The sequence below is a fragment of the Chiloscyllium punctatum genome, chromosome 39 (genome assembly GCF_047496795.1).
Source record: "Chiloscyllium punctatum isolate Juve2018m chromosome 39, sChiPun1.3, whole genome shotgun sequence".
In the NCBI taxonomy this organism is placed as follows: Eukaryota; Metazoa; Chordata; class Chondrichthyes; order Orectolobiformes; family Hemiscylliidae; genus Chiloscyllium; species Chiloscyllium punctatum.
The window spans coordinates 52,654,817-52,776,712 of NC_092777.1; the positions used below are offsets into that span (position 1 = coordinate 52,654,817).

Below are 121,896 nucleotides of genomic sequence, written 5' to 3' on the forward strand. Positions count from 1 at the left end.
CCCTAGGTCAGCGAGATACCTGGTTCATATTGCTGCTATATCGCCAAGCTACTTAGCTCAGACACAGGGCAGAAAGCTTGCCAATGTTGTCAACTCTGTGTGCCTTTGGGATCCCAACACAGTCAGTCAAGCTCTATCAAACTCTGAAAGTGAATCACTGATGGTAAAATTAACAACCCTGCCTCCAAGAAATTGTTCTTTTTTCTTACACAGACAGTAGTTCAATATTGAAATGGACTGTTGCCTACTAAATAAGTTAGGAAGTTAGGAAAGGCGACAATAAGAGTGAATTCCATATCATTATTCAAGGTGAAAATCATCTCATTACATTATGACCATTTTGAAAATGATGTTGGCAATTTGCTAAAGTTGAGTATTATTGGTTTCCTTTCCTCAGAAAATGATTAATGTGTAGTCATGACAGTGTCAATCTGTAATGGCCTGTACATTGTCTTGGCAACCAGTCAATAAACCAAAGAGAAAGCATAAACTGTGTTCTTTAATGTGAGAGATTTTCTTACAGTGCTTTGTTGAATCAATTTATTTTAATAATTGTACTAACTCAAAGTTTGTTCCAACCTGATTTCCATCTCAGTAAATTCAGCACACTCATTTTTAATAACGAGGAAGAACAGCAACTTCTACAATTTTCAAATGAGGCATAAGGGAGACTCTTCCAGATACTTAAATGGTTACTCACAAAATATTTCAGATGAGAAAAGATAGCAAAATAAATTGCACTCATGCGTAAACATTGTGGCTACTGGAAAACAGTGAAAATCACAAATACACCATGAGGTGGTCGCTGTGAAGACTGCTTTGGAAGATAAGGTGTCTATGTCAAGGACTTATCTTCCTACATCTTGATGCTGACTATAGTGGGCCTGGTCAATGAAATTGAAACCTATCTTAAGTATATAAAAGGAGGAGATGAATGGCGTAAACAGCAACAACTATGTAAGCTAGTAAGAGGCTTGGTGCTGGTTAGAAGAAATATATTAGCTGAATTTAGTGGCTGACAGCAAAGTGTAGGGCCAAAAATAGCAGACACATCCACTTTGGTGGCAAGATCTGGCTGACATGTTGTCATCAGCAGCTGGTGGTGCTGTTATTTAATTTAAAAATGACAGACTTCCTCAAGAACCACTGGCCTAGCAGCTCCAACAACATCACTTCTAATGGTGACCATACCTGTGGCTGTAGCAGGAGGAAGAAACCACCTCCAATAGCCAGGCGCCCTTGAAGACAGGTCATTGTAGTTGGTAGATGTCAGGCCATGGGAGCCACAGGGGTATGTAGGTGTCATTGAGCAACACAATATCATTCCCGAAAGGTTGGCCATCGCCGTGGTGGTGGGGAGAGGAAGGGGAACTCCCACCCCCACCCTGGAACCCACCTGGTAGTGAGCTGTCCTGATGCAAGTGAAATCCTGTGGAGACAGGCAGTGGTCTCAGTTGGCCACTTGGGTAACTCGATTGGCCACCCAGTGGGCAACCCAGCTGCTATGTCTACACCACCCCCTCTCCCACCCCAAATTTCATCAGCAATATACTGTTGGACATGGGAAGACACAGCTCCCCTCCAAATGCCTTCCCTCGCTATTTTGCCAGGCCTCTCCATTCCTAGCTGACCACCAATGGGCTTGGAAAGTTCATCCCAAAACAGAGGTTTGTTTGGTGCAATGCAGAAAACCAGTAAAATGTCTCTGCAGCAGAAGGAGGTGTAGCAGTGAAGATTTTGTGGGATTGATTTATAAACATGCCCTTGAAACAATGAATTTGTAATGTTACAATAAACATGGAGGAAATCTCCTTTCCCTGGTCATGTTGGTTATGCTGAGGACGAAGCAGATGGCGTGGAATTCCGCTAGTCCTTGACTTGAATTGGCTGATTATCATTGTAAGAGCTCATTTTAAAGATAAGCAGTAAAATGGTAATACCCTAGTTGAGCTTTGTATTAGTTTTTGAAACAACTCTGCAAGTTAAAGAACAGCCTATTGCAGTTTTTCTCAGGACTGCCATAAAAATCATAATCATCAGGATTTTAGATTGAAGAAAGGCTGCATATCCCTCGTGTTAAGTTCCATGTATTTAAATATTACAAAATTATGGACTGCTTCATTGTTCAAACCAGAAGAAAAGAGACAATTCTGTGTGTTTTTCTTCACTGAGGATAAGAAACGATTTAATCCTGATTCACTCACAAGCACAAAAATTCTACTTCAACTTTTGGAACAGATTTAATTAGTTTTGCAGTTGATGAAACAGCCATCAAAAGTGAATAACTTTCAGGCATTTCCAAGCTTAGGTGAAGAATGAATCATTGGAAGGGAAGTGGTTGCCACAAGTAAGTCTATTTCATTTAGGAAGCATCTGGATGAGCACTTAAAATGCCAGGGTGCAGTAGGCTGTGGATCAAATGGAAGTAAATGGAGTTATTGTAGTTTGTTACTTCTTGGCCAGCATAGGAATTATGGGCTGAAGGGCCTGTTTCTCTTCCATATGATTCTATGACACTATGACTCTATCCCACCAAGAAATTGCAAAACTCTCTCAGTGCAAATGAGTTTGGAATTAGAATTTGAGGAACTAGAATTGGAAGCCAGTGAGTTGATCCATACTTTAGATTCTGGTATAATTCACAGGAAAGAATGAGGCAGCAATTACCCTTCATTACACCTCTTCCCCAGTATGCATTTGATGCCAATACTTTCAAATAAAGGGCACCTAAAAGTTCACATACCCCACATTGTGTTGGAAGATTTTTCAGGCATTCCTGATTTGACTGCCAGGATTGGGCATAAGAGGTCAATGTCTATTTTAGGTTTTGTCTGCAAAACTGGAGGTCACCATCGCCCAAATGGAGATGCCATTGCTTTCAGGCCAAAACCAAATGGCCCTTAATAATTTTTATTCCTTTGAGTGAGCTGCTGCTTCTAGCTACTCCTGCCAGGATATACTGTCATGGTATGCCACACTGTGCCATCTTCACACATTGATTAGAGCTCATCTGCAACCTTTCTGTGAGATACAATATTTATCTATGCCTAGGTCAACCCTCTTTGGAGTATTATTTGTGCATACGTTTTAGAAATTTTCATGTCGCTCACTTCCATTAAATGTTATTACGTTGCTCATTTATAATATATGAAACAAACATGGTCAAGTCTTCTTTTACTAGGAACATGAAATTGGACAAATTGCTTTTAATTTCTCATGACATTTAGTGGCTGACAACAGTTTATTTTGAAAAAGGAACTGAAAAAAACGTGATCAGTAAAACCGAACAAAGTCAAAGTGGTCCTTGTTTAGTTTTTAGCTCCTAAGAGTAACACTTGAATGTAATCCGAAGTAAATAAATTAAGCATATTAGAAGGAAGCTGATTGATAATACAAAGAGTTAAAATGTGTTTAGTTTTAATAGTATCCATCTGATAGGCTGGATGGCTTCTTAATTTTTCAGTGTCATTAACGTGGGTGTGAGGCTATGAGACATTTCCCTCAGGGAAGCAAAAGTTCTTTTTACCAAGTATTACGCAATTACCAAAAGTACTTAGTAACAGACAAGAAAGCTGATGGTAATTATCCAAACCACATCAATGCTCATGTCCTAAATATAGTTCCCAGTTTTAAGGGACTCAATAGACAGTTTTGAATGCTGGAGACTAAATATTTACCTTGCAGTTAAATCTTTTCAAATTTAGTGAAGGAAATCATTGACACAAGGGAAAAGCCAATCTCATCCTATTTTAATTGCAATGACAGTTTGATTTCAGAAATCGGTGCATTATAGGTAATTACTGATTGTACATTCCATGGCTGCTGGAGCATTGGTACATTTCCTTAACAGGAAAAAATACTAAAGCCCTTCTTATTTTTTCTCACTGAAGTCAATTTAATCAAATAAAATGGTCTGTGTATTGTATATCTGATGATCCTCACAGTACATTAAGTGTCAGCTTAGCTTTGACACCTGAACCTCCAGGCTTGTTCATTCAAAGCACTCATTGACTCATTTTTGTGTTCAGGTCTTTTCTTGGCCTTATTGTTTCTGTAAGTTTTTTTCAAGAGTTACTGTGTGCAACCTTCTGAAAATTTTTGGTTCATTCAATTCTGGTCTCCTGTGAATCCTCAAAGTATTTTGTTTTAAGCACTGGTGGCCATGTCTTCAGCCATCTGGACCTTAAGCTTTGGAATTTCTCCCAAATCTCCTTGCATTTTCACTGCTCTCTCTCCTCCGTAAGGTCTTCTCAAGATCTGAGCTCTATATCCTAGCTTTTGCTCACTTATCCTGTCTCCTTCTTTGACTCAGTGTTTACTTTTTTCTCTAATTACTTTCCTGTAAATAATCTTGGGACATTTTACCATATCAAATGTTTACTATATTTTACTGTATCATTTTATGATAACAACGTAGCTTGTTGTTAAACACACAATTCAGATTGGTGTTTCTGTATATTATAGAGCAAGGTCTCAACTATCTTTTGGGCGAAGGTCTTAGGTCTTAGATTCCTCCTCAGACAGGGTCAAGCATCCAACGGCACCTTCTTTTCAAGAAATGGAGATAAGTTCCTCTTTAATACTGTCAATATTTATCTTTCACTGTCTCCCTTTATAGACTCAACAACTGTGGGATTTTGCCACGCACAAATCATTGTCTTAGATCAGAATAATGACTGAAAAATAATTCCTAAGCTCCTCTGGTCTCACAAAGGAAGTCAAAGAATAGTGAGGTGACTTAGTTTTTGGTTTCTTCTGGTGACAATATTCTCTTCTTTCCAGTTGAACCTGATGGGAAATTCATGAGCCTTCATTGACTCACAAGTAAATAGTAATTGTACCCCAATTATGTAATTGGAAGCTGGCCTTCACATTTGAAGGCAAACCACTTTTTTTTTATTGGTGGTGTCCCTCTCGCTTTTAGGATAAGACAGTAGTCAATCAAAAGCAATTCATGTTCCTGGTGCAAGAAGATTTGACTTTGCTTATTTCATGGTTTTGATTCATACATTAGAATTGAGTAACATAATAACATTTAAGTGGAATTGAGCTGTGTTAGAATATCTAAAAAATGTAAACTACATGATAAACATACTCCACTGAGGATGGAGTAGATAAATGCTGCATCATTCTGGGTAATCCAAGATGGAGGAAGGGAAACATTTCTGGCTGTAACAGCCTGCTCCTTTTTTTTTGGAAGTATTTTAGGTGCTGGAGGTGATTTCCTTGAATTCAAGGAGCAGCAATTACTGTTTTATATGCTGTTGCATTGTGTTGGAACTTTGAAAAAAAAAGTCAAAACAACACTTTTTTAAAAGGGAGAAAGACAGACAAAAGCAGCAAGCACATGGTTTGTAAGGAAGAGAGAGAAAGAAACTTATATTGCTAACTAACACAGCAGTGAATGTGCACAGTTACTGCCTTTGCTGTTTAAACTCATGTATCGCTGGACATTGGGGTAAACCTAACAAACAGTGAAATTCACAACTGATCTCAGAGGAACCTATTTGGGAGGGGTCACAGCACAGAGACAGATAAGTGAATAGTTTAAGTATGGCCTTGCTGTAAATCTACAATAGGGAGTAGAGTGGGATCTTTCTTGATTATATGTTTTTATTGGAATCTGTCTCTTGATTACATCTTAAAAATATAAGCCGTACGTTTTACGTTAGCTTGGAGAAGTGTTTTGGAGAGCAATAAGATGGTATTATTTTCTGAGTCTGTAGATTGGAAGGAGCAAAATGGCCTTTAGTAGAGTGATATGCTCTTCTCATCAGATATGAAAGTTTTGGTAGAGTTTACAGGTTACTGAGGATTATATCTGCAATAAATGTGATAGAATGGATCAGTTCAAGCAACAGACAGAGGCAATGAGGAATGTACAAGAGCTAGGGGGTGTGATGGATGGTAGTTATAGGAAGGGAGAAAAGCCACAGAAACAGTCCGGTAGATGGGTTAACTCTAAGAAATGTAGGAGAGGTAGGCAGGTAGTACAGTAGTCTTCTGTGGCTTTCACTATTTCAAACAAGTATGCTGCTTTGGAAAATGTAGAGGGTGATTGACTATAAGGGGAATGTAGCATGAACAGCCAAGTTTCTGGTATCAAGACTGGCTCTGATGAAATGAGGGGCACACTGGGTCCAAGCGATCAATTGCATTCAGGGACTCTCTCTAGTTAGAGGCACAGACAGACACTGCTGTGGCCAGCAGCGAAAAGTCAGAATTGTGTGTTGTCTCCCTGGTGCCAGGATCAAGGATGTTTCAGAGAGTGCAGTATGTTCTCAAAGGGGAGACAACCACTTGATGAAGGATTTCATTCCGAAAGCTAGTGCTTCCAATTAAACCTGTTGGACTATAACCTGATGTTGGGTGATTTTTAACTTTGTACACCCTAGTCCAACACTGGCATCTCCAAATCATTGCACACATTAGTACCAATCACACAGGAAGAGAAAAGGATAAGATTCTGAAGGAAGAATATAGAAAATTAGGCAGGAATTTAAAAAAGAGGTCCTTGAGGGTAGTTATAACTGGATTACTCCCAGTGCTACAAGCTAGTGAGGGTAGGAATAGAAGTATAGAGCAGATGAATGCGTGGCTGAGGAGCTGGTGTATGGGAAAAGGATTCACATTTTTGGATCATTGGAATCTTCCCTGGGGTGACGATACCTTGTACAAGAAGGATGGATTGCACCTGAATTAAGGGGACTAATATACTGGCAGGGAGATTTGCTAGAGCTGCTCAGGAGGATTTAAACTAGGAAGGTGGGTGGGTGGGACTCAGGGAGATAGTTAGGAAAGACATCAAATCTGAGACTGGCACAGTTGAGAAAAGAAGCAATTAAAACAGTAAGGACAGGCAGGGACAAAGCACAAGGTAGGACTGATAAATTAAACTGCATTTATTTCAATGCAAGAGGCTGAACAGGGAAGGCAGATGAACTCAGGGCATGATTAGGAACATGGGACTGGGATACCATAGCAATTACAGAAACATGGCTCCGGGATGGACAGGACTGGCAGCTTAATGTTCCAGGATACAAATGCTACAGGAAGGACGGAAAGGGAGGCAAGAGAGGAGGGGGAGTGGCGTTTTTGATAGCATTACTGTTGTACTGAGGGAGGATATTCCCAGAAATACATCCAGGCAAGTTATTTGGGTTGAACTGAGTAATAAGAAAGGGATGATCACCTTATTGGGATTGTATTCTCGACCCCCGAATAGTCAGAGTGAAATTGAGAAACAAATTTTCAGGAGATTTAAGTTATCTGTGGGCAGCACGGTGGCACAGTGGTTAGCACTGCTGCCTCACAGTGCCAGAGACCCGGGTTCAACTGACTGTGTGGAGTTTGCACATTCTCTTCGTGTCTGCGTGGGTTTCCTCCGGGTGCTCCGGTTTCCTCCCACAATCTAAAAATGTGCAGGTTATGTGAGCTGGCCATGCTAAATTGCCCATAGTGTTAGGTGAAGGGGTAAATATCGGGGAATGGGTCTGGGTGGGTTGCACTTCGGCGGGTCGGTGTGGACTTGTTGGACCGAAGGGCCTATTTCCACACTGTAAGTAATCTAATCTGTCAGAATAATAGGGTGGTTATGGTAGGGGATTTTAACTTTCCAAACATAGACTGGGACTGCCATAGTGTTAAGGGTTTAGATGGAGAGGAATTTGTTAAGAGTGTACAAGAACATTTTCTGATTCAGTAAGTGGATGTATTTACTAGAGAAGGTGCAAAACTTGACCTACTCTTGGGAAATAAAGCACGATAAGTGACTGAGATGTCATTGGGGGAGCACTTTGGGGCCAGTGATCATAATTCTATTAGTTTTAAAATAGTGATGGAAAAGGATAGACCAGATCTAAAAGTTGAAGTTCTAAATGGGAGAAAGGCTAATTTTGATGGTATTAGGCAAGAACTTTCAAAAGCTGCCTGGGGGCAGATGTTTGCAGGTAAAGGGACGGCTGGAAAATGGGAAGCCTTCAGAAATGTGATAACAAGAATCCAGAGACAGTATATTCCTGTCAGGGTGAAAGGGAAGGCTGGTAGGTATAGGGAATGCTGGATGTCAACAGAAATTGAGGGTTTGGTTAAGAAAAAGAAGGAAACATATGTCAGGTATAGACAAGAGAGATCGAGTGAATCCTTAGAGTATAAAGGAAGTAGGAGTATACTTAATAGGGAAATCAGGAGGACAAAAAGGGGACATAAGATAGCTTTGGCAAATAGAGTTAAGGAGAATCCAAAAGATTTTTACAAATGCATTAAGGACAAAAGGATAACTAGGGACCAATAGGGCCCCTCAAAGATCAGCAAAGTAGCATTTATGTGGAGCCGTAGGAGATGGGGGATATTCTAAACGAGTATTTTGCATCAGTGTTTGCTGTGGAAAAGGACATGAAAGATATAGAATGTGGGGAAAAACATGGTGACATCTTGAATAATTGGCCATCTTCCAGAGTAAGAAGTGCTGGATGTCTTGAAACGCGTGAATGTAGATAAATCCGCAGGACCTGATCAGATGTACACTGGAACTCTGTGGGAAGCCAGGGAAGTGATTGCTGGGCCTCTTGCTGAGATATTTATATCATCAATATTCACAGGTGAGGTGCAAGAAGACTGGAGGTTGGCAAACGTGGTACCGTTATTTTAGAAGGGTGGTAAGAACAAGCCAAGGAACTATAGACCGTTGAGCCAGACATCAGCAGTGTGCAAGTTGTTGGAGGGAATCCTGAGGGACAGAATTTATACGTATTCGGAAAGGCAAGGACTGATTAGGGATAGCCAGCATGGCATTGTGCGTGGGAAATCATGACTCATGAACTTGATTGAGATTTTTGAAAAAGTAACAAAGATGATTGGTGACGGCAGAGCAGTGGACGCGATCTATATGGACTTCAGTGAGGTGTTTGACAAGGTTCCCCATGGGACGCAGGTTAGCAAGGTTAGATCTCATGGAATACAGGGAGAACTAGCCATTTGGATATGGAACTGGCTCGAAGGTGGAAGACAGGGTGGTGGAGGGTTGTTTTTCAGACCGGAGGTCTGTGACCAGTGGAGTGCCACAAGGATCAATGTTGGGTCCACCACTTTCCATCATTTATGTAAATGATTTGGATATGAACATAAGAGGTATAGTTAGTAAATTTGCAGGTGACACCAAATTTGAAGGTGTATTGGACAGCGAAGAAGGTTACCTCAGATTACAACAGGAGCCTGATCAGATGGGTCAATGGGCTGAAGAGTGGCAGATAGAGTTTAATTTAGATAAATGTGAGATGCTCCATTTTGGGAAAGCAAATCTTGATGGTAAGGTCCTAAGGAGTGTTGTTGAACAAAGAGACCTTGGAATGCAAGTTCATAGCTCCTTGAAAGTGGAGTTGCAGGTAGATAGGATAGTGAAGAAGGCATTTGGTATGCTTTCCTTTATTGGTCAGAGCACTGAGTACAGGAGTTGGGAGATCATGTTGTGGCTGTACAGGACATTGGTTAGGCCACCTTTGGAATTTTGTGTGCAGTTCTGGTCTCCTTCCTATCAGTAAGATGTTGTGAAACTTGAAAAGGTTCAGAAAATGTTTACAAGGACTTTGTCAGGGTTGGAGGATTTGAGCTATAGGGAGAGGTTAAACAAGCTGGGGCTGTTTTCCCTAGAGCATCGCAGACTGAGGGGTGACCGCATAGAAGTTTATAAAATCATGAAGGGCATGGATAGGGTAAATAGACAAAGTAGATGTCCCCCTCGGGTGGGGGAGCCCAGAACTAGAGGGCACAGGTTTAGGGTGAGAGGGGAGAGACATAAAAGGGATGCAAGGGACAACATTTTCATGCTGAGAGTGGTGCGTGTATGGAATGAGCTGTCAGAGGAATGGTGTAGGCTGGTTCAATTGCAACATTTAAAAAGCATTTGGATGGCTATATGATTTGGAAGGGTTGAGAGGGATATGGGACAAGTACTGGCAAATAGCACAAGATTAGGTGGGATATCTGGTCGGCATGGACAAGTTGGACCAAAGGGTCTGTTTCTGTGCTGTACATCTCTTTGACTCTGAGAGATTGCAGATGAGCTATGGTAAATGTGTGAGGATGGCACAGTGTGATATCCCATGACAGCATCTCGTGGTAGGAGTAGCTAGAAGCAGCAGTTCCGTCAAAGGAATAATAATTGTTCAGGGCCATTTTTTGCCAATTGATTGCCCATGAGATTTTTGCCAAGCAACCAGGCAGTATTTTCAGAATACAAGGTCGGGTACAGCCACAAATTCATAATATTTTAATGAATGCATTTTAACACTGTTTTTTGCCAAGTAGAGTGTTTCATAGATAACTTAGGCAAGACTGTAGACAAAATGAATGTTTTACAAACTCCATATGGTTCCTTATTGCAAGAATTTTTTTATTATGTTGAACAGATAGAGTTGAGAGTTAGTGTTATAGTATGTTCACAGAAATTACAAATGACACAGTTCCAAAAACAAAGCCAACTATCCAATTGCTGGTTGGTTCCATCAGAGGTGGTTTGTGACCAGATAGTTCAGCAATGATCAGACCAGGTCATTTAAGATGGATATATTTGTTTGTAAATATAGGTTGTTCTGCAATAATGCGCATTTCATTAATGCAAATTCACTGTAACGCAATTGTCAAATTGGGGACACTGTTTCTTAAGCGCAAATTTTAAAATGAGTGCTAGCTGTAACGCGATTACATCACCAATATTTTAAGTGTTGTTTGCCAAGGGCAATTTTTCTACAATGCACAAGAACACAACCATCGTGTTATAGAAAACCTCTTTGCACAGTGAGCTTTTCTTCCCACTGAAAACAGAGAGGACTGATAAAATTCATCGTCATCATCTCTGATGTGTTTCCTATGACTTTGGCCAACTGAGAAGAACTGTTTTTCAGGTCCAGGATCTCAAACACAAAGGTACAGCTGTGGTTTACCAGACAACCACGTCTCCGACAAACCTGTACGTTTTGGGGACTTGGGCAATCTTAAACAGGAATTTCAAAACACTGGAGACATCCTGCCAGCATTGCCTTTACAATGTCCTCTAAGTTAATTGGCAACATAGAAGGCCCAACAGTAGGAACTTCTCCCAAGCCACTTGTCATTATCAAGACACAAGTCACTCAAAGCCAGCTCCTCTGGGGAGATATGTTGCTGGTTTGTCTGACACCAACTCCTTAAAATTCGCACTAGGAGATTTTCACAAGTTCATTGGCATTGCTTTCGGGATGTTCCCAAAGTATCCCTGAAGGTGTCAAGCATCCTCTCTAATGCAGGGGAGACCCTGATTTCTGATTGACCAAAATGGAGAGGCCGCATTTGAAAAGGCACTGAATGTATTGGGAGAATTCACTGGGAATGTACAGAGGTAAAATTGCGGCATTGGAAGGAGTGACCCCTATAAACTATTCATTTGCTGACTCTTAAAGAGCCTGCATCTCCAGATATAAAACATCAAACTTATCAGACGCCTCAGAACCAAATGATTATGCTAACTGTTATCTTATTGAAGCAGAGTAGAAGCAAGTTACACTTAATCCTGAGCTGCTGCTGAAGAATGAGATTACAGTTGGTGATAACAGTGCTGGAAAATGAAACATTTTCCTGTTTGAAGCCAGTATTAATCCCTATTCTACTGCAAAATTCTCACTTCCCAGATTATCATTTCTGGCTGTCTGGATGAAACAGCCATTTTAGTGCCAATTAATATCTAACACAAGTCACTGCTGTGCTGCTGATCTGTGCCAAGCATTTCATTGACTTTTCTGCTCATGCAGGGAGCAGATTTTTATTCTAATGTTTGGTTTTGAATTGAACCCAAGTCACCAAGATGAAAGACCATTTTTCTATCTCATTACATTTCCCAGTCCCTGTTAAACCTGTCCATTTTAACGTGATGGGTATTGAGAATTCAGTTTGGTCCCTATAGAAAGATAATGAGGATTGCAGATGCTGGAGAGTCAAGAGTCGATAAAGTGTGATGCTGGAAAGAGCACAGCAGGTTAGGCAGCATCTGAGGAGCAAGAGAGTTGAGGTTTTGAGCATAACCCTTCTTCAGGACTAGGGCGGGGGAAGAGAGATGAGAAATAAATAGAGGGTGTGGCTAGGGGAAAGGTAGGTGACATGGTGATGGGTGGGCGAAGGCAGGTGGTGATGGTGGTAGGTCGGTGGGAAGTATGGAGGGCACTGGTGGGAAGGATGATGGACAGGTAGGTCAGGCCAAGAGGGCAGAGCTGAGTCAGAAGGTGAGATCTGAGATGGGGGTGGGGAAGGGGAGATTTGGAAACTGGTGAATTTCCGGTTGAGGCCGTGTGGTTGCAAACTCCCGAGGTGGATGATGAGGTGTTCTTCCTCCAGTTTGTGGCTGGCTTGTGGAGAAGGTCCAGAATGGGTACTCATCAGGGGAGTGAGAGGGGGAATTGAAATGGATGGCTATAGGAAGGTGGGGTTGGTTGGAGCATACTCTTTGGCGGAAGGGTATAATGTTAGTGTGATAAGTCTACATAGACAAATGTGGACACACAAATTTGTAACAGAAAAAAATTGACAGGCAATATGTCCAAACTTCAATTTAATTCATTCAGCCAAAGATAGAATGAATCAATGGAAAGTTCTGACTCTATGAAACTCAATGGCAATTTTGTTTTCATTACAAAGAGAAGTTGCTATTTGCCAGAGCTCAATAACTCCTTTTGACATATTTCATCTTTTTCTCCCATTGATTATCATAAAGCTATTCTGTCTTTCACTCAGAATCCCTGCAGCACAGAAAATGGCCCTTTGGCCCATCACATTTGCACCAACTCTCCAAAGAGCATCCCACCCAGACCTAGCCTCCCCACATTTATTATGGCCAATCCACCTAACCTACAAATCTTTTGACTGAGGGAAGAAATTACAGCACCCAGCAGAAACACATGGAGAAATGGGGAGAATGTGCAAACTCCACACAGATAAGTCACCCAAGGCTGGAATCAAACCTGAGTCCCTGGCACTGAGAGGGAGCAGTGATAACCACTGAGCCACCATGTCACACTCTTCTTGCATACATTTTCCTGATTCTTATGATCTGACTTTTCTCTGACCTCCCTCATGACAAATAAATCTTTCACTTGCCTTTTTGTGCTTTCTCTTTCCCATTCTCTACTGTAGCTAAAATAACATATAGAAAAGGAGATTGTTGAACAAGTCAAAAGGGAAGAAATGGACCATGGACTGTAACTGCCTTGCAAAGGGGAAATCGAAAAGTAGCCTGTGAAAACAAAGAACAATTAGAAGTTTATGGAGAAAAGCAAAGGAAAGAGTGACTAATTAAATACAAATAAAGTATAATAGTGGAATTGTTACAAACTGAATCAAACAGAAATTCAGGATAATGTGTGGAATTAGTTCCTGACCAAAAAATAAACACTGAATAGTCAGCAGCCTAACCCATAACCCAGATGTTTGAATATGTTATTAAATGTGACTCAATGAGAATTCACTTTTCTCCCAGTGCTCCACAATGTGTCATGCAGGGTAGACACAATATTGTGCCTTTTTATCAAGCTGTTTGTGATGGTGGAATCAAAATTGCTGATTCTTCATGGAATGACCTGGGGAAGAAAGTTTATTGTGATCGTAAATCTTAAGAGGGTTTATGAGAGTCAGACGAGACATGGCAACAATACAAATAGAACAGCAATGAAAAGGCTGACAAGATTTGAAATGAGAAAACAATAGTTGTGTTATCCCAACTCAACAATGCAGCCAATTTGTTTTTAACGATATGAATGGCTTGGTTTTACATGGAGCGAACACTATGTAGAAATTTGCTGGTGTTACAAGAGTGGAGGTTGTTGCAGCATGTTAGAGGGAGTGGTTGAAACAGAGACACCTTCTTGATGAAATATGTTATGTGGTGTAGCTGGCTCTCTTATCACGTGTCCTTAAATAATGTCCCCTACACTGTTTCACTTTTGCCACATAAGATGACTAACTATTGCTTCATTCAGTAGTTCTGAAGTCAGGGTAAAAGACAGCACAGTGGAAGATAGTATAACCCTGTTGAATCAGGGCTGGGAAAAGAAAGAAGTTGCATTTATATAGCATCTTATCATACCTTAAGCCAGTAGATTGCTTCAGAAAAACAGCTGTTCTGTGATACAGACTATTTCAGCATCCAACAGCAAATTTCCATAAACAGTAAATGAATTTATAATCAAACAGCTTGGTTTTGTTTGGGTGCTTCAGAGAAGAATGTTGGCAAGAAGATGATCTGTTCTTCCCTCGTGATGTATTATTGATGCAGAGGCAGGTATTTTAACCCTCAAAGGTTCTCTTTTGTGCAACTGTCAGGCGTTTCTCTCTTTAAGCAGTACTGAGGTGCCAATTAAGCTGGATTACTGTTTCTTAGCCACCTTATTAACTGCATATCTCATGTCATTAACCCTCAGCTTCAAACATGCTGAACAAGGAATCGAACCTGGGTGCCTGCCACTGTGAAGCATCTTTACTAACCACTGAGCCACCGTCCCGCCAAAGGGAGCCTTGTCAGTATTTTCTTTTGCTAACTGTAAATAAAAGCTCATGATTGGAGTTGTTCATTTGCATGTTTGTAAGTGATGTTCCCCTCCTGGACAATAACAAGCCATGGTCTCCAGTAAGTACTGGGAACAGCGTAGCTGTGATTTAGAGAGGGGGTTTCGACCAGATATAGCTAAGGACAGGTAAACCATGTGTCCTGCTGGTTACTCAGTGACTATGGTGAGAGGATGGGTTTATGTGAATGAGAGACTCTTGGCCATGACTTGTGTCATTGGATGCATTGTGCCATGACCTTACCGATGAGGGGCAACACCAGATTGTCAAGATGCATGGCAGCCTTTTAAAGATGGCATGTGCACCAGGGCTGTCAGCTTTCAGCAAATATCTACAGGAATGGCACATGGTGAGGTGAGGTTAGAATTTGGTGAAAGAGACATAGTAGGTAGTTAATGAGATGGATTTGGTAAGGTAGGACAAGAAATGTTGCTGGGCTTCATAGTGAGAAACCCTCCATACAAAATGATGTAACTGACCTTTAGCCAAAAAAAAACATGCAATTCAGTCCCAAGTAAGCAACCTGTTATCTCTGAACTGAGAATACCAAACTCGATCAAGTTAACACTAACCACTGCTCGGTCCAAGAACTTGAGATGGAGAGTCAACTTTTAAATTTCTGTTTCTTGAGTGAATATAAAAATGCATTTCCATTTAATCCTTACATATGTCTAAGAATATGAAAATAGCAGGGCTGCCTCAATTATGGTCACAGGGAATGTGATCGATGATCTCTAAGAATTCGACCTTTGGGTATAGAAGTTGGGTGACCAATTAGAGTAAGGTTGAAGATGATGACTTTGAACACGTTGCTGATAAATATTCCTAAGTCTAAATTGCAGCCCTTACTGATGAAGTAGATTTCCTTAGCCAGCACAATTCAGATAGTTCGGACCAGGCCTGAGTGTTAGTAAAAGAACCATCGCAACACCCATCTGAGAATATCTCCTCAATGGTAGACTTTGTAGAGTCATCTGGCAAGACTTAAGATAGTACAAAAGAGCCAATCATTCCAGGATCTTCCATTTGGCAGCGAGGAAACAGCCTGCTGGAACCTAGCACAGTTTTTTTTTCACATATCGCGTTGTATTAACATTCTCACAACAGGAAGTTTTAGCACCTTTGTGTAACTTTAATGTTAAAAAATTAGGTCTCAGTTCTAACTCAGCTGACTACACAGAGTAGGATGTTTGTAAATAGTTCCACAAAAACGTATACTTTGGCAGACCCAATCGAGGTTCCAGTAACCACACACAAGACATCCAAGGAGGACGTGTTTTAGCTTACTCAAACATTTATTCAATGTTTATTCAGTGAACTATGACCTCTCTTGGATTAGACAGAGCCCTGCCTTATGACCGTTCATAATATTTCTTAATTTTCCTGCAAAGATACACTGATGCACTCTGTACCTTTTCAGGAATGCTCTTTCACCATTTGATCGGGCTGTTTTTGAGTTACTGGTTCAAAAGTAAACTTAATGTATGTGCCTCTAATTCATGACTCGGTGGCCCCTGGCTTTTTTGTTTCGCCAGGCATGAACTCCCCGGTATCTTATTGGGATTTTCACAAAACTGAGTCAGAAACATAAGAGCAGGACAAGAAAACCAGTCTCTGATGTTTTAAAACTATCTCTTAAAGAATGATGCTGTTACCCCCAGAGCTATGAACGAAAGATGCATTTCCCAAATGTAATACTCCTTGTGTGCATCTGCTATGCTTTCCACCCCTCCTGGAATGTTCTGGAATCTCCAAGAGTTAAAGATTAATGTCCTGAGGACTGCTGTGAGAAACATCAGGAAAAAATAATGCTGAGATGCATTAATGTTAGATTGCCTACAGTGTGGAAACAGGACCTTTGGCCAAACAAGTCCACACTGACCCTCTGAAAGGCAACTCACCCAGACCCTTTCCCTATATTTAGCCCTAACACTATGGGCAATTTAGAATGGCCAATTCATCTGACCTACACATCTTTTGGATTGTCAGAGGAAACAGGAGCACCCGGAGGAAACCCACACAGATATGGGAGAATGTGCAAACTCCACAGAGGCAGTCACCCAAGGCTGGAATCAAAACTGGATCCCTGACACTGTGAGACAGCAGTGCTAACCACTGAGCCACCATGTTGCCCCTAATAAAGCTATTTTCTTTTTCTCATTTTCTTTGAACTCATCAATAAATCACACATCTGTAAAAATTAAATTTGAGTTATACGATCCATGCATTTTATATATAGAATGACCCTATGACTCTATACAAGGCTATGGTCCAAGTGCTGGAAAATGGGACTAGAATAGTTCAGTGGTTGTTTTTGAATAATGGTGATGTGATTGGGCGAAGAGTCTTTTTCAGTGCTGCAGAACTCGATGGCTCTATGATTCTAGAAGAGGCTGCACTTTGGATGAGACTGGACTATTTACAAATTATTAACCCAGAGACCATTGAAGATTGACCAAATGGAAAACAAGGAGACTTTTGTGCAGCTCAGGGTTAGTATCCTTCTTCCTTCCCCTACTCACTCTGTTAATGGATGCGATGATTGGGAGCAGGCAGTGACGTTGTGCCATTTGATGAATTAAAAAATCCATGGGCCCAAGTTCAAATCCCACCATGGCCATTGCTGGAATTTCAAGTCTATCAATAAATCTGGAAGTAATCTCAGTAACAGTGACCGTAGTAACTGTCATTTATTGTCATAAAAACTCATTTTGTTCACTAATATATTCTTAAAGTAAGGAAATATGCCATCCTCACCTGCTCCGGCCTACTTGTGACTCTAGACGCTGGGATATGATTGACTCTTAGCTGCCCTCTGAAATGACTGAGCAAGCCGCCCAGTTTAAAAGAAACTAGCGATGGGCAACAAAAGCTGGTCTTGCTAGCAATGTACACAACCCGTGAATCTTGGTTTAAAAAGAGATGCATTCTGCATTGGTCATGGGCCATTTGAAGTCCAGTAATTTTGGCAATGTCCAAAGTAGCATAACAAATAAATTCATGCTTGCAAAAATCAAAGCTTCGGCTGATGGTGTATAATTTACTCTTCCAATATTCTCTGTTCTAATCAGTAAAACAAAAGAAGACTCCCTGGCACCACAGAACTGAAACACTGAATTTTTCCCAAGGAGTTTTCAATTGCTGCTGTTGGTTATCTCAAAGAAAACACACTGTTTCAATAGGCTAGCCTTGACATTACTTACAAGCCTGTAAAAAGCAGCCTTGACTTGGCGATAAACTCGTAGACAGCTCCAAATGTAGACAGTTCTCAGGCTGTCATTTGTGCTGAATAAGACACTTACATTATCATACATGGCTAGAGCAAACAGTTCAATTCACCCAGAATGGTTAAACTTACAGCAGATATAATTCTAGAGAAAAACTTAATTGATGATATAATTTTGAAAAACCTTAAAAATTCATCTGGAAGAGAGCTAACTGTGATTCAAGAAAGGATCTGGCTCAAATGACTTGGAATAGTTGTAATTACAAACCTTCAAAGAAGAAATAATTTAGGTGTTGAATTGAAAGTCTATCCGAAGCTCCTCAGTGGGGAAAAAGATAGGATTTAAAATGGATTAGGAAAAGGAGGCTTGTTATCAGGTAACAGTAGCATGAATTGAAACATGGTGATATGTTAGGTTACTTAATACAGTCGGCATGGAAATAGTGGGACATTGAAATACAATCTTCCAATAAGCTTGTAATTATCGTACTAAAATAGACAGAAGAATAGGCCAATTGGCACAATGAACTACTTTGACATTCAATTAATGATTGGCCAATCTGAGTATGGCGTTAACTTCACTTTCCTGCCTGCCCTTCATAATCCTTAACTCCTTTGTGGATAAAAAGATGTGTAATGTGGATAAAAAGATGTTGAATATGACCCAACCTATATTGTGGAACAGTATTCCAAAGCTTAACAATATTTACAATCCTCCTTAAAAGTGGGCATTTGTTCCAGAAGACTGGAGGATCACAGATGTTACAACCATAATCAAAATAGGGGAGAGAGGTAAATCCAGCAATTACTGAACGTTTCCAACAAGAGAATCTAACTGTCACCCCTTGACATTCAGTGGCATTACCATCACTGAATCCCTCACTGTCAACATCCTGGGGGTGACCATTGAACATAAATTGAAGGGGACATAAATTTAAGGTGAAGGGTGGAAGGTATAGGGGAGATGTCAGGGGTGGGTTCTTTACCCAGAGAGTAGTGGGGGCATGGAATGCGCTGCCCGTGGGAGTGGTAGAGTCAGAATCATTGGCGACCTTTAAGCGGCATTTGGATAGGTACATGGATGGGTGCTTAATCTAGGTTAGAAGTTCGGCACAACATCGTGGGCCGAAGGGCCTGTTCTGTGCTGTATTGTTCTATGTTCTATGAACAGGACCAGCCAAACAAATGTTGTGGTTCCAAAAGCAGATCAGATGTGAATTCTTCTCCTGTTCTCCAACCACCAGTAGCTCACTTCCTAACTCCTCAAAGCCTGTTCACTATCTACAAGACACAAGTCAGGAGTGTGATACAATATTTCCCACTTATCTGGATGGGTTCAGCTCCCACGATACTTAAGAAATTACACATTAGTAAAAACAAAGCAGCCCACTTGAAAACCACCCCATTTAACAACTTCAACATTCACTTCCCCGATCATCGATTCATAGTTGTATTAGTGTGAACCATCTATAAGATGCAGTGCAACAAGTCACTGAGGCTCCTTTGATAGTACCTTCCAAACCCACAAATTCTACCACCTAAAAGCACAAGGGCAGCAGAAGCATTGGAACATCAACACCTTCAAGCTTTCCCCTGACAGACTCGCCATTCTGACTTGGAATTATGTTGTCAATCCTTAATTTTGGCTTGATCAAAATCTTGAAACTTCCTCCTTAATGTCACTCTTGCTTTATCTACAACACATACACTAGCTCACCAGCACCTTCTCAAGGACGCTTAAGGATGATCAGTGACACTCACATCCCAGGAAGGCATTTCAAACATCAACCTTATGTTGACAATAAGGAAATTTTATGAGAAACTAAAATGGAGAAAGTGAATTGGCAGTTGGTAAATTAGGAATTATAAATGAATGCTAGAGGATTAAAATCTTGGACTGACTTGGTGAATTCCTTGCTGAAACAATGACACAGTTGGTGAAATCAGTCCAGCTCAGGTTGTGTATTTAAGCCTTCAAAGGTCATCTCATTATGTCCCACATAGTAAGTAAAAGTAAAGTTGCTTTAGTCCCAGTAAACCATAGGGTTGCTTGCTCATTAGTGAGAAATGACTGGGGGTGGTTTAATGTGAGGGTCTCCAGGCCTCAGGTGAGGGCAAACTTTGAGAAAACAGGATCTTCATGGTAACCTCAGTCAGTGCAGGGACGATACCATATAATATAACTTTGCAAATTTGAAGCCTATCCAAGAAAAGGGGTAATGCTAATGGATTTAAAATTGAATAGAAAGCAGAGAATAGGAGTGAATACTCTTTTACAGCCTTTTACAAGGTTATTGGAATAATACTTGGAATGAGTAGATTGCCTTTTAAGGAAACACTAGACAGGCTAGGCCTGTGTCCATTGAAGTTTAGAAAAATCAGAGGTGACTTAATTAAAACATAGAAGACCATAAGGAGGCTCTACTGGGTGGATATGGAAAGCGTATTTTCCTCTTGTGGGAGAATCTAGAAAGGGTTTTTTTTTCAGATTATCTACAGTGTGAAAACAGGCTCTTCTTCTGAACTGACCCTCCAAAGGATGACCCACCAGACTCATTTCCTTATTTTACCCTTGATTAATGCACTTAACACTATGGGCAGTTTAGCGTGGCCAATTCACCTGACTTGCACATCTTTTGGAATGGGGGAGGAAACACAGACACAGGGAGAATGTGCAAACTTCACACAGACAGTTGCCCGAGGCCAGAATTGAACCCAGGTCCCTGGCACTGTGAGGCAGCAGTGCTAACCACTGAGCCACTGTTCCCATGGTTTATAAATAAAGGGGTGCATGATTAAAACAGCGATGAGGGATTTTTTTTGTGAGTCTTTGGAATCCCTTTCTCAAAGGGATTGGATGCAGAGTCTTTAAATACTTTCACAGGCAGAGGTAGATAGATTACCATGGGGATATAAGATTATCGGGGATATGCAGGAATGTAAAGTTGAGATTAAAATCAGATTAGCCACAATCTTAATGAATGATGGAGCAGGATAGAAGGGCCTACTCTTGTTCCTTGTTCATATGTCAATCTAGAGTGAAACATACAGGGTGATTTCTCTCAGGTTAGTATGAAATCCACTGCCCGTTTTGATGGGTCTTAATGACCAATATTACTAGATGACAGGAAATTCAAAAATGTACTCGATAGTGAGGAAGCTACCAACACATTCCAGAGGGACATAGACTGGTGAATTGGACAGAAACATGGCAAGTGTGTACCAATTCATTTGGTAGAAAGAATGAGGAGAGCAAAATATGAACTGTCTAATGCTATTGTAAAGGGACTTCATGAATAGCTTCCTAACAGCAGTCTGGGTGTTGTATCTCTGAAGAGTGAGTACATCTGCACAGTACGAGTATGGAGCCTCAGACAGAATCTACAAGGACAGCAGATATTAGGGACCATCCTGTGGAAATTGGTTGCCCCAGTGGATCTAAGTATTACATTGCAAATGTGCTAGATGTCATGACCTGATTTTCTGATCTCTACCTTGCGACAAACTATGGGGACACTGCCCTCTTTCCATTCCAAGGAAAATGAGCAACTGTGACTTTCCTACGTCTTCATTGCATTATAGCTGGAAACTGGAAATCAGTATCCATTGGATACTGATTCTGGCCCTGAGCTTGCAGACACATGTGATCTTCATCCATTCATGTAGCAGGCCTTTAATGCTGTGACCACAGACTTGACCCCAGCTTGATGCACTCGGGACAGTGTCAATGAACTGAAGTGGGCAATATCAGAAGGAAAGCAGCTCATAGTAAGTCATTGTTCAGCACATAAATAACGTTTGAGCAACATCCTCCAAACATTGGGATATTAAGATCCCTGACAAGAAGGCCAGTGCGGTGCCTCTTTATTGGCATTGCACATTGTTACCCTGACTCGGGTGTCTGTTGCTCAAGTCTTTTAGCATACTTTGTTCAGGGACCAGCAAAATTCAGCACATTCACCTTTCAAAGATACAAGAGGATAGGGTTCAATGTGAGCTTCTACTTTCCCATGTTTGGGTTCATAGCTGGAGGTCCTAGTGTTTGAGCTAGCTTTGAGAACTATCATTGAACACACCTGCAATGCAGGTGAAGAAAGGGAAAATATTCTCTCACTCTGAGTGCTGCCAGTCAACTATTGTTGAAAGAAACCAGGACAAAAAAGTTTCAATCAACTGCAAAGGCAAGAATTTCGAAACTGAGTACTCAGCTGCCAACATCAATACTACTGTTCACAACCACAACATTCTACCGTCTACTTCTCCCGAACTACCCATAAAATGGATCCATATATCTTTTAACGTTTATCCTCTTTTAGACACACTTCTAATCTGCTTGTACGTGTGATGTGTTAATTTTCTTCTCGCATTTAGTAACAAATAAATTCACCTGTTTGTTAACCCAAGAAATCCTGTTTAAATTGACACCTTTTAAAATTTAAATTAACTTGGTCTGCAAGACATGCTTTCACATGGGAGGGATCCTTTTATATATTAAACTGTTGTGACCAACTGAGGGGTAGATGAATAATGGAAGGGAGCTAGTTCTTCTCTTGCCAACATGACTGTTTGAAGTGACCCAACTAAGATGGTAATAACATGGAAAATCTTTTCCAGCATCTTTTACGCGACAGTACCCATAGGGAACATTGTGACGAACTCTAGGCACCATATTTTAGGATTTTTGTCAAAGTCTTAGAAGGGGTGCAGTGAAGGTTTACCAGAATGGTACTGGAATTAGATAATTTATTTCTATGGGGAGATTATAAGATTGGATCTTTTATTCCTTGGGAGATTTGATGGAGTCATTCAAAATCTGGAAGAACATTATTAGAATAAATGAAGAGAAATTGTTTCCATGGCAGAAGTTAATTTGTAAAAATATCAGAGTCAACATGAGGAAAAAGGTGCATAAGGTGTTGTATGATCTGAAATCTGAAAGGGTGGTAAAAACAGAGTCAATCAAACAACTTGCAAAAGGTAACTGAATTAATATTTGAAAAGGAAAAATAGATCCAGGGCTGTGAGCAAACAGCAGGTGAGTTGGACTATTTGGATAACTTTTCAAATAGCTAGTACACACACAGTGGGCTGAATGGCCTCCTCCTGTGGCATGTCATTCTATGGTTACAGAGTAATTAAGGAGAAAGAGAATTAACTTAAAGGAAGAATGGAAAAGTTTAAAATATTGCACTACTGAGTGAAAAAGATGAGTTTGAGACCTATGGGAGCTGTAATTGCAAATTAAAATCTCTGCCTCTATTCTCAACTTCAAAAAATTGAAACATGATAAATGAGTGATGAGTTTGCCAAGATAAACTGTACTCAGATCAGGATTTTTATAAGCTAAAGCAAAAAATAACAAATCAACACATTTTTGTCCTTGAGCTCATTAATCAAGAAAAGCATATGGTATAGCTCATGTATGCTTAACAGAAAGCTATTTCTTAAACAATCAAATTGATTTTGAATATTTTCATAACTGTACGGAGCTTTAAGCATCAGTCACACATATTTGTTGGAGATTTGTGAATTAGAAATGAAAATAAAAGCTGGTAGGCTCTTAAGCTTTAGTTGGTTACCTAAGGCATTAATAACCATCATGACTGAGCCTTATAAGCAGACAACAGGGAGGTGAGTAATGATTGGATCAAGGCATCCTGTTTTCTTGTTTTTTGCATGAATTTTATGTGACTACATGAGTAGTGATTTAACCAGTTGCAATTCCCTCTCTGGACAAGACATGCGGACTGGCTGGCGTAAAGCATTCTTTGGGTCCACACAGAAATCATTTAATTGAAGTAGGATAATCTTCTATTGGTTTATTCTCTTGAATGATTTTTAAAAGCATTATTTATTTTTTTGGCAAGTATTTTCTCAAGTGCTTTGTGGACGTGAAATCTCTTTGTCTAAGATAACAGAAGAAACCCCTACTGGAGAGGTTCATGTCCAAATCTAAAATATGAGATGTTGTATCTTATCATGACAAGCTGCAGAGAGTCTTTGGTGATATTATGAAATAAGGAAAAGGATGGCAGATGGAGTTCAGTGTTGGTAAATTTGATGATAGGAAAAGTAAGAAGTTTGCCTTGAATAGGGTATCAGCTAGGTGAAATAGAAGAGTAAGGAGATTTGAGGGTGCAATCTGACAGCCCATTAAAAAACAGCATTTCCAGTTGATAGGGCCTTACAGAAAGCTAACTAGTATTGGATTGTTTGACCAAAGATATAGAATATAAATATTAAGATTCAGTTGAGAATCTCTCAGGAAGCCCACAGTGGAAATATTGTGAATGGGTTTGGATTTCAAGCCATAGAAAGGACTCTGACACAGTAGAGAAGTATGCTGAAGGTTTACTCAGATCATCTCCGGTGTGATAAAATACAAATAGGAAGAAAGGAATGTAATAAAAATCTTAGGCTGTTTTCATTAGAATTAAGGAGATTTCAGGGTAATTCACAGCAATTTGGTTGACTCTAAACTGCTCTCTGCAGTGGGCAATAAATGCTGGACTAGCCAGCAATGCCGTCATCCCGTGAATGAATTTTAAAAAAACCCAACAGTGTTTAAAGTTGTGAAGCAATGACAACAGCAGATGGCTTATTTCTGAAGTCCACAAGATTCAGAATGTAAATACAGAATTATATGAGCTTTATGACAGAACAAGAAGATCTATTTCACGTGGAAAGTTGTGAGATTATAGAATGTACAGGAATTATTCAGCTGGAGACTATCCTAACATTTGTGACTATGGAAATGGCAGCATAATGGTCTTGACAATGGAATTGCAATCGAGCAGCACAGCCTCACCCCAGGGAGGTGATGGCCTACTGGCATTATTGCTCCATTGTTAATCTCGAGACCCAGATGCTGTTTTGAGGATCTCCGTTCAAACCCTACCACTACAGGTGGTGGGGTTTGAGTTCAATAAAACTCTGGAATTAAGAGTCTAATGATGACCGCAAATACATTATGAATTGTTCGAAAAGCCTATCGGGTTCACTAATCCCCTTTAGGGAAGGTAACTGCCATCCTGACCTGGTGTGGCCTACATTGACCCATTACAATGTGGTTGACACTTAACTGATTAGGGATGAGCAATAAATGTTGTCCTGGCCAGCACTGCGTTCATCCCTTCAATGAATTTTTTGAAAATTCCCTGGGAAAATGAGTTTAGATCTCACCATGACAGTTAATAGCAAGTAAATTTGCAAAATTTAGTAACAGTGCCGACAAAATCCATCCAGTCCATCATATCACTGACTTTCTGAATGAACATCACAACTTAGCACTATTCTCCTGACCTTTCCCATAATAATGCAGATTATTGCTTTTAAAAAAAACTAATGCCTTGATTGAACCTGGCTCCACCCTGTTTCCAGGCAGTGCCTTCCAGATCTGAACCATTCGCTGCTTCAAAATGTTTTCTTCTCACAATTCAGTTAATAAATCTCAAATATAAAGCTAATCTCAAAAACGGGGACCATGAAACTATTAATTGTTGTAAACATCCACCTGGCCGTTGACATTTTGTTTAGGGAAGGACTACTGGACTTGAAATGTTTCTGGTTTTCCCAGGTGCTGGACTGACCTGCTGAGTTTCTCCCCTTTCTGTTTTTGTTTCACCATCTGCTAAACAGCTTTAATAAAGTTAATTGTAGAAACATTGTTTTATTCATTCATGGGATGAGCGCATTGCCAGCTGTGGTTATCATATTACTATGGGTTTGGAGTCACATGGAGGCCAGACCAGGTAAGGATGGCCGTTTCCAGCTCTGAACGGCAATAGTGAAGCAGATGGGTTTCTATGACAATAGGCAATGGATTCCTGGTCATCATTAGACTCTTGTTTTCACATTTTTATCGAATTCAAATTTCACCATCAACCACTACCTTGGTCTCTGGATTCAATCCAGCAATAATATCACAAGGCCATCTTCTCCCCTAACATAAAACATTGTCCAGAAAACCAGAGAAAACACCCCAGCTCAGCTTTGAAATATGTGATCATTTCTGTCCACTGTAATGTCAATTGACATCTATCAGTCTATGCTGTGTCTTTGTTATGGGACAAATGCTAAATTAGGAACAATAATTGCCAGTTTACTTTAAACGGACGCTTTCTTTTAAGATGAATCATATACCACTTATGCCTATACTTCTGATTTCGCACTGAAGTAAATCAAGCAGCCTCTGTGAAAACTGTACTGCTGACTAAATACAAAACATTCTCTGTGGCTGGAAGAGATCAGTTCAGTTAGGAAAACACTTTTAACCTGCATTATTAAGCCGGGAGACTGACATCAATGTATTTTGAAGTAAATAAGTTCTAGTTCCTGAAATCGAACTTTGATCCCAATTTTAGTGTTTTCTTTTTACACACAGCCAGGTCATTCTGTGCAAAAGCTTTCTCCCAGAAGCAGCCCATAATCTCAGGAAATGTGTGTAACAATGACTTCCTGCTCATGGTGACTGCTTGCCACACAATATTAACACTGATGTTTGTCACAACGAGACTGCTTCAAAACACTAAATATTTTCTTCAACCGTTTAAAATATAAATCAGCCACGGCAGGAATTTGATGCAAATGACTAAGTTTGGGAATTGAAATGTCAGCAAATTAGAAGCAGCTTACTGAGGTCCACATCAATGTACAGCTGTGGCTGTAGCTTTCTCTTCAGTGTTTTTATTATGAACAAGGGAATTAGTTGAACAGGGTTGGAAACAACTGTTCACACACAGCGGACTTCATGTGCAGTATATCTTATTTGTATCAGTTTTTCTGATAACGTTGCATGACCTCGGATTTTTTCTCGAATTTCTTCTCTGTATTTACTGTGTATTGTCGCTGGGTCAAAACCCATAAATTGCTTCCCTATCGACATTGTGGATCTACCTATAGCACATGGAATGCAGTGGTTTGAGAAGGCAGCTCACCACCGACTGGAGGGCAACGAGCAATGGGCAATAAATGCTGGGGTGAGGGCAGAATGCAGCCAGTCAGAGGGCTGCCAGCACCATCGGTCAAAGCACTGAGCCTTTTCCAGTAAAGGGGATTGCCTACAGCCAGTCAAACACTTTGGTTCTACCAGCGTCTCGGGGTTCCATGCCCTTGTATCCACAATTGGGGCTGTAGACTGTGTGAGCAGTCTGTGGATTCCAGGCCAGTCAGTCGGAGTGCGAGTGAGACATCATTCTTGGAGGTTGGGCCACTTTTTCCTGCAGTGAGACAAAGAGAGGCTTTGCGTTTGATGCAAGTGGATGGAAGAGCTGTTATGTGGTCATGCAGGAGGAGGAGAGATGAGGAAACCTGGAAACAAACTGTTCACACCCTGCAGACCTCCTGTGCAGTCCACGTGATGTCCCCAGTGAGTGAGTCAGAATCAAGGACAGGAAGGATTAGCAGCTTAGGAGGATGAGATGGGTAAGAGGCATTGATTGGACGTGATGCATGCGATAGTGAGAGTTATGATTGATAAGTCTTTGAGGGGTGTGCGCAGTAACAGAGTTAGAGTAAGAACTGGCTCCGTGAGTATGAGGTAACAGAGAGAAAATGGTGGTGCTGAGCCTTGCAGACCACAAAGGATCATTGAACTTCTTCTTTACTGCTCGCTTCACACGTGACGTTGTGCTGGATTTGGATTGCAGTTTGTCTCCAGCTGTGTGGCCTCCTCTGGCAGTCTGCTGATCCCTATCTTTGAAGCAGTGAGTGAGCCTTCCTCTCATTACCAAGAGTGAGGCACAGTTCCTGGCTTTCAGCATCTGACATGGAGTGCAGCTAGGCTTTTAGGGGATGCCAATGGTGCGGATGCCAGAAGATGCTGGCAGTAGCAAGCGCTGCATTCTCTCCAGCCACATGAATCCCCGAGAAAGATGGCAAAGAGTCCAATTCCATAATTAATGGTGTGAAGAGAAGACTGAGTGAGGAAGGTCACTCTGTGCCCTGGCAGACCAGGCTCCATGAATCTCCCTTGACAAAATAATTGCAGTGAAAACAGCAAGATTCCACCCAGTAGCCGAGGACTTATACAGTGTGACACTTCAACTGGTCGAGAAGCATGCACTACAAACACACAATGCACTGGATAAGTTGAATTTGTTTTTGCAATTGCACAATTCATGAACCTGAGTTGGTTTTAAAGATATTGGTTACCAAAATCATAACAAAGGCACTTTACTGCTTTCCTGATTTTAGCTTTAAGTTCTGCGGTTCTTCTCCAGCTCTCAACTGTGCTGCTGTGATTCAGTTCAGATTGCAACAAATCTGAATATCACTAATGAGCTTCCTACTCTCAAGAATACCCTTAATCAATGCTGCGGGATCAGATGTTACACAGTATTTTCTTTGAATAACCAGCATTGTTAGATTTAAAAGTTTTATTATTCCAAGCACAGTTGAATTTAAATTATGGTGATGTATTATTCTGATGTGGATCACGCTGGGCATTTTGCATGCGTGTATGTATCCGGGCTGCTGTTTTGAATTGCCTTTTCAAATGTAATTTGTATCAAAATCACATCTGACTTGATTATATGCTGGCAAAATATTCTGTGGTTAAGAAATGTTAATCTTCATATATACAGTCTTCAGCTTATTTTTAATGATTAGTTTAGTTTTGACAGAGTAAAAGTAAATATCATGTATTTTTAAGTCCTCTATTCAATAAAGTCCCAGATTTCATTTCTATGGACTGAATATTTATCAAGAAAATAACTGTCACAAGTCTGAAAAAAACCATAAATGGTTATAAAAAGAAACAATAAAAGCATTTGAAAAATTATATTTGGTAAGTATAGCAATTGCATCAATTTTATTCAAAGTAACAGTGTTTACAAAAGAAATATCCCTCAATTATCCCTTAAATAATTTTGACAAATTGTCAAGTTCAACTCAATAGCTTTCGGTTGGAGAGCCTGTCTCATACATGCAGAAAATCTATACACTTTCACAAATTAAATTAATGGAGATCCTCCCACAAAATTAATAAACAGCCAAAGACATGCACAGTGTTACATGAGATTAATTGTTAATCTGGACTATTGCATATTGATCATAGCATTTATGCTGTACATTATGGAAAAGCCTAGTGACAATATCTGTCCATCCAGTTGTTATTTTCCACAGCCATTGTTCCAGGTATTTTCTCAGACCACTTTCACTTCATTTCCTAACAATTTGTGGAATTTCCTAAAAACATGAATCTCCTTTTTGCTGGAAAAAAATGCAGGACCAAAAAAGGTTCCAACTGATTCATATGTTAATATGTGGTGGATAACTGAAGTACCTTCCAAGTGGGAAAAATCTCTGACCTGCTCCATTCCCTCAAAGATGGGCTCAACTATAGCTGTTGGCAGACTAATCATGAAATGTTTTCTCAGATAAAGCAGAAAATGCTGGAGAAGCTCAGCGGGTCTTGCAACATCAGTTCCCCTCTCTGCGTTTCTCCGCCATTTTGTGTTTTTATTTCTAATTTCCGGCATCAGTGGTATTTTGCTTTTGTTTGAATTGTGTTCTCCTGTTGCCTTTCATTTTTTGCCCATCACCTTAAATCTGTGCACTCTGCTAACTGACCCCTTTACTGCTGGATGTTTCCTTAATTATTTCCTTAATCCAAAAAAGCTCATAACATTAAACACTTCTGTCAAATCTCCACTTAATCTTCTCTGTTCTGAGGAGATTAATCCCCACAAGCTTTCCACATCCTTGAAATCTCTTATCACTGGTACTTTTTTGAGAAGATGCAAGTGCAGTGTCTCTTCCAAACCAATGTTCTCAGAATGAAGAAGTCACCACCTTCTCACGGGCAACTAGGATTTCCTTTCTTGCCAAAAATTGGGATCTGAATGTATAAACATCACAATTTATATGTGAATCTGGTCCTGAATTATGACAGGAAAACAGGAGCAATGTGGTGGCTGATGGTGAGCACTGTTACCAGGCTCATGAGTTCAGTTCCAGCCTCAGGTGACTGTCTGTGTGGAGTTTGCACATTCATCTTGTGTCTGTGTGGGCTCCCTCCAGGTGCTCCAGTTTCCTCCCACAGTCCAAAGATGTGCAGGTTATTTGGATTAGTCATGCTAAATTGACCATAGTGTGTAAGGGTGTGCAGGCTGGGTGGGTTAGCCATGGGAAATGCAGGGTTACATGAAAAGGGTGTAACCTGGGTGGAATGCTATTCATAAAGTCCATGTGGACTTGATGGGCCAAATGGCCTGCTTGGGATTCTACAAACAGGGAGGGATATTGCTCCATGAAGTTCAGGAAAAATACTAGTTTTGACCACTTTATTGCATAAAGAAGTTTGATTAAAATTGGCAAATCAAAAGCAAAAAGTGATCAAAACCTACTTTATTGATTTCCCCGGATAGAATAGTAGAAAATTACAGTATTGCCAAGATACAGATAGGTGAGTTTGAGTGGATAGTCAGGGGAGGGCTGTTGGCATGTACTGAACAATAACTCCTCTAATATCTGGAGAATCCAACTAGAATTGATTTTATTTCTGCCTTATGCATTTTCACTAGATAATTCTTCCTTTGAACTTTCAACATTGCCTTGTTTTCATTGAGGGTGGCCTCCAGTCATTCACTCTGGTACCAATTAGTGACTCACTTGAAAGATATTTTTAAACTTAAGAACCAGTCTCAACTATGGTGCAAACGGCAAGTCTCTCTTTCCTCTCCTGATGGACACGTAGATAAAATGGCTGGCATAAAATCAAAGTATGATTGGACTAACATTTCAGTGTTAATATTGTAATAGGTATCAGTACTTGGAAAAAACACCTCCAGTGGGTAGAATATCATATCAACCAGCCCACAGAAACCTGTAGCTGAATGTTAAAAGAAAATTCCGGGCCCTGAGATCAAAGATGGAGCTCAGAATTTACTATAAAGCAAAATGTTAAGATGGACTGGGGAAGTTAAGCCACAGCTGTTAATGCCATCACCTACATCATCAGCCAAGCAACAGCAACTCCTGACATGTGGGGACCAGTGCCAAGTTGCACACACATTGTTATAAGAATGTGGTTTATGAAGCCAATATGTCTGCAGCTGAACCTTGAGAGACTCACTTTCCTGGCTCTTGACAGTAAAAGGAATAAAACCGAAATGACAAGCAATTGCCATAAGGTTTGGACAACAAAAACAGATTTGTTAAGTATGATATGAAAGTTTAAGAAACTTTGAGAAAGATTACACCCTTTTGAACAATATTGATGGATTTCCACAAGTGCCTGTAGTTTTGGGCAAGTCTGAGCACTCATAGCAGTTGCTTTGCCAACAAGATGAAAGGAGACAAAATAGTTTTCAGTTTTCAAATATTTTAAGAAAGACGTAGGACAAAATAAAAACAAAATACTTATGGAATTATTTAGGTTTGCTACCTTGTGCCTCTCTTTTATTTTGAGTGGAAAATGGAGCTTCAGGACTAATGGAAGAAGACTCCCTCTGAATATAGAATCCCTACAGTGTAGAAAGAGGCCACTTGGCCCATCAAATCTGACTGTCCAAAGAGCATCCCACCCAGACCCACCCCCTCACCCTAACCATGACTAATTCACCTACCCAGCATACTATGGGCAATCTAGCATAGTCAATCCACCAAAACAGAACACCTTTGGACTGTGGGAGGAAACCAGAGCACCCGGAGGAAACACACGCAGATACAAGGAGAATGTGCAAACTCCACACAGTCACCCAATGCTGGAATTGGACTCAGGTCTCCGATGCTGTGAAGCAGCAGTTCTAGTCACTGAGCCACAATTCCCTGATAGGGTTTACTGAGGTACTCAGGTTTTAGAAAGGAGCAGAGGAGATTAATTGTTAATTAAAGCATTTTATTTATTATGTATGAGGCTAAATGAATTAGAACACTACACTTCAGTAAAGTTTAGATTGTGGGATGACCTGATTGAGGTTTGGAAGGTGATAATAGGAATGGATTATGGTCAGTTGACAAGGGGGACACGGTTCACAATTTTCAAGTAGAGAATAATGGATCAAGCAGCCACCTCCTGAAATGAACATTGACTGACTGAACTGCGTCAGTGGAGCAAGAGTTGATTCCACTGCTAGCTGGGAGTTATATCATCTCATGCAGTGTAGAATTCAAACCACACGGACATTGTGGACTAGTTTCGATCATATACATCAGCAACTCATTTTGCAGATTTTTTAAAAATGAAAACTGCCCTGCATTTTTGTCAGATTACCCACCTCTGTCAGGATTTCCAAAATTTTGGATCGTTGAGAAGGGGCTTTAGGAGCGGTGGGAGAGAATGTGCATAATATGTTACATAAAATATTCCAATACTATGGCACTGTCTGGATGGATCAGAGGATCTTTCTTTATTTCTTCTTACCTCCCATTCTCGAGCTTTTGAGGGAAGTCATCGCGGACTCCCGGCCTCTAGGTGAATCCATAACGGATTCCTGGCCTGAGAGCCTCAAGCTGAAGCCCAGCACAGAGTATGAGGAAAAGGTGAGTGCAGACTGGAGGCTGGGATTAGTACAGACTGGAGGCTGGGACTGGTGCGGACTGGAGGCAGGGACTGGTGCGGTCTGGGGGCAGGGACTGGTGCGGACTGGAGGCAGAGATTGGTGCGGTCTGAGGGAGGCAGGACTGGAGTGGACTGGAGGCTGGGACTGATGCAGACTGGAGGCTGGGACTGGCATGGACTGATTTGGAAGGACAGTTATTCTGAACTTTTTCTTGCTTGATTTTTCTGATTTTTTTTTTCCTGTGATTTTGTATTTTTCTACCTAAGATGACAAGAACGTCTGTAATGCTGGACTTTTTAAATCTTCATTTTCCGAAGAATTCTTCTTGAGAATCCGTGCCTTGGTACATTTGTTCCTAAGATGGCACTGTTAAGTGGTGACTTGTAACCTTTCACTGCACTCATGTGAGTACATGTGACAATAAAGCTAATTCTAATTCTAGTTCTCATACTAATTCATAATTTGTTTGATTAGTAATCACAGTAATTCTGCCTTGCCTTTGAGCAGAGACAGAAATCCTGGCAGCTTGTTATGCTTACTAACAATGAACAGTCAAGGGGGTGGGCATGTTGGCACACGACAATGTGCTGTGCCAATCTCACACCGACAGCATGTAACAGCAGCTTACCCAGCAAGTACTCTGCATGTGCTTCAATCAAATGGCCATGTTTGAAAGTCAAAGGGGAGCTGAGTTTAGACAAGAGGACTGTGGTCAATCAAGGGATAGGTCTATTGTCTGGCAGGAAGGGTGTTGAATGAGTGAATAGGAAATGCGGAGAGCACAAAGGATTTGTAGCTTGGTGGGATGGGTAGGTGAAAGCAATTGAGGTAAGAAGCCACACACAAATAGTACACCGTGAGTCTTGGTGGTATGTTGTTACACCATCAGAGTTAGCATGAGTGTGAAGTTGCAGTGAGAAGATGGTGGCACTCACTTTTGATAATTGCAGAATGGCATTAATGTTCTTGCGACACTGATGTGTGGTCCTCTGCACCATGGACACCACACTGAGCCTGTTGGTTACTTCAGACCAGGTTCACAGCATTTATAGTGGTGTATGGCTGGGTTCTAAACATGGCACCTTTGGCAAGTGTGTCATAAGGTCCTGGCACTGGGAGCATATGCGCCGCTGCTAATTATACTCAGTAAAAAAATGTCTGAGCAAAGTCATTAAGGCTCACAGATGAAAAACTCCATGAAACTCTTTGATATTGTCACTCAGCCAAATTTTGGGAAAGTTAAGCTCAGTATTTTTAAGGGGCCTGTGTATTCTTCAGACACGACTATGAGGCTGGTATTCTTGCAGTTAACATCAGTTTTCATTGCTGATTGGTAATGAAGCAACGATACCAGTGAGTTGACAGTTTTGCTCTCTTTAAACAGTAAATTGTCAACTCCAGATTGTTTTGAGTGATATAATCAGGCATTATGTATCAGCAGTACTGTTACAATTATGAAGTCTAGGACACTGTTATCCTTTGGGATTCTGTCTTAAATTCAAGGCGAGTTTAAATTCAAGTGGGAGTTGAGGCAGTTGTCATGTTCTGGAACCTTCTGGTAGCAAACCTGGAGATCTGATTGTCAAAGAATAAATATACCCCAGATTATTTTACTGGAAAATGATGTAAGGTTGGAAGACAATTGCAGAAGGCCTTGTGTTGATGGTACCTCTCATTGTGAATCACTAAATTACCAGAAAAGCTTTTGAGAATGTTGAGCTGGAAACAGTTGTGCTTTAAGCTGTCTATTTAGTTTGAAGATGAAAGAGCTACACTCTCAAGGATAACTAAGCAGCACCTCTGCCTGGATACAAAACCCTTTTATTCAGGTTTCTATGGAAATGAACTTTGAGAAACGATGAATTTATTAGAAATTCTGGAAACTCCATTTGTTTGCCAGTGTCCAGAAAAGAGGCAGCTTGATCCCAAAATTCTCTGTGGTTCACCATGTTAGAATGCATGTGGAAGCTTACCTTTGGATTAAAACTCATAGAAACACAGAAAGATGGAAAGTAGGAGCAGGAGTAGGCCTTTCGGCCATTCAAGCCTGCTCCACCATCAATGTGATCATGGCTAATCAACCAATTCTGTACACAGTTCCCACTTTGTACCCATACCTCTTAATACCTTCAGCCTTAAGAACCATATGCACCTCCTTGTTGAAAGCATTCAAAGATTTGGCCTCAGCTGCTTTCTCTGGAATTCCACAGGCTCATCACTCTCCACTCAGCTCTGTCCTGAAAGGTTTTCTCCCATGTCCTTAGATTGTGACCTCATGAGGTGAAAAAGCAAAACTGGAAGATTTGTCCAGCTTGTGTGACAGGGAGGATCTCTGGCGATACTTCCACTCATAAAGGACAGCTTGGAGTTTGGAAGTTACCAGGTTGTGAAAGGATAGGAACAAAACTAACCTTTTAATTTTGCACTGATTCTGGAAGCATTGAATGGCTACATACTGGGATGGTGTAACAAATAGCTGGTATGTCATCTGTTTTGCTATTAACTGGAAGCTTGAGTTCTTTTTAACAGCTATTATTACCAACAGTGATCGTGTTACTATCTACTCACTATCCTGATGGCCAATATCATGAAGCAAATGCAGCATTGCTCCAGTAGCTGAGGTCCCTGGTCTCAATCTCCTATGAAGACAGTAAACAATGTTGGACTGAGTCCATGCTGGACATGGATGATTGCTTCATAATTAAAGAATGAAGTATGATGGTGACCATAAGCCTCATACAATAGAACCCATAATACTAACCTTCTCACTAAGATCTGCACTCGGAGTCAGGTCATTTTTTTTCAACTGACATCTAGGGAGAGTTGAATTCAACATTCCACAGCAAGCTTTCCTCATCATTTGCAGTGGTATAATCATAATATCTCATATACCCTTCACTGTGTAATTTTATCATCACAGTCAAAAGTAAACATCTGAAGCTACCAGTAATCCTGAGGTTTACTCCAAACAAAAAAAAAGTCTGACAGCACTTTATAGTCTCTGGGCATCTCAAAGCACTTGACATCCAATCTACTTACAGAGATACTTTTCAAAGTTTAGTCACTGTCCTAGTGGAGCAAAGATGGCAAGCAACTGACTGACAGCAAGTTCTCTCAAACTGCAATGTGACAATGACCAGATAATTTGATGAGTAATAAACATTGGCCAATCTATTAATAATTCAAATAACTAATAGGAAAATACTGTGCATGCTGGAAATCTGGAATAAAAGCAAAACAAAAGATTAGAAATGTTCAGCAGTCTGCTGAGAAAGAAACCTAATGAATATTTTGAGTTATTTTCAACTCCAAGTATTATTGCTGTTTTTCTCTCTACAGAAGCTGCTAACCCAAGGAGAATTCACCTGCTTGTGTCTGCCACGGGACGTTTACATTTAGCTGACAAGGCCGATGGTGGTTTTTTTTCAGGACCTCACTAACTTCAGTAACAATAAACATAGTGGTGCATTCTCTTGATCTGTTGCAGTACCCAGGACCAAGATGGGATCACCTCATTTCCACACCTTCTGCAGTTTCTGAAACAAGGCATGTGCTTGCTCAAGGAGGAGAGAGGAAGTGCAGACACGGTGGCCAAGTGAGGCTACAGTAAAATGTTCATCATAACGAGTGCAGGCTCCCCAGGAAATCAGGTTTTGAATAAATAGGATTGATAACATACTCCTTGTGAAAATTTGCGGAACCTTGCAGACTAAGACACTAGCTGGGATGCTGGGTTAGGAGCACTTGCAATGCCTCAGCAAGCTGAATGCTGGCATTCTCAATGTCAGTACGCAGAGTAGAAGCAGGTAGTATGCAAACTCTTGTTCTCCAGAACTTGCCACTCCCCTAGCCAAGCTCTTCCTGTACACATACCACGAGTATTTTTCGGACAATGTGGAAAATTGCCCAGGGCTGTCCTATACTGAAAAAGCAGCTCAAATCCAACCCAATTAATTCCTGCCCCATCAGTCGACTCTCAACCATCAGTAAAGTGATGGAACACACCTCCTCAGCAATAATCTGCTCAATGATGCCCATTTTGGGTTTCGCCAGCGTGACTCAGCTCCTGACCTCATTACAGCTGTGGTTCAAACATGCACAAAAGAGCTGAATTCCAGAGTGAAATGAGAATAATAGCCCTTGACTTGAAGGCTGCATTTGACTGAATATGGCATCAATGAGCCCTAGCAAAACTGGAAAGAATAGGTATTGGGGGCAAACTCTCCACTGGTTGGACTCAAATCCGGCATGTAGGAAGATGGTTGTGATTTTGAAGGTCCAGGATATCTCTACAGGACATCCTCAGGGTAATATCCTTAGCCCAACCATCTTCAGCTGCTTCATCAATGACCTTCCTTTCATCAAATGGTCAGAAGTGGGAATGTTCGCCAATGATTGCACAATGTTCAGCACCATTCAGATACCGAAGCAGTCCATTTTGAAATGCAACAAGATCTGGACAATATCCAGGCTTGGGCTGACAAGTAATGTTTGCTTCACACAGAAGCCAGGCAAAGAATATCTGTAATAAAAAGCAATCTAACTATGGCCCCTTGACATTCAGTGGTCTTACCATCACTAAATCCGCCATTATCAACATCCTAAGTTTACCATTGTTCAAAAACTCAACTGGACTTGTCACATAAACACATTGGCTGTAAGAGCAAGTCACAGGCTATAAATGCTGTAGTGAGCAACTCACCTCCTGCCTCTTCAAAGACTGTCCACCTTCTGCAAAGCACAATTACAATCCCTACAGTGTGGAAACAGGTCATTCGGCCCAACAAGTCCACACTGATCCTCTGAAGAGTATTCCACCCACCCCAAGTCAGGAGTGTGATGAAATGCTTCCCACTTGTCTGGATGAGTGCAGCTCCCAAGATGCTTGACACCATCCAAGACAAAGCAGCCCACTTAACAGGCACCACCTCCACAAGCATTCACTCCCTCCACCACCAATGCTCAGTAGCAGCAGTGGGTAACATCAACGAGATACACTGCAAAAAATTCACCAAAGATCCTCAGACAAACGCAAGACAATTTCCATTTTGGGCAGCAGGTACATGGAAAGACTGCCATCTGTGAATTCCCCTCCAAACCATTCACCATCCAGACTTGGAAGTATGTCACCGTTCCTTCAGTGTATCTGGGTCAAAATCCTGAAGTTTCCTCCTTAAGGGTATTGTGGGTCAACCTACAGCAGCTAGACTGCCATGGTCAACAAAGCAACTCACCACCACTTTCTCAAAGGTGTCTAGGGATGGGAAATAAATCGCTGGCCAACCAGCGATGCTCATGTCCCAAGAATGTGTTCAAAAAATGTCATTCCCAGGATGTTGGGAAGGACATTCTGACCATTCCAGGCCAAAAGGGAATCTTCCATGCGTGCTCTTCTGTTTCTGGCACCTCTTGCCACCAGGCCTTTGCCATTCCATCTATCCTCTCAGATGAATGCCTCAATTGAACCTGCCTCCACTGCACCCTCAGGCAACACATTCCAGACTCACTGCATGATAACATTTTTCCTCAAGTCTAACTGATTCTTTTGCCAACACAAATCTGTGTCCTCTGGTTATCAACCCCTTCCAGCAATGGGAATGGTTTCTTCCGCCATCCACCCTGTCCATGGTTCCTCATGATTTTGAATCTCAAATCAATTCTCCTCTCAAACCTTTCTCCTTCAAGGCCAGACCATCTCTATCCATGTAACCTCTTCCCTGAAACCATTCTCGTGAATAGTTTTTGCGCCCTCTCTAATGGCTTGCCATCCTCACTGAAGCCTGCTGCCCAGAACTGGGCAATTCTACTATTGAGACTAAACCAGTGTTTTACACAAGTTTAATATTAACTTCCTTGCTTTTGTACTTGATACCCCTATGTATAAAGTTCAGGATTCAATACCTATATACCCAGGTCCTTCTGCTCCTACCCGTTGGATAAGAAATCTTATTCTGGTTGTTGCTAACAGAGAATTCCAGATTCTGTTTTGTCCAGGATTATTTCTTACGAGCATTTTTGGCACTGGGAGTTCTTTTGTCATTTCCAACCATGGGGATTATTTTTTTCTCCCCAGTGTGTTCGTGTGGGAAGTTACTATTATGCCAATATGTCCATATAATTTGTAAACGCGCGTTTCCCTTTCCCTACTTGATTCTAAAGGTAAAACAAGGATTTGGTCTGGCTGGGTTTTTTTTTACACGGATCGCCCTAGACATCTCAATATTGTCAGTCAGTGTATCTCCAGGAAACAGCATCACATGGTGCTTTTTAATCAACTGAGCACTTGAAGTGAATCGCTGCACTGCACACAGACAGTGAAAATCGTTCATGTATTTGTCTGGCCAATTCAGTATTGTGAAAGCGGGCGTCTTTGTTTGTGTATTTTCACATGTGCAAATGATTTGATCGCCAAACAGTCCCTACTCCCACAGACAATAACCCATAAGGAAGCAAGTGTAAAACGATTTGATGCACAATTGGGAACTTCAAAATAAAAGCATGTATTTTCACAGATTAAAGAAAAAGTGGCTAAATCAATTTCGTCAAAGGAAGCTTCTAGAAGCCACTGTTTACAGGATTCCTTTCAGCCTAAATGTGTGTCTGATTAATAGCAGTTTACACGGAGGATTGGCGATGTCGAATCAGGTCAGATCGCTCGCATTTTACTGCTGTTTATTACCACTCGGCGAAATACTTTCTTTGCTCGCTCTCTCTAATGAACTGAGTCACAACAGCGCACTCCAGAGAGATTCGTAGCTCATTAAACTAGCGGAAAAAAAAATGTGTAGCATTGCCCAAAGCAATGAGAAAAAAACAACAGGCGTTTCTGAGATTGGGCCATCGACACTGGCTCTCGCTGTGAGTGGCCCGCTGCTTTAGAGAGGCGGGGTTAAATGGGGTTCAGCTCAGAGAGGACAGAATAAAACACACCCAACAGAAGCAACACTTCACTAGATGTCATTTTGCGAATTTATTTTCCTCTTCCAAGATCACGCTCAACTAAACTTGCCGCGTGTTTGCCCGAGCCAGGACTAGCTTCTGTCAGACCCTGAGAGCCGGCGATCCTTTGCTGGGAGCGGAGCTTTATTTCGGTGAGGTTTAAAATGAGTGCTACATTCAGCAGTCTGCTGGCAACATTGTTTCTGCTCCTGGTTCTGAGGGTGGAACAGATCGCTGAGGCGTGCAGTTGTGCCCCGAACCATCCCCAGCAAGCTTTCTGTAATGCAGATGTAGGTAAGTAAAGACATCTTTTTTTGCAGTCGGGAGTGTTTCAAAACCAAAAAACAGTTTAAAAATGCGAGTGCGTTGAGCACACTCTACGGCATGATGACTTCCTATTTAAAGCTACCCGAAGTAAATGCGGCCAAAAGTCAGAAAGGAAACTTTAAGGTACAGTATGACCGAAATCGGCCTCTCCTGTCATGTTACACATTCGAAATCAGCCCAGTCCTGATCTCTCCAGATGTTGTTATTTGATTTCCTTTTGAAGCAGCTTTGGACATTGCTGGTTCATTTCGAAATGTGACTTCGAAACTGACAGGCTTGTTTAAAAAGAATTTGGAATCGCATGGCTTTAACCTTCTCAGTATTTGTTGTCTATTATGTTGCTGACCGGTCAGTCTCAACTTCCAAGTGAAGCACGAATGTGTGATTAAATCCTCAAGACATATCTGACCTTCCTGGCCAACTACCTTGTTTATTGGGCGGAAGACTGATAATAATAATTGCCTCATGATTTAACTGTTGTTACAGGACTAAGTACTATGTCATGTTAGAACTACGTTGTGATCAGAACTTTGCATATTTGTGTTTTATTTATTTGAGTCTGTACTTTAATCAGGCCATTTTTGTTGATTTAAGAACCCTGTTTCACAAAATAGTCCTTCAAATATTTTATAGCGAACACATTATCAAATAATTAGATAGTCCCTAAGCTAGTCATCAGAATGACTGACTGAGTTCATGCTTCACATCTTAGATTAACCACATCCCAGCAAACAATTCTAAACTCGAGGAACATCTTTCCCTTTGCTAATATTTAGGGCATAACTTAAAAAAAAACTATTTGGTGATACGTAAAAGATTAAATCACACCAAATAGCCTTGTAGTAATTTTCACAGGATCTCAAATCATGAGATTTGTGCAGATTTTACTGTTGTCTGTAAGTATGCTTGAGCTTATTCAGCACATATGCTTCAGAGTCTGTTTGTTTCTGAATGAGTTTTTAAATATTACTTGGCTGAATTAATAGCTTTCAATCAAAACCGGGTTTGCCTATTTGTGTGTGACTGTATATCCATTGTTGAAACTCTTGCTGTTGGCTTATTGCATGATACCCAGTGCATATTTGAACAATTAGTAGGACATATCATTGTGGGACTAATTGCATGCATATTTTTCATGCTCACATGTGTCCATTCTCTATTTGGGAAGAGACATTTTGTGGTATTGTGCAACATATAGGGACAACTATGAAAATTACGTGACAACATACTTTTCATAGTCAAATCTGTATTCCTGCAGTCTGTTGGCACTTACCTTTTATGAATGTATCTGAAAATTGTATTAATTCTTTAATGGGACTTAAAATCAATTACTTCTCTTGGTTCAGTAAGGGATGTGCTTGTCTAAGAAACAGAAGCATTCATAGTGGAAAGGCTCAAGTTGGAAAGTGGCCATTATATACAGCTTCATATCGAACTGTGTATTATTGAGTTTTCAAACTTTTTTTTTTCTATGTTTGGAGACTGGGAAATGACACCTTGCAAGTATTGGTACATTGCAAGGTTCTTGCATCCTACCTGCTGATAAACACTATCTACTGCTGACTGCAAAATTGCTATCATCATTGGAAATTAGTGTCGTACAGTCATACAAATGTTTATTGGCACGCAACAACACAAGCACTGTGCTATTAAATCAACAAGTACAGCAATCTAGTAACAGGCAAAGTCCTTGAAGACTTGCTCAGGTCTGGCACCCAAATATATTATTTTTCTCTCCTAGACATTCCTCTTAATGCATACATTATCCCAGAGCCAAGCATTCGGGCAGAAATGCTGCCCTCAAGCCTCTGCCAATGCTGTGATTCTGTCCGATCACTTCCAGGTTCACAGCAGCAGCCTTGGTTGTTTTTCACTGTGTGGAAAATCACCTGGCCTGCATTCCATTTAATGTCTTCACCTGGTAGGAGACTTCAAGATTGGGGACACATTGTGTGAAGATTGCAATTCCATCACGGCTGTTCCAGTGCATGCCTTTCTAAGACAGTTGATTGCCAGGAAGCTGAGTGTTTAATATATCAGCAGCTCACTAACCGAACAAGATCGAAGTTGCTGTTTTCTCCCCATTTTCTTTATCAATGTCAGATGCAGAGAATTTAGTCGCAATACCATAAGCATTTGATGAACTGTACAGTCAGTTTTGGGTCCAATGATGATCAGAAGCTGATCCTTTAGACAATTATAATCTAAAGCTTGCTTCCTTTGGCTGAACTGCAATTGGTGGTTGAAAACAGATCATTAAGAAATTCATTTGAGAGTCCAGACCAAGTTAAATGTTTTATGACTGGAGGCAGCAGTATCTATGGTGGATGCTTTCCAGTGCAGCTTGTGCATTACATAGCACAAAATCAGCCTCCAGATTTCCTCCATAAATGGACAGCAATTTCATAACAGAGCTGTTATTTTGGATTAACTTGTAAAAGGATTGGGTGTACTGGAAGGTTTCAACAGTAAAGTGTAGTTATGAGTTTCACTGCATAACCAAATAGCTCCCAAATGCCAGACTGCTTATGGTTTTAATTAGTGCAAGTATGGGCATTACTGTAATGTGCATGTCTGATTACAAACAACTTTGTTCATTCCTGAACTATTGCATGTAAATCTACAGTATCTTTGAAGCAAGAGGCACTAATGCTTTCCCCAAGATTTGTGTACACAAGAATCTGCAATTGTGTAATTGAAAATTTATTATCACCCTGGCAGTAACCCCTGCATGTGCAGGTTGCTTTGTAAATCTAATTTTCTCATGCCTTCTTTTTCATTCCCAAGTGACAAACATACAAAATTTGAGCAGCCCAAAAGGGGAGACTGCCAGTTGAATATCAAATAATATTTTCCTCGTACTGAACAAGCTCCATCAATAAATGTTAATCACACCATCAAAGCTTATGTCAAATAAAATACAACAAAATCCCACTGATCATTTCTGCATTTACTGATGGGTATAGAAGAAACAACCAACATCCTGTTTATCTAACTGAAAAACTGAATAGAGGTGGTTTTAGGGAAATTAAAATGACGTCTGTTTAACATATAAGTTGGGCAGTATTACATGTTTGTTTTTTTTTGTGGTGGACTATGCAATCACATTTTTATATATAACTTACTGCAAGTCTCTCCAGTGTATGCCAAATAATGACTACAAATGATGCATTGTCAGCTGATAATTTCAAATCTCTTATGCAAGCCATTTATATCAAATGATTTTTCTCCCAGGGAAGAAGTCTCATTCAGGTATGCTTTCGGTGCAGAGTAACAGGACCTTTATGACCAGGTTTATAGAAACTGGATAAATGATATTTAGTGTTGATAAATTTCTAATAAATGGCAGAAAACAAACTATAGGCTGTTTCACCATAACATGATTGTATTCTGAGACTGGAATTAAACATACCTCTATCCTAGGGCATTTCATGTACTGAAATCCAAAAAGGTTAAAACTTATTTTTCTTTTTAGTGAGGAAAGTGGTTACCAAATATAAAGTGAAGCAATAAAATCATGTATTCTTATTGTAATAGCACTTGTAAATTTTATATTGGGAATTTAGGAATGGGACTGACTTTGAGTAACTCAATGTTCAGTTTTCTTTAAGTGGTTTGTGGATGACATTGAACTTTTGTTGAAAGTATGAGAACTGTAATTTAGAATTCAGCGCCTTTTGCCTCCTGTGCAATATTGGAATGGCTTTGATAGTCCTTTTCATCAATTTATCATATTAACTCCAGTGCAAACAATCAGGCCAGCCTTATGGCCTTTTGATGTAGACATTGATGGTTATTTTGAATTAAGGACCATTTTTTTTTTGTATTTTGCGTTAAAACCACTTGAATAGCCTTCACTTTTGATCTATGCCTTTCCTTTTAGTAGAAATGAATAAATAGTTGGATCCCACTAATTGGAGCTGGAATTATTCCAGACCCATGAGGTCAAATCACAATATTTTAATCCTTGTGGTTGTCCAGTGTCTCCATGTTAATAATAACCCACACTCCCTCAAATATTGCAGCATTTGTATTAAAGGTGGGAGTGCATTGTACATCTGGTTTGTCAAAATGATATTTGGCTATTGTATTTGGTTATCAAGCCACCAACTATTTCAACGGAATTTAGTTTGGCTTTTCGTTTTAATTGTTTAATAAATAATTCTAGTATTTCCTCGGTAGGAACAGGTACATGACCACAGCAGTAAGGAGCAGGAATAGGCCATTCAGCCCCTTGAGACTGCTTCACCATTCAGTATGACTGATTTTATTATAACCTCAAATCTGTATTTCTGACTGCCTTAATAATCTTTCACATCCTTGCTTAAAAAGAACCAATCTACCTCTGCCTTTAAAAATATTCAAACATTCACTTGCTGGAAAAAGATGAAGCAGAGTCTCAAGACTCAAACCTCTGAGAGAAAGATTTCTAGTCCATCCCAGTTTTATGGGTGACCCTGATTTTTAAACAGTGTCCACGACTTTTCGATTCCCTCATAAGTAGAAACGTCCTCTCCACATCTACCCTGTCAAGATCCCTCTGGATCTTGTATGTTTCAATCAAGTTGTCTCTGTTTTTAAATTCCAGCAGATACAAGCCTAGCCTTACCAATATTTCCTCATAAGACAAGCCTCTAATTCTTGACATTAATCTGATGAATCTCCTATGAACTGCCTCCACTGCATTTAGATCTTTCATTAAACAAAGTGACCAATATGGTACTTTAGATACATTCTCACTGGTGACCTCTAACTGAGGCATAATCTCTCTGCATTCATGTTCCCTCCCCCTTGTGATTATTGATAACAATCTATTATCTTCCTGAATTACTTGCTGTACCTGCATAATAACCTTTTATGATTCAGGAGGAAGAACACCCAGATCCTTTTGTATCTCAGTAGTTCTGCAACCCCTCATTATTTAGTTAATAGGCTATTTTATTCTTACCGACATGGATATTTTCACATCTTCTGACACTATATATTATTTTGCCACGTCTTTGGCAACTCACTGAACTTATCTGTATCTCTCTGAAGTCTCTTTATGTCCTATTTACCTTTTTTGAGTCATCAGCAAATTTTTACAACTTTCAATCAAATGGGATTGTTGCTGAATAAGGGGAGCTTTGGAAAATTAAAACCAATACATTTTTGGACCTCCTTGTTGAGGATGCATTTGCTGCATCTGATTTTTTGTCAGTCAATATGTAAATTAAAATCATCTATGATTATTGCTTTGCCTTTTTGACAAGTGCACATTATTTCTTCCTTTATGTTCCACGCTATCATGTGATTCCTGTTAGCAGGTCTGTACACTACTTCCACAAATAACCTTTGCCCTTTTTATTATCTCTACTGTCTACCCAAACTATTTTCCCATCTTGCTTGCTTGAAATGATGTGCTTGCCCCTTCATTGTGCTCATACCATTAACTCTCAGAACCTCCCTCCCTATCTTTTTTCCCTATTTCCGTAATTCCATTTAATTCAATTATACATTTAGTTCTCTAGGTAGGCCATAAATGCAGAGACCCCAGTAAAGATCTCATGACTTCGGTTCAAATCCTGCCATAGCAGCTAGTGGAATTTGGGTTCAGTTTAAAAATCTGGAATTAAAAGTCTAACGATAACCATGGAACCAGTTACAAAAAACCATCTGATTCACAAAAGTCCTTCAGAGAAGGAAATCTGCCATCCTTAACTGGTCTGGCCTCCAAGTGATTACAGATTCACAATAATGTGGTTCACTCTGACTCTGAACTACCTTTCTGGGCAATCAGGGATAGCAATAAATTCCGGACTGGTCAGTGGTACCTTACATCTTGTGAATGAATTCTTAAAAAAATCCTTCCCTTAAGTTGATATGCTGTGTTGAATTTTAGGAAAAGCTATAAACCTTATTCAGTTGCTAGTGTTATGGACTAGGCCAGACCACTACAGCCAAAACATTCTTAAGCAGGCAGCCCAGTTCATAACTTTGCAGTTTGCTTTGGTAAGTGTACAGTGAAAGTACCCTTGTGAAAGTAAGATAGCTAGGTTGACTACTAAATTTTAAAACAGACAAAAATTTATTCACAAAATTACACAACGAAACAACAAGAACAGAATAAAGAACCCCTACAGAACTGTCTATCCAATTAGACTTAATTATGCTGTTCCAAATACACACCATAGTTCCAACAAGCAAACTCCCTTTAAAACCCAGTCTAAATGGAACACATGCTTACAGGTTGAGGTTGAAGGGCAGAAAGAGTTTCTACACAGCTCCCTGTTGAGCTCCTCACCAGTTCAAGACTGAAATAAACTCAGCTAGGGAGCTGACCACTCGCTTTTCATTTAGACAGGTCACTTCTACATTCTGGATTAGTGGTGCTGGAAGAGCACAGCCGTTCAGGCAGCATCCAAGGAGCAGCAAAATCGACGTTTCGGGCAAAAGCCCTTCATCAGGAATAAAGGAGAGAGCCTGAAGCATAGAGAGATAAGCTAGAGGAGGGTGGGGGTGGGGAGAAAGTAGCATAGAGTACAATAGGTGAGTGGGGGAGGGGATGAAGGTGATAGGTCAGGGAGGAAGCAAATGTGGCTGTGGTAGCGAGTTTGTTTCATGACATGGTTGAAGAACTTCAGGGCAGAGGAGATGACCTGGGAGTTGCAGTGGGTGAGGGACTCCCTGAGATTCTTGTAGAGAGGAGGAAAACTTCTTCAAGGCAGGCATCCTTTCATTCCTCTGCCCTGAAGTTCTTCAACCATATCATGAAACAAACTCGCTACCACAGCCACATTTGCTTCCTCCCTGACCTATCACCTTCATTCCCTCCCCCACTCACCTATTGTACTCTATGCTACTTTCTCCCCACCCCCACCCTCCTCTCTACACACTTCAGGCTCTCTACCTTTTTTTCCTGGTGAAGGGCTTTTGCCCGAAACATCGATTTCGCTGCTCCTTGGATGCTGCCTGAACTGCTGTGCTCTTCCAGCACCACTAATCCAGAATCTGGTTTCCAGCATCTGCAGTCATTGTTTTTATCTAGGTCACTTCTACAACATGACCTGACGTCTTGTCTGTCTACATGTAAACAGAAGGCCTCTCCAAATCCTTTCCATCTCTGTACTGAACCAGACTGATCAGAGCCCAGCCCGGTTTATTGTCTCTCTGAAAAAAGTCAAGGACAGAGTATCTTTGAGCCAAGAGACAGCTTTTAGAAAAAAAAGGGACGAGCTTTGTGGCATTTGTTACTCTTCAAATAGCTACCTTCTTTTCCTGTAGCCAATAATCTATTCATGAGACAGAACATCTCTTTCCCTTCCTCTCCTTTACTTCCTTAACTACCTAACTCCAGTACTGTATCATAAGTCACATTCAAGTGCTAAGTCACCCTCAGTTGTCTAATTTGATTTACTTTGAAAACGAGGACTAGCTGATCCATTTAGTAAAGATTCAGTGTCAGCTCCTTGTTTTTTTTAAGCCTCATTGCCCTTTCATTGGAGATCTTGTTCAAATTAAGACTGGGAACTACAGAATTTGGTTAAGCGTGAACTACAAGTAAAAATCAGATTTGCAGAAAATGAAATGTAGACTTTCTTACCCAAAAACTACAAGTGCTCATTTCCAGCCAACGAGGTCAAAAGGAAACACACAATATAGATGTTACCCTTTTGATAACATGAATGAATTTACAAGGAAAATTGAATGTGACAAACCACAAAATTATCAAAGCTGGGAGCTAGCACGTTACAACAGCAAAACAGAGGGGTATCCCTATCCAAAGAAATTTCCACACTCCTCTTGTTCTGTCAGTAACTGCTAAAGAGGCATTTGGAAGATTAAATCAAAGATTCTGTGCAAGTGTGTGCCAAACATGGGGATGGGGCAGTGCTGAAGAAAATCAAAATTTCTCTTGCACTTTTTGTTTTTGCACTGATTTGTGCTAATCCTGCACTTTCTGATGTTGTTACACTTGAGACAGCAGGAGGTTCCTCCTGGTATATGCCCTGGCCTCAGATGGTCTGGATATTCTAATGACCAGATAGTATTTACTGTAGAAAAGACAGGAGTTGTGCATCAGGACCATACAGAGTCTCCGATATCCCAGTCACTCTGGGAATTAGCAAGAAAACCAAAGGTAATTGAAGCTTCAAAAATCTTCTGAACTTTCGAAGGTTCCACTTCCCTTAAGTTCAATAGTTCTCAGGAGAAAAAAATCTAAAAATCTAGCTTCTGGGTAAATGTTAAGCTGACTGCCCAGTCACCTCTACTCCATCTTATCCAACACACCCCAACTATACCTATCCTTCTTCTTGCAGCCTTGTATCCCTAACAATCAGGTCCTACCACCTGGACTAGAAACCAGCACCCCCCCCCCCCCCCTCCAAAATCCAACATGATTCCATCCCACCCTCTATCCTAGGACCCAATGACTTGTTTACTCTCCTGACCCCTGACACTCCCAACTCCAATGGCCCCAACAACCTAGACTTTCCACTGGCTGGATATCCTCCCACCCCATCCACCACCTCCGAAACACCTCCAATCACCACCCCCTCCATTTTCAACTTGCTCGAAGCAATCCATCACTTTCCTGCCACCCTACCCATCTGGTGCAATACTTAACTGGCCCTTTGGCATACTACCCTTTAGGGTCGATGGTGTGGTGCTGGAAATGCACAGCAGGTCAGGCAGCATCCAAGGAGCAGAATTCTCCTGCTCCTTGAAAGCCTGCGCTGCTTTTCAGCACCACACTCTCGACTTTAATCTACAGCCCTCACCTTCTCCATACCACCCGTCTGGCATTTGTCTTAATCAATTACGACCTTAACCCTCCATTTACCTTACAGCTGCTTGAAAGATTGTCTGGATATTTCAATCTCAGTCAGCCACACTGACTGCTGCAGAATGACATGTGGTTTGACTTTCCTTAACAGTCCTGCACTGTGTGGAGACTGTGTTGATTTCATCGATTTATTCCTATTTCTGAAAGACCAGAATTAGAATTCTCAGCTAGAAATGTGTAGCTCAGTACGAATGTGAAACAAAAATGAGCTGAGTGGCAAGCTGATTAGCAATTGCTCTTCCTCTGAATCTGGGCCATAATTTCAGAGCATGTTGGAGGCATAAAAGTGGTTGGTGATAGTGAGTGCTGCAGAGTCAGTAGAGCTGGAAAAAACACAGCAGGTCAGGCAACATCCGAGGAGAGCAAGAATTGATGTTTCAGGACAGAATCTTTCATCAGGACTCTGGCATAATTCTGCTGTCAATATTTGTTACCTCGTGCAGAACTAAACCGAATTCCACATATTAGTGCACTGCAATTTCAGTCTCTTCACACAACAAAGAGAAGTTATAGCTCATGGAATTCAAGGGTCAGTAGCAATGTGAATACAGACTTGGCTGAAGGATAGGAAACCGAAATGGTTAATGGGCATTTTTCAGGCTGGAGAAAAGTTTGTGGTGGGATTTCCCAGGGGTCAGCATTGGGACCCTTGCATTTCCTCATTTTATATAAATACTGTCGTTGAGAAGGATAATGTGGAGCTCCAAAAGAACTTTAAGTTGGAGTGGGCAGACAGATGGCCAGAGAACAGTGAGGTGAAACACTTTGGGACAAGTAAAAGGTAAATTATTCTACTCTAAAGGGTGTGCATAAGCAGAAAGATCAAGGTGCATTTGTCATTGAAAGATAGAGACAGCTGTACTTTGGGCTTCATTTATTGGATCATAGATTACAAGACCAGTCTGATTTTGCTGAACCTTGAAAAAACATTAATTAGACTTCAGCTAGAGTATTGTGGACAGTTCTGGGCATCACACTTTTGGAAATATGTGGATGCATTGAAGAGAGACTAGAAGAAGTTTACAAGAATGGTTCCAAGGATGAGGAACTTGTGAGGATAGTCTAGAGAAGGAGGAACTTTTACTTTTTGGAGAGGAGAAGGCTAAGAGCAGACTTGATCGGGTCTGTCATGATTTTGACACTGAGTAGACTAGGAGAAACTACTGCTGTTTGTAAAAGGATTAAGAACCAGGGCTCACAAATTGAGAATATTTTGCAGAAGAAGCAAGTGTGAGATGATGGAATGCAGTGCCTGGAAGTATGGTGGAGGCAGGTTCAAGTGAGGTATTCAAAAGAGCAGTAGATGTTTGCTGGTATTTAAGTAATATGTATAGGGAAAGGGCTGGATGTTGGCAGAAGTCAAAATGCTCAGAACTGCTGCGGACTCCATGGTATTATGATCAATTAAAATAATTAAAACAGCTACTGATTTGACAAAAGAAAACTGCATTCCAATGTTGACTCTTCACCATCTCTCCATGGCAAACCAAGCTACCTCATGCGCCCACATGCTAACCGTGAGCCGTCCATGCCAACTTCTTATCTGTCCTGTGGCCTCTTGTATCTTCCATGCCAAGCTGTGTCCCTACATTTGCCCTTATGCTTTTTTTTAATACTATTGTTTTTTTCCCTCTGGCAACCTTCCATTGGCACAGGTGCTACAAAAAGGACAATCAGTCAACCCAGCAACCCTTTTTCTTCAGACTCTGCATTCCAACGTGCTCCATATCCACCATGATCAGACCTCAACACTAATCCTGAGACTAAATAATGTTCTTCAGTATCTAATGATGCATTCTCTGTGGTTTTCATTGATAAAAGTACATTTAACGCTTTACAATCTCCTTGTACGCAAAAGAACAAATATTGGAATCCATAGCTCCACTGTAGTATTTATAACTTAAGCTTCGAGCTGTTAATAGACTGTGAACCTAGAGGCACCCGACCGTGATAATGGAAGATTGTAAAATTAGTCATGGAGCTCTAATTGTGTAATGATTACCCTCAGGCTTATGTCATGGATAAATAGTCTGGAGTCTTAAAAATAAGTGCTTGCTATGTTCTCTTTTTCCCAAATACTTAAATGGCAGGAATAGTTTAAAATGCTTTGGTTCCCTTTTGTCAGATAGTTCGACAATTCCAATGAGCTTATGCAATTTTTAGATGCATTCATGTTTACATTAAACAATCCCAAAGGGCACCTGGCTTCCCCCAAAGGTGTGCTCCGTCCATGTTCAAAAGTGTATCTTACCTCTGAAGGTTCCCACCTTCTCAAGTATCCCAGTAGCTTCAAACATCCTCCTACCAAATCTATAGTGTACACCATTGTTTTGGACAACCCACAAATGAAATGTAGATTGGCCTGAGGCAGCTTCACTTCAAAATGTATGGTTGTATCTTCAAATTAGCTTCTGTTTTCATTTCTCCTGTCAACCTGTATAAAAATAGTGCTGCACCTGGAGGTGAAAGTTATGGATTTGGGCCTCTAATATTTTTTTCTAATGGAGACATCCTTTATCGATTTGAAAGGCCTGACTTTTCCAATGTGAAGCATACTCGTCAAAGAAAGTATCTTATTCATGCCTTTTGTTTTCATCTGTCCTTTAATTTTTGGAACAGATAGTGCCCAACAATGGATTAACAATACCTTTTCATCTGTAGTCTCATGGTGAGTCTAGCAGAATGAACTCCATGTAAAATTTATTGCAGGACGGGCTTCCATTCTGAAGTAACTGCGCAGAGGCTGGTATCTTGTCACCAAGTCACCCTTTGATTACATGTGCATTGTACAGGGGCTGTGACCTGCCAGCTCAAAGGCAGTCCCTAAACTGAGGAGACCTTTTGAATTTCCTGCTTGTCAGCCAGGGCCCTCTGGCTCTTGTAAACAACCCCAATCAAGGATTGCATAGTCAGAGATCCAAATCAAAAAAGTGTGGTGTCAGAAAAGCACAGCCAGTAAGGCAGCATCTGAGGAGCAGGAGAATCGACATTCTGGACATAAGCCCTTCATCAGGAATGTGAGGGACTGAAGGATAAATGTGGGGCTGGGGGGAGGATAGCTGGGAAGGTGCTGGGTAGATGCAGGTGGGGGTGATGGTAATAGGTCCAAGGGGGTGGAGCAGGTAGGTGGGGAAGGGAGGTGGGCAGGTAGGACAGTTCGAGGGTGGGTGCCAGGTTGGATCTGGGATGAGGTGGGGGAGGGGAGATGAGGAAACTGGTGAAATCAATGTTGATGCCGTGTGGCTGGAAGATGAGATGTTCTTCCTCCAGACATTGGGTGGCTTGGATTTGGAGGTTCAGGACTTGCATGCCCTTGGCAGAGTGGGAGGGGGAGTTGATGTGGTCAGCCACAGGGCGGTTGGGTTGCCCTCAGTCCTCACTTTCTCCAAGTCATTGAGATCCACCTGGTCCTCATTTTAATCACTGTCCCTTCCCTGCTAATTCTGGGGATGTAGGCCTAGTCTTTCTCTTGTAGCTTCTCCTGGGACCTTTCCACCTCTGACATTGTACTGGACCGTAGTCTGTCTCTTATGCCTAGAGCATCTCGGTAGTGATATTGAGCCTGCATCTATCTTGGACTGAGATTTCATCGATGCTAGACCCATGGTGTCTAACAGGCCGTTCTGAGGGGCCAGGCATATTTTGTTCCTGCTCCGTTTGTGAGGTAATTGCTTTCAGGTGATCCACGTTTGTTGGGGACCACCTCGCCTCTCTGAACGTTTGTCACAAGGCCTGACCTCTCATTGACCTCACCTCGTACCCACACAGGGCCATTCCACGGTTCTGGCACCAAACCTCATCCCTAGAAGTAAACTGTGTCTCTCGCTTAGAGGGAACATTTGGCCAGCATTGGCGTTCCTGCTGCTATTTTACCACCCCACCCCTCCCCTCACCAAGATAAGGATATAACAGACTTAATATGGTGCGAAGTCTTCTACCCATCAGCAACTCTGCTGGAGTTATCTCTGTAGTTGCATGACTGGTGGTCCTATAGTTGAACAGGAACCTGGACAGGTTGGTATCCAGTGAAGCTGAGGCTGTTTCTTTAAGCCTGCCTGCAATGTTGCACTGCTCTTTCTGCCAGACCAGTGGAAGATGGATGGTATGAAGCTGTCCAAACATGCCACATGCTATTTGGTTTTAGGAAATAAAGTCCCTGCTGGTAAATGTCCCACTATTTGTGACCAATATCTCTGGGAGTCGATGGGTCACAAACACAGTACTTGTAGCTTCGCAATCATCATACCTCCGTTTGCTGTAAGAACTTTATGCACTTCCAACCACTTTGAATGAGTATCCACAATGACCAGGAAAGTACCAGGATAGTTGACATGCAATCGAATCCAGGGTTCACTTGGCCATTCCCAGAAATGTGGGGGTATTGCTGGCAGTAACGTTTGTTCCAATGGCACTCTGGTTATGCCCCACCAACACAGCTATGTCGGCATCCAATCATGGCCATAATCTATTGTCAGAGTCTTCATTTTGGAAACGCCAGGTGGAGTACAGCAAGTATCTGGAAATGATCTTTACTCTGTTGCTCCCCATATTTAATATGTTGACCTCTACAGTGGTCTGGTCTCAGCTGGTCGGGGCAAGTGTCAATCCTGGTTGTGATGGCCTTTCTGGTTCAACCCCCCACCCCCCCCCAACCCCATCCCCACCAGCTGTTTGTGTTTTGCTATGATGGGATCTTTTTGTGCCCACAGTTGGGTGTTACCAGTGGTGACCAGAAGAGTGTCCAGATAGTTTTAAAACCAGAACTGACAGTTCCAAGGAAGGCACCACCGGAGGTATCTCAGTGGGAGGCGGATCAAGTCATCTGCATTTGTCTCTTGTCCTCTTGGATGGTGTTACAACATAAATCAAGGATCTCATTGTCAATTAACCTGGTTCCATTCACTTGTTCTTTGAGTTTAATTCATCACCTTGCCCAGACAAATCCCTGAAGTAAACATGAAATAGATTTGGTGTTAATGAATATCCTGAGTCAAGGTAGCAAAATATTGATAGGGAAATGCGTACAAGATAGTATTGGGCACAGTTATTTGTGTAAAATATCTCTCATAGCATGACTTGAGACTAGATGACAACAACATAAATATCCCCCAGTATAGAAGTTAATACTGGAATGTCTGATATAAATTACCATCTTCCCAAATAGTAATTCTGAATTACTATGATTTAGAATAAAAAAGGTGAGATTTTACCTGACATAGATGGTCTTGGGGGGAGGATATGCCTCAGAACTGGTATTGTTGTAATGTTTCGAACAGTTGTAGTCGAGTGTTAACCTGTAATACTTCCCTTTTTTTTGAAAGGTGAGTTTTGAACATCAGAATTTTAATTTTGTTGGTATAGCCAACTTCTGATGGACAGAAGCTTGTCACAGGGAAATGGTTTGGGAATTTTGCTAAGAGTTGGCATAAAGTTCATTGTGTAATAGCAGTAAAGGTGAGACCACCTCATAGGTGTCTGTTATCAAATTAATGAAAGAATTTATTGTGTATTTTTCTTGTAGAATGAAGCAGAGTACTTATGCATTACGTATCTTTTATGCCAGTTATACTTTGGATGTTAATCTTTACAGCTATCTTGTTGTTGTTCCAAGAATTGGAATTATTCACTTTATTCAAACAGCAAGATCTAGGTTTAGACATCTAAATTAGAACAACTTGACAATGTTCACCCTGCAAAAAACATTAGACCCTAACTTGCTGTGGCAGAACATCTAATGCTATTTGCTGTTTGGTAGGCTGGCCTTCGCACCTTTTGGTTTGTATATTTTGTGTGATAAGTTGAGAACACAAGCTGATAATGTTACTGAAGAAATCAGGCAACTGGGTGACAATGAACTGGAGCTGTGCATCACCTTAACCCATCAGACTGAAATTAAGGATATAAAGACTGAGAAGCTTGGATTAGAGTTGGTAAATTCAGTGTCAAATCAGGTATAGAATAAATCACAATAGGGCAAGAAAATCTGGATTAAAAGAGAATGAAAAAAGACAAGTGAAAAGGTTTTGTAAATTTTGAATAACAAATAAAATTGAAGAAATGAGGTTCCACGTTTTGTATAAGCAATTATTTTCAGTAACAAAAGGTTGCCACAAATTACACTTTTTTAACATTCCATTAATGTACTTAAAACCAGGTTTCAATTTCAGTTTATGGCCTTGGCTCTGGGCCAGTCAGTTTCACACCAGGACTTATTAGCCATGGGAGGTGCATTTGTGACATGAGTTGACTATTGATCCATGAATCATTCCAATACAATTGATAGCTGGAAAACGTGAGGGGTTACTGGTCAGGTATTCTGCAAGTCGTGATGGCAAACCCCTACAGTACTTTGCCCATAAGTGTAGACTAATAGAAGTCTATAGCCTCAACCCATCGAAACAAGGAGAGCAGGAAAGAAAAACTGAAATGGACAATATTTGACATTCTGTGGTGATTCGTGCCATTCAATGTGTTTGATTAGTGTGGTGGGCAGTGAAATAGCATATTTAGCACAAATGGTGCTTCTACAGCAGAACTGTGTAGCAACGTTTGAATTTTTGCATTTGGCCATTATGAAATTGCAGTTATAATTGCACTTCATAGATGCATAGAATCAAAGGTTCTAGCACAGAACGAGATTATTCAGCTTATCTCCATGCCAGTAAAAGATCAGACTAGACTCATCAAATTTTCCAACTGTTGATGTTGTAGCTGTGGAGGCTATGGCAGTGCAAGTTAATATCTAAATCCTGCTTAAATATTGAGTTGAAAGATCAGTAGCATTAACTGCGATATTTTCTGCAAATTATCACCAATATATTATTATTTTTGCAAAAAATTATTGCCATATTCTGTGTTCTTTCTAAGTAAAAATTTGCCTTCCCTGACCTCAAGATATCTGAAAGTGTTTCAGAACCAATGAATTATAGGAATTCTAGAATTTTAGAAATATGGAGGATAATCTATGCACAGCAAAATCTCACATAGCAGTGGGAAGTTTTTATTGGAGGTTGCTGGTGATATATATATTGACCAGGATATCAAGAGACATCCATTAGTTCCTCAAATAATGCTGGAGACTCTTTTGAGTTATCTCTGAGGAAATACATGGATGTGACCTAGATTTAACATCTTGTCTTTAAAAATGGTATTTTCACATGTGCTATACATTCTCACATGATACTGAAGTGCTATCTGCGTTTAATGGATTGAGTTTTCATGAAGTTGAGATGACACTGCAGATCTTTTTAAAAGGCAGGAAGAACTCACATATAAAAATCATCTGGTCCTCTTTGATGGCAGGGAGAAGGGAACTGGGCATAATTTTCACATGAGGGAAACTTAAATTCAACCGGAAGTCATTTTGAATTTTTTGCAAGTTCAACTTATTCCACTTTGGCCGTTGCAAGAGCTCAAGAATGGATTGGGATTTGTGATTGATGGAATAGTTAATAGTGCTTTTGAAAGATCTTAATTTGAAGGTTGTTTCAGTGTTTTTTTTAAATCCCCACCTCTTTCAACATGACTAAAACAGACTTAAGCTATCTGAAAGTTTGTAAAAGAACATATTTTTAGGCTGTTTGTGACATGTCAGTTGGTGTAAGTTTTTTGGGGGGAACAAACCCTATCTCATCATGCAGTTTCAATATTAGGTCTTTTTGTTCATGTAATGACTCTCCACGATTGTTATCACATACTGATGTGTGACTTGAATCCAGATTTTCTGATTTAGAGACAGGCACATTATGACTCTGGCACAATATCTTCTCGCTAGGGTCTTGTTGGCACTTCTCCCCAGGCTTTTTACTGTTGTCATTATGAATCCATGGCTGAGTTTCAGAAGCTCACGAAGCCAGCTCAGCACTTGGCCTATCCCCATGACCACCACTCAGGGTTAGTCAGCTCAACTTAGTCCCTCCTTCCCCTCCAAGACAAACACTGGGTTTGACAGGACCTCATCGGAATGTGGGCCTGGAGAGTTGGACACTTTGGTGTAAGTTCAGTTTGCTTCTGGAGTGGGGCTTCAACCCACCATTACCTAATTCAGTGCAATATTTGATTTAAGTTTTCTGACCTTACAAATTATTGGCAACTGTTCTTTTCTGAGAAACATGAAAACATGCTACTTAACCCAATTAATGTTTTCAACTGAGTCATCTTTGCCTTCTCTTAAGCATATCATTTTCAGTTTCAATTTTCTCTCATACTAATTTAGCTTCCAGTGAAAATATCAAAGTTATTTAGCTCAGCTACTTCCCTGTGATAGGAAGTTCTATCAATTCTTCTATGTATCCCTATTGGATTTAGCAATGCATTATTACTGTTCTGCCTTTTAAATTATTGACTGTTTACAGCATTGTAGCCATTCAAAAAATGTATTATTTAGCTATTGTTAACAGGACACACACATTCAAGGCTAGAATCAATATGCAGTTATAATTGCACTTAATAGATGCATAGAATCAAAGGTTCCAGCACAGAACGAGATTATTCAGCTTATCTCCATGGTGAAACGTTCTGATTTCTGTTTAAACTTATCGTAATATTGGGCTGACTCTTGCCTTGTGTTAGCTCAGTCAGAATTGTGCTGAGATCTTTTTATGGAGAGATTTCCAGCACAAGGCTGAGTGAGGTCTCTTGCTTACCTTAGCCAACTCTCCTCATTAACGACCCATTCAGACCCCGTCTCACAACACACTGGCCCCATTCAGTCAATATCCTGGAATTCTCTGACACACCTTGAGACTATGCCATCTTTCAAAGCTCGTGCACCCTGACAAGTCGTCAGCCTGGAACTGCCCCACATGGTTCCTGACATTTACCCTGGATATGATCGGGGTGAAATCTTCACAGGCAGGGACGTGGACTTTGTGCTGAAAGTGGAGTCCATTATACCAGACCATTTTCAGACTGCTTCAAGATGGCTAACATAAGAGGAAGGTGAACAACCTTCTCCACTGCATTAGCTTAAGATTATCCATCTTTTCATGATAGCGTGCACGCACGCTCTGCTACTATATCCACCTCCTACCGAGGCTCTCACTGTCCCTCTCTCAGTACTACTTGCAATATCTTTCCTCCCTCTCACCCATTTCAACCACTGAGACCACTAACCCTGTGTGCCTGACTGACTCACTCTCCTACTCGGTGCACCTTCCTGCCTGCACCAAAAGTAATAACTGTGCCACACACAATTTCCATAATACCTGTATCTCTCTCATTGAAGGAGCATAAATAGCCCACAACAGGGCAGAAAAATTGAAGACAAGTAGTGGGCTGCCTAACATTTGGTTCCTCATCCTTTTTGTTTTGTGGAGAAAATCCTGACTCTCTCTCTCCACCCAAAGTGGCTGGCTGTCTGTGTCCAAGCCTTTTACTGGTGCCGACAGCTGATTTTGACTTACTGTGCAGGGGTCCTGAAGTAAAGCCTATTCGTCTTTGGCTGAGGACTGCTGACAGCTAGGACCAGCTTTCTGTCTGTTAATTGGCAAGGCTGAAGTCTGAGCCTGGTAGCTCTGGCTGCGGGAGCAAAGTGCAAAAAGTCAGTGCGAAGCAAGGCAGACTTAGTGAAAACATCCAGGTAGGCTGAGTGAATTACACTAAAACAAGTGAAACACCCAGACATGCAGTCTCGCCCAGTCCATGACCAGTGTACAGCTCTGAATGCATCATGTCCTGCCTGCAGCAATGCAGTGACCGTTGTCAGTGCAGCTTAAGGCACAGCAGTGAAGGGTAGAGTTATCCTGGGGTCAGTGATAGTAATCGAACGCTGGCACACATTGGATGGCAATGTTCAGGAATGTGAGGTTCACGTAGCAAGTGCCCATGAGAGTACCCTGAGATGTCAATGCCCACTGTCCAACATGGAGGTTCTTAGAAGCAAGCAACAAGCTGAATTCAGCATGTTCCCACTCCAGTTTCAATGCGGGGTTTTTGCAATGTCGACCTTGTTTTGCACATTTGTTAAGATCACTGAATATTAATGAATCACAGTTCCCCTTAATTAGCAACTTGCTGCTGCCTAGCTAGAAATACTCCTCGCCCACTTAAGCAAAACCTAAAAGGTGGAGCGAGATGCTCCAAAGGTTGAGATCAGCCTTGCTGGATAGCCTATTCAATTCTTTTGTAAATCTAGTCATCATCCATGTTGCTCAGGCCCCTATATGATTCCATCCATTGTTTTTCTCAAACATGATGTCACACTCAGACCTCTTCTTCCTTTTGTATTTGAGTGAAATTTTGTTCCAAGTTGATGGAAATATCATTTTGTAATGGTCAACCATTTTAGCTTTGGGTTTTTTTTCCATGCCAACCCACCTTTTTCAATTCTAGCTTCACACCCTTTTAAATTTGTCTAGTTGGATTTCACTGTGTTTAGCCTCTCTAACAATTGGGAGGAAGACTGTGTATTGGATCATTTGATGCTTTTACAGTATGAATGCTTTTGAGAATTTTAATTTTTATTGGCGTGAGTGTTCTGGTCCTGAAAGTAGAAATAAACCATTTACCCTTTATTACCAATCTTATCTTTCTATCTGGATATTGGAATGGAGTTAGAATTTAAAATCCTAAAACAGATCCAGTTGATTTTCTTCCTATGGTAATATGCTTTTGACAATGATGTTTGAGAAAATCTTTTCTACAGAGTCTTTATGTTTGAAATAAACAACAACTATCCATGGTTGTTGTCTCTCCCATACTGAGTGTTTTACATTGGAAATCTTGGCAGCATCTTCCCGTGAATGTGTTAACAAAATCAAACTGAAGTCGTACATGTTTAGTATAATATTAACTAAATTTATTTAATCACAGAAGGCGTCTGTGGCAAAGCTTTAAATTATATGCAATCTTCTGTTATGTCACATCAGGATGGTATTCAAAGCTAAATGTATTAATTAAGATTCTTAACTGTGAATGAATACATAGCAATTCAATTGAATTACATAAATTTTAGGTCACTTTTAGTTAGGCCTCATAATTGCTTTAATCGTGTTACCACTCTCCTATCTGTAATTCCTTGTTTTTATACACCATCCAATTGTTGAGGTACATCTTATAAAGCAAGTTTACTCTCCCTTATGTGCAGCACAACCAGTAAATGTTCTATCACTGGTTATACATTTCCTAGCCAATCTTACCCCCCCCCCCCCCCCCCACCTACCTACTGATGATGGAAGCTTTGAGCCCACTGGGGGAGCCAGAGCAAACTCTATCCTGAGTAGTGTTAAGCTTCTTGGTTATTGTAATATAATGGAAAATCAATATAATATAAATGATTTTTTAAAACATAAAATCAGAACAGAGAAAAAAATCTTCAAGATTGCAAGAGGAGCAGGAGAGATGCAGTGTATCAGAGCTGTAATCAGTATCAAGAGTTTTGCACTATTACTGCCCATGTGAAAGCCTTATCCTTGGTTAAGGATGAAATGAAGGTGCGAGGCACTCTGAGCAGTGGCCTAGTGAGACCAGGCATCCTCTGAGTATTTATACTCAAATGTCCTTGGAGAACCAAGAGAATATAAATCCTTAAAGGGACAACTGCACAGGCAAAAGTCTGTGGGAGAAACATAATCCCAAGACTTGGCTTCAGCAGTCCATAGTATGGTTATCTCGATCTTCAAACAATTGTGATTCTTTTTGTCATTTATCCATGTGAGGTGGGAGTACTCCTTTTTTTTAATGTTCCTAACTAACCCTTAGACAAATTTTTTTAAGAGGCATTGAATTTTGGGTCACCCCTCCCCCATTACCAGAAGCCTTTGCTGCTGAAGAATATGAAATCAAGCACATGTATTTCCTGAAGCAGGAATCGGAGTTATTAGGCATGGCCAATTTGGAGGAATGGGTTATGAACATACAAATAAGAGCACACCCTGCTGTTCAATAGGATTGTGGCTGATCTGATTTTAACCTCCACTCTAAATTCCTGCCTGTCCCTGATAAATTCTGCATTACCAAAAAGGATGAAACAAAGTTTCTGCATCCACTGCCTTTTGAAGGGTATTCCAAAGACACTCAACCCCCGAGAGGAAAATGTGTCTTCCCTTAAATGGGCACACACTTGTTTTTTAAAATATGACCCCTAGTTCTAGATTCTCTCTCAAAAGGAAGCATCCTTTACCTGGTCAAGTTCCTTCAGGATCTGATTCTTAACTCCAGAGAATACAGGTCAGGGCTGTACAGAACTTCCTCAGAAGGCAATCTGATAATTCCAAGGATTTGTCTAGTAAATGTTCTCAACTGCTTCCAATGAATTAACATCCTTCAAGTATAGTCACCAGCAGTGTACACATACTCACTCCAGATGCAGTCTTGCTAATACACTTTATAACTGAAGTGTATTCCTACTCTTGCATTCAAGTCCCCTTGCAATAAACCATTCCATTAGTTTTCCTGATTTACTTGCTGTGCTTGCATACTAACCTTCTGTGATTCATGCACTAGGATACCCAGATCTCTCTGCACTTCAGAGCCTCTCATTATTCAGATACTTTTTTATAGTCTTCTCTGCCCAGAGAGTAGTGAGTGTGTGGAATGAGCTGCCAGAGGAAGTGATGGAGGCTGGCACAATTACAACAAAAAAAAAGGCATTTGGATGGTTACATGAATAGGAAGGGTTTAGAGGGAATATGAGATCAGAGGATCACCACATTGTCAGCTGTCCCAATGTTGACATCAGCCCCCAGATGTTGGTCAGGAATTTGGAGAGTTGGGTTTGCCCTTGCTGTTTCCATTGCCTAGGTTGACGTGGTGGTCCCTCTGGTTCCAGTCTTTATTTAGGCCCTTTTATTACAAATGAATGGCTTGCTTGTGCCATTTCAGAGGTAAGCTCATTGCTATTGGTCTAGAGTCTGATGTCAGCCACACCAGGTGAAGCCTGCTGATATCCTGCCATAAAGTAAGGTCCAGCTGAGAGGACTTGCTTCAACCAGACGGATTTTGTATTTTGTTTTTGTTGAGTATCAACACTGGTTACATTGTCATTTGACCTTTTTAAGCAAAAAATCCATATTTTTAATTGTACTGTCACCATCTGCCATGTACAAATCAAACCAAAACAACCAGGGTGAGCTCAGGGCTTAGAATTACTCTGATATTACCATAAGGCCAATTGTCTTTCCCTTTCCGGGGATAGTGGGAGGCGAACCTGTAATTAGCTGGCAATAATAATACCAAGGACCATATGCACAATGAAGACTTCAGATAAGTTGAGAAAATACAAAGATCAAGGTGACTTTTTTACAGGCTGAGAATAGAGCCCTGCCCTGAGACTGCAATGAAAACATGCTGAGATTACTCTCGGTAGAAATAACCGAGATTATAACATGAAGGTAAGTATTGGATCGTGAATAGATATGACTGATTAACTGCTTGTTTAAATGATCCATTAATATCCTACTTGTAAACTGCAATCACTAAAAATAATGTATAATTTGTTGTAAATAATTCTGTTATCCTCTTGGTCTGTCACACATCAGAAAGGCCCTGTTGATTTTACAGAGCTTCTCTGTAGCCTCTCTCAGATTCTGCTCATTGCACATAATATTAGGTCAGAGTTTAAAATACCAGGTACACCAGCTTCCAAAACCATAAAGATTAGAAGCACCTGCCAAAGAAATTTAAACCTAGATTGCACTCATTGATCTCTTTTTAAGAATATCACATAGTAAACTTTCCATTGTTTACTTTCAAAGCTAATGATTTACATTGATTAGCATGACTGAAGAATGACTATTTATGAAGGAAAATCCAATAGAACGTGGATGGAAGAACATTTATCAGTCATTGCAATAGCTTCTGATTCTGGCATCTCTATCAATCATTTTGTTTCCTCTTTGATCATTTTGTTGGTATACTAATCGGGACTGATACATTTATGAAAAGAAATTCAAACTTCCGGTGGACCGAATTATCCCACACCAAGACTTCAGGTTTTGGGAATTCTTTTTACTGTAACTAATAAAGGTCAACATTGACTGACGAAACACTGTATTTGAGTGGGTCACTTGGACCATAACGAGCAGGAAAGATGCTCAGTTTTAGTTTGTCCAACCATCAAAAGTCCACTTGTGTCATTCTACTTTACTCTGACCCTTTGTGTGGAAACTTTTTTTTCTCTATCAGCCAGTCTGTAGCTATTCTCAGCTTTTTAACTTTTCAACCAGTTAGTCTGGGAAGGAGAGGCTAACTTTCCCAACAAGGAAAGAGTTGGACATTTGGTCAAAACTAGGTAGATCTTCTGTTATGCCTTCTCAGATCTTTTTTTTGTCTCTTTTTTTTTCATTTTCTCACATTTGCTCTGACTCACTCATTATTATTTTTTTCTTGTTCACCCAGATTTTTGCAAACTGGCTCTGTGTGTACAATAGCTTTCTCTGCACTCTTCCAATAAACACAATATCAAGTATGTCACAGATGGTGTTTCTGCCTCTCAAATCTGCATGGCTCTACTCTTGTCCCTGCAGAGATGTGTGGTAGCATTTCCATATCAAGAGATTAATTGTGTAATGTAGGTTTTCAATTGGCTTTCAAGTAAATGGTGAACCACTGATAGCATCATTGTTAGTCATTGAAAATCATGCATTCAAGTGTAGAACAATTTGTAATGTGTACTTCCTTTGAATTGAAACTTCTATTGCCTTGTGTTATTGGGTTGGGGGGATATTAAACAGTGATCTATTTGCCAACGTGGAGAAATTTGATGCATTGTGACTTGAAATAATGCATATTTTGGAATGCATTGTTCCTGCTACCTGACACTATGATCTGTGCAGTTCGAAATAAATGAGAAACTATGGTTTCTTTGAGGTATAGGCTTCTCTATGTGCCATCACCACCTCACTTAATAAAAACATTGTTGCTTTGGTTCATAGTGGACTATGGTTGCCTTCTGGTACTGCTCATTCTTAATACATTTTATCAGAATAAGTCTTGCTGCATGCATGCTCAACTCAGTTCATCTTTAGAACCATTTCTTTCTATTTGGTTTTGAGGTCTGCTTCTGATATTATGGAATGATTTACAGAAAATATTGAGTACAAAGTGTGAACGATTTTTATTTTTAATTTGTTCATGCACCAGATAAACTGGCTTATAACATAACAGATAATCTGTTATCACTTCTGGAATGACTGTTGAACCTTTTTATGCAGAATAGAAAGACAAGAATTAAAACATTGCAGAAATTGGCTGTCTTTTTAACTTCAATTGCCAAATTTCCACTTCTGATTTTTAGTCCTTTTGTGAAATGTAGGTCATAGTGCTAACTCCTGGCATCCCATAGAGTGGCTATGCCTCTGGAGGAAAAGAATTTGACAGATGAAATTAGCACCCAGAGAGAAAGCGGCAAGTTTAACAAGAACGCAGGGTGTGACTTTAATCTGGGCACAGCACTGAGAGCAGAGTGTGGGGAAAAAGAGTGAGTCAAACTAGCTTAGAACTGAAGAATCTAAAATCCTGTCATACCAGATGGTGGAATTGGAATTGAATAAAAATCTGGAGTTAGAGTCTAATGATGACCATGAAGTCATTGTCAACTGTCAGAGAAAAAACCCATCTGGTTCACCAATGCCCTTTTAGGGAATCAAACTGCATTCCTTACCCAGTCTGACCTACATGTGACTCCAGACCCACAGAAATGTGGTTGACTCTTAACTGCCCTCTGGATAATTAAGGATGGGCAATGTCCAGTGATGTCCTCGTCTCCTGTGGAATAATAAAAAAGAACATATAAACAAGAGCATCTACTTTGTTTTTTCAGCAAGAAACATTTTGAAAAGGATCTAAAATTAAACCAAGTTAGAATAAAGTAAAATAATTAAATCTTCCTTTTGGTTTCATTTTCGGTTACTAGTAAACTTTTACAGAAAGGTTTTTAAAATATTTATTCTAAGGGTAACATAGATGGCAAGTCAGTGGGGACAAGTGACATGTACATCCTGCAGCACGTGTGAAGTCATGGACCTCCCATGTGTCCCAGACATTGTCTGTAATTAGCTGGCAGTAATAATACCAAGGACCATATGCACAATGAAGATTTCAGATAAGTTGAGAAAATACAAAGATCAAGGTGACTTTTTTACAGGCTGAGAATAGAGCCCTGCCCTGAGACTGCAATGAAAACATGCTGAGATTACTCTCGGTAGAAATAACCGAGATTATAACATGAAGGTAAATAGGCTTGACTTCTGTGGTTTTGAAACTCGGACAATGGCTGGAGTTTCTGCTGGACATCCATGAGGTAGAGGACTATGTGGATAGTACATTTGGGAAGTGGTGACACTGCAGAATAAAAGTATACAGGTGGCCAGGGCAAAGGTGATATCGTCCAGTGTAAGAAAGTCAGGCAGGTAGTGCAGGGGTCCTTTGAGTCTATTTCACTTGCCAAAATGGCAGTCCATTTGCTGTGCAGTTAGAGCCAAGCACCACTGGCATCTTAAGTGTATAAGGGATGGAGAAAGAAGAAAGGAAAGGCACTAGTGCTAGGGTATTATACAGTCAGGGGATCAGACAGGCATTTCAATGGCAACAGATGTGACCCCACGATGGGGTCACGCCTCCCTGGTGCTAGGGTCAAGGATGTCATGCAGGATGTCCTTCTGGTCAATAGGTTGTGGTCCACATTGGTACCAATTACATAATAGGAAGAGCAATGAGGTCCTGACAACCGTTCCGGTTTCCTCCCACAGTCCAAAAATGTGCAGGTTAGGTGAATTGGCCATGCTAAATTGCCCATAGTGTTAGGTGAAGGGGTAAATGTAGGGGAATGGGTCTGGGTGGGTTGCTTTTCAGAGGGTCGGTGTGGACTTGTTGGGCTGAAGGGCCTGTTTCCACACTGTAATTAATCTAATCTAAAAATTCCGGGAGCTAGGAAAGAAATTACTTCTGGTGCCACAAGCTAGCGATCACCAGAAGAGAATAGAATGATTTGAACATGTGGATGTAGAGCTGCTGAAGGAGGGAGACATCAGATTTGAGGTATTGGGACCAGCTCTGGGACAGCTGAAAACTCGACAAGCTGGACACGTTACCGAACTGGGATGGATAACCTTGCAACGTGTTTTAGGACTGCAGTTGGGGTTCATTTAAACCAGCAGGATGGGAACCTGTAAACTAATCTAACTTGGAAAGGAGTTAAGGTGGGAACACAAAGGAGCAAGCCTGGGAGAGACTGGACAACAGGACAAACAAAGCTGAGCATCGAGTGTGCCTGTAATGCAGAACGCTGTCAAAAAGACTAAGCTAAGGGGACTGTGCCTGAATGCATGCAGCATTTGCAACAAGATAGATAATCTAAAGGCATCAATAGTCATTAAATGGTTGAGATGTTTGCCGTTGCAGATCATGGCTGCATGGTGACTAGGGCTGGGAACTGAACATTCAAGACTCTTCAGTTTTAAGAAGGAAGAGGAGGTTGATTTGTGCTGATAATGAGATGTGATCTGTCCATGAGTGAGAAAAGATTTCCGATTGGAAAAGCGGTGTGGAATCGATTTTAATGGAACTCCGAAACCTGAAGCGATAGCAAATATTGGTTGGAGTTATTTATAGGCCACCGAATATTGGCAGTAGTATGTGGCATGATATAAATCAGGATGACAAAAGCTAGAAGCATGTGCAACACAGTCCTCATTGGAGACTTTGATCTGCATACAGGCTCAGCAAACCGATTGAGCGCTAAAGCTGTGGAAGACTAGTTTCTGGAGTGTCTTAGTGATTTTCTAGAGCAGCATGTTGAAGAGCTGGTTAAAGGACAAGCTACTTTGAATCAAGTACTTGTAGTGAGAAAGGGCTAATTAATAATCTTTGTAAAGGTCTTTTGTGATGAATGATCACAATCTGATAGAATATTACATTTATGATTGAAAGAGAGGTCGTTCCCCCTGAAGCAATGCTGGCAAATGGGACTAGAATTGGAATGTCTGGTCAGTGTGAACAAGTTGGACTGAAGCATTTGTTTCTGTGCTGTATGACTCTATGAATAAGGCAAATTATAAAGGTAGGATGTACAAGTTGACTGAAGTGCATTGGGAAAATATTTTTAAAACGCCTGACTGTACATAGTGTACATAAATCATTAGTATGGAGATCCGAGAAGCAGGAAAATCCTTTTTTCAGGCAAAAGCCCTTCATCACACGTTGGATTTTCTTGCTCCCCGAATGCTGCCTGACCTGTGCTTTTCCAGCACCACTCTAATCTCCAGCATCTGCAGTACCCACCTCTGCCCTGTACATAGGAAGTGAACTATCTATATGACTCTGTGATCCTCCAAGTTGCAAAAACAAGTCCATCAACTGTGGATGAATAGGTTGTTAAGGATTGTATTAGCTTTTAAAAGACAGGATTTATAGTGGCAAGAAATAGTAATCAATCTGAATGCTAGGTAATTTTGAGGACCAAGAAATTGTTGTGGAAAAAGAATACAATGCAAATTAGCAAAAACATTAAAATCAACTGTAAAAGCTTCTACATGTACAGAAAAATAAAGTATTTGGCTGAAATGAATGTGGGCCCACTGGAAAATCTACTATGGGGTTTACAGAGATAGAGAAGAAAATATTATTATTTATTTTTCACTGGGGAAGATGCAGGAAATCTCCCAGAATTAGAGATCTGAATAACTAAGGAGAATGAAAGGGTTAAGGAACTTTATGATATTAGTTATGGAGGTTATACTGGGGCTGAAAACTGAGTCTTCTAGGAGAAAGTGAGGACTGCAGATGCTGGAGATCAGAGCTGAAAATGTGTTGCTGGAAAAGCACAGCAGATCAGGCAGCATCCAAGGAGCAGGAGAATCGACGTTTCGGGCATCAGCCCTTCTTCAGGGGCTCCTTCTTCTGATTTCCTGAAGAAGGGCTGATGCCCGAAACGTCGATTCTCCTGTTCCTTGGATGCTGCCTGACCTGCTTTTTTCTAGCAACACATCTTCAGCTCTGAAAGCTGAGTCCCCATGTCATGATGGCCTAGATCTGAGATGTTTTGAAGGAGGTGACAACAAAGATAGTCAGTGCATAAGTAAATGTCTTCCCAAATTCCGCAGATTCTGGAATGATTTCTGCAGATTGGAAGCTTGCATACGTCACTCTACTGTTATTTTAAAAAAGGATTAAAGAAACAGAATTACAAATCTGCCAGCCTTAAATCAGTAGTATGGAAATTGCTGGAATCTATTGTAAACGATGTGTTAAATGGACACTTGGATAAAAATAGTCAACATGATTTGTGAACAGAAGATAATATTGTTTTGAGGATGTTACTAACAAAATTGATCAATGGGAGTTGATGGATGTCTGGTATTTGGATTTTCAAGGTTTTTGATAACGTTCTCAGGTTAGTGAGCAAAATTTTTAAAGGAGTTGGTATAGGAGGTGAAGTACTGGCATTGATTGGAAAATGGACAGAATATCAAGAGTTTAAATAAATGGGTTATTCTTGTATTGGCAATTGTGCCTAGTGGGGTACGTTAAGGGTCAGTGTTTGGGCTCTTGCAGTTGACAATATATTTCAATGATTTAGACACGGGGACCAAATGCAATATTTACAATCTTGCAGATTTAAAGCCAAGCAATAATGTGTTGTGAAGATGAAGTAACACATTTTCAGGATGATTTGGATAGTATTGGTGATTGGACAAGAACATGACATGTAAAGTATAATGTGGAAAAATATGTAAGGTTATGTATTTTGGTGGGAAGAATAAATGAGCAGCGTATTTCTTATGTGGAGAGAAGTCGGAAAGTGTAGATGTGCAAAGGGACTTGGGTGACCTTGTCAATAGGTCACTGAAGGCTAACATCAAGGTACAGCAAGCTATTAAGAAGGCTAATGAAATGTTAGTCTTTACCACAAGTGGATTTGAGTACAGGAGTAGTGAGGGCTTGCTTCAGCTGTAAAGGAGCTTGTTTACTCCGTGCATGTACTTTGTGTAATTTTCATCTCCTTTTGGGAAAGATTGTTATCTCAAAAGAGGGAGTACGATAACAGTCTATCAGACTTGTTCCTGGGATGGTGGGACTGAATTTGGAGAGACATTGGGAAGACTGGGCCAGTATTCTCTCGAGTCTCAAAGAATGAGAGGTGATCGCATTGAAACCCACAAGATGCTGAAAGGAATAGGTTGGGTAGATGCAGGTGAGATGTTCCCTCTGGTTGGTGAGGCTACAGTCGGGGAGCACAATTTAAAAATCAAGGGAGGTGCCATTTCAGGCTAAAACTAGGAATTTTCATTTTACTCAGGGTAGTGAATCTTTAAAATTCTCTATCCCAGGTGGCTGTGGAAACTCTTTTTGAGTATATTTGTATTGGATTTTCAATGTGTACACCGTTATGGAGATAATAAGTAAAAGGTGTTGAGGTATCGATTCTCCATTAATGAATTTAAATGAAGAGCAGTCTCAATGAGCTGAATAACCAACTCCTGTTCCTATATTCCGATGAGTTGCAATCACTTTCCTCCTCATTTCTATGTGGACCCTTAGTCCTGGTCCCCACCCTGCTCTGCCTCCTTTTTTATGCTGGAAAAACTGAATGTTTGTTTCTTGAGGTACTTTGGATGAGAAACCCCGCTGTGATAACTTATGTGCACTTCTAACATAGATTTCAGGTCCATCACTGCAGTCGAGAGTGAAACTTTTGAATTAAACAAAATAAAGCAATCACAGGAAGTGTTATTCATGGGTTCATACAACTTTCAGGTGACAGGACGCAATCCAAATCTATGAAAAGGCACCTCAACCAACATTAGCCCTGGTGGGACCTGTTCATGTGTCTAATTTAATCATTTGGATAACTCCTTTCTTTTTGACTTGTTGACTGACCAGTTTGTCTGTTGGTAAACATCCAAGCTTTATTTTCACTGAGGGTCTCAAGACTTCCATTTCACTAAGTTAGTTGAGGAAAATAATTCACTTGAGTCTTTTAGGTGCCCGGCTTTTCTCCTGATACTGCAGCCAGAGTGGATTTTGCTTGTCACGGTATCCTAACCATAATGTAGTTGAAAGATGAAACAATGGAAATATTCCCCTTTTGCCTTCAGAGATTTTTTGAATATTAACATGTGTTAAACCACTTCAAGCTTGAAGAATTTTGGGACTCCAGACAAAAATGAATTCATGATCTGTGGAATGTAAATGCCAAAAACATTGCACGTTGATATTTGCTTAATGTGTGTTTGCTCTGGCCCTCATAAGAACTGGTGAGGTTAAACCGTGTTGGATCCTAAATCCACTTAAAGCAGTTAGCAGATCTAATTAGTGCTATTATGCCACCTAATTAGTCATTTAGGAACAGGCTGAAGAAATTCAGGTAGCAGACCAGTTACCAGAGAACTAAAAGTATTCTCACGTCTTTGTTGCAATTAATTTTATTAATGCACTACGTGGTGATGTGTGTAGCAAGATGCTGTGTGGAGATGAATAAACTCTGAAATGCTTGCAAGAGCGGAAAATGAGGGAATAACTTTCCTTGGAAAAATTTCTCTTTTTAAACCTGCGCCCTGAATGTTCATCACTAGTACAGACTGGGAACACCAATTGCTAATTGAAAATTGGCATGTGCGCCATTACTCAGTTTATTTTTCTTCCATTCCTGTGTCAGGAAACTAAAACACTGCCAGGGTGAGATGGCAGAATTTTAAATGAATAAGTACGATTGGGTCAGGGTATGAAATTCTCTTGATATTCACTTTTCACCTGGTCAGTGCACACAACCTTGTGAATGGTTCATGGATTCCCTAAAAATGCTTTTTGTTTTGACGGAATGCAGGGCTTTGCTGGCTGTTCCTAATTGCCCTTCCACAGGGTATAATCATTTTCAAGCAAGAGTCAGGAGTTAAAGTATACATACCATTATTCCTATTTCCTGTGGACAATGTTGACTATCTTGATCTGATTTTTTAATGTTTAGTTGGATTGTCTAGTATGAAACAATTTTTAGTGAAGTTTCTTGTGCTCATACAGATTTGGGGCCTCTGGACTAGATGTGGTTGAGTTAATTCATAGCACATAATATTTCTCATTTTGTGCAAAGCGCACTTTATCACAGCATGAAAGCATCCAGTCTCAGCAGGACTCCCAGCAGCAGCTGAGCTGCTGCAGGTTTTTACCTGTGGTTTTCAGAAGGTTTCTGATTGCTTTTGGAGCTTTCAGTCTATTCGGTGCTTTTATCACACCCACGTTGCAGAAGGAATATCAGCAGGTTTAAAGGCTTTAGGTCAAATAGTTCATTAAACATGAAGCAGAAAGTGCCAATTTTTTTTTTGTACCAGCTTAGAATCTTCCAGAATATCAATATGTAGACAAATATGTCTACTTTTTAAAAAAAAATTGAATTTTTGCCTACACATAATTTTCCACATTTAATTGTTGTTGCTGTCCCAACACTAACACAACCACCCTGAGGCATATGGCTTCTTGAAGTATGTGCTCAGCCAGTAATTTTGATCTTTTTGAAACAAAGTGTTTGGATATGTTCAGTTATGAGTGCCTCCAAATAAAACGTGTTGCTATGGGTACCCACACAGTTTCTATTTATGCCAACCTTCTTGTTGGATACATGGAACATTCCTTGTTCCAACCCTACTCTGGGCCCTGACATTCATCACTGTTGTTTTACCTGATACATTGACAGTGTATCCGGCACATTGCATCTGTGCCACTTCCTGCTCTCATTCTGAGCTGGAAAATTTCATTTGACTTTCCTTCCAAATATCACCCTCCTTTTAATTCACGTGGTTCATCTCTAACTCTTTCCATCCCTTATTTGACATGTTTTGCCAAAAGGTTAACAGGTATTTTCTTATGGGATTAGTGGTGCTGGAAGAGCACAGCAGTTCAGGCAGCATCCAACGAGCAGTGATCTTGACTGCACTTCCTCACACCAGTTTCTGGAAGGACACTACTGCGTTTATCATACCTCTGCTTCAACTTGTTTTTTCTCTCCAAGTTTATTTCTGTTGTGGCTTTTATCTTCATCCTTTGTATTCAGAGGGTTGCCATTCACACCTCTCTAGACTCATGAGTCTAGAAATGAATCCTAGACTCATTTCTAGGACAAGACAAGAAATTGTCTTGTCCTATTTCAATTTCCTACCACTGTTTTTAATCATATCAGGTCTGTTGCCCTTCTCCCCATCAGAGATTTTCCTTTTTTGTTCTTACCAGCTTGCACTTTCTTTCTTGTTTAGAAACTCATTATATTTTTAACTTGCATCAATTCTGATGGAAGGATCCAGATCTGTAATGTTAACTTTCTTCAATTTAATTTAATTTTATTTATTGTCACATGTACGTACGTATGTATGTACAGTGAAAAGTTGTGTTTTGCTTGCAATGCAGGCAGGTCACACCATACAAAGTGCATTAAGGGAATAGAACAGAGCAAGAATACGATGTTATGGCTACACAGAAGGTGCACGGAGAGCGAGAGAGATCAGCATTAAACTTATTTTAAGAGGTCCATTCAGCAGTCTAATGACAGTCGGGAAGAAGCTGCTCTTGAATCCATTCGTTCGTTATATCTTCTGCCTGACTGAAGAGGGTGGAAGCGAGTATAACCAGTTTGGAAGGGGTCTTTGATTTTGGTTGCTTTCATGAGACAGAGGGAAGTATAGATGGAGTCAATGGAGGGATGGCTGGTTTGCATGATGGACTGGGCTGTGTTCACAACTCTCTGCAGTTTCTTGCTGTCTGAGAAAGAGCAATTGCTGAACCACGCTGTGATATGTCCAGATAGAATGCATCCAGTGGTGCATCTCTCCTCAGATGCTCCCAGACCTGATGAATGTTTCCATCACTTTCTGTGATAACTTTATTTTTAATTTTGTTTATTCAGTGATATGAGTTTTGTAGGTGGTGGATGTTTGCTGAATCTTAATGTTTAATCCAAAAATAACAAAATATTTCACAGGCATCTGTATGACAACAGAACTGAGCGCCTATTCAATGGGTGGTATTTCATGTCATTTCTTCATGAACCCCAATTTTATTTTTCTTTTGATTTTTAATTGAAAGATTAGCAAACTGTGCTGTTGCTGTTCCAGCTTCAAAGAAAATTGATTCGATTGAAAATAAAATAGTTGCAAGATTTCAGTTTTCAGTAGGGCTGCCAAACTAATATTGCTATGGAGCACATCTTGAAGTTTGGAAAGACTGACATAATTTGGCTGATGTTATTTTAAATTGTACCTCTTGTAGTATGGTGATGGATTAGCAGTGACCCTGTCATGGAGAAACCTGCGGTGTGATCTGTTTTGCTGTCTCAGCTGTGGGAGGGAGTAGCTGGGAGACAGGCTGATTGAAAAGGGATACCAATTCTATTGTCGGTTCACACATTTACCCATGTTTGCATTTTGGAAGGGACAGAATTGGAACATTTCAGGGAACTAGGATTTGAGTGTGTCCAATATACTCCAAACTAGAGGAAGCTGAACCGACATAATCACTTTTTTTTTGAAAAAAAAATGTCTCCACTATGGGTGTAGTGCAGATGTATTTTATGAAAAGTATTTTCGGACTACTGTTCTGCCAATTCTGCATTCCTCCTTCAAGGTCTAAACATTTGTTAATTTACACAAGAATGCTTTCCAATCTAGTCAACCGGGAACATCATTAGCTTTACTCTGGCACGATTTAGCAAATGATTTCATAGGATTGTTTTAACTTACATTTTTGTGGTAGTATTTGGATATAAGCCTAAAGGCTAAGCATTCTGTGTGACTGATCAGCAACCAGATGGCAATTGCCAAAAGAATACATTCTTCACTCTGATATCAGAATCTTATTCATTCAAAGCTCTGTTTCTTAGAGGTTCAGAAGGAGTAATTTAATCATGCTGTACATTGCTCAGCTTTCTAAAGAGATTTAAAGAAACAATCAATCATAAGTGTATAAATGCCCAGCTATCAATTGAAATTAAAATGTTAATTATCATAAAATTCCAAACATCTGATGTCAGCATTAGGGTGGAAGGAAAAAGAATATTTTCATGCATAGGTGTATCTAAAGTGACATAGTAACATATGTTATTTGTTATGACTTCATTCTTGGAAAGTTATTGCCAAAGGAAGTAGTAAAGAATGGATTATAACTTGGACTCTGACTCCAGGGGGTGTAACATCCAAATTGATCCCTGGGTAATTAAACCTTAGCTTGGCACTATAATTTTTATATTTTTCTTACTAAAGGCTAAATAAGAAACCACAGCGATAAGCAAAATAAACCCGTAACACTTGGTTCTTGTCATTTATAGTGCATTGAAGTTTGTCATTTTTTTTTCTGCCATAAATGCCATATTGTGTAAAGTTGGCTCTCAAATTTTTAGTTGATGTTAATTTGTATACTTGATAGCTATTACTAGAATGTTAGTTGCTTTGCAAAAAAAATTAATTTTTGGCTTGTGTTTAACATTTGCAATTACAGTACAGTCATCCTTGATCCTGAGGGACAGCTCAAGGAGAAGATATACAATTTGTCCACATCTCTTCCCAAAAAACAATGATTCTTTGTTCATTGTTTTGGAAATTGCTGAAAGCCTTTTATGGTTCCAGTCCTGAATTTTTTAACCAAGACAAACTATTAGTTTCTTTTACTGCCTATTGGGTACTCGATGTACCTTACTTCAATTAAGTTGTTTTTCAGATTCCAGAACTAGATATTGAAAATTTGAACATATTACTTTCAGCCATTTTACTTCATAAAAATGCATAGAACAAGCATAATTCTTTCCATGTAATTCTGATATTTTTGAAGTGAAACTTCAAAGTGTTACTCAACATAGGTATAGCATGTTAGTTAAATACTCAGCTTGTTGTGCTAAACCTTGTCATTTAAGAGTAATGAGATTCTTTTGTAAATATGTACAATTTGACCTTGAACACCACCACTGAACAAGCATTAATTGAAATATGTGGCTAATAGTGTTACTGCCTAATAAGGCAAAGGGCCACCTCCAAACAGTTTGATTAAGAAATCGAAGGCAGAATGGTACTTGTGGAGGTGAGAACCTGGGGCTTAGAGAGGCCAGGCTAATCTGCACTTTAGCCCATGATTATTCTTCTTTAGTGCAGTGAACTGGAGAGTTGATCCACTGAAGAATTGCCCCTACATAGAAAACCCTTTATTGTAATAAATAAACCCTGTTCTCTAAAATTTATAAATTTATATCTTTTATCAGTGTGTTTGGTTAGTCTGTGGTTATCAAGAAGAATGGTTTTGATAGAGAGCAAAAGAGAATGGAAAAACTGGTGAAAATTGATATACTGTAGATCAGCTGCAATGATTCAACTGGTGTTTGCTGCCTGGACAATTTATTGGCAAATCCAGCATAATCCTGCAAGACAGCCATGACAATCCTGTGCCCATAAATATAGCTGATAATTTGTTTCTACAGGCTCTTTAATCATCTTTAAATCGAGGTAGATGATAGCAGAATGTATGTCACAGATATGGCACAAATTATAGTCTGTGCATGAACCTTTTTTCTACAGGCTGCAGACTCAAACTCACATTATAGATTTTCCAATTTTTATACCATTTTTAGGATTTTCAAACTGGCATAGAATGAGATTATTTTGTAAAATTTATTTCATCAGATGGAACGTTTTGCTTTTCCTAGACAAATTCCTGTGGTGATGACTTGTTATATTATCTGTAAACATGGAATTAATTTGGGAAAGGGGCCACAGGAGGAAGGAGTCAGCGATGGAAATAAACATGTCAATAAATAATGTTAAATGTCAGCTTAGTCTCTGGGTGGCAAGGTGGTACTAGATGCGAATCACTTGTAATTTTAACCAATTTTTTTTTTAAACCACATTTTAACCCTGGCATTGAACAACTTAAGGTCACATTAGATATGCAACATGTTGAGCAATTCAGTCAGTCATTCACAAAGTAGAGTCATAGATGTGCAGCATGGAAACAGACCCTTCGGTCCAACTTATCCATGCCGACCAGATATCCTAAATTAATCTAGTCCCATTTTCCAGCACCTGGCCCATATCCCTTCAAACCTTCCAATTCAAAAACCCATCCAGAAGTTTTTTTTAAATGTTGCAATTGTACCAACCTTCACCACTTCCTCTGGCAGCTCATTCCATACATACACCATCCACTGTGAAAAAGTTTCCACTCCGGTCTCTTTTATATCTTTCCCCTCTCACCCTAAACCTATGGCCGCTCATTTTGGACTCTCCCACCCTTGTCTATTCACTCTATCCATGTCCCATATGATTTTATAAACCTCTGAGGTTACCTCTCAACCTCTGACCCTCCATGGAAAAGAGCACCAGCCTATTCAGCCTCTGTTGAAAGATTTTAAGATATTTATTCTTAAATTTTCAGCTATTTCTGGCATTCATCTCTTCCACTGGAGGTTTGGGAACCGTTAAAAATGCTTGGAGTATTGACTTTTAATATACGATTCGTTTGCATCTGTTTCTTGGATCTAAAAATGAAAGACAATGTTGCCATGATCCTACCAAATCTCAGGGCTGCTCTCTTAGAGACAATGGTAGTGGTTTAACCTGAGGGTCACCACCAAATGAGGGGAGGGGTTGAGGGGAAAGGGCACCTCCTAGTCACCTCTGCCTGCATGGGAGTTGAACACAATTGGATCCTTGAAATGGCTGATTATCCTAAATCTCATTAAAACTCATATAAATGACTGTTTGTTGATCAGCAGGATTGATCGTTTGTTTGTAAAAGATCTGGTTGTGCTTCTTGTGTGGTCACAGTTGGAAACCAATTTTTGCATGTATCCCTATTTGCAAATGCCAGTTAAGAAAGCACTCCGCACTCCTCAGCTGCTATATTGCAACCTAAACTGAATCTGCTGTGTTCTATCTTTTTTGGATTTAGGGTCAAGAGTGACTACTTTGAATTATTTAAATGGTTTTCAAGCAAAAATAATTGCACACAGTTGCAAAATTAATGTAGTTGTCTTTATATGGATTTCAGCTGAGCAAGGAACCCTAAGGCTAATGAAGGACAAAACTACTGAAATTGTAATCTGAATGGAATTGTAGTCATTCGGTATATATGTGCTACACATTTTAACCACCAGATGGATATAATTAATTATCTTGACTTGAAAGTTTGTCTGATTTAGGCTCATTAAAAGTGTGAAATACTTATCAGGGATTCTGGATGCACGTTTACTTTAGATATGTTAGTAATAAAAGGTTTGTTATTCATCTACAGGGTAAAAAGATACTCACTCACCAACAAATTATCTGGAACCTCAAATATTCACTTTCTCTAAACTGAAAAAAATGTATATCTAATTGCCTCTACATTATCAGTGCTTCAAATACTAATTCATCAGTAGGGATTTGGATCTTACCTGCAGAGCACGAGGATAGAGGCATATTTATAGTAAACCAACAGGAACTCAGATAACTAATTACCACAAGGCTTCTTGTGACTCAGACACTTAATCAGCATGACATCAGCAGGGATTCAGAGATCTCATTATCCAGACATGAAATGGTGACCAATTAGCATGGTTGAGACTTTGTTACATGCTCATTCATGGTCCAACAGGAATTGGGAGTGCACCCATCCACCCTTTCAATTAGTCTATAAGGGAAAGAACTGAAACACGCTTCAGAAAAGAATTTGCAGTGAATAGAATTATTATTCCATCCATGCCACTGCCTTGTAAGATACAGATTATCAAGCTCTTGCCAAAACTGGAAACGTTATACCAAGGTAGAATTTCTGTAAAATAAATCAAACTATTTTAATTTGGGTTGGCACTATCTTTTGAAATGACCCTCGATGAAAATTCCAGACGCCAGCATCCCATTATCAAGTCTGCTTATGTTACCCGAGCTTACTACTTGGGCTGGCTTCCTCTGAGAGAAAGTGAGGACTGCAGTTGCTGGAGATCAGAGCTGAAAATGTGTTGCTGGAAAAGCGCAGCAGGTCAGGCAGCATCCAAGGAGCAGGAGAATCAACGTTTCGGGCATGAGCCCTTCCAGCAACACATTTTCAGCTCTGGCTTCCTCTGAGCCAGCTCTCTAATGAACAGGACTCTGTCACTCCTGTTTATTATCTGTCAGCCAGGGCTCCCAGATTGGGGCTGTTAATCTGGTCCAATCGGGTAACTCCTATTCTATGAAGTCCACCTAGTTGACATCATTAAAATCATGACAAAGCAGCTGCCTTCTGGAAACCGAAGTGCATTAGTCATCCATTTTCCCTTTATCCACAACGTGCTACTTCCTCAAGCTCTTTGAATAGATTAGTCAAACATGATTTCCTTTTCTCAAGACATTGATAATACCTTGAAATTTTCGAAGTGCTCTGCCACAACATCTTTTCTAAAAGGTTCTAACGTGTCTCCAACTGAGAGTTGTTATTGTAACTGAGCAGTTTTCTGCTTTCTGTCTCCCCACCTTTTTTGAATCGGAGTTAGATTTGCAATCTTCCAATCTAATGGGAATTTCCCACAATCTCATAGGAGACCGGAACTAAAATTGTATCCTTAATCTGTAAATGTTCCCCAGTATAGGTTCTTAGTTTAGCAGCGGCCTTACACAAACGTAAGGGTTGGATATCAGGGTAAATTTTGTGAAAGATTGGTTTTGCAAATCCTGACACAGCTGCACAGGTACCAACCTCCATTAGAACTGAGTGACCATTTAACCATATTTTATTTTGATATGGTTCTGATTTGGATTTTGCTAAACAATTTAACTGTGTCAAACCAGATGTAGGTGGACCTTTTTTTTTTCAGGGTGTGCACTCTCCTGATACCATCCTGGAAGTTCTCTTACTCCATTTAAGTCTAGTGGGACTGTCTCCTTTTATGTTTGGGTGTCTCAAGTGCACAGCAACTATAATGGCTTGCCAGCCCGGATTCTGAAGGCACTGTTAACCATTTGACCGAGGCTTGGCTTTGTTTTGGGGTATTGCTGTGGGCTGACGTAGAGTTCGGGACTTGTCCTGAGCCTATGTAATTGCCTGAACTCAAGTGATATTCCCCAAGCTTAGTCAGCCTGGCAGGGGTGTCCACTTCCATCAGCACACCCCATAACCCATAAGCTCCACTTGCCACATTTTCCAATGGTTTAAAGCCAGTTGTTGTGCTTGTTTTGAAGTCCCATTGGACTTCAACAGGTATGCCCTTTCAAAGTTTGTGAGAAGATTTGTAGCTCGGGTGCTCATTGTTGTGGTTCTGTTCGCCGAGCTGGGAATTTGTGTTGCAGACGTTTCGTCCCCTGTCTAGGTTACATCCTCAGTGCTTGGGAGCCTCCTGTGAAGCGCTTTTGTGATCTTTCCTCCGGCATTTATGGTGGTTTGTCTCTGCCGCTTCCGGTTGTCAGTTCCAGCTGTCCATTGCAATGGTCGGAATATTGGGTCCAGGTCGATGTGCTTATTGATTGAATCTATGGATGAGTGCCATGCCTCTCGGAATTCCCTGGCTGTTCTGTTTGGCTTGTCCTATGATAGTAGTGTTGTCCCAGTCGAATTCATGTTGCTTGTCATCTGCGTGTGTGGCTACTAAGGATAGTTGGTCGTGTCGTTTTGTGGCTAGTTGGTGTTCATGGATACGGATCATTAGCTGTCTTCCTGTTTGTCCTATGTAGTGTTTTGTGCAGTCCTTGCATGGGATTTTGTACACTACATTGGTTTTGCTCATGCTGGGTATTGGGTCCGTTGTCGTGGTGAGATGTTGTCTGAGAGTGGCTGTTGGTTTGTGTGCTGTTAGGAGTCCTAGTGGTTGCAGTAGTCTGGCTGTCAGTTTGGAAATGCTCCTGATGTATGGTAGTGTGGCTAGTCCTTTGGGGTTGCGGTACGTTCTCATTCCGTTGTCTTTCCCTTAGGCATCTGTTGATGAAATTGTGGGGGTATCCGTTTTTGGCAAATACATTGTATAGGTGTTCTTCTTCCTCTTTTTGCAGTTCTGGTGTACTGCAGTGTGTTGTGGCCCTTTTGAATAGTGTCTTGATGCAACTTCTTGTGTGTGTTGGGGTGGTTGCTTTCGTAGTTCAGGACTTGGTCTGTGTGTGTGGCTTTCCTGTATAACTTTGTGGTGAATTCTCCGTTCGGTGTTCTCTGTACCATCACGTCTAGGAATGGGAGTTGGTTGTCTTTTTCTTCCTCTCTAGTGAATTTGGATTCCTGGTGAGTGTGGCGTTGATGATCCGGTGTGTGTTCTCTCTTTCTGTGTTTTTAATGATTACAAAAGATGTCATCCACATATCTGACCCATAGTTTGGGTTGAATTTGCGGTAAGACTGTGTTTGTTTGTTCTAATCTTTGCATTACCCCTTCTGCTATGAGTCCAGAGATGGGTGAGCCCATGTGTGTGCCGTTGATTTGTTCATATATTTGGTTGTTGAATGTGAAGTGTGTTGTGAGGCACAGATCCAGTAGTTTGACTTTGTTGATAGGTTCAACGTCCTGTTGTCTGTTCTGTATGTCCAGCAGGTTAGCTATTGTTTCTCTAGCTAGGGTTTTGTCGATAGAGGTGAACAGTGCCATTACATCGAATGAGACCATGGTTTCTTCCTTGTCTAGGTGTATATTTCTGATGTCCAAGAATTCCTGTGTTGATTATATAAATGGAGGTTGTAATATTCCTTGACTAAATCCTTCAACTCTTGAAAGGGGTTTAGTATGTGGTAGCTCAGAAAATGCTAGGCTCCTAATAACTGAAAAAGCTGTGGGTCTCCATTCTTCTGTCTGGAGAATTCCTCATTGCTTGTCATCTGCCCCAATGTCATTTGCCCAGAAAAAATAATGCACTCTTTCCACTGAGCCCTGTCTTCAACAGTGGGATCGAACGAGTCCAGCTTCCCAAATAAGAGCATGATGCCCATAATGCTTGCCCCAGCTTTAAGATTGAAAGCAAATTTCTTCAACTTTTTTTTTTCTCTCATGAGCACTGAACTAACTAGGGGCTGGTATCCTGTCAGCAAGTCCCCCTTTATTTACATGTGCATAGTACTTGGCACTAGTTCAGCTTCGTCAGAGTCAGTTCTCAGAATGAGCAGAACCTCTCTTTCCTGTTTATATTTGTCAGCCAGGGCTCCCTAATTGGGGGCTGTTTATCTGGTTCAGAAAGGAAATTAATTTTGAAGTCCACCTGACTGACCACCTTACAATAACTGCACAAGGTAATATTTGAATAGGTGTTTTGCTGCTTCATCCTGTTTCATGAAGATAATAGTCAGGTCTGTTGCTGTTAGACATAATATTTGTCATTTATAATGCATCATGAACTCTGATACTTCTATGAGCATCAAGTCTTGCTATAGATTTTCTCCACTCATTTGATTTATTAATAGATTTAACTTATGTAGACAAGCTGTATGTTGAATTAAATTCAGGATAAATATAAAATTGAAATACTTTTAAAACCTTTTGACAGAATTGAAACTTAAAGCCTTCAAGAGGAGTATTAACTTAAAGGACTGCTATTTAATTTTCTCATGTGATACAACATGTTCTAATCTTAGGCTGTCAGCAGTTAATTGGATTTTCTTCTGTAGCATAGTATATATTAAGGTGCGATTTACTTCTAATATCTTTATGATTTATAGACTTTATATTGATTTTTAATTATTAAAAAAAATTCAAGTGTGTATTTAGGTACTCATTAAGGAAAGTAATAACATTAACCTAAGGTTTCATCTCAATCAGAATCTTGCTGTTAAATTACACTTCATTTGGTGGACAGGGATAGATTCTATTTGTGTTCACTGCAACAACACTAAGATCAGACCACACAAATGCTGGGACTATGTCTGAACATTGTACACAGTGATAGGCTGTCTCTCCATGGCAACTTTATCCAGTAACAACTTCTGTAAATAAGATTTGTCACACAAAGCAACAGAAACAACTGAATTGTTTCTGTTTTATCTGAAGTAAATTTATGCAGTGATTGAAAAGCATTTTTACTTTTTTCCTTTTTATAAATCTTAGATGCACTATATGAAGATTTAAATTGTCATGTATTAATAAATCCTCTAAATGGAAATGGGCTCATTAGCAACTCTGACACATGGGACAACCAGTGGAGTGATATGTTGGGCATGAGTAATCTGCTACATCATGGTCAGAGGAATGAATAATTGAAGCCAGGCTTAGGACAGGGGAAATATAAATAAAAAGAAAAACCCAAGATAGGAATAAATATCACTTTCAAAACTGGAGGAGGGAGAGGGGGAAGTCATGTCACATCTCTGATAATCAGAATTTATCAGCCAATCCCTTTTTTTTAGTATAGGATTCCTTCAAAAAAGAAATGATGGGGTTTTGATGACTCAATACATTTTGGATGCTTAAACTGACTTCCATTCAAGATGTCCTGGAAGTTCTTTTGAACTGTGGGGCTCTTGTTGTAAATAATAGAAGTTGAAAGATCCAAAAATTCCTTGTCTTTCAAATTTTACATTGCCACGACAGTAATTAACACAATTCCATTTTTGTTAAACTGGATTGCTTCAAAGAATATTAGTCGTGGGGCCATTTGCAGGTTAGAACCTTGATGGTGACCAGAGCCCAACAACCTGGAGGTGGCTGATTTTAACAAAAGATCTCTAGGAACCTTTTTCCAACTGGGGGTGGTGGGTAAGCTCCACCGAGAGGAAGGCACTTGGAGTTCCTGAGGCTGTGGCTGGCCAGCAGCCCACCAGGAAAGGTGAGAACTGCTGATGTTTGAGTCAAGGCATCAGTGGCCTCTGTAGACTTGGAAAATATGTGTGACAAAGCTATAGCTTGAAGATCATGATTGTGGAGGGGTGTTTGGGCCATTCCATGAGATGGTCTGTGACCTCTTGCCACCAATAGTTCCAGTACTGAGAGGCTGGCAAGAGGACCAATAACTCATTTGGTTGGACAGAATAATGTCAATCGTGTGGGATCAATTCCTGCACTGACTGAGGTTACCATGACAGACTCCTTCTCAACTTCTCAACTGATGGGCTATTACTGGAAAGCTTGCTGTCCCTCGTTTTGCAATTGAGAGGTAGTCACCAGAAACCTGCCAGGATTTGGCAATACATGTGGACACAGTAATTTATTGTGCAGTCCAGAGGAGCACACTGTCTTTTTGGCAATTTTGCCACTAAGCATGGCATTTTAAGAACCAGACCAGACATAACCTGAATATTAGGAAAGCCCTGATTTCCGAATGCCTAAAGAACCTACTGTTTGAATCAGGCAGCTATTAGTTACTCGACATGAATGTCTCTTCAAGCTAGCAGCAACAGAAGATGTTGGCCTACAGAACATACTTGGTGTCTTTTAGGCTGCAACTGTACTCATTACTTCAGATGTTTTAAGTTAAAATCCAACCCGTTGTTTAGTGTGGCTTCCATTATTTTTACAGCATGTACAAGGTTTACGCTTTAACATGTCAAATCATTAAATGTCTGCTGCATAGAGTTATCTTGCATTGCTTTTTGAAAATGAAGAGTTTCATTTTTAATTCAAATACACTTAAATGTTTCGGGGGATACCTTTTTCAAAGAGAAATCTCTGCAATAGATCCATTCGGTCACTTCATGAGCTCACTGAATCATTTCTTCTGCAATATGTACTGGATTCATTTGATGCATCCATGATCACAACCAGAATGTTAAAAATGTGTTCAGCCTTCAACCTCTAACCCATACATGCTGTGATGTCTTCACATTTTGCCTTATTGTGGACATTCAAACGAAGATAGCAACATCGGTTGAGTAAAATAAATATTTGTGAAGAGGTATTGAAAATCAGACTGACTTGCATTTAGCTCCTCCTGTATTACAGGATATCATACAGGTTAACTTCATAATAGGCGGAATTTAAGAACTAAGTTTTTTTTTTCCCAGCTTTTCGATGTTTTGGACAAAATAAGCAGTTTCTGGATCTTGTCCAGAAGCTGTAATGGAAAATTCAGGTCCTGCCCAACAGCAAGGTTAAGGGAGACCCCATGGGTATGTGGACAGTATATCAGCAGCAAGATCTTGTTCCCTCCATCCTGCTACATGGAGTGCTGCCCAGAAACATGTAATTAACAAATCTGTTATTCCGAAAAAAATGAATCCTAATATTTGTTCCTTTTGGGAGTAGGGAAAGGAGGAATAGAGAGAGAAGAAAATGGAGGGGGGGGGGGGGGGAAAGCCTTCTCAACTGTCACTTTCTGCCAAAATAGTATTGAAAAATGTACATTATATTCAATAAAAATGAATACACGTGTCACGCTGTTCATTTAATGTCCCAAAATGCAATACGTCATCAATGATGAATTCCAGACTGGAATAATAGGCAGCGACACTTAATGTCTGAAATATCTCAATCTGCTGATGGCAGAGTCCATTTGAAAGAAGTGGATTCTTGCTTTGTCTAAAGTAACAGACAAGAACTTCAGGCAAATACCTTCACTGCACTTTCTATTTAATCCAATTGCTTAACTTCAAAGCTATTGTTACAATTATGATCAATTTGTTTTTCATTTCAAGCCTCCTCTGACCCTGCTTCATCGCCGTCTTTAATTTTAAATCATCTGTGAGGTATCAGGATAGAGTGCAAGTTCAAGAAATTAACAGTTCCACAGGCGATAGTTGGCATTCCGATTTATGACTTAGTTTTCCTCTGGACAATGGCTGTATGATTAATTTGTTTTTATAAGACATCCTTTATTGTTGAATAATGCCCCTGTGTTACTGTTGTAAAGATCCATATGCAAAGCTGAGCTTTAGAAAGGGCATCTATCATTAAGAAGGTTGCTAATTTCCCATTGAGATCAATGACACCTAACTGGAAATCAACTCCTTTCGACATATTGGTACGATATGTTTTCAGCAGGTCAGAGTTGAATTTCATTGTCACCACCTAGACTTGGGTAACCATTTCCTGAGTATTGTACAAAAGGAAAATCTGGAGTGGGGTTTGCAGTGCAGTAACCCAATCCACTAAAGTGGCCCTTCATCTAAGTCTTTTATTTTTATTCACTCCTCATGGGACAGGGGTATCACCAGCTGGTCCAGTGTTTGTTGCCTGTCCCTAGTTGCTCTCAAAGTTCTTGAATCACCGCAGTCCACTTATCGTAGGTAGATTCACAATTCGTGGAGTGGAGTGGAGTGGAGTGGAGTGGAGTGGAGTGGAGTGGAGTGGAGTGGAGTGGAGTGGAGTGGAGTGGAGTGGAGTGGAGTGGAGTGGAGTGGAGTGGAGTGGAGTGGAGTGGAGTGGAGTGGAGTGGAGTGGAGTGGAGTGGAGTGGAGTGGAGTCCCAGTGACAACATTCCGACAGGGAACTGTGTGTCTTGGGTAGTCTTGCAGATGAGGTTCCCATGCATCCGCTGCCTTTGACCTCGTACTTATAAGTGGCCATATGCCTCGAAGGGTGCTGTCTAAGGAGCCTGAGCAAAGTGTTACAAAAAGGTAAAGTCGACACGAGTCCTAGCAGACCTTAGGGTTGTACATCCATTGGAGAGACACCATTAGGAAGGATCAACATGTGTCAGGCGAGGAGTTGAAAAGGAGAATCCTTCATAGTAACTTCAGCCACTACAGGAATTGAACCCGTACTGTCAGCTCTGCCTAACTGAGCTAACTGACTCTCTCATTGCTATAGTACACCTTGCAGATGGTACATTGAGCATCTGTTAGAGGGAGAGTATGTTTGTCAATGTGGTGCCAGTCAAGTGGATTTCTTTGTCCTGGGTGGTGTTATACTTCTTGAATGTTGTAAATGAAAGGAACCATAAGAGAACTATCCTTCTAGATTTTCCTGTGTGCTCTAACCTAGATGCTACAAAAATGAACACCTATCCAGGTCCTTTGTTGCCTGGTTTGTCTCACAAAATAGTGCAATGTATTATCAGGCAGGAAAAATGCTGTCAAAAAGTGCGGTGCTGGAAAAGCACAGCCGGTCAGGCAGCATCTGAGGAGCAGCAGAGTCAACATTTCGAGCAGGAGGTCCTCATCAGGAATGTGGGGTGGGGGTGGGGCCAAGGGGACTGAGAGAAATGAATGGGGCTGGGGATAAAGTGCTGGGAATGTGATAGGTAGATGAAGGTGGGGGGTGACAATGATAGGTTAAAGAAGAGGATGGAGTGGATAGGTGGGAAGGAAGATGGATAGGTAGGACAGTTCAACAGGGCAATGCCAAGTTGGAGGGTTGGATCTAGGATAAGGTCAGTGGAGGGGAGGTGAGGAAACTGGTGAAATCGACATTGATTCTGTGTGGTTGGAGGGTCCCAAGGCGGAAGATGAGGCATTCTTCCTCCAGGTGTTGTGTGGCTAGGATTTGGCAGTAGAGGAAGTCCACGCACGTCATCTACAGTTTCCGTTGCTCTCAATTTGGTCTCCTGTACGTTAATGTGGGGGGTTGGGGGAAAGGATGCCAACTTGCGGAACGTTTTCAGAGAACATCTCTGGGACACCAAAGCACTAAACAATTTCACTGCCCTGTAGAGTCATAGCGTCATAGAGATGTACAGCATGGAAACAGACCCTTTGGTCCAACTCATCTATGCCGAACAGATATCCCAACCCAATCCAGTCCTACTTGCCAGCACCAGCCCCATATCCCTCCAAACCCTGCCTATTCATATACCCATCCAGATGCCTTTTTAAATGTTGCAAATGTATTAGCCTCCACCACATCCTCTGGCAGCTCATTCCATATATGTACCACCCTCTGTGTGAGAAAGTTGCCCCTTTGGTCCCTTTTTATACCTTTTTCCCCTCTCATCCTCAACCTATGGCCTCTAGTTCTGGACTCCCCCACCCCAGGAAAGAGACTTTGTCTATTTATCCTACCCATGCCCCTCATGATTTTATAAGCCTCTACAAAGTCACCCCTCAGCCGATGCTCCAGGGAAAACAGCCCCAGCCTTTTCAACCTCTTCCTATAGCTCAAATCCTCCAACCTTGGCAACATGCTTAAATCTTTTTTGAACCCTTTCAAGTTTCACAACATCCTTCCAATAGGTAGCTGAACACTTCAACTCCACCAAAGACATGCAAATCCTAGGCTGTCTCCTCCACCAAATCTAGCTACTTGGTGCCTGGAGGAAGAATGCCTCATCTTCTTCTGCCTTGGGACCCCCCAACTACACAGGATCAATGTCAATTTTCACCAGTTTCCTCATGTCCCCTCCTCCGACATTTATCCCAGATCCAACCCTCCAACTTGGCACTGTCCTACTAGTCCATCTTCCTTTCCATCTATCCACTCGACTCTCCTCTCTGACCTATCACCATCACCACCCCCCCCCCCCCCCCCACATCTTCATCTACCTAGCTCATTCCCAGCTACCTTCCCCAACCCACCCCCCCCCCCCCCCTCCCATTTCTCTCTCCGCACCCCCAACCCCCATCATTCCTGATGAACAGCTTATGCTCAAAATGTTAATTCTCCTGCTTCTCGGATGCTTTCCCAGTGCCACACTTTTTGACTCTGATCTCCTAGGAAAAAATACTGGACTAACTCTACCTTTTCAGAAAGATATATCCAGCACTCAATATTTAATTCACAGTATTGCTTTCTTTAAACTTTGAGTTTTCAAACAACACACTGACAAGGTTATTGAATACTATGTTATGGAACAAAACATGGATCAAGATATTTTTGATACAAGATTATGTATTGTTGCAGAATTAAGCAGCAATCTAGTTGTGGAAAAAAATCCTCTCGGGGTAGTTATAACAATTTTCTAATTCAGGCTGTTTCATTATTGCGAATTTACTATAACGTGATTGATGAATGAGAGTCAGTGTTTCTAAAGGACAAACTTTTAAAACATGTATTGGTTATTACAGGATTCTGGTCCAGTTAGTTCAAATGGTGAGCTATTATGCAAAATTCTTAACATGAAAACAGAACTACCGCGTTATAACAGATCTGACTGTGTCACAATTGTTTCATGTTTTTTGATACAACAGATTCCAGCTGAAGAATTTTGAACTTGTGCAAAGTCAGTTACATCAGCAAAGCAGGGGCTGGCTAAGTTTGGGGGTGGGGGGAGCAAAATAACTAAAACACATGATTGGTTTATGCACAGTAGGAAACATTTTAGGAACTGATTGAAAATATTCAACAAAAGTTCCATTAAAGTGAAAACTTAATGGCTTACTGGAGAAGATAAGGAAAGTATTCGTTTAAAGAAGAAATATTACCATGTTGGAAGAATAGTAGTAAGCCTGAGGATTGGGGAGAACTTTAGAAACTGTCAGGTGACCAAGCAGGTAATCCGAGGAAAAAATGAAATGAGCACAGTTCTTAGAGTTTCTACAGTACATTGAAAAAAGTTAAAGAGTAGCTAAAATTAACATAGGTCTCTGAGAGACCAGGTAAATTATCATTGTAAATGGGGGAAAAATGGCAGTGGAGTTGAACAAATATATATTTTGCCTGTCTTCACAATAGAAGACACATGATCTAAAAGGATAAGCAAGGGCCTAATAAGAGTGAGACAGTGGACCTTGTATCCGCTCACTCATATCCTAGGCCTGTAAAAGAGGGAGCTGATCAAATAATTAATGAATGAAGTTCTGAATTTCCAAAGCTTCCTTCATTGTTTCAAGTGAATTGGAAGTTCACAAACAAAACACAACTGTTCAGCAAAGGAGAGAAAGAAAAAACTTGAATCTGATTGATGAATAGAAAGCTCACATCCAAGTTCAGCAAGTTAGTAAGGCATATTATAAAGCGACTATAATGTAGCACAAGAACGTGTGTTGGGAGTAGGACTTTGTTGTGATCAGACTAAGTACCGTGCTCCACCATGGAATTCAGTGTTAAGAATTTCACATAATAGCAGCACCACTTAAACTAATGGGACCAGAATCATGTTTTAACCAATACATGATTTGGTCTCTGGTGATCAATCAAGTATATCCTTTTTGAAATCCAAAGACGGGCGAAACCAAAAAGAGGAATTGGTGTATAACAACCAAGCGTGCAAAAGACAATGTGTTGTTCACATCAGTAGAGCAAATGATAGACAGACAGTCATTACAAGGAAGATCCATGATTAATACAGAAGGGAGTAAAGGAGAAAATGGATGGTAGCAATAATGAAATAGATAAAGTTATTCTAATTTGTTATGAATGTGGACGTCACTACTGGCCAGCATTTACGTGCTTTATAATCAATGAAGAAGTGTTCAGGCATGTTCTGAAACTTCTCTACGACAGGCGGGAATTTGAATCCGGGACTTCTAGTTGAGATGTCAGATCACTGCCACTGCAACACAAGATCCTTTGGTCACCATTTATGGTGACATATATGGAATGTTTAAGAACAGTACAGAATAGAGAATTGAAGATGATGACACCGACAAATCTGATTGTGTGACTCTGAGGCAAAGAATCAAAGGTTTACTAAACAGGTTCCTAAGATATTCTGACAGGGTTGTACTCTGAAACTGAATAAATTGAATCTATACTCTCTGAAATTGGTAAAAATGAAAAATAATCTCATTAAAATTTACAAAAGTTGGTCGGGGCTTAAGGATAGACATGGAGACATTTCACTGGAGACACCATTTTAGGGTAAGAAACTGATTTAAGACTGAGACAGACAGAATAATTTGTATTTTGCTCAAATGGCTATGAATCTGTGGAATTATCCAATATCATGCATTGGATACTTCATCATTCATTACATTTTTGGACTGAGAGATTGGATCTGATTAAAATCTGATGAGCAAAGTCTTAAGCAAAAGTTAAATGACTCATCTGGAGGGCATGAAGAAAGGCTACGTTTAACAAAATAAATCCAAAGCAATTAGAAACTGAAGTTAAATGGATTAATCTGTTTTGGCTGGGACTAGTTAGGAACGCTTTTGAATTGTGATTATTTTATAAACTTTTTTATCGCTTATGTTTAATGGCAGGTGTACATAGAGTTAATGGTGGTTGTTTTTTCCCTAGTTGAAGGATTTCAAGACTAGGGGGCACATTTTTAAGGTGAGAGAGATGAGGCACTTTTTTTTACAGAGGGTGGTTTGCATGTGGAATGAACTTCCTGAGGAAGTGGTGGACGTGGGTACAATCTCAATGTTTAAAAGACTTTTGGATAAGTATGTGAATAGGAAAGACTTTGGAGGGATATGGGCCAGGAGCAGGCAGGTGGGTCTAGTTTAGTTTGGGATTATGTTTGGCATGGACTGGTTGGAATGAAGGGTCTGTTTCTGTGTGGTATGAGTCTATCATGTATTGAAAACTGAAAATAAGCTCTTTTTTACTGTTAAGAATGTCAACAACTACAAACAGCTGTCCATGTTTCAGATTGCTTTAGCCGTTGATCAGTTCAGCATGTTCTAGTTAAAACTTAAGTTGTATTCAAGTAGATTTTATGACATCAAGATGTCAAGGTTCATCAGAACAGTGACCTGTGGAATAACTAAGCTAAATTGCGAAGATCCTTTTTGGGGTTATGTAAAACATTTCACAGATTAGAACTACATTTAAGTTCCCATTTCAGGGTTCTTTTGGCATGGGGGTAGTGTCCCTACCTCTGGGCCAGGAGACTGGGGTTCAAGTCCTACCTGCTCCAGACATGCATCATAAAACATTTGAGCAGGGTTGATGAGAAAAAGAGGGCTTTTGTGATGTAGTCCATGTATTGTGCACGTATAAATATAGGTTGACCTGGTGACAGGATATTGATTTCCGTGGAATTAACTCAAAATTTAATGAAGAAAAAAAGGCTCTTGGACTGTAGTGGTAGTGTCCCTACATCTTGTGGAGGAAGATAGGTTGCATCCCACCTGCTCCAGAGATACATCATATATATTTTTTTATCAATCTGTCAAGAGGTATTATCATCTTTTTCCTGTTTCCCTTTCAGCCTTGGTGCTGTTGCTAGAAGCAAGTTCATAGATATTTCTACTTGCTCGTTTAGCCACTTACAAAAGGACTTTCTAGCACCTTTGATCTGCATTGGACATTTGGCTGCATAAATAAAAGTGGAACTCATTGAAAATAGGTGAATAGTTAAGAACTACTTGCATTGCATTGTTGTTTCATGTTTTCAGTGCTGTATTGTGCCCATGCTCAAGGCAGCATGGTTGCAGCATGACTGCAGTATAAAATCCATTTTCAAAATCACACTAACTACACAATAAACTCTAAGCAGTAGTTCCACCTAAAGTGCCTGAACTCACCAGTGCCACAACACTCCGAATATGCACTACATACATGAATTCATCATGTTACATGTGTGGGCATGTCTTAAAATCCTGAAGGTCATTCCCAAGTAGGACCCTTCAAGTGGAAATTTCAGGCTGAATAAAATTGAACCTTTACTTTCTGTTTATCTTGGAAACAGTTTTCCTCTGCACAGGGATTTATTTATTAAAAACATTTTGAAAATCCTTAAACAGCATACTGGGAATGAGAAATTTACAAGAGTAGCTCTCTCATAGTTCTTTGATTTTTGTTTTCTTGTTTTTATTCTGCATTGAGCCAAAACATTTGCTGTTAAGTAGTTCAAGGACATGTTTGTATGTGGGCAGAAATCCTGCCTGTTGACTGATATTCATAACCAATCCAATTCATGCATTTATTGAAAAAGAACATTTAACTTTTTTCCCGGGTAGTCTAGAGTTTTGATTTTTAAAAATCAGCATTTTGTAAGTTTTGGAAGAATGTAAAATGTTATATTGGCTGTACCTGTACAAAATGCCAGTCAACAGACTGGGTTCCAGTCTCATTGCGGAAGTGCTCAAGTTCTTGAATCTAACAATACACATGGTGGCATTGAATCATGGGCAAGATTTTGTGGAACCCCACTAAAGCAGGCATGGGAGCTATTGGGCAGGAGTATCTGCATCAGATTCCAGAAGTCAAGAAAACCCTACTCAATGAGATTACAGGTGGGAAGGGCCTGATGCAGGAATATGTGACCTGTTATGATTGAAAGGGAAATAATATTATTAATTATCCACTTAAAGCAAATTATCCCTGAACTCGCTGAACTTTACATGGTAGCTCTTGTATTCTCGTGAAAGTGTCCACCATTTTCATGCCTCCTGAAGATAATCTGTTTTCTTCTGGGGCTGTTTGGTGGAAGGGTTTACCTTGTTTGCAGGCTCTTTGGATCACTGAAGTTGAATGCAAAATTGGGAAGAGAGATCTCACGAATACTCATCCACTGACTCCACCCACCCTGTGACGCTGTCAGTGACCCCCATTCTATCCATATTCATCTGTGTTCTGTGGTCCAGCTTTGTGGTGCTACCTGCACCAGAGAACTACTGGCATCTGATTTGGAGCTCTCTCAGGCAGTTGTCAATCAAGCTATGACGTGACTGGCACCTCACTGTGACAATGCATGGGTATAATGTTGGTCATACAGCACAAATCCTATAATGGTATCTCTCTGCTTATGTCAACAGACAAAAATAGAAAATACTGATTTTTGTTTTAATATTGTAGGCCTTTTTTCTTAAATTTAATAAAAAAAAACAGGAGATCAACTTGCCTTTAAAGCTGACTTGAGAGATCTCTTGACAGTACCAATTAGCTTATGGACTTTGAATGTGTGTGCGCATCGATGTTTAACAGTCCCTAAGAGTACTTGATCTCTCTGAGAACATCTTGCCTCTCAAAATATGCCAGGACCTATCCCAAAATGGGCCCTTTCCCTCTCTGAAAGGGGACCAGATAACTCTCGAGACTTCACAGCATCTACCACTTGGTCTAAAAATGCACAAATTGTATTCTCCAAAATTCCCAAGTGAGAAACTAGATCAGCAGCAACATTTTAACATGTGCACATTTCTCTGAATAAGAGGTGTTTGATATTAGAACCCATCCTTGACTCCCCCCACCCCTTTTGTGACTAAGGTGGATGCCATGTCCAGAGGCAGGACATCTGCATTCTGGTCTCTATTGCCATTTTCATATCAGTAGAGCATTGGCCACATGATGATTCAGGGCCAGATTTTTTTTTAAATGTTGTAGATCACTGGTATAATTCTTCTGTCCTGAACAGATCTCTGCTGAGCATTGCTACAGGAGATCTATTTATATTTTATAAAGCTGCTGTTCCTTAGTTTGGAGGGAAGTTTATTTTGTTAAGCCTTTTCAAGAATTCTGTTTGATTATATGAAATGGAAAACTACTGCTTCTGCCACCATGGTTGTTGAATTATATTTCTACTTTTTATTTTACTGGAAATTGATTGATTGATTCACTTCATTTTTCTCTCCTTTTTTTCCTGTCAGTGATAAGGGCGAAAGTGGTTGCAAGTAAAGCAGTGATTTCTGGGAATGACATCTATGGAAATCCCATCCAGAAACTCCAGTATGAGGTCAAACAGATAAAGGTACAGTTGCAACAAACACCCAGCAATTAACTAAAAGAACTATGTGTGTGTGTGTGTGTGTGTGTGTGTGTGTTACATTAGCTTAGAACAATACAGTGTAGAACGGGCCCTTTGGCCCTCCATGTTGCGCCGACCTGAACTATTCTCAGTTTGTCCCCCTACACTATCCCATCATTATCCATGTGCTTATCCAAGGATTGTTTAAATCTCCCTAATGTGGCTGAGTTGACTACATTGGCAGTAGTGCATTCCATGCCCTTACCACTCTCTGCGTAAAGAACCTGCCTCTGATATCTATCACTCCTCAGTTTGTCGTTATGCCCCCTCGTACAAGCTGACATCATCCTAGGAAAAAGACTTTCACTGTCTACCCTATCTACTCCTCTGATCATCTTGTGTGTCTCTATCAAATCCCCTCTTAGCCTTCTTTCCAATGAGAACAGACCCAAGTCTCTCAGCCTTTCCCCATAAGACCTTGCCTCCAGACCAGGCAACATCCTGGTAAATCTCCTCTGCACCTTTTCCAATGCTTCCACATCCTTCCTGAAATATGGTGACCAGAACTATACACTGTTGTGGAAATTAAATTGACTCAACTCATCTATTAGCAAGAGCAACAAAAAGAACTTTATTAATTTTAACCTCTGCATTGCAGAGGGGCAACCTGCACTTGACAACAATGCCTTGTGCAAGGGCCCTGAGCATAATTCATATATTTGTTTTATACTGTTTCTTATCACACTCAAGGACAAAGCTTTGAGTTGTTGTTCTTTTCAATCCCTTGTTGTGGACATACTGTTCTTATATTTTTATCTTTTTGAATGTTTACAAAGTTTCACAGAGACAAGCTGTCCCTCGACTGGAGACTTCAGCAAAGTGTCAGAAAGTTTAGTAGAGCATTGTCTTTCAGATTTCAGAGTAAATGGATTTCAGAGTAAATGTTAATTTTGTTAATTTTCCATTACAATTTCCTCCTTTTTTGTCATTTTATGACAACCAGGACAAAAAAATTGAGCCAGATTTAAAAAAAAATCTATAGAGCCAGATAGCTTAAAAATCAGCAATCTTAACAGCTGTCTCTATGTTGTAAGGAGCATTTTAAATGGTCGCAGCCAACTCTTCGCTTTCCAGTTTTTCCTTCTGAAGTCTTTCACCACTATACAGTCTCCAGGTTTTAGATCATGCAGCTTCCCTTCTGCTGGTTGGGGTTGTGCTGCTTTCACTTGATTCTATATTTCAGACAAACGTTATAGAGAGTTTCATATAGTAACACAACATCTCATCCTCACAGTGGCCTGTTATCTGTCTTACCTTAGTATTGGGCCAATTCCTGTGTTGGGTGGTCTACCAAACAAAACCTCGAACAGGCTAGATTAGCTCTTCCTCCTCCTCCTCCTCCTCCTCCTCCTCCTCCTCCTCCTCAGCACAATTGGACATGCCTTTGTCCATGCCACCCCTAGTTCCTCACAATACGTTGTCAATGTAAAAAACCCTGTTAGGGTAGCAATTCCCTCTTCCCACTGTTTGCTGGGTGGTAGGCACAGCGTTGTCTCATGTCTATTCCCAAATAATCACCGATCTTGCTGTAAGGCATTATTGACAAACGGTGTCCCATTGTCACTACTAAGCCTTTCAGGGATGCCCCTGTATCTACCAAAAAAAGTAATTGGGGTACCTTCCACATATAACATAGAGGTAGGCATTGACTTATACACATCATCTTTGTACTGAACATATGATTCATGCTCTAATCTCTGTGCTCAATATGGGGGTGGGACTTAGTTCAGTGCCTGTAAGGTTAATAGAAGAGATTAGCATAAGCGAATTTTCGTTGCCAAGCATAAAGGAAAGAGGCTTACCTGTACCTTATGGGCTGCCCACCTCCACCCCAGCTTTCCCTTGTCAGGCACCCTGCTGTCCAGCCTCCAGGGCTGATTGAGGCTGTCCGTGTGGGCACTGTCTCACCCAATGGTCCATTGCTCTGTGAACAAAGCAACTACCAGATCTACCTCTGCCAGCGCCCCTTCTGCTCTCTTTTTCTGCAGCACCTTCCTCCAACGGCTGGGCGACCATCTGAATCATAGTAAGCTGAGCTTTATGTGCTTGCCGTTCCATCTTTAGTTTCCGCTTATCCTTCTCTTGGGTAAGCAGTTTTTCAGCATGTATCGCATGTTGTTCTATCAAATTCAGCTTTCTCATGTCCCAGGTAATGCATGTGTCCTTTACCACCTTCACTATTTTGTCTTTCATTCCATTGATGAAGCTGTTCCTCAGGTGTCCTTCACACGCCATGATCTCTGCTGCAGTTATGTCGTCGGGTGGTCTCAGTCCACAATGGGCATTATGGACTTCAGTGAGGCATGTAAGGTACTGGGACACTGTCTCACCTTCTCGTTGTTTACACATTGCAATTTTGGTCATGTCCATTCGCACTGGGAATGCCTCCCAGGCGGTCGACAGCACTGCAACAAAAGCATTAAAGTCTCTGTTCCGCTTCATTTGCGGGTGGCTGCTCTGGCATGGATGTTTGCGGCTGGCCAGTTATATTTCTCTTGGGCTTTTTGCTTCAATCTGTTGCCGGTACGAGATGGTACCAGTGATTCAGCAGACCCTGAGGTGGTGACTGCTGACTTGCAAACTTCGCCAGGCGGATCTCGTAGGGGGGCTGTAGGTCTTGGAGGGCAGTCAAAGGTCAGATTCTGAAACAGACTTAAGGCACTGTACAGCTTCGTTCGGTAGCTTTCCGCACACATCTGTATGTGCGCTGGTGTTCGTACATGTATTTGATCTATCCTTTACTTGAGGTTTCCTTTCCCTGATATCAGCCTCAGCCTTCCACATGTGAATTGGAGTGCTTATAACATGTTCTATTTTTCCCTTCCTTTTCTCCTTCTCTCTTTCTCCTCCAACCTTGACCTCAATACTTCCAACTACCTTTTACTAAAACGTCCAAGTGTGGCCGCGCTAGCATTTTGTATAGTTACAGCGTGATTAGATTAGATTAGATTACTTAGTGTGGAAACAGGCCCTTCGGCCCAACAAGTCCACACCGCCCCGCCGAAGCGTAACCCACCCATACCCCTACATGTACATCTACATCTAACACTACGGGCAGTTTAGCATGGCCAATTCACCTGACCTGCACATCTTTGGACTGTGGGAGGAAACCGGAGCACCCGGAGGAAACCCACGCAGACACAGGGAGAATGTGCAAACTACACACAGTCAGTCGCCTGAGGTGACTGATATTGCAGCTCTGGAACTCATTTCCTCTACGAATGAAACCTAACACAACACACCGTATGTCTTCTTAACAGCACTATCAACCCGGGTGGCAACTTTCAGGGATCTGTGTGCATGGACTCCAAGATCCCTCTGCACATCCACACTGCCAAGAATCTTTCCATTGACATAGTACTCTGCCTTCCTGTTATTCTTCCCAAAGTGCATCACCTCACATTTAGCTGCATTGAACTCCATTTGCCACCTCTCAGCCCAATTCTGCAGTTTATCCAAGTCCCCTTGCAACCTGTAACATTCTTCCAAACTGTCCACTACTCCACCGACTTTAGTCTCGTCTGCAAATTTATTAATCCTTCCATCTCTGCCTGTGTCTAAGTCATTTATAAAAATGACAAACAGCAGTGGTCCCAAAACAGATCCTTGTGGCACACCACTCACAACACATCAGACTCCAGGCTGAATATTTTCCATCTAACCACTACTCGCTGCCTTCTTTCAGAGAGCCAGTTTCTAATCCAAACTGCTAAATCACCCTCAATTCCTTGCTTCTGCATTTTCTCCAATAGCCTACCATGTGGAACCTTATCAAAGGCTTTACTGAAGTGCATGAATACTACGTCAACTGCCCTACCCTCTTCTACATGCTTGCTCACCTTCTCAAAAAACTCAGGTTTGTGAGACACGACCTGCCCTCTACGAAACCATGTTGACTATCTGAAATCAAATTGTTGCTTGCTAGATGATTATAAATCTTATCTCTTATAATCCTTTCCAAAACCTTTCCTACAACAGAAGTAAGGCTCACTGGTCTACAATTACCTGGGTGATCTCTACTGCCCTTCTTGAATAAGGGCACAATATTTGCAATCCTCCAGTTCTCTGGTATTAAACCTGTAGACAATGACTACTCAAATATCAAAGCCAAAGGCTCTGCTATCTCTTCCCTAGCTTCCCAGAGAATCCTCTGATAAATCCCATCCGGGCCAGGGGACTTGTCTACTTTCACTCCTTGTAGCATTGATAACACCTCTTCGTAACTAACCTTGATCCTTTCTAGTCTAATATTTCATACCTCATTCTTCTCCTCTACAATATTCTTCTCCTTTTTCTGAGTAAAAACCGATGAGAAATGTTCATTTAGCACTTCTCCGATCTCCACAGTCCACACTCAACTTCCCACTACTGTCTTTGACTGGCCCTATTCCTACCCTAATCATCCTTTTATTCCTCACATACCTATAGAAAGCTTTAGGGTTCTCCTTTATTCTATTTGCTAAAGACTGCTCTTGTCCTCTCTTTGCTCTTCTTAACTCTCTCTCGCTCTCCTCGCTCTCTCTCTAAATCCTTCCTAGCTGATCTATAATTCTCTATTGCCTCATCTGAACCATCTTGCCTCATCACGACATAAGCCTTCTTCTTCTGTTTAACAAGAGATGCAATTTCTGTAGTAAACCACGGTTCCCTTACCTTATCACTTCCTCCCTGCTTGACAGGGACATACATATCAAGGACACGCAATATCTGTTCCTTAAACCAGCTCCACATTTTGATTGTCTGCATCCCCTGCATTTTGCAACCCCATTCTATGCATCTTAATTCTTGCCTAATTGCATTGTAATTGCCCTTGCCCCATCGATAACTCTTGACCTGTGGCATGTACCTATCCCTTTCCATCGCTAAACTAAACGTAACTGAATTATGGTCACTCTCTCCAAAGTGCTCACCTACAACTAAATCAAACACCTGGCCTGGTTCATTATCAAGCACCAGATCTCTTGTTGGCCCTTCGACATACTGTGTCAGGAAACCCTCCTGTACACATTGGACATAAACTGATCCATCCAGCGTACTAGAGTAATAGCATTTCCAGTCAATATTGGGGAAGTTAACGTCCCCCATAATGACCACCCTGTTCCTTTCACTCCTACCCAGAATAGTTTTGTCAATCCTCTCTTCCACCTCCCTGGGCCTCTGCAGAGGCCTATAAAAAAACTCCAATGCAGTGTGACCTCTCCTCTCCTGTTTCTAACCTCAGCCCACACTACCTCAGTAGATGAGTACTCGTCAAATGTTCTTTCAGCCACTGTTGTACTATCCTTGACTCTTTTTTTGCTGCCTTGCCTGTTCTTAGTGAAAGGTCTAAACCCTGGAACCTGCAACATCCATTCCTCACCCTGCACTATCCATGTCTCCAAAATGGCCACAACATCGAAGTGCCAGGTACCTATCCATGCTGCAAGCTCACCGACCTTATTTTGGATACTTCTGGCGTTGAACTAGACACACTTCAAACCTGTTTGCTGTCAGCCAGCACATTCCTGTGACCCTGAAATCCTGTCCCTGTCCTCCCTACTCTTATCCTCCTGTGCACTGCAACTGCACCTCAGGTTTCCATCCCCCTGCTGAGCTAGTTTAAACCCACCTGAATAGCACCAGCAAATTTCCCACCCACCCTCTGGTTCAAGTAAAGACCGTCCTGTTTGTACAGGTCCCACCTTCCCCAGCTTATGGTAAATATCGCCCATCATTTTGTTTCCCCCGGGAAGTTTTGAAGGCGCAATTTCTTTTCCTGCGACCAACTTAGAAGGTGTTTAAGAATTCATTTTAATTCTCATTTCGTATTCCACTTGCTCCTTCGTAAGGTTCTAAAGGAGTCCTTGCTTTATTTTTTCTTAGCATGGCTGTGTAATTTTCCCTGTCAATTTTCTTATAGTCTTGGACACCTATGAATGCCTGATCTTCTTGCTCAGGTTGCTGGCAGGTATTGAATTGGCCTTCCTACAGCCTCCTGAGCTACCCCCGCCAACCGTTTTCTGCCACAAGGCTCTGAGGGCCATTTCAGATTTTTCCCACTAATTGGAAGCTCGAGCTGATTTTCCCTTGCAAAACCAAACTAAGATAATACCCTGCTTGGTGTTCCACGTGTTGATTTATGAAACCAGTGTTTGTGATGCTGAAACGCAGGCCTAACAAAACTAGCATCCTGTTGCTTCTTTAGATCTGATCTTTGTGTGTTCCCAAACAGAACAACCTGCTTTTATCAGCAAACAGAGATACATTAAAAAAAACAACCTTTTTTATGAAGGCTGCATCCTTTGTGACTATCTCTATCACCTTGTGCCATGCTTTGCGATGACGATGATGGAAATGCAAACAAATTATTTCACCTTGAACTTTACTGTTTGATTCTGCAACTTGTATGACTAATTTCCACTTCTGATTAGATTTTATAACCTTCATTCCCAGAATTACAAGCTATTTTTAAGCTTAGTTGAAGGTAATAGGTTCTGGTTCTGCCAATACTTCCAATAAATGGCTTTAAAATTAATTTCCTGCTTGTTTGTGCAACATTCACATCAGGATTATTAGCAGTTTCTCAGTCAGGATTTCCCATTTATTTTGCATTTAATACTTCAATCTTCAATTCTAGAAGTTAAATTCTTTTAGGGTAAGAATTGGGAACTAGAATTATGAACAACGGTACTTGTATCAAATGATAAACAATCTGATTATAATTGGAATTGAAACAATACTTATGAATAGAATTTAGATTTGCACATTTCTTTGAAGACTAGTTGTTGGTGAGTGATAGTACACATCTGGCAGCGCAACAACAATCATTACAGCTATTGTCAATCCAAATGATTCAAAAAGTTCTTCCAGCTAAACAAACCGGAAGGGCATAGGATGAGTCATACAGCTGTGCTGAAGGCTCCATTGAGAGCCCACGCAAAGGATGCATACAATCAGGCTCACACAAGAACTTGACTTGGAGAGGATAACCTACTGTCCAAGAGTGTGTTTCGGCACCTGAGATATCAATGGAGAGTAGCAATACACACACATGGGGATCATCATTCTGTACTGTGTTCTGCACCATTTCGTACTGGATGAAGACCATCTGCTTGGATAATAAGGAGCTAGTGCTACTTGAGAAGAGGAGGAACTGGCTCTGAAAATCCACAACGGTGAACAATGGGGGAAGTTGTTTCTGACCAAGTTTTTGATTCAGATTGTACAGCACATGTATAATGACGTGTATCCCCATTGTTGAAACTTGTTGAGCTGGTAGATGAGGAATAAGAAAGTGACTTCCAAGAGTAAATATGATTTTAGATTAGATTTCGTACAGTGTGGAAACAGGCCCTTTGGCCCAACCAGTCCATACTGATGCTCTGAAGAGTAACCCACCCAGACCCATTTCCCTTCTGACTAATGCACCTAACACCAAGGGCAATTTAGCATGCCCAATTCACCTGGCCTGCGCATCTTTAGACTATGGGAGGAAACTGGAGCAAACCCACGCAGACACTGGGAGAATGTGCAAGCTCCACACAGACAGTCACCGAAGCTGGAATTGAACCTGGGACCCTGGTGCTGTCAGGCTGCAGTGGTAACTGCTGAGCAACCATGCCGCCCAAATATATTTGACAGGTTTGGGAGACGAGATGCAAGAATACACAAAATAGGAGCTCAGGTCAGCCAAGTGACCCCTCAAACCCCCTTCCACCATTCAGCAAGATCTTGGCTGATATGATTATAGCCTTAACTCCACAGCCTACTATTTGCTTTCCTCTAGACTAATACCTCCGGCTATATTACTGAGGAAGAACAGTGGTACACCTCCACTGTGGCATCCTCTGTCACTGGAGGTCCCTGCTGGCTGCTGAAAATTGATAGGTGAACCAGACTGAGGTTGTTCTCTCTCCTGGAAGGTGGAAATGGATTGGAAGGGGACTGAAGGTTGTATAATGTTGCTCTGTGTTTTGAGGACACACTATGCCCGTATGTAATCACTTGCCTCCAGACAATAAGTATCCCCTGCAGCAATCATGTTGAGTCCAAGGTCTTCTGTTGTGGGGAGGTCAGGACGCTTAAATTGGGGATACCTCCACTGGTGCTGAACCTTTTTTCTGGGGATTCGATGCAACCAGATCAGGAAGTGAGGTTTCCGTTGGTGAGTGTCTGGCAAGAATATTGTGGGAGGTGAGAATACAGGAGAGTGGTTGTGAGTATATCGAAATTGGAGAAGGTAGTTGAAGTAAGTTGCATTACCTGAGATACGTGTAATAGGGAGTTGTTTATGTCCTTATATAGTGAGAACTGAAAGGAATTGATGGTGAATTTTGTTTAAAGAAGACTTTGAATATCTGTCCCTTTCTTCCTCTGTCCACTGAAGACTATGATATTTTGGACCTCCCCTTGTCTGTGATGGTCAAGCTGTTGAACATCCTCTGGCCACATTGTATAGTCCTTTTTTTAATGTGTGAAATCTGGTGCTGTGTGTGCTTATGCAGCCAACCTCTCTGTGACTATTGGAAAGTGTTCTGCTTGCCAAACTTGGTATCTGATACTTCTGTCTGCAACATCTTAAAGTTCGTAACTCTCTGGATGAGAAAAACTTTGGCAACCAACTACCTTTGTTATTATCCTTTTTTTATGTACATATTTGACTCATAACTGGTCACGATTCTACCAGAAGTCATTTTTAGTGAAAATGAGAGATGCTGTAAGGATCAGGTGCAAATCATTCCAGAAAAGAATATCTCCGGCCTGTCCCGTTGTCTTAAAATGCTTGAACTATGTGCTGAAATCTCCCGAGGCTGGCATTGCTCACAGCACTCTGTTTATCTAAAGAATGCAACTCTCCTCTGACTAATCCAACCTGCCCAGGAAGTGAGGCCATGGACTATGAGGGAACCTGGCTGGAGAGTGGCAATACAGCAGGCTAGCGCAGCGGGTCAGTCAGCAGCTTATCTGGTGGGATGGTGGCCAACCTGCCTCTTCACCATGCCCCACAACCACAAACTGCTATCTTATCTTTTTTTTGTGCCAATGTGAAACAGTGGTTAGACATGAATGAAGGGAACAATGCATCATCAGATCTAGTGCCCATGCCTGCATGAAGAGCATGGTGATGTGTGAAAGATATGGTCATCTGGGTGATGGTGGATTCCTCCAAATTGTGACTTAGACTCCTCACAGTCCATCCAGAGGCTGCAATTATTCTCCTGTGACAGTTTGGCTGTGATCATCAAGTGGTCATTCCTGATGAAGGGCTTTTGCCCGAAACGTCAATTTTCCTGCTTCTCTGATGCTGCCTGGACCTGCTGCACTATTCCAGCGCAATACTCTTGACTCTAATCTCCAGCATCTGCAGTACTCACTTTCGTCTCAGTGGTCACTCAGTCAGGGATGGGTTCTGTCTTTCAGTCCACGGGATCGGGCCTCTAGCAGTCCTGGAATTTGAGTAAACATACTGTGGAGAATCTAATCTAATCTAAAACCATGTCTGGGCCTTTCTTATTGGCTACTGATGGAGATTTTGTAATAATCTAGGAGATTGGGCTATGGTCTACTGGGGATAGACTTAATAGAAACTGGAGAAGTTTATAGTGTCTGTCCATGATGTAAACAAGGCAGAGGTCAGCATAACTTAGAGTATATTGGATGGGGTATTGTCAAACTAGAAGACAATCCAGCAATAACCGACTTCAAACACTGGTGTGATGTTGTGGCAGCCAAAGAGCATTTCAGACTTACCTGGTTTGTAGGGTGGTATGGACCTGGATAGCTATGAGGTGATGCCAGACTTGGAGCAGACATGGGGAAAGGAGATCAGGGTAAAATGTTCCATTCAAAGGACTGTGCGCTTATGGTTCTCAAATCTCCTGAAAGTCAAGGCTAATGGTGTCAATCAACCCTGCCGCCTTTGTGCTCATATGGCTTGAAGGACCCACCATCTCCTGGACCATGATTGGGGTTGATTACTTGCTCCCCACATTTATACAATTCATTCACACCTTTTTTTTAATGTATATATTTAATTGAAGAAAACTTTCCCTTTTATACAAAAACACAAACCATAAAAAACAAAATTATAAAAGTACAGAAAAGTAGAAATGATATTGTACTATTGTTATTATAGTAACGTTAACAATAAACTGCCTATTCTCCAAGATACAGGCAACTCCTATTTACTTAATTTAAACCAAATTAGCACAGACTGAAATTAAATGCGATAACCCTAAATTAAATTACAATCCACAAAAATTAAATGACACTATGTTGTACTATATTTATATTACATTGCTCCACTTGTCACACCTCAAAGGCTCCTGTCCACAAGAGCAACAGTAATTCTACCCGTATTTACTACGCACCTTTCCCCCATTCCCCCACCCCCGGCCTGGTCCCCAGACCACCATATACAGCCCTTGTGGCTATATAAAGGCCTTAATCAATACCGCTGACAGTTCCGTGTCTGTATAATTTAGAAGTGGCCACCATGTCTTATAGAATCGCTCCGTTCAGTGGTGCACTGTGTACTTGTCAGGTAATCCTGAGGGACGTGTGCCATCACAGGTCTATGCCACCCTGCAAGGCCTGGAGGCTTTTCTGACATCCAGTTGATTAGGATGTTCTTCCTTGCACATTCACACCTCACTAACCCTTGATTAATATATCCATCATTGTTTGCCTCATTGCATTAGGTCTCCAGCATCTCTTTAGACCCATAGCAGACAATAACTGATTCCCTTTTTTCTTTTTAAATAAATCAAATACAATATAAAATAATATAAATAAATCACACAAAATGACAATATCCTGTAGTCCTTTTAACGTGCAATAAAGTTCCAAGTGTCCTTATTTTAATATGCCCGGTGGTTTCTTAGAACCTGCTCCTTTGTACTTCGGATTGTGTTTTATAAGAAAGAAGTAAGTTTTCAGTCAGATAGCTGACTGCTGATATTATCCACCCATGTCAATTTCAATTATGTACCATTTCTCCATTCTCCACGATCTGGTTTAAAATGACAATATCGATCCTCAGGCTTTTCTCATGCACAAATTCTGTTGCGTGTACATTATCACAGTGATATTTTATCAAGGTAGCGTTCGATGGATGTTGCTATCGAATCCCTGGGAAAACGCTCAAAAAAACCTATCATTCACAAATGGCAGATTCTAGAGTATTTTGGTTCTGCTGAGAAAGACATATCATCTGTTAGCTGTTAATCTTTTTAATGCCAGATATCCAGATCTAGAACAGAAATATCAAGATAGACAAAATAAATTAAGGTGCTACATTAAAATTAATTTTCTAATTTTAGTGAGTATGAAGGAAATTGCATTTGAAACCCCAATTGCAAATAATATTATCAATTAAACTGGATAATTATGCTAGTTAGCTACAACAGCAGCCTTAATGGTTAGGTATATAATTTTTGCTATTCTTCTAAATTGTCATACATGTCTGGATACCCACAAGCTTAGCTGATGATTCCACAAATTCTTAATGTTTTTGAATTGATTGCATTTCATTAGCGATTCATCCAGCAATCATGAAAATCACGCACAATCATTCATCAAAATAGGACGACTGTTACTCTCTCTGGAATTTTAAGTAAACTTTTTGAAGTGTACAAAAAAACTAGAATTACCACAAGCCAAGATTTTGTATATTTTACAGAGAAAAATAATAAATCTTGAACTAAAAATAGTGTACTCTGGAAATACTTAACAGATCAGTCAACATTTGAGGACGAAAGCAGAGTTAATGTTTTAAGACAATAAACCTTAGCTGTTTCTCTCTCCACAAGGCTGCCTGACCTCCTAGGTTTTTGCAACATATTCTGTTTTTATTTCAGCTTCCCAGCATCTGTAATATTCTACTTCTGCATTAGAAACCAGGGGCAATAAAGTATCAAAATTGATAACTTTTTAATGGAAAACAGCTGATCACTATATCCAAGTAATGAGCTACATTCTAACAATTTTTAAACCTCTTTAATATTTTCAGTTACGATAATTTTAACAGGCAACTTCCATTGTTTCCAGATGTTCAAAGGACCAGAGCACAACATTGAATATATTTTCACTGCCACTTCATCAGCGGTGTGTGGAGTCACGCTTGAAACAAATGGGAAAAAAGAATACTTAATTACAGGTAGCGTACATCTATTCATTTTGAAACTTCTGCAAGAATATTTGAGTTTAAAGCGATCTGGAAAGCCAGTTGAGTTGAACTTTTCAGTTTGGCCAATTGTCATCCTTGAAAGTGAAATCGCAAGTAGATAGGATAGTGAAGAAGGCATTTGGTATGCTTTCCTTTGTTGATCAGAGTATTGAGTACAGGAGTTGGGAGATCATGTTGCGGCTGTATAGGACATTTGTTCGGCCACTTTTGGAATATTGTGTGCAATTCTGTTCTCCTTCCTATCGGAACGATGTTGTGAAACTTGAAAGGGTTCAGAAAATATATAGATTAGATTACTTAGTGTGGAAACAGGCCCTTCAGCCCAACAAGTCCACACCGACCCTCCAAAGAGCAACCCACCCAGACCCATTCCCCTCTTCACCTAACACTACTGGCAATTTAGCATGGCCAATTCACCTAACCTGCACATTTTTGGACTGTGGGAGGAAACCAATGCAGACACAGAATGTACAAACTCCACACCCTCAGTTGCCTGAGGCAGGAATTGAACCCGGGTCTCTGGCGTTGTGAGGTAGCAGTGCTAACCACTGTGCCACCCCAATTTTTACAGTAAAAGCATGGATGTTGCCAGGGTTGGAAGATTTGAGCTATAGGGAGAGGTTGAAGAGACTGGGGCTGTTTTTCCTTTTGAGCATTTGAGGCTGAGGGGTGACCTTATAGAAGTTTACAAAATCATGAGGAACATGGATAGAATAAATAAAGTCAAAGCTTTTTCCCTGGGGTGGGGCAACTAGAGGGCATAGATTTAGGGTGAGAGGGGAAAGATATAAAAGGGACTTAAGGGGCAACTTTCTCATGCAGAGGGTGGTGCGTGTATGGAATGAGCTGCAAGAGGAAGTAGTGGAGATGAGTATAATTGTAACATTTACAAGGCATCTTGATGGGTACATAAATAGGAATGGTTTGGAGGGATATAGGCCGGGTGCGGGCAGGTGGGAATAGATGTGTTGTATATCTCTAATACGCTGAGTTTGGGAAAGTGGAATACAGATGTTATGAGATTCTTAGAAACTAGTACGAATAGCTTTTAAGGTTGAATTCCTAGTAATCAACTGAAAGGATCACATAAGATTTCAAGTTTTAAGAACCTCCCTGTACAAACTAAAAGCATCAAGGACTAAATACTATTTCAGAAGGCAATTTATGCTTTAAACTACAGAAAAGTTCCTCCATTTAACACTTCAAAATAGCCAAAAATCACCTGCCATAATTATATTTTACTCTTGTTCTTCAAATATCTATTAAAACCTCCTAGAATCCGTCCAAAGTTGTCCTTAAGCTCCTGAAGTGGATACTTCCATTATTTTCCTTTCCCTGTCTGGTAATATTTAATCCTAGAAATATCTTTCATAGTGAGGGTTCTTCTGGAGTTTATCCCTTTTAGCTCAAGCTGGATGAATCTTCCAGCCCTGTTTGAAACCTTGATAATTTTATTATTTTCAATTTGAGTGCAAACTCTTGCACTGTGAACCACATGGACCTGCTGTGTCGATTTGCAGTCTAACTCTTGCTGTTTTGAGACCTACTAGATTCCCAGGCCTGACATATAATCGATAGCTTCTGATGCAATGCCTTCTATCAACTGCTACTTCACAGGAATATGAATCACATGTGCTGGTATGATCAGCCAACCTTTCTACTGTGAACCTAATTCTTCTTGAAATTAAATGAACAGTTAAAGAAAAATCATTTACAGAACCTAACATTCTTAAACCTTCCTGGGACTTTGGAGATTAAGTATCTGTCCCCTGCCATTTTTACAATGTGAGCACCTTGCACCACCTCCCCAATAAAACCGCTTGGTCCCCATATCATCATCGATGTAAAGGCCAGACAGTTTGCTCTCAGTAACATTTTGAACAGATTGCATGACCCTCTTCTTCTTTCCTACATTTTACCATAAATTTACAGACCGTCCCAAAGCATAATCATTCAAAACCTCATTTATAAAACAGACACCAAGTAAGGAGAGAGAGGGAGAGAAAATAAATTGACTAATTGTCCAGCTTTTGCTAATAAGCAGAGGATCACTTCAACAGGAACTTAGTGAGCTGTTGCCTACTTACACATTCAGTGGAGTAAAGTTGGGAATTGACATTGCCTTAAGACATTCTCTATCTTAAAAGATAGTATGATCATGTTGCTTTTTAAAAACACATTACATTATACTGTTTTGGAATACAATATTAGATTGCACATGTTCGAATCACTAGTTAGATGATTTAACTATGCATATATTCTGTAAAACTATTTTTGGAGCAAACAACAAAATAGAGAAACAAAACTCTCTGGAGAGAGATATTTTTATACAGCGCATCATACTTCCAATGAAATGAACAAGTCAGATATGTGATCTTTCACAAATGTGGGATGTAGACAAAGTCAAAGAGAAACAACAATTATAGAGTGGCTAATTTGTTCCAGAAAAATGAATCTACTGTTACTTTTTAACAGAGTAACAAATGTAAGTTTTACTCAGTCAAATTAAAGCAATGTGAAAGACTCTGTATTTTTGTAATTATAAAGTAATTAGCCTGGAAGTAAGTTCAATTCTGGGTGGGCTGTAGGGCGTTGTGATGAGATTAGAGGTTTGGAAAAATGGATTTCCCAAATGTCCTGCAGAACTTAACTGGGAGAATTCCTTTCTAAGAATTATTTTCGGCCACAGGTAGCTTGGCTGACAGAGGCCTTCTGGACAAGGTGTCTGCTTCATGGGTCAAAGTCTCCTCAAGCTGAGAGGCATGCTGGGATAATGAAGGAAAGTAGGTAGACATCCAAATCCCAAGAGAATGGGAGGTCTAATGGTGGTTCCATTTTAAAAAACACGGACAAATCACTGAGGAGAGGGATTATGTTGAGCCTGAGGAAAACATTACTGCTGTTCCTGGCCCACAAACAGCGATGTCAGGTACTTCGCAGAATCACAGCATAATACCATTTTGCTTCATTAAAGAGACAATTTGGCCCGTCTTGTCTGTAGCAGCTCTCTGAATGAGGAAATCCTTTAGTCCCATTGTCTCACCTTCTCCACCATCTTCAAGAGCATTCCTCCTTTTCAGAAAATAATCCAATTCCCTTTTTGAATCCTTCAATTGCTCCTGATTCTATCAGTCTAGTAGGTTGAGGGAGAAGAGTTGAAATAGTTTAACAAAGTTAGTACATTCTGGAAATTCCTCAGGGCACTGTCATGGGGCTGAGATGTTTGATCTCCAGGAACTACCATCCTTTGTTCCATGTTTTTCCCATATCCCTGTATATTTCAGTGGAGGGGTGTTGGGGTGGGAGGATTTTGCATTCCTTGGTGCCAAACTCAATGAAAAGCTTTTGTCAATGTTTTCTCCTTGCAGTCACACACCCCTTGCCCCTGGAATCCAGTTGTTGTGACTGTGTCTGAACATGGGCTGTAAGTAAGGTCCTGAACTATTATACAGTGCTTCTGGCATCTTTATGACCAAATAAGGGGCCCATCAGCTTCCCTTGTTTCAACCTGCAAGGCCAGTCACAACAAAGATTTGAATTTCCTTTTTAACATTTGAAATAACACAGAACTAATTAAGTGCAATTGCAAGACTTCCTTGTGTGGAAAGAGGAATTTTATTACTTATTAACCCCAAGGTACTGCTCATGTTGGATGTCAATCAAGTTTGAAAGAAGTGGGATGGACCAGTATAATAAGAAAATAAAGAATATGTAGCTTAGAGTGTTGGAGTTCTTCTAATTGAACTTGAGCGCACTGCTGTTAGTTGATGTCTTCTATCATCAAAGTAGCAAAGTTTGTAGAATTCTTAGTTCTTGCTGAATGGATGTTTCTCTGATTTTTGTTTTATCACCTCTCCAGAGATTCCCTTAACAAAAGAAAAATTGATTTTGGTCAATAAATTTTCGTTTTGAATGCCAATATGATAGGGGTTCCCAGAAGTATAAAAACAGAATTAGAGTTTTCCTAAATATTTTGAAAATAAACGATTTTTGCATCAGTCTTCACTGCAGAGGTTCAAAGCAACATTCCACAAGAAGCTACAAATGAGGAAATGAAAGGGAGGGAGGAAATGAGGAAAATTACACTCATCAGGGAAGCGGCATTGAGTAAATTGTTGGCAACGTGAGTTGGCAAGTGCCTGGGACCTGGTGGTTTTCATCCTCGGATGTTAACAGAAGTGTCAAGTGAGATTGCTGCATAGGTTTTAATTTTCCAAAACGTCCCCCTGCTCTGGAAATGTCCCATTAGATTGGAAGATAGCAAACATAATTCCTTGATTCAAAAATGTAGGGAGTCAGAACACAGAAAACTCCTCACGTTCCTTGACAGCTGTCAGTTGAAAAAATGTTCGATAATAAGAGTAAAGACGTTACAGCAGGTCACTTTGAAGTGTTCAAGGTATTCACTCCTTTTTGAGAAAAGGAAATCATATTTGACCAAGTTATCCAATGACTTTATGGAAGTAACATGTGGATAAAGGGAAATGGATGACTGAACTGCACTTAAGTTTCCAGAGCGCATTTGAAAAGGACATTTTTCAAAGATTGTGGGAAAACAAAGCACATTGGAGTAGCATGATGGAGTAGATAGAAGGTTGTCCAGGAAGCAAAGAGTAGGCATATATGGGTCTTTTTTTCAGGTTGAAAAGATTAAGTCATGGTATCCAAAAGTTTTTAAGTCCGTAAGTGACTTTGATGGTTTCCAAATTTGTTGACACAAAGAAAAGTAAAGAAAGTAAGTTATGAAGAACGCATATGGAGGGTACAAAAGAGATTGGGCAAAGATCTGGCAAATATAGTACAGTATGGAAAATGTGAAATTATTCATTTTGACTAGAATAATAAAATATAAGTACATTGTATAAGTAGGAAGAGATTGCAAAGAGAGATCATGGTATCCTACAATGTTCTATGTAAGCTTCACAAATATGACTATGCAGCAACTTTTTTAAAAAAAAAAGTCCTGCTCACTCTCTATCACCTTATGAACTCTGACTAAATGGCCTACTCCAATCCTTGTTCCTCCGTTTGGAATATTGGGATGGCAGATATGGTGATGCACAAAGACAAATGTTGCTGAACACAGACAGTTGCCACAGATGCAGTCTTTCAGGAAATGTTGTCAAGTTTTTTTTTCAGTCTTCTCTTCTGGAAACAACTGGCTAAGGTCCCAACACAATAAGGCCTGTTTTCCAGGAACAGGAAAGCTGAGCTGCGAATTTGTCTTTTTATTAGCAGTTTTCTTATCAACTATTTCAAAATAATATCTGAAACTGAAGCCTGATGTTATAAATCCAGACAGATGATTTCCAAAAACATGCAGTTATCACAAGACATTTTGACTGCTCTAAAGAAATTCCTTGTTTAAGATAACTATCCTCATGTCCTTTCATTATCTTTTTGAGAAAATCCAATTCAGGTATCCAAAATCGTTCAAATTCAAATTCCCAGATTAGTAACTGTGAATCATTCACGACTTGGCTTAAAATGTTTTCTTTTACAATTTGTACAAATCATAAAACAATAAGGACAATGGCTTTTATTTTTATATGTCCATAGGTAAACTGGGTGAAGATGGAAAGATGTTAATCACACTCTGTGATTTTATTAAGCAATGGGACATGTTAACTCCCACACAGAAGAAAAGCCTGAACCAGAGATACCAAATGGGATGTGATTGTAAGGTAAGAGAATACAAATGATACAATCATCAAGAAAGTGATCAGTAATGAAAATATTATTTGGATCATGATTTCCTCATGAGCTTTAAAGGTTGGTGCATCTTGATTTAGATTGGTTCCTCCATTTATCTTTCTGTAAATTGGAGGATATGCAAATGGCTGTAATTATTTTATACATTCAGATAGTCAGTCAGAATATTACATTTGGGACAGTGATTTCTCCATGTGGAGGTTTCATCAAAACCTAAAATCAAAATTATTGTAAAACGCAAGATGCTATGTTTACAAGTAGAATTAGAATTCCTCTGTGTAGAAACAGGCCCTTCGGCCCAACAAGTCAACACCGACCCTCAGAGTATCCCACCCAGACCTATTGTCCTACATTTACCCCTGATTCATGCACCTAACCTTTCCATCCCTGAACACTATGGGCAATTTAGCGTGGCCAATTCACCTAACCTGCACATCTTTGGATTGTGGGAGGAAACCAGAGCTCCTGGAGGAAACCCACACAGACACAGCAAGAAAGTATCCCAAGGCTGGAAACGAACCTGGGTCCCTGGTGCTGTGAGAAGGAAATTGTGAGCAGACTTCTATGGCTACCTGGTTACCCCATTGGATAACCTAAACATTGTGCTGTGGATGACAATCTTGTCATTAGCTTCAGTGCTGACATCAGTTCATTGAACATAGACTTGAGTGAAAGGTAAGATCTTTCTGATCTAAATGGTTCTGTTGAAATTAAGTTTGGCAACCACAAAATTCATTTGTATCTTAACTTTTTTTTTCCTTTTTTTGGGTTAGTGAAACTTTTTTTCTTTCAAAACAGTTAAGAAATTCAGGTGGTCAAATGTTGGCTGCAGTTTCTGCATGCCTTCTTGACTTGACTTGTCCATCTTCCTTCCCACCTATCTGCTCCACACTCCTCTCTGACCTATCATTTTTCCCTCCCACCTTCATCTACCTATCATATTCTTAGCTACCCGCCCCCAGCCCCCACCAAGCCCCACTCCCTTCCCATTTATCGATCAGCCTCCCTGGCCCACAAGCCTCATCCTTGAGGGGCTTATGCCCGAAATGCCACATTTTCTTTCCCCCTGCTCTTTGGATGCTGCCTGACCTGCTGTGCTTTGCTAACATCACATTCTCTTGACTCTGATCTCCAGCATCTGTGGTCCTCACTTTTTTTCCAAGGTGTCTGAGGGAGTGGGTGTGCATGCAGTGATGACCATATCAGGGAAGGTTGTGGCGGATATGAAAGCGAATAAAGAAAGATGTTGTAGGCAATAGTGAGAGTGGTACATCACTTAGACTGAGGTGAGTGCAGCAGCAGAGATAGTGTGTGCATGCACAGAGAAGGTTGTGGCACTTACCCTGCAGGGTCAGAGAGTTTCATTGACTTGCTGATGGCACTGCTGACTCTTCCTCTGAACAGTGAACACTGCTTTAACATCGAGCCAGGTGATAGGGTCTGGTGTCACAGCCTGTACTACTGGTCCCCGGGAAGAGAACCCTCTCTCCTTTTGCACCAGCCCTGTTGATCAAAACCTCCAGCTCTGTTGAGGGAATTGTGGTGCCATTATCCCCATCTCCGACATCTTCCAACTCTGTCCTTGAGCAAGAGGAGCAGTTTCAGAATTCCAGATTATACATCATCCTTTTAAGTGTGGTGCGAGTGCAGGGGTTGTTGGTCTTTTCGACAGATATTTGGTGAGTGGTGGGTTTCCCTGGGAGTACCATGTGGAATTACGATAGGGCTATAATCAGACAGGAGGGCTGGATAGGTAGTTAATGAAGTGTTTGGTGAATACGACTAGGAATCTTGTTTGGCCTTATGGTGAGAATCCCTCCAAACAACTTGACACAACTGAGTCAGAAGTAAGCTTCAGGCCCAAGATTTTGTATGCGTGTACATCTGTAGAACAGACTTCATTTCTGTCACACCTGGCAATATGGACCAACTTGTCATATAATTTGAAGCATCCAGTCTAAGAGAGATGAGCTCAACATGTAATGTCCTTTCTATCAGGAATGGACCATGCATTCTACAGCTGAGCTGTAGCAAAATAATTTATTGTGTTAGACCCAGATGAACATGGCTTGCACATCGTTTCCCGTGGCCACCAAACTGACATGTGGCCCACATTTGAATGGGTCCTTGAGACACCGAGTCTGTAGGCCCATGGATTAAGCCCAATGTTAAAATGTTATGATTTGTTATACTGTGTGATACTCTTTAAGATGTTGAGATTGCCACTGGTTTCAACTGGAAGCTTTCCCGTAGATTGGATTTCTTCCTCATTTATTTTGTTTTCACTTTTTTTTGCCAGCTGCGTTTATATTTGCTCCACAGTCATTGGGAACGCTGACAAACAATTTTCCATGCCCCTTAATCCTCAATATAATCTTTTGGAAATGCTCTTAACATTTTTGTTCACCATCTGCAGTTAGTGTCCACACCTTTCTAAATTGGTCTTGTAAAGGCTCTTAGCATTCTAATTGATTCAATGGTAACGCCCTCACCAGAGTCGAGATATAGTCTAGGCTCGTTCTTGTGCACAGTGCTGAGGGTAGTGTTATGCTGTCGGATGAGGTGTTAAACAGAGGCCCTCGTCATGCAAAGATGAGGGCATTGTGTGAGTTTGTTTCCAGTTGGGTGTTTTACCTATTGTAACTGTGTTAGTCATTCCGTAAAAATGAGGAAACTGGACATGGATATCATGAAACTGAAGTATCCAATCGACATTTTCAAATCGAACTGTTACGTACAAACAATTCTGCAGGCACAAGCGGCTGAGCTAATGCTAAGCTATAGTGTTACAACATAGGCCCCTCCTTCCAGTAGCATGTCTTGCATCAGTTGATCCAGGGGAAGAGAATATAAAATCTTTATGCTGTTAGGTCACATGCTATGATGCAGTGATGATATCATGACCACGTCTCTTTAAAGCTCTACTCTCGTACTGACCAGGAGACGTAAATGGTGGCTCAGTGGTTAGCACTGCCACCTTACAGTGCCAGGGACCCAGGTTTGTTTGCAGCCTCAGGAGACCATCTGTGTGGAGTTTGCACATTCTCCCCGTTTCTGCATGGGTTTCCTCTGGCTGCTCCGGTGTCCTCCCACAGTTCAAAGATGTGCAAGTTAGGTGAATTGACCATACTTAGTTGCCCATAGTGTTCAGGGATGTGGTAGGTTAAGTGCATTAATTATAGGGAATGTAGGGTAATAGAGTAGGGGAATGGGTCTGAATGGGATACTCTTCAGAGGGTTGGTGTGGACTTGTTCAGCTAAATGGCCTGTTTCCACACTGTAGGGATTCTATGATTCTTTGAAACAAATACAATGTGATATTTTCTATGTTTGAACCAGCATCCAGCTCCAGCCATCAAAAACCGATTTATGACCATTTATCTCATTACTGTGCTGTGTTTGTCCTGATAATAAGTTACTGACTTCACTAGATTTAAATTTACAATGAAGTATTTCAGAACATTTGAGTAGATAAAAGATTATAGATAAATGCCAGTTTCTTGTTTTGTTCATGGGATGGGGGTGTTGCTCGCTAGACCAGCATTTGCTGTCCATCCCTAATTGCCCAGAGTGCAGTTGAGAGTCAACCACATTACTATGGGTCTGGAGTCACATGTAGGCCAGGCCAGACCAGGTCAGGATGGCAGTTTCCTTCCCTGAAGGACATTACTGAATCAAATGGGTTTCCCTAACAATCAGCAAATTGATTCATGGTCATTATTAGACTCTTAATTTCAGAGTTTTTGTTATTGAATTCAAAAATTGCTGTTTGTCATGGCAGGATGCAAACCCCTGGTCATAACCTGGCTTTCTGGATTAACGGTCCACCAATGATACGACTAAGCCACCTGAATATTTATCCAGAATGTCTTGTTGGATTTGCTGTTTATGACTTGTGCAAGCATGTAAGGCTTTGAAGATCTCTAATCCTCACCACCAGCACCAAAATGGAGTTATTTGTGAACCCAGTTAAATGGCCATAATCTTAACTTGCATGCACCCAAGAGCCTAACAGTCCCTGCTGCATGTGGGACTCCTGCTGGGGCAGATGGTGGTTGTGTAGTGGTGGGGAAGGAAGCCTATCCAATAGGCGACCAATCTATCATAAAGCGAGGAGCCCAGCCTTCTCACCACTTCTGCCATAATTGATGTCAAGATACCAGTGACAAGAACATTTTAAAATCCGAAGATGTTGTAAATCCTCAGCAAGGCCGAGCAACTGCGGAGAGAGAAAGTGAGTTGGCATTTCAGATCAATGACTTTTTCATCAGAACGGATAAGAATGCTGTGAATGACCACTGCAGAGTGAAGTTTAATGACTGAGGTCAGCTGGTGGGGAAGTGGAATTGAGATAGATGATCAACTATGATTTTAGCAAACAGCAGAGTAGGCTGAGTCATATGACCTATACCAATTTCTTAAATGCAGTACTGCTCCAGGTTAGCTATGTTAACAAACTATATGCATAGCAATCAAATAAATGTTATCATTGCGAATTTACTAATTTCACACAAATCTGTTTGCTCTTTTCCTCATTAGATTATCAGATGTCCATCCATTCCTTGCTACATTACCTCTCGAAGTGAGTGCCTGTGGACAGACTGGGTGACCGGGAAAAGCATTAATGGACGTCAGTCCAAGCACTATTCTTGCGTTAAGAGGAGCGATGACTCCTGTGCATGGTACCGAGGTGTAAATCAACCCAAGAAAGAGTTTCTGGATGTAGAGGATCCATAATTTTATTCCATCAAACTCACTCTTCATCTGAAAATTCACATATAAGTGTTGTCTATAATATGAAAAATGTAACCCAAATTTCTTCTGTCCAATATCGCAGGTCTGTTTGCTTACTGTGTGGTGTTACCTGTATGTAACATGGCATATACTTTTCTTGCATTTTGGCATCAGCTGTACAGTGTGCATTTCTCTGACTAGAATTTGAAATGCACTTTGGTTTGTTTTAGAAAGCTGCAGCATTGAAAGTATTTGGTATAGTCTGTGTTAAATGTGAGGATTGACTCCTCCACTTATTTGTAAGTATTTTTCACCCTTGAAGGCCTAGAGTAGTGCATTTGCATTCATGTCCAGAAACAACACACCTCTCCATTTTATTCGGAAGTGCTGTTGTTTTTAAGAATTGCAGACTCTATTCTTTATCTAATTTAATAAGTCTGCCTTGATAACTTAATATTGCAATTTTAGACTTTGCATGATAGAAATATGTCGTAAGCTGAAAGGTAATCAATGCTGAAAGAGTTTGAATATTTATTCCTTTTGCAAGTTATATTTCTTCTTTCTTCCATAATGGTTGTCATCATAACATACAACAGTAAAATATTAACCAACTATGAGCCATGATATTGATTATCATTAAGGCCTTAATTATAATGGGTATTGTGATCATCTAAACTTTCTTTTTCTTTAAACTTTTTTTGTGTTCAGCAAGAGATGTTTATATTGGGAATGGAACTCTTGTTATTGCTAGGCACCCAGCATTTGCTTCCAGCACTTTGTGCAGATAATGCTGCCAGATACAGATTAAACCTTTCTTTTCCTTTTCCCAGCATCATTCCCCATCCCACCACAACAATTAACATTTAAATTTTTTATGTAACATATTAAACAGTCCCGGGCACTTGTGTGGAATGTTGTTAGACAATTTAATGAGCCCTTCAGGAGACAGGTGACCAAAACTTGGTTCGAAGAAGTATTGTAAAGATTGAAGATGGAGAATCAAAAAGGTTTAGGGAGGTCCTCCCAGAGCCATGTTTGTTACACCAGTGTGATGTCTTTTTTAAATGTTTCTCTCCAAGCAAGATTTCCAATTAGCAGATATCAAAATAGCTTTATTATTTAAATTTATGACAGCTGAGAACAGCATTATAACTGCACAACTGTAACATAATAACTAGAATCCTTAGCCTCAATAGAGAAAGAAGATATTCATCCCATCAATCGAGTTATCCTCCATTATAAGGTCAGAAATAGGAATGGTTGCTGATGACTGTACAATGTTTAGCACCATTTATTACTCCTCAAATACTGAAGCCATGTGTAGCAAGACTTTGACAGCATTCCAACTTGGGCAGATAAGTGACAAGTAACATTAGCGCCATACAAGTGCCAAGCAATAACTGTCTCCAGCAAGACAGAGTTTAACCATCTCCCCTTGACAATCAATGACACCTATTGAATTTCCTACCATAATTGAATTTCATTACTATCAACATTTTGGAAGTTACCGTTGACCAGAAACTGAACTGGTCCAGCTACATAAATACTGTGCCAATAAAAACAACTTCAAAACTTGGATTCTGAGTAACTCCCTTCCTGACTTGCCAAATTCTGTTCACTACAACAGGGCAAAAATCAGGAGTGTGATGGAATACTGTGTCATGGAGTACTCTCAACTTAACTGGATGAGTGCAGCTCTAACAGCATTCGGGAAGCTTGACACCATCAGCCAAAACAGACCATTGGATCAGCACCATTTCCGTCACCTTTAACATTTACTCCCTTCGCCACCATCATGGAGTGGTATCTGTGTGTACAATCTACAAAATGCACTGCAGCAATGCATCAAGATTCCTTCCACACCACACTTCTTTTTTTTATCCCACTATTGCTCAGTGAATATCCTGGAGCTCCCTTCCTGACAGCACTGAGTGTGTGTGCACCACAAAAGAAATGCAGCAGTTCACGAAGGCAGCTCAATAGGCCTTCTCCAGGGCAATTAATGCTGGCCTAACCAGTGACACCGATATATCACGAGAACATAAATTTTAATAAAACATTTGAATCTGCAGTCTCAAAAACAAAAACAATGATTAATTCACAGTAGGGACCATTTGTTTTCTTCTTTCTAATTATTACATAACTATAATGTTTCCTAATCAAACTTTAGTTAAACATTGCATCCTGCAAAGATACTTTGTCTGGTATGTATAATTGATAAATAGTTAAAAGATATTTTGCCCATGGAATTGCTAAGATAAGCAGTTTACAATTTTTTAATATTTTACTTTTTGCGTATTGAAATTCAGCTAAAATCAAGTCTGTAAAATTCAGAAATTACTCAACTACTTATTTTAAATGATATTTGGATTGAAAAGATTAGATGAAATGAACTCTTTCTTGTAGTCTTAAAAATATTGGGCCAGATCTTTTGACACCAGCATCATGAATATTGAGATACTTGCCGCTGTTGCATATCAGGATCTTTTGGAAGTCCTGATCCACACGCACATTGCACTGCCTCTTGTGTGATGCTTACCCAGATACAAACAGTAATGTTCTCCTGTTGTTGAATTCTGGCACAAGTTAGTAAAGGCAGAGTCTACCTTACCATGAGACATCCTATCCCACCCGATTTAACCAAACACCCATTCAGTCACTCACTGATCTCCCTATTAAAAGCCTGGAGTCCTTAAAACCTGATCGCAAATGGTTGATGTGTGGAAAAATGGAGTGTTCCTCATCATCTTGTTCTTTGCGGATGGCTGTGGTGAGAGATCGCTACTGGACAAAAAAGCACAGATGCAAAGATCCAAAAGGTAGGGATTTAATGACGCTTGCAGTCAGCAACAATCAAGGTTTTTTAGCTATGGTAATGGAGGATGGAGGACATGGGGAAATTGTGGATGAATAGTTTTAAGGGACAGTTTATCCATTTTACTGAATGCCAGAAGAGGTTCAAGAATCTATATCTTTGTTTTTACTTGTCGTCCTCTGATTTCTTTCACTTATAAATGATCCATCATAATGCAATAAATTGCTTGATGCACTAGGTTAGTTTTTGAATAATCTTTTTTTTAAATAGTTATCTCAATGTATTCTTTCATTTTATCTACAAAATCCAACTTATTTTTTGCTTAGCCCAATGTTCTATAAAAACAATTGCAGTGTTAATGGCATTTCGGTAAATGCTGGTGATAAACCATTAATGTATTTTGGTGGAGTTGCCAATATTATATCAAAATAGATTTTTATTAGTGTGATTAGAGTTAGTTATTGAACCTTCTTTATGTAATTTTGAAATCTCCAAGACAAGGTAGCATCAAAATTATGCAGCGTTTTAGGCTTTTACTATATAGCTTTTTAAAATTGGATCGCAAGGAGCAATATTGCAGATGCTGGAAATCTGAAATGAAAATACAAAATGTTAGAAACACTCAACAAACATGGCAGTGGCATCTCTGAAGAGAAGGAGGAAGGTACCAGTCTCATAACCTTTCATTACATATGCAGACCTGAAAGATGAAGCTTATTTTCCTTGATTCACAGATGCTGCCTGTCCTGTTGAGTTTCCAAGATTTTTGGCTTCCACAAAAAAATAGCATTTTTAAAAAGATTGGAAACTGGAAAAATACCTTTTTTGTTTTTCAACTGAGTATTTCCTTTTGAACTGTAGAATGTTATCTGTCCTCAGAATTATTGATATTTTTAAATCAACCTATTATGACACGTGTGAAACAGGTGGTACTTGAAGATAAACCCTCAGGCTCAATAACCGTCATCAGGGTGATATGGTTAATCTCTTTCACTGGGCTGGATTAAATACTATTGATGTGGTCCAGCCCATTAGTTGGAGAACAAGTGGGAAACCCACATTGCTACAAGAGGGAGCTGCACCTGATGAAGGGGTTGGCGACAGGCCCTCACTGAGGTTCAACACACCAGAATGGAAACCCCACCTTGCCAAGAACTCAAAGGTCAGTTGTGCTCCTTCAAAAGTGGTGCAAGACTGGAAGGAGAGTGCTGCTATTAATGTATCTAAAGCAAGGCAGATGATCACTGATCACAGGCCACGGATAAGTGAAGGGTGGGATGGGAATCATAAGGTGGATGGTGCAGGGTGTTTCGAGCCCACATTCTGTGACCGACCCCTGCCCAGTAATGGTCATTTGATAAGGAACCAAGTACTCTTTTAAAAGAGGGAGGACCCACCCTGCAGCTCCCAAAAGACCAGGTTTGCCTGCTGACCTTCTGCATATAGGGGAAAGCCATGAAATCTGCATGTCATCCCTGAGCCATCATTAAATTCCAGTAAGTTCAGGGATAATTGGTGTAAATTGGTTCAAATTTAGTGAGCCTAATTGGCAACTGGCTGACCAGTCAGTCCCCTAACCCCACCCACCTCCATGGCCCATTCCTGCCTCCAACATATTCACAGGAGATTTTCACTACAGCCAGACTTTAGGCCTCTCCAGTGATTAAGTGGGCCCAGTCACTGTGCTCCTCCCATGGTGATCTCCATCAAATCCAGCCCAGTTTGTATGTTAACATGAGACGTGGAAATTCAGCAGAGAGGACTATCAATCACATTTGATATATTGCCGTGTTCTTTTGAGATATTATTTGCAGGCAGATAGTTCAGAGCTTTCAAAAAAAACATTGGATCCAATTTTAAAAGCATTGAAATATTCGTAGTTCACCTGTAGTACAGCTGCCTTGTAAATACTTCGTGAATATTTCTTTCATAATTAACATTCTTTTACGATTACCAGTATTAAAAAAATGAGCTTTATTAACACTATTGATAGAATGTCGCATACCAAAAGTTATTTTTCTACATTCTTGAAGTATCTTTGTACTTATTGCCCAGATGATAAGATTTGATCTATTTCTTCTGTAATTCTTTTTTAAAGGTTTTATTAATAGAATGTTTAACTTATAATTCCTTTAAAGCTATGCTTTTTAAGTAAAAAGTGTTCAGAATGGACTTACATAATTTAAGGCTTTGATGTTTTGCAATGATTGTTCGAAAAAAGTCAGAGACTTGCAATTTGTTTGATCTGTACACATAAAAATGATGATGAGAAACATTTGCTGCATGTGTTTGTTATTCTGTATAATTCATGTAGTAAGTTCCATGTGGATTGGATTCATGGAAAAGTATGGTATTATCAAATAAAGATTTATTACTATATGTTGCTAAAATATTTTCCTTCTTGTAAGTACATGCTTCCTTTCCTGTAAATTACTAGAATATGTGTGCAGGTTTTGTAAATTTTAATGATGGAATTAATCTTAGTTGCACATCTACAGGATTCTTACATGACATTCTCAGAACATATTTCTGCTTTGATTCTTTGTTTACATTCTGAAGTATTGCTGACAAAGGAACTTTTTTTTCCCCCTCTAATTCTAAAATGGGAGTTTACTGTTTGGACAGAGGGTTATGATGTCTCTTCTGTTTATGATAAGGAGGAAACTGGTTTTGTCTTTTAACTGGAAGAATAGATAATTTGAGTGTTACAGATCTCCACAATATCAAACTTGCTGGAATACTGCCAACAGCAGGGGCATCCTGCAGTTACACTTTTCTAACATCAGAAACTTAGAGAAGTTGAGGTACTATTGGGGTTTTTGGTTAATTACAACAAGTGAACTGAAAATTGTGGATTATATGCCCATCACTTCCTCCTGGCGTTATAGTCTAATGTGGACCTTTGGAAGAAAGTCCCAAAAGTGATGCAGAATCAGTCATGAAATGAACAATACCAGACCAAATGACTTGGATGAAATCAAGAGGAGTCCATGTGTTAAGTGTATGTAAACCAATTAGTAAATGTCTTTGAGTGGAGGGAGAGCTATGAAAAGACAGCAGAGAACCAGAATGTAAAAGCTAACAAAGCCACAGAAATAAGTGGCCCAAGGCAGATGGTCATTGCAGCAGTGCAGACTGGAATTGGGCATCAGGATCTATAAAGAAGTCTTGACGTGGCTGGCTCTGCACGATTGGCCCAGGATCCCTCCCAAAGGAAGTCTGCAATTCTGAGCTAGAGTCCGAGAGGTTCCAACTCACTTACCTGAATAGTCAGCCAGGACAGTTATACGAAGTAAAACCTTCTGTAATTCTTGGCTAATGATGAAAACAGACCTGTGCCCAGCTGAACAATTGCTCCAAAAGAAAGTGGGAAGGTTGCAGTGATCTGGGTTTCTAAGTCAGCTCAAGTTTGAATCATAGCATTCACCTCAGTTGGACCTCAATTTCCTTTGGGCATGGACTCTAGAAAAAGTGCAAGTTAGCTGACTTGCCTGCCTCTGTAATACCAATGAACCTATCCCAAATTTTTGAACCAATTCTCCAGTCTCAAACTAGTGTTTTTTTCACAGCTCCACTGACGATCGTTCTGAAATTCTGAGACTCTGACATTTCTTTGTGTCTGTTTACCAAAGGCCCAGTCTGGAACTGAATTCCTGATCTGATGCTGGAATGATATTATTTACACTGTTTGGTAACAAATAAAAAATTGAGTAGAATTTGTTAGA

At 40.4% G+C, this 121,896-nt stretch overlaps 1 protein-coding gene across 1 annotated transcript; it reads left to right on the plus strand.

Annotated features, from left to right (window-relative positions):
- The first annotated feature begins 39,204 nt into the window (after positions 1 to 39,204).
- Positions 39,205 to 120,561, plus strand: timp2a (TIMP metallopeptidase inhibitor 2a). The gene is made up of 5 exons (XM_072558711.1): positions 39,205 to 39,549; positions 92,587 to 92,687; positions 104,772 to 104,880; positions 110,470 to 110,594; positions 115,162 to 120,561. The coding sequence occupies exons 1-5, from the start codon at positions 39,420 to 39,422 to the stop codon at positions 115,357 to 115,359; spliced, it is 663 nt and encodes a 220-aa protein (XP_072414812.1). The 5' UTR covers positions 39,205 to 39,419; the 3' UTR covers positions 115,360 to 120,561.
- Positions 120,562 to 121,896: the final 1,335 nt, after the last annotated feature.

What these genes read in the sequence shown, in the direction of transcription:
- timp2a (XM_072558711.1), top strand. Translation starts at nt 39,420, where the DNA reads ATGAGTGCTACATTCAGCAGTCTGCTGGCAACATTGTTTCTGCTCCTG. An exon ending in TTTCTGTAATGCAGATGTAG is followed by an intron (nt 39,550 to 92,586) that starts GTAAGTAAAGAC and finishes TTTTCCTGTCAG; the next exon opens with TGATAAGGGCGAAAGTGGTT. An exon ending in AAAAGAATACTTAATTACAG is followed by an intron (nt 104,881 to 110,469) that starts GTAGCGTACATC and finishes ATATGTCCATAG; the next exon opens with GTAAACTGGGTGAAGATGGA.